This window comes from Octopus sinensis, linkage group LG5 (assembly GCF_006345805.1).
Source record: "Octopus sinensis linkage group LG5, ASM634580v1, whole genome shotgun sequence".
Lineage (NCBI taxonomy): Eukaryota > Metazoa > Mollusca > Cephalopoda > Octopoda > Octopodidae > Octopus > Octopus sinensis.
In genome coordinates, this window is record NC_043001.1 from 119,830,684 (window position 1) to 119,974,862 (window position 144,179).

Genomic DNA, 144,179 nt, shown 5'->3' on the forward strand with positions numbered 1-144,179 from the left:
CAAGCTCCTCTAAGAATTGATTAATTTTTACCATTTGAAAATTATCTGTACACACACACACACACACACACACACACACACACACACCACACACACACACACACACACACACACACACACTCACACTCACACACACACACACACTCACACACACTCACACAATATATATATAAATTATATATATGTTTATATACAAACAAGGGGAAGTCAAAACTTATCTGCACTTTCACCAAAACTTCCTTTAGGTTGACTTCACAGACTTCAGTGCTCACATGCTAAAAGGTGGTACTCTTGTGATTATCTAACAAAGGTTTGATCTTCGTCATTCCAGTTTTCTTTCTTGTGTTTCTGAGTAAACATTGATACTCTGCTGCCAATGTGCATCAAAGACAAAAAAAATCAGATATCTGAATTTCCTGGTCTGAAGGTGTGTTAGGGGCTGAAATTCATCACAGTTTCCATGGGTGGTGAAGTTAAGATGGTAACTATGTTTATCATTGATAAACATCTTAGAAAGAAAAACCCCATAAAACTAAGGAGACAATGGCTTTGAAATAAATGTGTTGAATGACTAGACACATAAATTTGTATCCAGGTGATTATTTGGCTGACAAAACAGCAGGTTTCTTTGCTAGTTTATAGCTGAGTGGTTTGTAGTAAAGAGAGCAGAGTTATAAAAATATTTATTCTGTCCCAGCAGTGAACATGTGTCCAACTTCAGAAGAAGGAGAACATTTCTTTTCACGCCAGAATGGAAAATGGCTGTAAAACAGTTTTTTAAGGTTATTTGTATATCAGCATATGCATTTGTTTAAAAGAAAGGAAACTAATTTATTATATAATAATACATTATTTATTATAGAATAGGCTAATCTATTATGGATTATGTGATTTTCCAAGTATTCCATTGTTTGTCTACGAATTATTTTCACACAAGTTTAAACACATGAACAGAAATTATCACTTCACTGAAAACAGTACTTAAGAGTTTCAGATAGCTGTTGCATGTAATGTTTGAAGGAATACCATTATTATAAATTCATATTATTTTAGCACATTTCCACTCTACTGGGAGAATATGCTGGAAGTAGTATAATTAAATTACTAAAACAACTTGTCCAATTAAGCAACCAATTTCAGCAAAAATCTCAACAGAATATAATCAGAGCTAGGCAGATCGAACATAAATTCTATACATTCATACTCAACATGTACTATAAACCACAGTAAAAGTACTTTAAACTCTTTTACATTATTTTATCAATCTCAAATTTTCTGTTCTTATTATTCAGTAAAGGAGCAATTAGATGGAACTTTGATCTAGTGATAGATAACATTTAAATTGAATTTATAGAAAAAAAAACCACAAGAAAATAATAACAGATCACGAGTAGATCAATAATGAAATTAGATATTAAAATTTATTTTCCCATTATAATTAGTTCATACGATTTTCCTCTGAGCCAGAAAACACTTCAGTTCTGAAAAGTTTCTAATCCAATAGAAATAAAAAATAAAACCCTAAATCTAATGTATTGCTTATATGCTTGGGATGAAATATCTACTACGTACACTAATGTTTCTATACGACATTAAAAAAAATGTTTGTTAAGCAGGCTTTCGATATCTAGTATGCCACAATCACTGATCCTCTGTCCCCTCTGCTTCTTACGCCACAAAAGTTATCTTCTCTACTTTATGCATTGAGTACTTTTTTTCATTTATCACACCCATATCTATCTATCTATCTATCTATCTATCTATCTATCTATCTATCTATCTATCTATCTATATTTATCTCTATCTATCTATCTATCTATCTATCTATCTATCTATCTATCTATATTTATCTCTATCTATCTATCTATCTATATTATATCTATCTATCTATCTATCTATCTATCTATCTATCTATATTTATATCTATCTATCTATCTATCTATCTATCTAATCACACACAGACAAACATAACATTGTGTATGTGTGTGTTTCATTGGATACTAAATTCTGCTTGCGAAGACCTGTTGAGGCAAGTGAAATTGAAATCACATTCACTGATGTGGCCGATGACAACACTGCCTGACTAGCATATGTGCCAGTGGAACATTATGAGCACCATCTGAGTGTGATCATTGCCAAGGCTAGTGGCTGGCTCCCATGCTGGTAGCACAGAAAAACTACCATTCGAGTGTGATCGTTACCAGTGTCGCGTTACTAGCACATGAAGAACAACATTTGAGCAGGGTCGTTGCCAGTGACACTAGAGTGACTCCTGTGCAGGTAACACATAAAAAACACCTTTTGAGTGTGACTGTTGCCAGAACCACCTAACAGGCCCTCGGGCTGGTGGCACGTAAAAGCACCCACTACACTCTTGGAGTGGTTGGCATTAGGAAGGGCATTCAGCTGTAGAAACTCTGCCAGATCAGATGGGAGCCTGGTGCAGCCATCTGGCTCACCAGTCCTCAGTCAAACCATCCAACCCATCAAAAGTGGACGTTAAAAGATGATGATGATGATGATGACGATGATGATGATGATGATGATGATGATGATGATGGTGATGATGATGATAATGAAGGAAAATAAGACAAGGTAGAAAATGCTAAAATAATTTTATCATGAAGAACATTTTAGTACCGGTTTCAGTCTTTGCGACTTTTTCAACTTAGAGTAAAGCATGAAAAACAATTAAATTTTGGAAAAATTAAATGAAATGTTCTTTTAAAATATTGCCATAGTTTTCAAATGCAAGAGACATTTTCCTTTTTGAAAACTATGGAAATATTTTTTTTAAATACTTCATTTCATTTTTCCTTAATTTAATTGTTTTTCATGCTTTACTCTAAGTTGAAAAAGTTACAAAGGCTGAAACCGGCACTAAAATGTTCTTCATGATAAAATTATTTTAGCATTTTCTACCTTGTCTTATTTTCCTTATATATATCAACTCATGTGTTCCTTTTCAACCTTTTACATATATATATATATATATATATATATATAAATTAATAATAAATATTAGAGAATAAATCCAAATTTACAGGGAAAAATCAGATTTAGGATTGAATCCAATTTTATAGTAAAATATTATATTATATTAAATTAGAGACAAAACCACTATTATGCAAATCAAACAAAGAAAGACTTAAGCCAATACATAAAATAATTTATATAAATTTAGAAATTTAACAATTATAAATAACCACTACGATCGTTTCATGTCTTATTTCAGCACATCTTTGAGACATTCTTCAGGTAGTTTCAAAACCTTCTTGGTGAGTTTTAAACTCGCCAAGAAGGCTTTGAAACCACCTGAAGAAACTCGCCAAGAAGGTTTTGAAACCACCTGAATAATGTCTCAAAGATGTGCTGAAATAAGACATGAAACGATCGTAGTGGTTATTTATAATTGTTAAATTTCTAAATTTATATAAATTATTTTATGTATTGGCTTAAGTCTTTGTTTGATTTGCATAATAGTGGTTTTGTCTCTAATTTAATATAATATATATATATATATATGCATGTAACATTACAAAAATAGTGTATACACACCCACACAAACATACATATACATACATATATATATATAAAAGAAGAAAAGAAAACGAAGATTATAAAGTTATTAAAAGTTAATAAAGAAGTGAAGATGACCAATTTGTTGTTAATGATGAAGAATTATCTTCATAAACTCCATTTTCTTTTCTTTTAAATGAATATAAACTATATACTTTATATATACCTATTGTTTTAAAGGAATTTCATTCCCCCAAAATACTCGGTATTGAACCACAGTATTCCCTTGGATGCAACCATCCCTTCATGGGGTTAACATATCCTCTAATTATATATATATATATATATATATATATATATAATATATATATACATATATAAATCTAAAATGAGGGTGAGAAATTGGATATTAATTCAATTAACGTCAATTTAACACCAGTGGTCTAGCATATTAAAATCTAAAGAGTCAGTTAATCGTATTATATACATATGAGACGGATGACCACTATGTGTCCTGGTGTTTGCTAAATTTTTTCTTGAGAACATTCCTTAGTGGTAAGACCATAGCGGACCTACTTCTAGCATAAGGGTTGTCCACATAGTGGTCATCCCTCTCATATGTATATAGTACATACATACATATATATATATATAAAGCTGTGAACATTTTATTTAACATGTTTGCGCATACAGTGAAATATGTGTAAAATCACACTGATTTGTGATCTGAATGACATCCTCATACTGAAAGGCATGTATTTCTGTGAAGTTAATCTTCATCAGTTACAGACATTGCTTCATTCATACATAAATCACTAAGAACAACCGTTCCAAATTTCAAAGAGCAAAAAGTATATTCATGAAGATGTGCCATGCTTCATCAAACAAAAAATAATCTATTATATGCAGAAATATGTCTTACAGATAACATTATTCAGATCCCAGCTCAATATTTTTTTTACTCATGAAGTCTATAAGGAGAATATTTTCTCAAATTACTGTGTTGATCATCTTTCCTCATTTGAGTGTCCTTGAGCATGATAAATATAAATTTACAGAGCTTTATTTTAATCATTGTTACTTAGTGCATACATAATTTGTATATACATACATATATGTGTGCTTTTGTGCATGAATGTATATATATATATATATATATATATCACTGATTCCTTTGGGAAATGCATAACTGTTACACAATCTCACTTTTCACTTTCTTATAAATTCAAAACCACAAGTCTATATAAGAAAAAAATATTCAACTATGCATTTAACAATTGTTGTGTGGTTTAGAAATTTGCTCCACAAAATGTATGTAGTTTTGAATTCAATCCCACTCCACACCACCTTGGGCGTTCTTCCATAGCCTCAGGTTTTGAGAAAAAAAAATTAGTAGTTAGAAATTGTATGGAAGCCTATTAGTGACATGGTTTGTTCTTGGGAGCTAGATTTAATGTACCACCCAGTTTAACAGCAGCATTGTCTGGTCCTTGACTGCTTTTAGAAGTGTTAATTCTATTGTAAGCAGCCAGGCCAGATCTTTGCGCAGAGGATAACATATTCCCTTTATTCCATCAGCCTCAAAACCCTGGGTAAAGTCAAAATCACTGCAGCTGCTGCTCTGATTGAGACAAAAAAAAAATGAAAAGCTTTTAATTGTTTTTCCAAAGCCAAAAGAAGCAATTTATAAAAATAAAACAGGCTGATAGCTTTACCTGATATTTCAATATTGCATGGTTAGAACTCCTACCTCAGGAAATCTTTGAAGAAAAGGTTAACAAATAACAACTAATCTCCAAAGATTTTCAGAGGAATGGATTCTAATCCTGAAATATCAAAATGCCAGGTAAAACTATTAACCTGTTTTATTTTTATAAATTGCTTTGACTTTGAAAAAATATAACTAAAAACATTTACATATATGAGACTTCATAGAAACTATAGATCAATAACAAAAAAAAATGAAGCAAAATAATAGAAATAAGAAATACAGCCCAGATGTATTTCTTATGTCAAAAGTGTTTATTTTATCAAGCTTCTAATCATTATCAACCCATCATTATTATTGTTGATCCAAAGTTTGTTTAGCATCTTGGCATAGAGTGAAAAACTTAATAAAAAAACCTTCTCTCCAGGCAACCTTATCTCTAGTCATGGTTAAGTCTTTGTTTTTGATCTAATGAAGCAGATTGGAAAAGATAAAGTTTGAGGACATGAGTGCTGTGTGTAGGTGTGTATGTGAACATGACCTTGTGTGTGTGCATGTATATGTGTGTATATGTGCATGTGTTTGTGTATGTGTGTGTAGTGAGAATATTCAACAGTCAGATCATTACACTTGATGTCACAATTCATTAGAATATTACCCATATGATAAAAAAATTGTGACCAATAATGAGTGTCTGGAACTGGCTCCAGCAACAGTTCCATCTTTATGCTCCTTTTTCTCTGAGCCTATCCAGCACTATGAATTCAGCACACCATAGCTACTTGATGGAGGGCACTGAGAGACACCAGGTGGAAGTAGACTGCTGCTGACTCAAACTGACAGCAGCTAAACAAAGATGAATGTCAACAGCAACACTGGCACCAGTTAACCATTCTGTGACTGCTGCTGTAATTACACAAAGAACAATAACGTTCAAACTTCTTCAATTTTTTGTTGTCTGTGGTAGTGACAGCATTTGTTTATTTTGCAGTTTTATCTTCATACAAATGGTGATCCAAACACTTGAAGAATATTTCACATCTTCAAATATACGGTACATATGTATGTATAACTTTAATTTTTTACATGTTTTGGTCAGTGAACTGCAGTCACCCTGGGACACTGCCTTGATGAGCAAATTGAACCCATTACTTATGTTTCATTTTAAGTCTAGCATTTCTATCAAACACTTTTGCTGACCCACGAAGTTATAGGGACATAAACAAACCAACAGTTGTCAAGTAGTGGTAGAATGTGACAAAAACAAATACAAAAGCACTCACATTTATATGCATAAGCATGTGTATGTGTGTGTATACATGTGTATGATGAGCTTCCACACAGTTTCAGCCCACCAAATTCACCAAATTCACTCACAAGGCATCGGTCAGCTTGGAGCTATGCAGTAGAAGACATTTGCCCAAAGTGAGTTTCTTAACCAAAGACACATTTTCACACACAAGCAGAATTTCTATAGCCAGATGCCCTTCTTGTGTCCAACTCTCACCTATTTCTCAGTAAGGTAATATCATCTCATGATGAGAGAGAAGATTGAAAACAAGACACCACTTGCATGACAGTGATGCTCATTTACAACTACCACATAATATCAAAACAAAGAAACAAACACAGGTGCGCACACACACATACACATATGACAAGTTTCTTTTAGATTCCATCTACCACATATATTCACAAGGCTTTGGTCAACCTAGAGATGTAGTAGAAGACACTCACCCAAGGTACCATGCAATCAGATTAAACCCTAAACTGTGTGGTAGGGAAACAATTTTCTCAACTGAACATACATGCCTGCACCTGAAAGCCATGCCAGCACACCATTATCATTCAACATTCACTTTGCATGCTTGCATGGATCAGATGGAATTACGCAGATTTTTCTACAACTGGATCTCTTCCTGTTACCAACTCTTACCTGTTTTCAAGTGAGGTATTATTTTCCTGTGGCAGATATGTTTTGCACTGGAGACTGGAAACAAGGGATATTGCTTGTGTGGCAATATTGGTCATTTACAACCATCATTTGATGTTCAAACAAGGATACGCACATACAAACACAGATATATTGGTATCACATGTTTGTATGAGCATATGGACAGAGAAAGGTGATGAAGAAAACTTAAATACTAAAATGGATTTCTATTGGTAAACTCCTAATTATAAAAAAATATATAATCAAATAAATATAAGTTCTTGCTATACATATTCTTACATACAAATGCACAGACATCTCAAAGGTAGACACATCTCATATATATATATCACGTGATCATGTGACCGACCAGTCCATCAGATGTAGTTACACATTACTGGTCACAATGCGTTTGCATTGTTTTAGCCTTTGAATGATGCCACCCCGCTGGCTAAGCGAGCAGGCCAACAGAAGAAAGAGTGGTGAAAGAGTACAGCAAGGATCACCACCCCCTGCCGGAGCCTCGTGGAGCTTTTAGGTGTTTTAGCTCAATAAACACTCACAACGCCCGGTCTGGGAATCGAAACCGCGATCCTACGACCGCGAGTCCGCTGCCCTAACCACTGGGCCATTGCGCCTCCACATATATATATATATGTTAAAATTTTAAATTAAAAAATAAAAAATTTACATGTTGGCTGTGTCCCTAGTTGTAGGCTGATAAAGCACAATCACTGCCTATGGCCACCTGGTGCTACGCATGGTAATTTCACACTCTTTGTTGAATCTATCTCAGGAATTCTTCAGCATATGTTGAGTATAATGGAAACGAGAGATGTGATGCTTCTGCACCATGGGATGCACCGAAATTAATCATAGTTTCCCATCGATGAGGAAATAATGCAGGAGGTGTCAAAATGATGTTTGTGGTCAATAAAGTTTCTTATATATTACATTTTCCATCTCAATCATTTCTGTAATATATATATACACACACATATATATATATAACACACATTTTATTTGTAGATTAACAAGGCAACCAATGGTTTCATGTAAAGAGATCTTCACAACTGTTTGAGTCTGCCACATGAAAGTGTTGGTATTCATTTCCATTTAGGAGGCAAGTACCAACACTTTCATGTAGCAGGCTCGAACAATTGTGAAGATCACTTCAAGTGAAACAATTGGTTGCCTTGTTAACCCACAACTAAAGAACATTTATCCACCAATAGAGTTGAGCACTCACTCTCACTGTTCATATTGTGTGTGTGCATAGATGTGTAGATAGCTTGATTGCATATATATGTGTGTGTGTGTGTTTATTTCTTCTATCAGTCATCAACAACAGCACATATTACAGCTATCATGTGTCAAATAATTGCCATAACCACCACACCTATTAACGCACGAAATGCTGCTGTTGATGAGTTACTTCAGCCAAGTCAAGAAACAAAGTAGATTAGACAATTCAGTTGACCACTATGATCCCACCCTTACCATTCACACACAGCAGAGCAAACTCCAAGGAGTGCAGAGTAACTATCGCTATGATGACAAATACCTGCCCCGATACGGATGCTGAATTTTAGCACAGACCCTCAGTGCTCAACTGGTACTTATTTGAGCGTAAAAAGTTGAAAGGTAAAGTTGGTTCAGAATGCATTTTTTTTCAGCATTTTAATGATTCTGCCAGCTCACCTCCTTACTAATAAAAGTAATAATAATTTTTTTTTCAAAGTTATGCACAAAGCCAGCAATTTCAGTACATGGGGTTTAGTCACAAAGCACTTGACATGTACTTATTGAGCTCAAGAGATGAAAAGCAAAGTTGGCCTTAGAAGAATTTGAACTCAGAATGTAAAGAGCTGGAATAATTACAATAATGGTTTCTAATTTAGATATAAGGCCAGTAAATTTTGAGGGATCAGGCATTAGTCAATGTTTAACTGGTATTTTATTTTATTGAACCCCAAAAGGATGAATGGCAAAGCCACCTTGGTGAGACTTGAGTTTAGAATGTAAAGAGCAAGAATAAATATTGCAAGGTATTTTTTCCAAAGCTCCAATGATTCTGCTAATTTAACAAAGACATCATATTTGTTCCTAATTTTAACACAAGGCCAACAATTTTGGAGGAGAGTCTCTCATATCAACTTCTATCCTAAACTGGCATTTTATTTTATCAACTTTGAAAGGATGAAAGGTAAAGTTGACCTTATTCAGAACTTGAACTCAACAGTATCATGACAAATATTGCAAGGCATTTCTCTCATTTATTTATAATTCTGCCAATCCACCACCTAAAAATTCTTTCTACTATAGGTACAAGGCCTAAAATTTTGTGGGAATGGGGTAGTTGGTTACACGAACCCCAGTGTTCAACTGGTACTTATTTTATTGATCACCAAAAGAATGAAAGGCAAATTTTTGGCACAAGGTCAGCAATTTTGAGAGAAAGGGAAGTCAACTAGATTCCCCCCAGTACTTGACTGGTACTTTATTTTATCGATTCTAGAGGGATGAAAGGCAAAACTGACCTTGGTAGGTATTGAACTCAGAATGTAAAGAACTAGCTGAAATGCTGCTGAACAGTTTATCTGATGGGCTAATTACTCTGCCAGCTTGATACCTAAAAGAATATTAACGATGATGATGAACATCCTTATGCAGACATGTCAATCTTGTCTCTTTCAACAGTAAAAACACAAACAACTTATATCAAGAAACCATCGCTGCACCAGTCTCCACTTCATCAGTACAAAACTAGAGCCTTCATAATCATTTCAAATGTTGGGCCTCACTATCACAAAAGATCTGACCAGGTCCTTTGTGTACATCCTTAACATAGCTCAGACCATATCCTAAAGACAGGCCTCACTTTTCTATAAGGCCAGGCAATATATCAACACATAATAATTACTTACACTCTACATAGTTCAGGTGGGGCTCATAATGAAGTATTATTACTTTCACATGTGGATCAGTGCTACTGCTCCACACACAGGCATCTTAGACCAGACCTTATTTAAGAAAAAGCCCCTTAACTGACTAGGAATAGTGATAAAAAAGTTGCCCTAGTAATAATATCAATAATAAATATGAAGAGAAAGAAATTTTATAAAACTGTTTCATTACTTCAATATATTATTTAATAAAAAAAACGTTCAAATTTTACTCCAGCATTTGCTTATATGAAACGCCAAATACAAATACATTATTTTATTTTATTTTTAAAAATCTGCTAAAAAAATTACACAATTTCATCTCAACTGAATTTGAATAGTCTCCACCTTGAAGTGAAGTTTGCACTCTATTCAACTAGTTGTATTCTACAACTATCATTTATTTCAATGATTACAGAAGTCCAGTCTTGAATACATTTTTCAAAACATTTCTCCATCAACATTTTGTACCTTAAAATCTCAGCTGAAGAAGAAAAAATGTCATGTTAATTTACTGAAAAACATTTAAAACATTTAATTAAATACCTTGTACTTTTTAATTTCATCAACCAGGGAGTAATTGGCTGTTTTTCCTTCTTATAGAGTTATTAAAATAAAGTACCAGTCACATAAGTGATTTAAATCCTGCTCTTTCCCATAAATTTTGTGGCCTTGAGCCTATGTTAGACGGCATTATTTACTCTTATCTCTCTAAATTATAAATTTCAAATCTTCTAGGGTGGGCTTTGCACTTTGCTTTTCTCCCACTGGAACCTGAAGAAACAAAAGTAAATACTCTACATTTAAATCTAATGCCATACAGTATGAGACTCTAGGCACAAAGATACAAATTTGTTGTTATACTGACACTCCATATTTGAAAGGTAAATTATTTCATAAGCCCTGGCCGGATAAAAGGGTCAGTTAACTTGATGGGAATGTAAAGGGACATAACTAAATACAGCAAGGAATCTTGATCAGTCAATTCAGCCATTAGCTGCCTGTCCTTGTACCTATGTTTCTAACATAGGTACAAGAACAGAAACTTGGGGTAGAGGGTTAGTGGATTACGTAAACTTCAGTACTTAACTGGTACTTGATTTGTCGTCCTTGGAGGAATGGAAAACAAAGCTGACTTGAGTAAGATTTGAATCCAAAATGTAAACAAAATGCAGCGTTTGAAGATATACAATAAGGCATTTTGTCCAACAATTTTGCTAATCCACCACTCTTTTTAATAATTTCAAATTTAAGCAGAAAGCCTGCTATCTGACATCAGGGAGCTAATTGATTAAATTGACCCTGTACTAGACTGGTACTTTATTTTATCAATCACCTGGGGAATGAATGGCAAAGTTGACCTCAGCAAGGTTTGAACTCAGACTACAAAGAGCTGAAAGAAATACAGCAACGGTTTTTGTTTCACACTTTAGCAATTCTACAAATTCAAGCTTTTTATAATAATGATTTATTACATTAGCAGAAAGCCAGATAATTGTTGGGGATGGAAAGGGTGAATGTGTTTAACCTGCTAACGTGACCCAAGTGGGTTTGAACTTAAAATTTAGTGGAAGAGAACAAAGTAAATGTTAACGGTAATCAGTCCGATCGTTTTTCCTAGTAATAATCATTTCTAACATAGGCAGGGACACAGCCATAAATTTAAGAGGTAGGGGTTAGACAATTAAATTTACTTGACGGTACTTATTTCATTGATCTGAGAAGGATGAGTAGCAGATTTGACTTCAGCAGGAATTGAACTCAGAACACAAAGAGTGAAACAAATATTGCAAGCATTTTGTTCAATGCCATTCCCCTGCAACTTTTTCCATTTTTAATTATTTAAGAAAACATTATTATCATTTCCATTATCATCATCATCATCATCATAATAATAATAATAATACAAATAATGGTTCTGTACACTGGCAGAGGATCACAGACTTTTGGAGGAGAGTAGAATTGAGTGAACTGACCCACCCACATTCTTGCTTTGTAATTATTTCATCAATCCTGGAAGAATAAACTACAAAGTCAAATCCAGTATGACTTAAAATTAGAATATAAATGAATGTAATTAAATAATGCAACATATCTTGTCCAGCACTTCACCAATTTTGTCATCCCAAAATACTTATTTTTTCTGACACCCACTTTCAACCATGAAATATAGATCAATACAAAATCAATAATAAAAAAAACAATTTAGAAAGTGTCTGACTACCGTAACATATTCTCATTAAAAGTGCTTCTCTTTTTTTTTTTCTTTATTGTCAGTATACTTTATATACATAGAAGACAATTTGAGAGAGTAAAGAGCAAAAAAGAAAAAACTTATATATAAAATAACTAGATCTACTACTTATGAAATGATTTATTTGGCATAAAACCAAATATTGAAAGGAATAAAGTATAGTTAATTCCTGTATACTATCAGAGCTGTTTTGTTGACTTGAAGGGATAAAAATGAAAAGTCAGAGTTTACTTTGTTGTAATCTGAACTTGGAACTGTGAAAGATGAAACTTAAGTAGAGTACGTCCTGCATTTTAGTCTGTCCTCTTTTTGCCTCAGCCATCTTCACTTCATTTACTGCTGATCAAATAAGGAAAGATTTATGGAATTGGTTTGAGTCTTGCAAGATGTTGCTTCAACATGTCTAATGATGACCAGTCAAAGGACTTTATTTATCCACTCAAATAAACATGAAATTTTAACTTCAATCCTTGAAGTGCAAACTTAAAACATAAAATATGCAACTGTGCAACTAAGCCCCAATCCCTAAAATTACTGGTCTTGTGCCATAATTTGAAACCATTATTATTATTATTATTAGTTCAATACAATTTGTTGTAACATCATTATTAGCTCTGTAAGAGTGATACAGATGGCAACGCACTGATCTGTAATAAATTTCGTTGATAAATGATTGAGTTCAAATTCAGCCAATCAGCATTGAGATTGCATTTTATCCCACTGTTTCTGGAAATATTTACTATAATAGACAACAACTGCTCCAACACATCATCATCGTTTAACGTCCGTTTTCCATGCTAGCATGGGTTGGATGGGTTTGACTGAGGGCTGGCAACCAGATGGCTGCACCAGGCTCCAGTCTTGATCTGGCAGAGTTTCTACAGCTGGATGCCCTTCCTAACACCAACCACTCCGAGAGTGTATATGTATATGTTACGCAATAGAAATTCATATAGGGTCAAGGAGTTACCAACTGACCAGAGCATGCCAAAACCCAAGTAGTGAAGAAGACAAAGACGACGACAACAAAAGGACTTTTCACTTAGTATATAGGATTAAATAGGAATTTAGAAATATTTTGCAGACTAAATAAATCAATCTTTACCACTTATAAAATAATGAAAGATTAAATATTTGGAAATATTTCACAGGGTAAATATATATCAACCATATTTTGGAATTTTGTTGATTTGCTTTTTTAAATTACAAATTCTCAAATCAATATAAAATGTAATACAAATTTTTTAAAAAAAGACATTTCTTAAATATCATTTTATACCATCCATCACCACCACAACCAAAAAAAAAAAACTAAAACATTTATTTCAAATTTATATATAAAAATCAGTTACAAATTGTGTGTGTTTTTTTTAATGAAATTTCAAACCTCATCATCTTTTACATCAATCATACAACATACCTCTTGTCAATCAAACAAAATTTATCAAATGTTCAATAATTATATTGAATCAAGGATTATCAAAGGTTCAATAATTATAAATAGAAATTTCTTTTTTCAATAAAAAAAATGGAAGAAAAACATTGAAAATACAAAAAATATATTTTACTAACTCCATTTTATGGAGGAAAGACAGAGAAAAGGGCATAAAGAACATGGTATGTTAATTAAAAATGCCTTATGAGCTGGGAAGAGGAGGAGAATATACAAGATTTTGTCAATTAATTATTCTCTCAGTTATGGTTCTTGCTGTTTTTTTTTTTACTTTTATATTTATTTTTTAATTTCTTTCCTTTGAATAGCACTTTGTTACCAATATGAGGTTCAATGGTTACTTCATCAACCGACTCAGTTAACTGCAGATGAATCTGAAGTGGGTCTGATCATTCGCTTTGGTCCTCGATTTGAAGGGCCTTTTGGTTTAGCAAATGCTTGCCGAGCAATATTTTTCTTTGGATGAAGTTCATCCTGCAGGAACTCCTCAGTTAATTCAGCACCCTCAGAAATTTCAACCTAGAAGGAAAAAAAAAAGTACTTTAAAACATAAGATAAAGTAAAAACAAAAGTTGCTCAGCTCCTGATCAGCCCTGATCAAGCAAGCTTATGTTCAAGCAGTGAGTATCCCATCTTTCTGTATATATATATATAGGACTATTTATATAATTCAGAACATTTAAGTCCCACAGTGTGTGTGTGTGCGTGTATGTGTATGCACATGCACACACATACACTCAAAAAGGCATAGAGAAAGAGGAGATAACAAGCTTGTGTGCTGGACATTGGAGTGTGTTCAATGATTTCATGCAAATCATTTGACTGAGTTTTGGAGAGATGTGTGCAAGTGTTGCAATAGTAATGTCCTACATGTAGGTGTTGTACTCCATTGGGAGCCTCACCTGAGCTTTGTAAAACATTGGCAGCGACTAAGGGGCTCAAGCATCTTCTGGTCTTGTAAAGGATAACCCGTGTTTGTCATCCATGTGTTTCTTTCCCTCTTTTTTTAGTGCTTTAACACAGAAGAGCAAATCTGGCTACCATTTCCAGCAGATCTGCCAACTGTGTAAAGTTTTAATACCTTGATATTTAAATCAATAATATCAGGCAGTCATAAATAACACTGCTTGTTAAAAACTAGACATAATTAGCTCCAACAAAGATGCATTTAACAGCAGGAACCCTACAACCAAGAAATAAGGCAGAAACTCATGGAGTGTCTTACAGTTATTATTGCATCAGTTTTATATGAATTCAATATCGTTTAACATCATTAATAGAGGAAAGAGAAACTTAAAACAAATATTCTACTCAACATGCATCATCTATATATAATACTAAAAATGTTTAAATTTATATCTGTCTACCCATGTGATATACCTGTTTTACAGGGATAGATGATCATAGATCTCCACACCAAAGCCTGAAAATTAATGATTTTTCTTGGGAAATAAACAAAGAATGATAATACTAAGACATTCTTAGTATGAGGTGGTATCATAAAGTTGCCAGACTAGTTATATTTAATAAAAAAATCAACTTATTTACCTAATTTTAAACATCATCTCCTTTGAAATAGTCACCTGGTGCAGTAATAGACCAGTCCCAGCATTCCTACCACTTTTGGAATCGAGCCTGTAAGTCGTTTCCCAGAAGTGAGTTTAGGACCTTCTGCAAATCACTCTTGATCTCAACAATGATGTTAAAACAGTAACCTTTGAGCTGCATTTTTTATCTTGGGGAAGAGATGGAAATCGGCAGAGTGGGTGCAGAAGTGATACCATGTTGTTTTTGGTAAGAAATTCATAAGTGAGCAGAGCTTGGTGACAGGGTGGTACATTGTCATCATGAAGAATCCAATTCTTCACACTCCACAGATCCAGTCGCTTTGCCAAATGACCCACCTTAAATGCTCCAAAATGTCGCAGTAGAACTCTCGATTGACAGTCTGACCCAGGGGAATGAATTCTCAATACTGCAGGTGTCGAAAAAAATGATGAGCATTCTCTGCAGCTCTGTCATGCCGTCTTCAGTCACAGAGATAAAGGGCTCTTCCATTGTGACAACTGCTGCTTCATCTCAGGGTCATACCCGTAGACCCAAGTCTTGTCACCGGTGATGATCCTTGACATGAAAGATGGGTCACCAGTGGCACTCTGACAGACTTCAGCGTGATGTTCTTTCTACGCAGTGGTCAGCAGGTGGGGTACAAACTTGGCAGAAATGTGTTGCATTTTTAATTCAGACATTAGGATTGCCTGCACAGACCCATATGATAGACCAAACAACATCAGTAATGTTGTTGATTGCTCTCCGATGATCCTCATGCACAAACTGATGAATTTTCTCCACATTTCCAGAGGGGATGCTCATGGTAGGTATTCCAGGCACATTCTTCCTCTTTTGAAGTGCCCATGCCACTTGAAACATTGCATACAAACCAACGCTTCATCACTGTAAGCTTGCTGAAGCATGCTTAATGTCTCTGTTGCAGACTTTCAAAATGTAATGCAAAATTTCATGTTGGCTCTTTATTCCAACTTCCTGTCCATGACAAAAATCACAGACAACAGCAGACACATGGGATCACAAAAACACGAATTTCACAACTTGCAAAGTAATCACAACAATGCCACTCAGCACACTGCCTCATGAAGGTCACTGCTAGCTCTCACTGCACATGCCACTGTGTGCTGCCATCTGTTGGCATGCTACAGAACTAATCCAGGAACTTTTTTATACTACTTTGTATCATCAAAAATAAAGATAAATAAAGACTCCATAATCTTCAACAGGGCACCAATGCTTAACTCTGGATTTAAATATGCCAGAGAAATGAACCTCTATTCTGTGGTGAGCTATTAGTCTATATCAGTTTTACATTCCTTCATAGATTAACTGCGGAAAGCTGGATTAAGTGCTTGGCCCAAAAAGATAAACAGTAGGTGAAAATCCACAACCTTTATGTAGCTAGTTCAGTATCTTATCTAGTTGGCCAATATTTTTTAAAATATATTAGTTTGATCTGGAGGGAGGGAATGTGCCCATGGCTTATAAGATCAATGCATTTAATGTTCTGTTTTCAATAGTCACAAGGTCATAGGTGAGGAGAGGATTTTCTAGAGATATACTGGGAAGAATGGACTGGGTATAGTAAATTAGTATTAAGGTTTATATATACATGGAGTGTATATAGAGCAGTGTAAGTCAAACAATAAGGTATTTGTTCATTCTTAATATGTTTTGGCAGATTAGAATGTGTCTGTCAGATTGTAGTATTTTTTCATGCCTGGAGATGGCTTCCTCTCTTTAGGCAATGTGTGTTCATCACACACGATTCATTGGTTCACCAGTGTAAGAGGACTCAGACATTATAGTATGTTGACCTCATGTGTCTCCACAGTTAAAGCCACCCTATGAGCTTTTGTTTATAGTAACCAGCAAGTAAGCTATTTGCTGATGCGTGTGAAAGTCTGCCAAACAGGTAATAATTCAAAGGATGCATGCAGAACAGCAAGAATCCAAAGAATAACATAACTATTCATCCTTAATATGTTCTGGCAGATTGGAATATGAATATTAAAAGGGGGTTATTTTTTGCCACCAGAGAATGCCTCCTCTCTTTAGGTGATTGTATTCACTATGTAATTTCTATACACAAGAGTTCATGCTCTCGTAAGAATCATCAGTCAGGCCATGGGGTAACTTTGACTGAGAAGACACAAAGAGGTCGAAACACTGCAGTGTCTTGAAGTCCCTTAACAGTAATGAACCAGTGAAACACAAGTGTAACAAACACTCATCAACTTAAGGGAGGATGCATTCTCTGATGGCAGAAAAGAAAAAAACAACAGGATGAGACGATCTTCGAATCTATCAGAATGTATTAAGAATGGGTATGTTATTTTTGTGTGTATGTGTGTGTGCGTGCATGTATGTGTACATATATATATTGTTCATCCACTACACTCATGGAGTGGTTGGCATTAGGAATGGCATCCAGCTGTTGAAACACTGCCAGATCAGACTGGAGCCTGGTGCAGCTTCCTAGCTTCCCAGACCCAGGTCAAACCGTCTAACCCATGCCAGCATGGAAAATACATGTTAAATGATGATGATGATGATGGAGATGATGCTGATACTGATGATGATGATGATGATGATGATGATGATGATGAATGTAGTATATGTTAGGCTCTGTTTATTGACTAGCTCACATTTCAATTGTCTGTTATTGTTGATGTCATCATTTGTCTTTATATTATTGTTATTGTGTTTGGGGCTAAGAAGCAGTTTTTCATAACATTACAATCAATTTTTATTACAAACTTAGCTTTTAAATAGAGGACAAAAATTAAAAAAAACAAGAGACTCACCTATGCCTTCCAACACCTTTATCCCCACTATCCATACAAAATCCTGACCTCTGCCTAGGGACAGTATCATTCACATTGAGAAAACACAACTAAAATCTCTTAAAGGTAGTGCCCCAACATAACAATAGTCCAAATGAGCAGAACCAAAAGAGTTATAGGTAAGACCAATACACCAAACTCACCTTCTTGACAATTTCCATTCCCATATTCTGTTCAACATAACTGAGAAAACAAGATTTACAGCTTGAATAAAGCATTCTTTCTTTCACTGGAATACTATAACCAGGAGTAGAATATATGAATACTGCAAAGAAAACAAGAAAATGACGCAAAAAAATATATTATTTTTGTCTATATACCATTTAAAAAAAAAACAAAATGAAAGGCAAAAAGCACAGGAATGGTTGTGTGGTTCACTTGATAACTACTTAGTTTAGGGACTGTGTGGTACTGTTGGCTGATGTCGTCCACTATGCCTGAGAGCTAACCAATTCCTTGTGATTAGGCAGATGGAAACTGTATAAAGTACATCATATGTGTGTGCATGTACATGAGAGAGAGAGGAGAGAGAGAGAGGAGAGAGAGAGAGAGAGAGAAAGAGAGTGTGTATGTGTGTGAGCTTGTGTTTATGTCCTCTTTGTCATGTTTGCACACCGATTAAAAACAAAATCACTGTTCATACAAAAAGTATCACTGTTTGCAATCTTTCATGGAAACATGCCTCATTTGTACAATTGAGCTGTTTATTGTACAAAGGACAAGAAAGAGGAAATATTATTTTGCTTGGAAACAAGTGAAGACTGGCAGCGGGAAGAGCATCCAGCCAGTGAAAATCTGTCTCAACAAGTTTTGCCTGAAGCAGGACATTAGAATGATAATGAAAAGGAAGACAAAAAAACTGTTTTAACTTTTAAGCATTTAAACTGGTCATACCAGGTCCAAATAGTCTCTGTTTTATATTCAAACTGGTGAGATCTAGCTTCTCACACCCTAACTTAGAATGTCATTTTAAAAATAAACAATGCCATCATTGAAATCTCAAAGCTATGTGATAGTGCATGATTAATTCAAAGCAATGTGAATAAAGAAGTCTTATACAGAGAGATGTGACAGGGTGATGCCATAGTAGGATGGTGAGACGGTGGGGTGCTATGCTACGAGAAGTAAAGTTGAGCTAGAAGGAAAGAATGAACAGGTAGAAGGAGGGGGTGATACTTGGGGAAGGGGTGTAGCAGTTTCTCGATGGGGAAACCAATGTGAATAAATAAGCATTAAACTTGACAGAATAATCTGAACGCTAAAGAGTTAAAAACAATCTTGCCAGTTGTGTGAAAAAGTGCCACACCCTAACGGTTGAGGGAACCTGTGGAAGAGGTAGACCCAGGAAAACCTGGGACGAGGTGGTGAAGCATGACCTTCGCTCTTCCGAGACCTTTGGAAGTATGCTGTGCGTGAGAAGACCCAGCAGGACAAGTGAGGCCATAACCCGTTGGCCTCTACCTGGGACGTAGTCAGTCCACCTGTGCATACCTTCCTTCTTGGGACACATAACTCTACTTGTGAAGACCTGTTGAGGCAAGTGAAAATCAAAGAATCAAATCAAAATCGAAATCGATCAACATCAATGGAATTTGTAGTGTGGTACCAGTGCCGGTGGCACATAAGAGAACCATCCGAACGTGGCCGTAGCCAGCACTGCATCGACTGGCCTCCGTGCTGGTGGCACGTAACAAAGACCATCCGATCATGGCCGTTGCCAGCCTTGCCTGGCTTCCATGCCGGTGGCACGTAAAAAGCACCATCCGAGTGTGGCTGTTCGCCAGCCTTGTCTGGCACCTGTGTCAGTGGCACATAAAAAGCACCCACTACATCACAGAGTGGTTGGTGTTAGGAAGGGCATCCAGCTGTAGAAACACTGCCAGATCTGACTGGCCTGGTGCAGCCTTCGGGCTTCCCAGACCCCAGTTGAACCGTCCAACCCATGCTAGCATGGAAAGCGGACGTTAAACGATGATGATGATGATGATGAAAGAATAATGCATATAGAACATCGTAATTTCTTTAATGATTTAATATATTTAAACAGACGAAATGTAGCCAGCAAAAGAAGAATACGATTCATTCAAATCCATTAAACAAGCCAATGCTGATGTATTACTCAAAGTTAAAATACACAGAAAATTACATCTTGGATTCTTTCATAGATTCACCAGTTTGATATGAACGCATTGGCCGTGGCTATGTAGTTAAACCTGAAAATGTCATGGATGCAATTCCTTACATCCAATTAAACTGCTAAATAAGGGCTCAATATTTACAACTCTTATCTTGTCACTTGCTAATAGGAACAGTTATCCAGACACAGCTCACTCGTGGGTCAAAGTCATTTCTTATTGGGAGCCATTGCATTCACAGACCAGTGCATGTACATGTCATCTTTTTTTGCTTTCTACAATAGGATCCCCTTCCTATCTGCAACCATTTTAAAGCCATGTGATCATCAGTCTGGTGTGCACTCAAGCCAGACTGACAACATTCTCACCAGAAACAGGGATAGACAGATGCTCATAACTGCAAAGTTCTTTCGCAGTGAGGAACATACAACTCAACATAAGTTAGTGGTTAGCGATTTCAGACTTAAGGCTAGATGGAACCAGAGATGCAAACCAGTTTGGAAAAGGAAATTATGAAACCTCCAAGATCCATCAAGGAGTTAGAGATTTAGAGACATTCTGATTAAAGCATTTGATAAGAAAGTGGAGGAGGTTGTGACATATAACATAGAGGACAACTGGAAATTCTTACAAGACAACCTTCTGAAGCCTACAGACTAAATTTATGGCTGAGGCAAAGAGTGGTAAGGTGGTGGAACAGTGAGATAGATAAGGTCATAAAAGCAAAGAGACAGGCTTGGAAAGATTGGAGAAATAGAGACAGCAAAGGGCTATAGCAAGTAGACTAGGCAACAGGTTGATCTAGCAAGGACAGAAGCAGAACAGAAGAGATTTGCTAATGTCTTACAGAGTGAAAATCAGAGGCTTGAGGAGTTCCAGATTGCTAGAAAGTGTGTCAGAGACAATAGAGGTGTTGTGGGAGAGAAGTGTGTATGGATGGATGATGGTATGCTTGCACTTAGTGACTCTGGGAAGTACTACTATGAAAGGCAATCAAATGTGGAGAGTGAATGGGAGAAAGGGAGTCTTACCTATAGGAACCTGACAGGGGTAACAGCTATTCAAGTTGACAGCAGTATGACAGATAAGGTAATATGAAGACAGGGGAAGCCCTTGGTTTATTGGGAGTCAGCACGGAGATGCTTAAAATATCTGATGGAGTAGGATACAATCTGGTCACCTGTACAGTTAATAAAGTTGTTCAGGAAAGTGTCATCTCCAATAATTGATGTAGCAGCATTATAGTCAGCTGCTACAAGAGTAAGGGAGATGTCTGAGAGAGAAGTAATTACAGAGACATCAAATAGCTGGACCATGGTCATCAAAGTTATGAAAAGAGTTATAGCCCAATCAATTAGGAACAGAATCAGATTAGTTGAAATGCAGTTTGAATTTGTGCCAAGGAGAAGCACTACTGATGTTATCCTAAAAGTCAGACAACTTCAGAAGTATTTAACAAAGAATAAACCATTGGACTAGGCTTTTCTTGACTTGGAGAAAGCCTTTGACAGAGTACTCCATTGTGTGATATGGTGGGCTCTGAGGAAGCTAGGGGTAGACAAGTGGCCTGTGAAAGATGTATAGGCCATGTTCAGAGGGTCTATCAGTAAAGTGACAGTAAGGTGAGAGTTAAACAGGAATATAGTGATGAAATTAAGGTTTGGTTCTCAGTCCCCTCCTTTTCATCATTGTCCTCCAGGCCTGTTCAAGACCAGCCAGCTGCCCCTGGGAACTGCTCTATGCTAATGATCTTGCTTTCATAGCAGATTCTGCAACAGAACTAGAAAAGAAATTCCAGACATGGAAACAAAACCTGGAGTTAAACGACATTGAGGTTAACTTAGCAAAGACCAAGGTTCTAATAAACAAGAAAACAGACAGAATCCAACCCACTTCAGGTAAATGACCCAGTTTGATATGTAGGAAGAGTGTATGCAGGAATTTCATAAGGTGTACCCAGTACAAACTATGGACAAACAAGAGGTATAGTGGAATAATAAGAAGGTTAACAGAGAAAGAAGTGCTTGTATGTGGAAGATGCACAGGAGGAATAAAGTCTACAGAGACACAGGAAATTGATTTTTTCTCAAATACCCCAGAGAGTTTGTGGATAATTTCTGCTAATTAGTTCCCAGGGAACCTAATTAGCAGTGGAGGAGGATGTATGGAAAGTGTAATTGCTTGAATAAGAATAGGATGGAGAAAATTCAGAGAACTTTTACTTCTGTCAGCAACCAAATGTATAGAAACTCCAATGCTACATGGTAGTGAGATGTGGGCTCTGAATGCAGACAACTAGAAAAGAATAAAGTTAGTATGCTCCGTTGGATGTGCAATGTCAGTGTACACACGTGACAGAGGACTAGTATATTGTGAGTTAGTGTAGGAGGAATTAGATGCAATGTGCAAGAGAGAAGACTACACTGGTTTGGTCATATGATGCATATGAACGTGGACAGTTGCATAAAGTGCCAATCACTTAAAAGTAAAGGGAACTTGTGGAAGAGGGAGACCCAGGAGGATATGAGACAAAGTATTGCAGGCTGATCAAGACATTGAGCCTTACAAACCTACAAAGATGACAAATAACCAAGATACCTGGCATCTTGCTATACTCAAGGCTACCACAGCAAAATTGATGTCCTAAAACTCACCTTGGTAATATTTATCTGTGAGGGGCTCTGCCCCACACATACTTGCATCCTCTCTGCTCTGTCAACCATGTCCCCCCTCATTTCATCCCCTAACACTCATCACTTCTCTATCACCTGAGAGCAGAAACAGCATATACTACATCCTCCTGCTTCCTCCACTTACCCACCTTTCCACACCTGAAACACTTCTATTTCCCATTATCTTTCCCTGCTTACTGTCTCCGCCAATCAACTCCTTTCTATGCCTTCTCTCCCTTGTGTTATTAACACTCTTGCCTATCTGTTCTCACTCCCAATGCCCTCCCATATCTACAGCACCCCACCCCTGACCCTGATCCTCTCCTATATCTACTCCATCATTTACTCCACTATCACCTGTCTCAACACATCTTCACCACCATCACTAACTATCTCTCTTTATTTTACAATCTAAGTAGCCTACTCTCTTCATCTTACTCTCTAACTCACTATCCTTTCTTTTCCAACTGGAATATCCATGTATTTCTCTACAGCAAGACACCTATCCTTGTCCATCTATACCTCTAATTTCTCATCAACTAGCACAAAGTATAAATCTCATCACTACAATTGCAGCATGGAAGATGCTTGTAAGCCGTTTAAGAACACACAAAAATCTGTTAGTTTCACTTCAACATTTAAATATAATTTGTGTCAAATTATTTTTGTCACTTAGAAACCACGACCTGTTCCCTGACAAAACTTTGTGGTGCATTATCATTATCATTATTATTATTATTATTATTATTATTATTATCATTATTATGGCAGCAAGCTTGCAGACTCATTAGCATCCCAGGTGAAATGCCCAGCAGCATTTCAGCCATTGCTATGTTCTGAGTTCCAATTCCGCTGAGGTCAACTTTACCTTTCATCCTTTCAGGTTCAATTAAATAAGTACCAGTTACATACTGGGATCGATGTAATCAACTTAATCCCTTCCCCCAAATTTGAGGTTTTGTGTTTCCAGTAGAAAGGATTATTACTATTATTATTGAGTGAGAGAGCAGTGCATGCCATCAAAGTGACACTGGGGTAAAATATACGAAGCTCAGTATACCCATCATGACTACCTGTCTGATAAGGGAACACCTGACAAGCAAATCTGTGGTATTGAGCAGAATATTTGTTGCAACCCATCTTTTATACCAAGACAAAACAATGTACAGGATAACACTTCCAATCAGTTAAGATCAGAAGCCATGGGAACCACTGTCTGATACTGCATCAGATTATTATTATTATTATTATTATTATTATTATTTTATTATTATTATTATTACTACTACTACTACTACGACGACGAAGAAGAAGAAGAAGAATGAGGAGGAGGAGGAGGACTTTTCCCTAGATGAAAACCACAGCTTCTGGTGTTTTAACTACACACATTAAATATGTTACATTTTAGTTTTTACTATAGAACTGCTTTCATTGCATAATAGAAATCTATTCTGCTTATGCAGTGCAATTACAAACCAGTGTGTAGTTTATACACTCTCTGTATATACATCATTCTAGGCGATTCAATTTGATTGCAGAAGTGACATGCCCACATGACATTACTAAAGCACAATAATAAGAAAACATGTGTCTGTCAGTCTTGCAATCACATCACAGGTGATTTTTGTTTCACCTAGTTCTGAAGTTTACTGTGTTTTTGAACACAATTCCCTGTAAAGAGTCTTTCCTTGGATGAAGACCACAGCTTCTAGTGTTTCAACTACATGCATGCATTAACCCTTTATCATTTAAACCAGCCTTATCTAACCCAAATATTATATATGTTTTATGTTCAAAGTAGCCATATCATACTGCTCACACTTATGCTACAATGTTATTCTAAAGATAAACAATCACATCATTGAATCTTGAAGTTACAAGATAATGCCTGATCAATTCAAAAGAATGTGAATAAATTAGCATTACATTTGACAAAATAAATTGAGGGTTAAAAGGGCTAAGTTAGTTATATTGATTTTGGGTTGAATATATATGTGTGTATGTTTATACAAACATCATACAGACACAGTTACACTTATACAAAGAAAGAACAAAAAAAAGGGGAAAAAAAAGGCATACAAACCAATGCTCTCTATAAAGTCTCCTTCATGGGTATGTTTGAATATAAAGAAATGATACCGGGCATGGTTATCAGGCACTTTCATTGGTAATGAACTGACGTCTATGTCGGCTTCAGTTTCTAAGCAAATTCTTTCTCTTTCAATATCAATACTCTGAAGATAAGAAACAAAACCAACGATCAAGATTTATGCCCAAGGCACATGGAATGTAGGGAAACAACAGAATGATGGAATGAGGTAGCTCTTAGCCTATTACTGTCACTAGATTTTTAAAGCATGTTAGGGTTGTTATAGTGAACAGTTGGACATACTTACACATGTGTGCCAGACTGACTTTGTTTCCTCATAACTTCCAGAAAAATAGATATTTTTGATGAAATTTTCTACAAATACCTTTCAGATGGTGTAGATTATAATTAGATCAGAATTTAAGGATGAAAAATAAATATTGGTGGTCACGCATTCATACATACTGACACACATCACACATATATATATATATATACAAAAGAAAACTTGAAATTTTGTAAGAATTATGATGTGTGTTAGTATGTATGTGTGTGTGCTGACCATTTATTTCTTTTATTTTTCACTTTAAATTCTAATATGATCAGAATGTATTCCATCTGAAAGATATTTGCAGAAAACTTTATTAACCAAAATATTCATTTTCCTGAAAATTTTAAGGGAACCCAGTCAGGGATCAGGTGGTGGGGGTGGGGGGCACACATGTGTAGATACGCCAACAGGTTGACCTTTGCTTATCTGCTTCTAACTGAAAAACAGCTTAATTTGAAATTATATTTCATGGCATAGCAGTAAAGATTTCAGGTTCAATCCCACTATGTGGCACCTTGGGCAAGTAATTTCTATTTTACCCTCAGGTTGACCATTGCTTTAGGAGTGCAATTTTGTAAACAGAAACTATACAGAAACACATTGTGTGTGTGTGTTTGTTATCATTATCATTTAAACATACACTGTATGTGTGTGTATGTGTGTGTGTATCAACATGTTTATGAGAAAAACATAAGCATTGAGACATAAAAAGATATTCATTGCTTGACACTCTGTGTTGATGGATTGTTAATCAGAACAATCTCCACAGCCAATGGCTTTCTTCGTTTCATTTTTTTATCGGTATCAGCTTGGATTCATATAATCAGGTGTAAGAAGAAATACCCTAAAGATAGGTCGAATGGCATTTGTTAAACAGATTTTCTACAGTTGGGTGCTCTTCCTGTCACCAACTTTCTTCTGTTTCCAAGCAAGATAATATTCCCCCCATGGTCAAACATTTTAAATGGAACACTAGAAACAAACAACACTGCTGGTATGACAGTGATGCTTGTTTACAACCATGATGTCAAGACAAGGCTTCACACACACACACACACACACACACTCATATGGGTTTCTTCCAGTTTCAATCTACTAAACATATTCGCAAGGCTTTGGTCAGCCTGGAGCTATACAGATAATACTTGTCTAAGATGCTGCACAGTGGGACTGAACTTGAGATTATGCGATTGGGAAGCAAGCTTCTCAACCACACAGCCATGCCTGATTACCATGTTTGTTGTTTTGTTTTTTTCTAAAGTTCTCTAATAATGAGATTAGTATTAGAAAAAGCAAAATCTATGGGTTCTTTTTTTTTCAATGAATGCTTTGTTTTAAAACAAAATATATTGCAAAAAACAACAATGACAAGGTCATCCCATAAGTAATGTGGTCTTTCTGTAGTAGGCTTTGAAAAAATAAAAAAGGCAAGTGAGGTACCAATTTAATCAACAATATATTCCCCATCTGAATCAATATCCTTCCAATGCTATAAAAAGTTTTTTATGCCATTCCTATAGAAATCAGCTGGCTTAGAAGAGAACATCTCTTGAAGGTCCGTTTCAAGTGCCTCTAAGGAATTGTATTCTTTTCCATCAATAAAATTTTGCAAACTTTGGAATAAATAATAATCCAAAGGATATGGAAACCTTTCCCAACCTAGCTCCCCAATCTTGGTACATGTAATTCTTGCCCTATGAGATCTGGCATTGTCATGATGGAAAATGATACACATTCAATCGAATAGGAAGCATCTTTTTTCTGCAAGTTTTTCATTGTCTACCAATTTGTTCACAGTACACTTGAACTGTAATTGTCTGGTTTTGTGGCAAAGTTCCAAAGTGTATTACACCAAACATGTTCCAGTAAACTTTCTGAGGATGATCTTTTTTTTTTTAGATGGGTCCTACTTGTTCTCCTAGTTGAACCCATTGACATTGGTGACTAACATAATTATAGAGTATCCCCTTTTCATCATAATCACTAAGCAGTTCAAAAATGGAGGCTTTTTTCTCACATGAATAAAGAGCAGTGCAGATATTGACATGTTCTCTTTGATTGTTTTCACTCAGTTCATCTGGAACCCACTTTCAAAGCTTAGACACAATTCCAAGTTTTTGCATATGGCGATAGATAGTTGTATATAGATTTCTTCCAGTAATAGCTTTCAATACATCATTATCAAAACAGACAGGGCACCCAGAACGGCAAACAACTTCGAAATTTATAGAACCATCATTGGCACTTGCAATTATTCAAAACACTTTCATTATACACTTCTTGCACATTTTTTACAATTCTTGCATTGTTGCCTTTTTTATGCTCGTAAAGCATGATGTGTCTAATGTGCTCTTCTGTAGCCTCCATTCTCATGAGGGTAATTAAAGCAACAAATTATTACTTGTGTGTCTGCAAGCCAGAATCTCTCTAATTGAAGCTTTCCTTGCTCTGTGGTGTTTATGCACCCATGAAAAAATATTGTTTAAATATGTTAGAGCATGTTTCACCAAGTACAGTCTGATAAACAACATTACTTATATATAAACAACATTACTTCATCATCATCATCATCATCATCATCGTTTAGCGTCCGCTTTCCATGCTAGCATGGGTTGGACGGGTCAACTGGGGTCTGTGAAGCTGGAAGGCTTCGTCAGGCCCAGTCAGATCTGGCAGTGTTTCTACGGCTGGATGCCCTTCCTACTTATATATATATATATATATAAACAATATATATATATATATATATATAATAATAAATATTAGGGAATAAATCCAAATTTACAGGGAAAAATCAGATTTAGGATTAAATCCAATTTTATAGTAAAATATTATATAATATAATTCGAGACAAAACCACTATTTTGCAAAACAAACAAGGAAAGACTTAATGAATACATAAAAATTTTTAATATAAAGAAATAAACCGCCACTACAATCGTTTCATGTCTTCAATGACATTCGTCAGGTGGATTTTCGATCTAAAATATCAATCTCCTAATCTGTTTTAATTTATGAAGACTTCATAAATTAAAACAAATTAGGAGATTGATATTTTAGATCGAAAATCCACCTGACGAATGTCATTGAAGACATGAAACGATTGTAGTGGCGGTTTATTTCTTTATATTAAAAATTTTTATGTATTGATTAAGTCTTTCCTTGTTTGTTTTGCAAAATAGTGGTTTTGTCTCGAATTATATTATATATATATATATATATATATAAACAATATATATATATATATATATATATATATATAAACTAGAGGGATGAGGTGGTGAAGCATGATCTACAAACTTTGGCTTCATGGAGGCAATGACTAGTGACCGAGACATTTGGCGATATGCTGTGCTTGAGAAGACTTGACAAGCCAAGTGAAATCGCAGCCGTGGCTGATGCTGGCACCACATAACGAGCACCCATGCAGGTGAAACATAAAAAGCGCCTTTCAAGCATTGACACTCATGGAAGCAAAGTGGTTGAGTTCCTTTCAAATGTTGGGCTTCACAAAGGCAATGACCATGACCTTTGGCATTATGTTGGGCTTCAAGCATTGGACCTCACAGAGTCCATTTGGCACTATGCCGTGCTTGAATCGTGGCAGATACCAGTGTCACACAAATGGTACCCATGTCGGTGGCACGTAAAAGCACCCATTACACTCTTGGAGTGGTTAACATTAGGAAGGGTATCAAGCTGTAGAAACCATATCAAAACAGACTAGAGTCTGGTGCAGCATTCAAGCTTGCTAGCCCTGGTCAAACCATCCAGCTCATGCCAGCATGGACAACAGACTTTAAATGATGATGTTGACAGGCCAAAAGAAACTATGCTCAGCCACTTATGATAAACAACTCAAAGAAAAGTCTGGGAGTGAATAAACACTTAATCTATAATTGTTAGTCAGGCAAAATATATCTTGTCAGACAAATGACTATGGACTAAATGTCTGTGTGTGTGTGTGTGCATATATATATATATATAGATATGGACATATATATATATATATATATACATATATATATACACATATATATACATATATACATACATATATACACATATATACATATATACATACATATATATACATATATATACATACATATATATATATATGTGTATATATATATATATATATATATATATATATATATATATATATATATATACATGTATGGTGTATGGTGTTGGTAATAATGGTAAATAAAATACTTACAATCTGGACATAAGTTATTAAACCATTCCTCAGGCGCTCCAAAGCCGCAACACAGTCATTTGCTATAGGGAATGCTAGACCTTGCATAGTTTGATTCTTTGTATCAATGTTCACATCAGTATTCACCTAAAAAAAAGAAGAAAACAGACATATATAATATGTATGCATTTACATGTATACAATACTGATTCTATAAGGTAATTCAACATGTTAGTAATAGCAACCAAATCTTTTAGAAATCCCACCCTAATATCTTAAAAAAGTGAAAGAACATGATGAACAATGTAGGTAATTCTAGATATACGTCATCATAGGACTTCTTATTCAGAGCAGCACTGAAGTTAAACAATAACTGGTATAGTCAACACTCTGTTCAGGGCAATGAAAGTGAAGAAAGACTAAGCACAATACCAGATTAAATGCCATACAATATTTAGTTTTGTTCCTCTATGTTCAGAGTTCAAACTCCTACAAGAATCAACTGAGGTTTTTTTTTCTTTTACATGACTTAACCTGAAGGGAAGGGCCTTTTTTCTGTGGTAACTGAGATTGGTTGAAAGTAGGGACTAAGTTCTCATCAGACCGAAGACTTTCACTGAATGCTCGCAATTGAGTGGATTCAGCAAGAAACATCAAGTCCTGGTAAACCAGTAAGATGGATTATGTCCACCAAACCAAACGCAAGGGCAGCTCTTCATCCACTGAGTTTCCAGACAATTTCTACCTACCAAATGTGAGTTACAAGGCTTTGGTAGGAGACCATGCAATGGAATCAAACTGAAAACCACATAGTTGCAAAGCAAACTTCTTCACTACACGACCAAGCCTGCTCTTCGTGCTAACAAGATCAATAAAAAAGAAATATCAGTCATGTACCAGGGTTGATTAAATCAAATATACTTCCTCTTAGTTCCAAGATCTTGCGCCAAAGTTAGAAATTGTTATTATTGTAGGGGCTGTTGACGTGTTTAGTGAGATGTCAACCTCAATAATATGTGTATAATTAAAAAGAAATATGAGCTAAGGGAAATAACTCAAAAGCAAGAGTTCAGCCAACCTCAAAATAACATTTATTCATGTTATTTTGCCTATCTATGTCTTTACATTTGAGAGGATTTGCCAAATACATGCCACTCGATTTACTAGAATTAGTAGCCAAATCGCCTGCTTTTCACACCTTACAGTCTTAAAACACGATGGATTGGGTAGGGTTCCTGAGAGTATTGTACCTGAGTAAAATAAGGAATGATCACAATTTGAATGTTGGTAATCACAGGTCTGCTCAAAGGCCAAGTAACAACATATCTTTGGATCATATCTCATCAGCAGTACCATACTACATACCAGACTTGACTTGACTTGACTTTGCCTACAATTTCTCCATGTTCAACAAAGCAAGTAACAGTAATACACTGAGATCAATTTAATCAACAATATCCCCAGGTTTATAAAAATTAACCTTGTTACTTGTCCAATGAAACTGAGATTTGATATGATATAACTATTTAATGCTTAGGTTAAGGCAGTTGTGTAATTAAGAAGCTTGCTTTGCAATTACAGGGTTTCAAGTTGAATCTCACTGTGCAGCATCTTGGACAAGCATCTTCTATTGCATCCTTGAGCCAACCAATGCTTTGTGAGTAAAATTGGTAAACAGAAAATATGAGGAAGCCTACCACATATACATTCAAAAATGTGTGTATGTATGTTGTGTGTGTATGTATGTTGTGTGTGTATGTATATATATATATATATATATATATATATAAAAGTGAGTTCGGAGGGGTATAATATCTGGGCAGATACCATATTAGCTCTTAGTTGAGTTCCAGTTAATAGTGTCTAATGACTGTGATTACAATTAGCTGTTAGTTGCTCTGTGGACTCTTCCAATGGGTAATTCTGTGTACTCTTCGCAAGATGGTACAAATCGTCTGGAGTATATATTAATATTCATCATCATCATCATTCTTTAACATTCGCTTTCCATGCTAGCATGGGTTGGACGATTTGACTGAGGACTGGCGAACCAGATGGTTGCGCCAAAGAGTTCTCCATCCACAAAATTTATTTCATAGTTATATACAGCGTATTATAATGACCTGCATGTGTTTCTGCAACAGCAGCTACTCGCTGTTGAAAATGCAGCCTTGGTGCAGCTACATCGGGGTATATCCATTTGGTCGTCCTCATGTGTGTGTGTGTGAGCATAAATGTTGATTCAGCATGTCATCATTAGAATCATCTAGGTGAAAGACGATGACATCGTTTACTATCTTCAGTGAACAAATCTTCCCAAAGTGTATCAGAGACATGATGGTCAGTGGAATGAGAAAGAAATAAAATACATAATTTGAAAAGCAAGTAAGGGTTTGGTGTCAAGAACATCTGGACAGAAAATCTGCTTCATTAAAACAACAATGATGAAGATTTAATATCCAATATGTGATGTTGTTATTCCAGCTGTAACCATCCTATTGTTTTAGGTATAGTACAGATAAGACTACAATATCCAATGTTATTTTAGCCAGAGAGGTGAAATTTGAGAGAGATCTGGCTACTATTTCTAAAAGGTGATTTATTGCATAGAAATCTCATTTGAATAGCAAATGCTGTAGTGTGAAGAAAAACAGGTATAAAATATCACCTTAACAGTCCAGAAAGATGAAAGAGACCAGCTGAGCATTAAAGACATCAGCCAATGTGCAATAATTCTGCTGGTACATCAATGACCTTTTCCCCATCACCTACAACATCCACTCCTCTACAGATGATCTCCTCACTTCATTCCTCCCTAACTTTTCATATTCAAACTTCATTCACCAGCAATGCACTGGCATGCACCAAAGTTGTTGCACCTATCTTGTCTCCATCAATAGTGAAAGAACATAATCACTACACACACAAAAAAAACTCACTGCACATCTCCCACAAACACAAGTGGTAGTAGTACGGGTTCATGCACTGCAACAGTGCATTACAGCAACAGAGCATCACTGCAAAAGTGCATCACTGCATCCACCATTTGTTGGCAATTCCCTACACCTTTGCACTATTCAGGTAATAACCCTTCAATAATTGGGTAGTCGTTGCTGATAAGGATTTTATGAGGTCAAAATGCAAACCCTTCCTCAACCTCTTTTAGCTGCTCTTTACAAAACACAGAGGAAATGTTGGGTCTCTTCTTTGATATGCTGGTCGCCACACTAAACTAGAGCAGGTACACAACACACCACCCAGTCCAGGAAATGAACTCACAATCACCAGATCATGAGTGCAACACCCTAACCATTAGGTCACACACCTTTACACAGCATGTAACAAAAGAAAATTCCCATCCATGCTGGCAAGAAAAAATATATAAATAAAATAAATGTAAAGTAAGAAAAATAATTTTAAAAAGTTTAAAGAAAAAAAAAACCAACACTGAAAATATGAACAAAGATATGAAAAGAGACAGTAAGAAACAAACTGCCTGACAATGCTGAAGATGAAAAATACTTACTTCAGTTTTCCTAATAATTTCTAGTTCTTCCTCAGCAAACGTTAGTGGAGCAGGTGCCTTTTGGAATTCTATGTGTTTGAGAAAGCCATTCAGAGAGATATCCTCCTAAAAATATTAAAGTATGTAAAGTTGATAAGTATTTGATCCCAGGTTGGATTTACATAACGAAATGACAAGAGAGGAAGAGAAATACTAAGGGGTGGTGAAATAATCTGTGGAGACACCAAAGATGGAGGAGCTTGATAAGTGAGGCTGAAGAGACTACTGACTATGGTGAGAAGGAATCAACAATAGTGAGGTGACAGAGAGATATGGTTAAGGGGAAACACTAACAACAGTTGGATAGGAGATAGACAGGAACAACTGGGATATGGGAAGAGACAGTGACATCAAATGGTAGGAGATTAAGACAATAGTGGGATGAGAGAGAGACTGTGATAATAGTGAGGTAGGAGAGAAAGATTGTAACAACTATAGGTTAGAAGAGAAAGACTACTATAAAAGTGGTGTAGAACTAGAGCTCTTAAAATCATATTAAATACTAAGTCTTAGTATCACTAATGACCTCCCTTGGTAGTCTTCCTCACATCTACAAGAAAAAAACTGCATCCCAAAGACTGACCTGGCTCTACTATACCCACATCTGAAACAATGCAGCTACTGCACATATGAAAATCCAAGACTACCCAAAAGAAAGTCATCAAACTGATTGGCAAGGTCCCACTCTATCAGCATATTCTAACTGCTAACCCACAGACATGCAGTATTTTCACTCTGCCTCTGAATTTCATGAAAAGTAGTAGCATGGCACTTTCAGAAAATAATGGACATTAGAAAGTAACCTAAAAAACAATATATATACATATATATATATCATCATCATTATCATCATCGCTTAATGTCCGCCATCCATGCTGGCATGGGTTGGACAGTTTGACAGGAGCCAGCCAGGTAGAAGACTATAACATACTTCTGTGTCTGTTTTGGCATGGTTTTTATGGCTGGATGCCCTTCCTAACACCAACCACCCCACAGAGTAGACCAAATGCTTTTTATGTGGCATCAGCACAGGTGAGGTCAGTTTTGGCATGGTTTTTATAGCGGATGCCCTTTCAAATGCCAACCACTTCAGTGTGGACTGGAAGCTTTTTATGTGGCACCAGTACCAGCAGGGTCGCCAAGTAACCTGCAAGTCAAGGAATTTTGAGAGGAGAGGAGGCATTGGAGGTGGTGATCTTGTGTTGGATGATGAAAGTATAGAGTGTGACAGTGAGACAGAAACAGGTGTCTTGCTATAGAGGTATGGTCATGTGCTGCATGAGAGCTGTGTGAAGAAGTGTCACTCCCTAACAGTGGAATCATCAGGCAACACACAGTACTTGAGGAGACCTAATGAGTCGAGTGAAATCAAAAATCAAACCATAATCAAATGGAAATTGTAGTTGTGGCCAATGCCAGTGCCACCCAACTGGCTCCCATGCTAGTGGCACGCAATAAGCACCATTCATGTGTGGGTCGTTGCCAGTGCCCACCTGACTGGCTCCCCATGCCAGTGGCACATAAAAAGCACCCACTACACTTTCAGAGTAGTTGGTGTTAGGAAGGGCATCCAGCTGTAGAAACACTGCCAGATCAGATTGGAGCCTGGTGCGGCCTCCTGGCTTGCCAGTTCCCAGTCAAACTGTCCAACCCATGCCAGCACAGAAAACGGACGTTAAATGATGATGATGATGATGATGATAATATAAATACAAGTACAACATCAATTTTGAGGAACAGTTGGTTCTGAAGCCTTTCTAGTTGAATGTTTTTTTTTAAACCAGAGGTCAACAGACCTTAAATCAAATTTACTTAAATAATTAAAAAAAATACAGGTATCTGTTCCCTCTCTCTCTCTCTTTCGGAGAGGCACTGAGCAGCTATACGCACACATACACACACGGCAGTAGTAACTCCTTCCTACCGAATTCAATCACAAAGCTCCGGTCGGCTCGGGACTATAGCGGAAGACACCTACCCAAAGTGCCACACAGTGGGACTGAACCCGAAACCATGTAGTTCATTAGTGAAAATTAGTGTGGATCATAAAAGGTTCCAGACCATCAGTGACTAGAAAGTTGGTGTTGTACCTGAATATAAGCATTGTTTGCAGGTGGTTTCTAATGTACTTAGTTGATAATTTAATAGGATTCTGACCGTTAAAAAATAAGATTTTCAAGTAGGAAATAGTGAAAATTAAAAAATAGTAGCAGTAACCCTGGCAACCTATATTGATTTGTAGCAGTTAAAGTTGAAAATGAACAGCAAAATAACAGGTGTAGAGAATGTACAACAGTTATGGGACAGCTTCTTCCACCTGGCTAAAGTTGAAAGAGAAGAGATAACAACAGGGGGAGTGAAAGAGAGACTATGACAATAATGGTGGTGGATTATATTTCCATAAAAAATTGTGACTTACTTCAACTGTGCCAAATAATTCTTCTTTTATTGCACCTCCGCCAAACTCAGATTTCAAGGTTGCCCTTGTAGCAGCGTATACCATTTTCTCGCGCACCTAGATGAGAAGGAAGTCATCAAGACAAAAGTGAAAAAAAAAAAAGGAATAGAAACCTCAATAGTAAACATTTATGAAATGTTTATGGGAAAACCATAAAGTAATATTTATTTGTCTTCGAGAAAGGGGACCAAAATTACTTATACAGAATGGATCCATTTTAGAACTGTAGTGATAGAAACGATTATATAAGGCTGTGATTATAAGAGTATCACTTATGCCACAGTCCCATTGAAAGATTTGAACTTAGCACAGCAAAATCATTTGTCAACATCTGTTAATTAGGTGTAGGAGTGGCTGTGTGGTAAGTAGCTTGCTTACCAACCACATGGTTCAGTCCCACTGCGTAGCATCTTGGGCAACTGTCTTCTACTATAGCCCCAGGCCAACCAAAGCCTTGTGAGTGGATTTGGTAGACGGAAACTGAAAGAAGCCTGTTGTATATATATGTGTGTGTGTGTGTCTGTGTTTGTCCCCCCAACATTGCTTGACAACTGATGCTGGTGTGTTTACATGCCCGTAACTTAGCAGTTCAGCAAAAGAGACCGATAGAATAAGTACTAGGCTTTCAAAGAATAAGTCCTGGGGTCGATTTGATCGATAAAGGCAGTGCTCCAGCATGGCCACAGTCAAATGACCGAAACAAGTAAAAGAGTGTTTGCTACTGATGAAAACTGTTAGCAATAATCTACTCATGATTCTTGTCTTTAATAATTCTACCAAGCCACTAACATAATGATGATGATGGTTTCTAATTTAGGCACAAGGCCAGCAGTTTAGGGTTAGGGTTATAATGAAGCAACCCCAGTACTGGGGTTTTATTTATCAACTCCAGAAGAATGAAAAACAAAGTTGAGTTCAGTGAGATTTGAATTCAGAACATTAAAGAGTTGGAATAAATACTTCAAGACATATTGTTTGGTGTTCTGACAATTCTGCCAAATAATAACTTCTTACATAAATACAAAGCCAGAAATTTTGCAGAGAGAACAGTCAATAATATTGACCTCACTACCAGATAAGTAGTTATTTTACTAATCCTGGTCGGGGTAAAAGTTGACCTTGGCAGGATTTGAACACAGAACATAAAAATCATTGGTACTCTCTTTGATGCTCTAATGATTCTACCAATCCATCACCTTGGCAAAAGACTACTAATTTGGTAAGGAAGAGGGACAGCTTTTTGAATCAACCCTTCTTTATTACTTGTAGTCATTTTATCATCACTGAAGGTATCAAATGCTAAAGGTGACTTCAGGGAAATTTGAACCCTGAACAGAAACAAGAATGAAGAAAAAAAAAATTCAGTAAAATATTTAATCTGAAAATAATAATACTTACCGGTGAAAAGTCCGGAGACCAAGCAATAAAGAGCCATTCATATCCAAGGTTATTTTTTGTATCCAAGCGATATAGTAAGTAAGAAGGTTTCTTATCATCCAAATTGGCAAGGACCATTTTATCATAATGTGAAAGATCTGTTAAGGATATTATATACGTCTGTGGCATCTGTTAGTCACATAAAATCATAGATCCATAACCAGGAAGTATTGATTCATAAACAACACACACATACAGAGAGAGACAGGGGAGAGACAGACAGACAGACAATGAAAATGAGCTGAGAGAAGTGAGTGGCATGAATCTGGGCTACAAAGACGTAAGTTAAATGACATCCATAATAAATTCTTGATTTTAATGAAATTAGATCTTCACTTCAAGCAAAGATAAAACAAACACCTAGTGGCAACTGCAACAAACTCTGAACAAAGAAGGGAGATAATCTCAAGGAATCATTAATTACCCAGAATTGACAAGATGGTATAATATCATTACTATCAACAACATTTTAATACCACTTTCCGTGCTAGTATATACTGGACAGAACATCGCAGACCAAGTCGTTTCTTTTTGGGAACCATCATTCCCATTGACTGGTGTGCTCACACATACTATTTCGGTTAGTTTCTATGGCTGGATGCAATTCCAATCACCAACTGCATTACAGAGTATACTGGATACATTTTCTCAAGGTACCAATATCAGAGAGGTTGAGTAGTCCTTAACAAAACAGGAATAAAAGGACCTCACAGAACGACACCTTCTCTGCTTATTTACCAAAGACTCTACCGTGTATACTGGCTGCATTTACCATGGCACCAACACTAAAGACACTGCCTTGTTCATATATACATGGGTTGGACAAAATAATGGAAACACCTAGCATCATAATTTTGAAATATTTATAAAACCGTCAAAAGCTTGTTTATTTTTATGTTTTTTTTTATTTATTATTAGTGTTGCTTAATAGGTTTTGCTAAAATTGCTGTTTCTTTTCAGATATCATCAGAAAAAGGTAATTAAAATTCATTAAAATGACAAATCTATCGGACTTTCAAAGAGGTCAAATTGTTGGTGCTCATATGGCAGGCGCTAGTGTAACGAAAACAGCCAAAATGTTTGGTGTATCAAGAAGTACTGTCTTGAAAGTAATGACAGCATTTGAGAAAGAGGGAAAACCTCCTTGTCGAAGCAAAACTCCAGAAGAAAACCAAAACTTTCAGATAGGGACCGTCGGAATTTTACACGAATTGTTAGAAAGGATCACAAAAGTACAGCTCCAAAATTACTGCAGAGCTTAATGACCACCTCAAGAACCCAGTTTCCACAAAAACTGTTTGCCAGAAGTTGCACAAAGCCAGATTTCACAGGAAGGCTTCAATCAGAAAACCATACTTTCAAAAACAAACGTTGCAAAGTGTTTAGAGTGGAGTAAAAACCTACAGAATTGGTCCTTAGAGTAGTGGAAGAATGTTATTTTCTTGGACAAGTCATTCCTTTACCATATTTCTGACAATTGGCTGGGTATACATGTGGAGACAACCAAAAGAAGCATCTGACCCAGACTGCCTTCTTCCAACTGTTAAACATGGAGGATCTGTGATGATCGGGGGGGGGGGGCTATATCTTAGAAATCCACCAGTCCAATGGTTTCTCTTCATGCCATTTCTAGCATGTCAAGTCACATTTATTGGTTCATCTGTCAGGAGCTATTAAAGAGATATCTGCACCCATAAGTCCAAGCTCAAGAAAAGTTTCCTTCACAGTATTGTCACCACACTAAATAATATTCTTGTCAGGCTGTAAGAAATAGCAGTCAAATCTTCCCTCAAACCACACTCTACCATCTTCAATAAGGAAGGGTCAGACTGGCCAATAGAATCCTCCAGTTTTCATACTTGCATCTGACAGAAGAATCTTATTTGAAACCGTTTTACAGCTGGATGACTTTTTAATGCCATCTCTTATCCGTTTCCTAAGTAAGAAGTTTCTAATTCAACATGAATTCCAAGGCACAATGTAACCGGATAATTTATTGACAGGAGAAACTAACACCACCTGTTGCTCTTTCGTATAAGCAATTTCAGATGTAAAAAAAACTACATCGATAAATACACACACACCATCATCATGTAACATCCACTTTTCTATGCTTCTTTAGGTCAGATGGAATTTGCAAGGCAGATTTTCAACAGCCAAATGCCCTTCCTGTCATCAACCTTCACTTGTTTCTAAACAAAGTAATATACCCCATACCCAGATATGGTTTTTAAGGAAGACTGGCTTACTCTGTACTTTTATAGAGTACAAATGCATTATTCTTATACCAGAATATTGTTGACAGTGACCTCAAAGTTTCAGCTAGCTAAACCATCATCAAATAGCAGTCTAACAATGACTTAGCTGGCTGAAATTCCAAAGTCACTGGCAATAGCATTCTTGTATAAGAATAATAAATGTGTGTATGTGTGAAAGAGAGAGAACTTTTGTCAAGACATCACATGATGGTCGTAAATGAGCATCAACATCATGCAAGTGAGGTTGTTTCCAGATTTCTGTGGAAAACATGTCTTGCTGCGGGAAAATATTAACTTGCTTCAAAAAAGTTGGGCGTTATATATGTATGTATATATATATATATATATATATATACACACACACAAAATGTTACATATAACATAGCATTAACTACTTCTTATTTCATGTGAAAGTTAGTATTTAGATACAGCTGGTGATATTGAAGTTTTTAATTTGTGAATAAACTAACACCATAAGGAATAGTATTTTTTTTTTGTCAGTCTTTCATTAAATTTCTATCTAGGGTACATCATTGATACACATGCATACATACACACACACATGCATACATACACACACACATGCATACATACACACACACATGCACACATACATGCAAACAAATATGATTATAGACATACAAATACACAGAGGTGCAGATACACACACACACAAGTGCATATAGGACAAATGGTAGATACATACACCATGTCTGTGTGTGTGACACACATACAAACACACTCAATCACCAAAGTACTGACAGACAAGAAGACAATTACATACATACACTCGCACACAGTTACATTTCTTGAGATATTACAATACTTCTTACATCTAAATACCTGACTAAGAAAATACTACAAGGTCCATCATGAACTCAATATATATACCATTATATAAATGCAGATAAGGATATCACTTTTCCAGTCACCCTTTGGCAACAAATGTTTCTCTAAAACTAGCTCTTCTGCAATAGAGAATGAAAAAAGAAAAAAAAAATGAAAAGAAATAAAATTGGAAGATTTTTTAATAATTTTTTTAAATGATATTGATTATTAAAAAGAATGGTTTAATTTTTCAATAATAATGAATTTTTTAATACTAATGATTTTTTTAAATAATACTATTTTTAAAATAACAAAATATTTTTAATATAATGATTGTTTTTTTTCAAAATTAAAAATGGTCTTTTTAGATAATAATTTTAATAATAATTTTTGTAAATAATGAGAACTTAAATCATTTATTTTTAATAATGACTTTTGAAAACTGATTTTTTTAGATAATAATTTTTTTTTTATATAATGATTTATTTAAAGCAAAACAATAAAAATAGGTTAAAAGCACTCTTAGAGAAAAATGAACATTTTATACAAAATTACAAAGAATAAATTCAAATACATCAGTTATGAAGCTTAACCCAATAGCATTTAAACAGGCCATATCCAGCTCAAATATTGCACCTATTTTATGTACAGACTGGCCAAATTCAACCTCTCAAACCTACCCTACAATGTCATACTAAAAATAAACAAGCATATCATCGAAATCTCAACACAAAAAGATAATGCATGGTTAATTCAAAATAATGTGAATGGAAAAGCATTAGATTTGACAAAATAATCTGAATGCTAAAGAGTTAAAGTGCTTAAAGGATTTCAAACTAACTGATTTTTTTTCTAGTTACTATGGGTGTAATTGTAATTAAAACATTTTTGGCTCACAGCATCAAGTGTCTTAGCATCCACTTTACTATTTGTATTTTATGCAGCAGGCGTTCCTGGATTCTTCCTAAAATTTTTCACATCATAGTTTCTTTGCTGACCAATAGATTCTTTGCTAACATTCAAACTACTTTGCCAAATGTAATGTTTATTTATTCACATTGCTCTTAATAAATTATGTATTATCTCAAAACTTTGAGATTTCAATGATGTGATTGTTTACTTTCAGAATGACATTGTAGGATGATGTGAAAGGCTGAATCTGGCCAGTTCGAACATAAAACAATGTAGAATATTTGGATCGGTTGTGGCTGGGTTAAACATTAAAGGGTTAAGCGCCTAACTCAGAGTCATATTAATTCACTTGTTTGACATCCTCTACATAAATCATGTAAACAAATACAATTCTTAATTTACAAACTGAGCACAGCTGAATAGACATTCAAAGACAAAATCATCTGCTTCAACAATATGCATGTTTTTTAATAATATTTACCCACATTTATTTTTATTCAAAGATAGATATGAGAAAATGTCAGTTATCATGGTATTAAGTGTTTAAATAAAATGTAAAAGACACCCTGTACACTTTATGGAGTGGTTGGTATTAGGAAGGGAATCCAACCATAGAAACCAAGCCAAAACAGTCTAGAGCCTGGTGCAGCTCTCTGGCTTACCAGTTCCAGTCAAAGTGTCTAACCCACACCAGCATGGAAAATGGATGCTAAATAATAATAATAATGATGATGATGATGATGACTACGACGACGACGGCGGCGAAACTGGAGACCTGGCCTGAATGCTGACAAGGGGAACTGAACTCAGCTAAAGGTAAAGGACCAGATGTTGTCAACTAAGGACAAGTTCACAGATTAAGTCTACCAACCAAGAACTCAGAACACCAAGATCAGGGAACAAATACAGCAAACCATCATGCTTGATACTATAATAATCTTACTAATCCAGTGAGGTTTGGACTAGTATTTTATTCTTTTAAGCCCAAAAGAATGGACGTTAACACTAACTTCAGTTGGATTTGAACTTAGAGAGCAAAGAATCAAAACAAGAACTAAAATGTCCTTTGCTTTAACAAAACTGCCAAAACAGCTTACCACTCAACCATCCTGGCTTAGTCTCCTCTTCTCTAAACTATTTTCCTCGTATTTCTTCTCATTTCCTCATTACTTGAACTCCTCACCTTTATTTTTGCCGGACTTTCTCTCTCCAATCTTTAGCCTCCCTCATTTCATTCACCTTCCACCCCAGACATTTGAACTTATTACTCTAACTCTTCCTCCACCTCCTCTTCATCACTCTTTTAACTTGAATTCCTTCATCATTTACTTAACCCTTTCATTACTGTATTTATTTTGAGATGCTCTGTGTTTCTTTCAATTACTATAACAAAGTATTTAGTAAAATAACTTAGTCATTATTAAGCTAGTGTTAGGAACATAAATTGTGACTAAGGTTTGGTGGAAGATTTTAATTCAAAACTTATGAAAACAAGACATTTGTACTCAGAGCCAGAACCAGTTTCAGCCGAGTTGGTAACGAAAGGGTTAAATACAAGCAGTAACAATACTACTCTCTCTCTCTCACCCACTGCCACACACACACACACACACACACACACACTAAGAGTAAAAGCCCTGTATGCTAGATTTTACATTCCTCTTCATGGCAATTTAACTATTCTTATATCCTAATTGTTGTAAAAGCAAGAAGACTATCACCACCTTCCTGAAACTATACATTTTACCTTATAACCAAGCGCATTACTGGTATATATTTTACTGACCCACAGAAACAGAAAGCACTGATGCTATCATTACTGATACATAGTAATAAGAATATTGTCAACCATTATATATACTTACACAAATACGCATTCATACACTAACATACACAAGCATGCATATATATATATATATATATATACATGTAAATACATACATCCGTACACATGCATAATGCTTATACATGCATACACACATGTATATAGAAACATGCAAGCAAGGTAGTGTCCAGTATGGCTGAGGCAAAACTAAAAAACATGAATGTGTATGTAGATGTATGTGTATATATATATATATATATATGGTGTGTGTGTGCATATATACATACACTGACATACATGGGTCAACAGACAGACAGATATTGAAATGGGCAGTACTAAAATAACTTCATTTTCCAGGAGAAAAAAAAACATGAAAAAGAAAAATATCAATTCAAAACTATTAACATTTCAAGAGGAACACTGAAAATGCTACGGAGGTCAACTTACCATTTTCAATACTCAACTTCATAAACCGTACACCATCACTTTTAGCCTTACCAAAAAAGACTTTTAATTCCGGAGAAGCTGGGGACGAAATAAAACAAATATATTAGAAAAAAAGGAGGAAAGAATTTTAAAATATTTCAAATTAGAGATTGCATTTTTCATTTAATAGAATCATTATTTTTGTTTTCTATTTCTACTATTAGATTTCTTAAGATATTCCTCAATATCATATACATGTCAATATGTCCAATTCTTTGTAGTAATTAATGATATTAAGAAAAATTGAACCCCTGAATGTAGACTACTAAAATACTTTGCTAGAGTAGAGGTTAAGTTCAGTTGTTTAGATAACACTGTATCCTTTTATTTTTTTCTCTTTTGCAGCTTCTAGTCATACTAGGACACTGCCTTCTGGAGTTTAGTTGAGCATAATGACCATAGTTATATATATATGTGTGTGTGTGTGTATATGAGGGCACATGGCTTAGTGGTTAGGGTGTTGCACTCACAATCTGACAATCATGATTTCAATTCCCAGACTGGGCTGTGCATTGTGTTCTTGATCAAAGCACTTCATCTCACATTGATCTGCAACCACTTTGACACCTGACATGGTACACCATCCACCTGTTCAGACAACACCGATTTGATGGAAAGACTGAGCTAATGAGCAGCAGAAACATTTGATCACAATAAACAAATCATTTGCGCAGGTCATTCGACAAAAACTGAACACTCATACGTCATCTTCAATGAGAGAGTTTACCCATATAAAAGTGACCATGTGGCACCACATAAAAGTGCCATGTGATGTCACATAAAAGCGCTTGTGCGGTGTCGCATAAAAGTGCTTGTGCAGTGCCATGTAAAAGAACTCAGCACACTCTATAAAATGGCTGGCATTAGGAAGGGAATCCAGCAGTAGAAACCATGCCAAATGAGGCTGGAATCTGGTGCAACTCCACAGCTAGCCAGCTCTGGTCAAACCATCCAACTCATGCCAGCATGGACAACAGACATTAATGATGATGATGATGATGATATATATATATATATATATATTAATTCCAAGAAAGTTAGAGGTTGTGAATCCAACCAATATATTTTGTATGTAAAGCATAATATGTTATACATGTATGTATATTCTTGTAATTGTCATTTTAGTAAATAAATAAATAAGTCGTCTAAAAGTTGATGAACCACCTATTGATCCCCTCATTTTCTTATTGCTCTCTCTCTCTCTCTCTCTCTCTATATATATATATATATATATATATATATATATATATAAAAAAATGAAAATGAAAATCAAATCAAATCAAATCAAAATAGATGAACATCAATGGAATTTGTATCTTTGTGGTACCAGTGCCGGTGTCATACAAGAAAACCATCCGAACGTGGCCGTAGCCAGTACCGCATCGACTGGCCTCCGTGCTGTGGGCACGTAACAAACACCAACCGATCGTGGCCGTTCGCCAGCCTCATCTGGCACCTGTGTCGGTGACACATAAAAACACCATCCGAGCGTGGCCGTCTGCCAGCCTCGTCTGGCACCTGTGTCGGTGGCACATAAAAAAAACAAAAAAAAACACCATCCGAGCATGGCCGTTCGCCAGCCTCGTCTGGCACCTGTGTCGGTGGCACATAAAATCACCCACTACACTCTCGGAGTGGTTGGCGTTAGGAAGGGCATCCAGCTGTAGAAACACTGCCAGATCTGAGTGGCCTGGTGCAGCCTTCGGGCTCCCCAGACCCCAGTTGAACCGTCCAACCCATGCTAGCATGGAAAGCGGACGTTAAATGATGATGATGATGATGATGATATATATATAGTGTTACACTAAGTGGTGCACAATATCAGGAATTTTGACTCGAGTCAAATATAATATTACGGAGATGTACTTGCATAGCAAGTGATTTGATCTGAGATCGTGTGCTGAAACGAAAACAATTGCAGCGTGGAAGGTGTTTGTAAGCCATTTAAGAAACACACAAAGCCGTTCGATTCACTTCAACATTTAAGTTGTCAAAATATTTTCGGCGCTTTAAGACCGCGACCTATTCACTGACAACAGGTCGCGGCCTTAAAGTGACGAAAATATTTTGACAAATTAAACTTAAATGTTGAAGTGAATCAAATGGCTTTTGTGTGTTTCTTAAATGGCTTACAAACACCTTCCACGCTGCAATTGTCAAATATAATAAACTACTTCAAATCATTGTAAGAAAATCTGTGTAAGTAGAATCTGAACTGGCTGGTTTTGAAATCATATAATACATGCATATTGAATGATTTCAAAATATCACTATTTGGTTTGAATTCATTATTATGAGTGAGAGAGAGGTAAGAATAAAATGAATGGGTATTTTACAGTTACTACACAGGTTTTCAAAGCACATTTATTCAAAAGCACAAGTACAGTATGTAACTTGATGTGCAACATTACGTAACGCTATGCAAGCCCACGTCATCATAAAGCACTACTTTATCAAGTAATACACTTCAGAATATGTTTAGGTGACATGTCACCAGATATATTTATGACCTTAAAGAATAAAATGTAATCTCCATAACTGGTCAAAGTCTACTTATAAGAATTATGTCTAGAATGCCTTTGACCATAGGTTTCTTGGTGCAAGGCCTACCCAAGTTTAATGAAATGTCTTCGATAATAGGTCTCCTATTGCAGAGCTGATCAGGCTTCAAGCAAAACACCTTCAATCATAGTTTTCCTGATGCAGGGATTACTTATGTTTAAACAATATCAACAGTCAGTTTTTATATTAAACATATTACCCATTTACGATATGGTCAAATCACTATCAGCTTTCAACACTAAAATAATATATCAAACTAGCAATGCACCCCCAGCGTTGTGGTGTTATGACCTACAGCCACATTTGTATTATTTGTTCCTTTCTTATGGACAGAATCGGCACACAAGGAGTATGGAGCAAGCAACTCTTCTTTATAAACATGTGTTTTGGTCATTTTCTGATGAACAATGCTGCAGTTTCTGGCTACCAAATTCAGTCACAAGTCTGTGGTTGGCCTAGGGCTATAGTAGAAAACACTTGCCCAAGGTACCATGCAGAAGGACTAAAAGTGGAACCATGTGGTTGGGAAGCAAACTTCTCAACCACACAGTCATTCTTGTATCTAGTATGTGTGTGTGTGTGTGTATTGAGTGTTGTGTCCCACTATGTCTGAAAGTTAGTAGTTCATCAAGCAGAGATCTATAAAATAAATGCCAGATTGAAATACATACTGAGGTCAGTATGATCAATTAAATTTTCGAAAGTGATACTTCATCCTGATGATAGTCAAAAGACTAAACCCAATAAAATAATGTTTAAAGACTTAATGGCTTCAAATTTAAGGTAATGGATTACTAACCACAAGATAATGAGTTAAAAACTTCGTATTGAATTTCCATTCTATACGAAAATACTAAATGTACATCTCAGTCTACTTGACTTAACAGCAATTAACAATTGTAATTTGAAGTTGAATGGTTAGCAGTAAGAAAGATATCCAGATTTCTTAAAAAATTATAGTGCAAAATATTCCAAGAAAAAGTATTTCATAACAACAAAACACACACACACACACACACACTACACTATTTCAAGTAAAAACAAATTTACTGACCTAATCTAGAATAAAGACTACCACCAAGATACAGTTCTTATATTCAGTACTAAAGATGCCTCTACATTTGAGCAAATTTTTGTTAACTTCACAAGCCATTTTATAGGCTGGAATATAAAGGGTTTTGTTTTTGTTTTGATTTTTTTTATTGTTTAGTCAGAGGAAGTTAATTGACATGACCTCATTCCGGGACTTCTAAGATTGGAAGGAGGGGGGGAGTTATCCTGTGTCCAGACACCTAATCTGAATGTTTAAATTCCACAAAAGACCTAAAGACCAGGTTGTGATATTAAACCAGGAAACATTAAAATCTACCATCCAAGTAAGGGAATGGTCCCTCTGAAGGGCTTCCACACAGTTTCTGCATACCAAATTCAATTCAAAAGACTTTGGTCAATTTGACATTAAGGAAGGAAATGCAAGCTGAAGGTACGACATAGTAGGATTAAACCTGAAACTACAGCAATGCAAGGTAAACTTCATAACTACCTGCACCCATGGCTTTGGTAGATCTGTGACTATGGGAAAAAACAAAGCCAGGATACCATGCAATGCAACTGGACCAAAAACTACATTGTTATGAAGCAAACTTCTTAACCACAGTCATAGCTGCATCCACAGCTAGAAAGCACAAGTCTGAGCTGGTGTGGAGAAGGATCGAACCTGAAGCCATGTAGTTACAATGTACTCTTAACCCCACAGCCATGTGTGCCTCTTATATACAATCAATGGTAAAATAAAGACTAGAGGTTCAGCTAACCAAATTGAATCCATTTACAAGAATAAATATTGTAATTCTTGTAATTGACAATCAGGAGATTCAGATGCAACCACCAATCTTCTTTCGTTCATTGCCTCTTCAAGCTCCCTCTGAGATGAAAAGGGTTGGTGGGCTTGAGTTCTCTTCAGACCTGATTTATTCCCTAAACCTTTGTCTCTTTACAAATACTCAACAGGCAGTGAGGGCTTATATTTAGGAATTGTCCTCCTGCTAGACTGGCTGCCTTCCAAGGTTGCTGTGTCCAGACAACTTACCTGTTTATATGGCCTGTGAGATGTGGAGACAGTAGTGCCATCTTCTTGAGATATGATTTAACAAAAGCCAAGGGGTGCCTTCTTCTCAATAGTCTTACAATACACCAGGCATTAATCAGGAATTTCTAAGTTTCTGCACTATTTCTAGATAGCTATTTACCCTACACTGAGTTCAACCATCCTTTAGACTGGTATTGTTTTTGTCCTGCTGGGTGTCTAGCTACCTTCTTCAAGCTTTGAGGCAAGTTTTGTAGAGCAGCCAGTTTAGTAACAGACCACCCAATAAGTTGTCAAAGACTTAAATGTTACCAGTAGCACTTGATGGTAGGTGAAACATTTGGAGGATATTGACAGGTTTTAAACATGTACCTATTGTCATTGTTTAGCCGTGGCTCAGTCCCTAATCCAGTAGACAAAATCAAATGCATTTCAGCATAAATGTCCCATCTCTTTTTTGCAGACATATCTAGGATTTCATTATCCAATGTGTCATCCTCTGTATAGATGATATACAGAGTGAGATTTGAGGGAGATTTAGCTCTAATTTTTAAGAGGTTTACTGATTTTACCTGCTTTCAATTTAATCCTTAATTCACAAATATACTGTTTCATCTCATTGCCTGCAGCTACCCCTGTTTCAAACTAACTGCACATCTTCTTTAAGAATCACCTATCCAACCAGTAAACTTTCCTTCCCATCACTTTTACTGTGTCTCCCCATCCAGACAGTCCAGTGCTTCCTACAAAGAACTGTACCCTTTGTGGTAGAGTCATGTATTAGAAGAGAGTGACGGATGTATGATAGTGAAACTGCTTAAGCAGAGAATGTGGAGGATCTGCATTAAGTCCGAGAAAGAGATAAGTTGAATATAAGAAAGTAGAAGATCAAAAGTACGAACTCAAAACTGAGTATGAATGTATTCAGAGTGACTGGTATACGAAAATCATTAGTGTCCGGAAGTCACTGACGCAATATCTTGGAACATTTGGTTGTTCAGATCAATGAATCCTAGTTTTGCCTCGCAACTTCTGCACATCACCGGAGAAAGATCTTGCTGTTAAAAATGGATGCAATGAGCAAGCTTGACACAACGATATATTCACTGCATATTTGAAACATAGATATCAAAAAGTGGCAAATTTATTAAATATATTTGAAATTTTGCATGCGTACACACACACACACTCTCTCTCTCTCTCTCTCTCACACACACACAGAATAATGTCAACAACAACCAGACAAGTTAAGCTCCTTGGACATTGCTAAGGAAAACAGCAACTAGCTAAATCAATAAGACACCAGCCTATCTGCATCTCAGTTGTAGTATTGCACATAAATCAATGGCTAAGTTTAACTGTCTATAAATATACATCATGGGGCAGCACAGTTTATCACTAGAAGTAACAAGGCATTAAGTAATGTGTGATTTTAGTTTTTAGTTGAGTGTCAATCTCATAAACCTCTTATGGACCAGGAAATGTCAAGAGGAAACCACTTTGGGTGCAATGCTTTTGTATGGTGATGTAAGTTTTGTTTTTCATTCACTAACTGTGTGTATAGCATAATATGACAGTCAAACTACAAAGTCAATTTTTGTATAAGTTCATCTTGAGCCAGCTAGATCCTATAACCTACATGTAATATTCAAGTAAGTTACAGAACACTGTCTACAATAAATGAACTTCTATAAAAATTTATACAATAGTTTGACTGTTATAAATGCATCGCTCAGACAGAAAGTGAAAAGCACAAACATTACATTATCACAAAACATGACCAAAGAAACTGATCAAAACTTCATCCGACACTTGGAGTTATTATTATATGAGCCATGTATAAAATGTTAACCTTCATATTTAGATATAGTCTGTAATGATATTTTTAACTTAACAGAAGACAAATATGAAAATTTTGAATATTTTTAAAGCTTTAATGGCTAATTTTTAGAGCAGAATATTAAGTAATAGGTGTGTTGATTCATTACAAATGATAATGATCACTTCACTCATCCAGTATTAAGTTTAAATTGTCTGAGAGTCATATGTGTAGGTCTGAAGTTATTACTACTAAAATATGCATGCTTTAGTATTCCTCTATTGCTAAATGACTTAGAAAGAGATGATGATAAAGTGACTTTAAAATGAGGAAGAGTTGTTCAGTTGATGGACTACTTTCTTACCCTACTTCAGGATAAAAGTCAAGATGGTTAAGAGATGAAGTCCAGTGAATATCTAAAATGCTTTAGATTTTGTTTTCTGTTGTATACTCCACGTTTTATTGCTCGTAATTGCGTTCCAGCCAGCTGAACTAATCTAAGATTTCCTCCACAAGGTCCATACAAATAGTGTTCTCCTAACACTATTGGTGAGCTGGCAGAGTTGTTAAAGTGATGGAGAAAATACTTTGTGGTATTTGTCCTGATTCTCAGTGCTTTCAGTTTCAATCCTGCCAAAGCCAACTTTACCTTTTGTCCTTTTAAGGTTGATAATGAAGCACCAATGTAGGGAGGTGGATTGACTGAAGTGTTGACAGGTAGGGCAAGATGCCTCTGTAGTATCTGTTCTCAATCTTAGAGTTCTATCAACAACATCTGCAATGGCACTGGTGCCAAATTGTATCAACCCAAGTCTGTAGCCTTTCCCTATTGTTTCCTGTACCACTAATGTTTATTGGAATAAACATTAGGGGTCCAGACAGGGAAACTTGCATGCAACTGCTGGTCTTCTCCAACAATATCTTACTCAGGCTCACACATGCATGTGCAGACACAAAGTAAACAGTGATTGAGAGAATTCCAAAATAAAATGTAAACAAGACATAATCCATGTATCATGGCTTCATCCCTATACCAGCTGTCTCAGAGGCCTCACATAAAAAGTCAAAGGGTGACATCTCTCATTCATTGATAATGCCCTTAATAAAAGTAAATTCACAAAGGATTGAAACATAAAATTGTACGATACCAAAGCCAAAACTGAAGATTGAAGACTAAGCCTTCTCTTCAGAGTTTGAAACTACTTCAATTCTGAGCACTTGGTAATTACAAAGCACAAATATGTCCCACACTAGATTATGGTTCATATATGAGGAACATAATAGCTGCTACCTACACAGAACATTATAAATACTAGACAGAAATCCAGCTGAATGACACTAAAACCTTTGCTCACCAATAACCATTTTGGCATTTTGGCCTGTATTATCCTCCTTTTGTGTCTTTCACCACTAACATGACAGTTTTTGTTCCATCCAACTGACAAGCTCTGCACTAACCTCAACACACTTCTGTCATCGTTAATTCTTTTCACTCCTAAACAAAGCAATCAATATATTTTCCTCAAAACTTCAACTCCCTGGACTATTTCAATGCCCACATCTTTCCCACAGGCATCAACCAACACTAGTACAAGATGAAGAACAATCACATTGGAGGGAGGAACATAATAAGTGGCTGAAAACATCTGAGAGAATAAAATTGAAACACTGACTAAAAAGCAATAAGTTCATCAATTTACTACCTCGACTCTTTTGCTTTTAAACTCGCTGGGTTCATCATATTGTTCCTCCAACTATGCTGCTACCTCATCTACGAAATTCACTGATCTTCTATTCCAACTCTGCTACCCTCAAATTGTTTAACTTCACCACGTTGCTACCTTAATTTTGTTATTCTTAAACTACCAAAGTTCAATGTATTGCTACCTTAACTCAAGAGCCTATCAGTTATCCAAACATTTTTTGTTTTAAATATTAAAGTTTAAAAAAATGCACAACTACGACTTGAAAACATTTCAGTGAAATATGATATATTTATAAATGAAAACTTGCTTCACTAATTAAGACAGAAATTTATCTTAATTTGCAGCACCATTCCATTTTCCCATACAGACACTAAATAAGGGATTGTCAGAATGGAAACTGGTAATAATTATTAGATTAACAAAGGAGCCAATTAACTGACAAACTCAGAGAAGGGAAAAACACGAAAAAAAACTACTTCAGTTTAAGTCTGCTTATAAAACATGTCATCACCAATGTTAATCATACAAAATAAACCAAGCAGAAAGGGTGTGGGGTGGGAGATAAAGAGATCTATAAACTAACAAATAAAATAAATAAAATTTGAAATGAAAACAAAAAAATAAACACCATGTCAACAGTTGATCTAGTTTTTTATAATTAGTCTTTTTACAACTGTATTTGAAGAAAACCTGCAATTGATACTAATAATACATAGTGAATAGTAGAGTGTTACAATTGTTTCTCACCAAAAAGACTCATTAACTTCCTCTAATCATATCAATCAACAACACACTTCATTCTGAGGTTGTTTGGCATTCCATTTCAGCATGTGTATGCGTGGGAGTGTGTGTGGGGATGTATGTATGCGTCTGTGTGTGTGTATGTGTATTTCTATATGTATGTATGTTTGTGTAGGTGTGTAGATGTAATTAAAACATGAGTTTTTGTTTTCTTCTTATGATTTTCTGTTTTCCTTCATCTGACTCTTAGTAAAATCCAATTTGTCAAAAACTAAGTCATTTCCTCTCAATTCTTCTTCTACTGCTTTTTGCCGCAGCTGCTACCACTACCACTGCCACCACCACCATCCTCATTATCATTAAATCATCATCGAAATAGAAAGCTGATAGAAACAACACTGTCATAGAATATTTTTTCATGCTTTTTCATGCTCTCTATGTTCCAAGTTCAGATCTCACCGATCTCAAAATTGCTTGCCTTGTACCGAAATTAGAAACCATATTTAGAGTGGCATATTGGCTGAATCATTATAACATCAGAAAAAATATCCTGCAATCTTCTGGCACTTTATGTACTGAGTTCACACAGTATTGTGGTTATCTTTGCTTTTCATCTATAAAATATCAACTTGTCAAAAAATAGATTCAATATAATTAACTAATACCCTTTCCTCTAAAAATTGCTGGTTTTCTGCCTAAATTAGAAATGATTATTATCAAGGTGGTATACTCATAGAATTGTGATAAAATTACAGTATTTGTTTAGACCTGTGGTTTTCAACCTTTTTTTTTTTTTTGCCTATAGACCCCTCTGATTCCTATTTTCTTCTGTGGTACCCTAATAAACATTTGGTGTGTATAAAAAAAATCCTATCCTATTTTTATAATCAAATATTATAAGGAATAATATTTAAAAAATTTTAATATTTTGTGTATTGAAGAAGTATAACCAATTTATTGCACAAAAATTTTAACAAGAAAATATTATATGGACTGCCAAGGGTCATATGGACTCCTGGTTTAAACTCTTTACATTTTGAGTTCAAGTCCTATTGAGGTTGAATTTCATTTCATCCTTTATGGATTTATGGTATCAACTAAACACGCTCTCCCAAAAATTGCTGACATAAGAGGAAAAATACTGACAAAATGAAATAAAAAAGAAATAATTTTATTAGCAAAAATAACAACATGCACTCACAAGCATTTTCCAGTGTTGCCAGTTACAAAGAAAGATGAGTAAGTTATCAGAGGGAAGAGCAGAATGGCAAAGCTGAGTAACCAAGGAGGGTGCTATTCTTCCTGACCACATTATTAAATAACAGGAAAGAAAAAGAAATCATGTATATTTGTCTTGCTAGGGACTTTGAGACTTCCTTTGAAATGAAGCAACAATTGCATGTAGCACTGGACAATATGTGGAAGAACATTTCCCCAGTTGGCTGGGGTAAAGCACACGGGTCTATAAGTATAGTTTACAGGAATGGGGATTAAGCAGGAAACAAGACAGGTAGGTTCAATACACACCTACGAGTACACTTGTGCCACAGTATTTGGGGGAATGAAACAGCTAAGTCAGGATCAAGGATGTTGGTAATGATTCTAGGTACATTTGTGATGTAGTAGGGTGCTGAGATCATAAAGAATGACACAGTCTCATGGAGTCTCAATGATCATCTAAGTTTTTATAGGCCCTGTCTACCACAGCCATTCCAGAACTGCTTTCATTTATAAGTGCTGATGAAACTAGAAGTGCAGAGTAAGAAACTGAGTTGCTACACAAGTTGTGGCAAAAACCACTTGAGGGCTTTCTGCCCATAGGGACAGTAAAACAGAAAAGGAAATCAGCAGAAACAATGACACCAAGTTTCAGAAAATGCTGTTGTTTTCAGAGTCCTTGTAGTCAAAACTCTAAAATTGGCAGATCAGCCTGCTCTCAGTGCCAAGTGGCCAAAGGGCCCTCCCTAGGCCATGGCCAGTAGTGCCAGAGAGAGTGTGATGGGGAAGAAGAGTGATCAACAGCAGTAATAACAGCCAGTAGCATTTAGTCCAACACTGTAAGGGGCTGGAAAACTAATCTCTTCAGTCTCGGTAACCAAAAAGTAGAAACCTTCCCCTCTCCTACAAACAGCAGCCCCTTATCATCTTGTGACAATGGGGACATTAAGGAAGCTAGAGATGAATGGAAAATTACCAGCAAAAACAGAAGAACATACAAGCAAAGAAAACAAGGTGAAGCTAAGCAACAAAAGAATAACATGACAAAAGTTTCAAATTCTCAGTAGTTTGATGTGCAAACCATCAGTTTCTAGACCAAGCAAATGAGATGAAGAATGTAAAATGAAATAGTAAACAAAATACTGACTGGATAGAAAGAAATAGGACCAGAATACAGGAAACACTTGGAAGAGAGACAATTGGCAAAAAAGCTACAAAACCACAAGTAGTTTAACATATATCAAACCAGGAATACTCACTCAACACTATTCTATGCAAAAGATGCAACTTTTACCAGAAAAAGCAATGACAGGAGGACAGAAATATAATGGTTGCTTTTACCCAACCTTACTAGTAAATTTTCACATAAATGTACATTTAGAATGTACATTTTTAAATGAAATTTTGCTTCATTTATTGTTTCTTTCTTGGTAGTTTATGCAAATGATACATGTGAAAGCAAATTAAAAATGTGTAATTTCAATGTTTATATTATGACTCCCTTCTGATCCTCTGTTATATGACATTTTTGTATACACCCATATTTAGTTTAAAATATATAAACATGCATTACTTGCTTAATCCTAAAAGTCCTTACAATAATTATATAAATAAATCTGTATTTATAGATATGTAAATAAAATATTTCTTTGTATATCACCACACAAATATTCTTTTGCTTATATATTCATTCTTTTTAAGTTCACATATCAATATTAATTAAAATGCTTAAAAATAATCATTTCAAATTTCTAATTTTAAGACCGTTGTAGTTTGCTTGAAGCATTGTAATATTGAAGAAGGTAAAAATAGAGACAATAGAAAGCTTCTGACAATGCAGAAAATTTAACCTGCATAAACAGACATATCCCAGACTGTTTTCCTTCTGAAGATGGGCTTTTGCACCTGAAATATAAAGGTCTTATAAAACTTTCCACTCTGTCAGAAGCTTTCTATTTTCTCTTTTTATCTCCTTCTAATTTTAATTTTCAGTTTATCCATTTTTACACATAAAAAATTTTTTCTTCTTATTTTTATACCCAAATATGGGCATAGAGAAAAATAGATTATATATTTCAAATATTTAAAAGTATATGCTTAATGAGCTGATTGCAGGTTTTACAGCCTCCCATTTGGTGCTTTGCAATTCTGAGTTCAAATCCTATGAAGGCTGACTTATGCTGTTCATCTGTAAGTAACGTATTGGAATTAAAGGTATCAGACAGTACCCTCGTGTTCTTGCATCAGAAAAAAAAAAACAATCATTTACATCAGTATTAATTAAAGCTCATTAGAACAGAAATAAATGATTGAATGGCTCTTGTATGGTTCCCAGAAATTCAAGTTCCAGTTACTTAAACAAAAGAATTATTAGTACATTGTATTTATAAGAGCCTCCACTAGTCAAGGCTGACCATATATCTCCAAATGTGTGTATAGGCAAGGGAATGATTTTTTTTTGTGGAAGATTAGCAGTTGCTCAAGCATGCAAATCTCCTTTCTCCACACAAAAGATGTTTATCTAAGAGAAAGACTGCTGACTTGAGCTAATGCAGCTTAGCACCAGTATCGTCACAGGTATTACTATCAGTTTCTGAACTGCATGCACATACAGAGGCTGGCATTCACCACCTCTGAAAGGATGAGCAACATAAGTGCCCACTGACATAAAATGAAAACCATATCATGCAGTCTAGTTGGTGTGACAGCAGCTTGGAGTAACACAAGATTACAATAGAGCAGCAGTTTCAACATGGAACCATATTTCAAACAAGATGCAAATTACTCTGCCAGGCTTGGCTGATGCTCAGTCATCAAGGCCAAATTTTCAGAAGTTTCAAATTGCAAGCTAATTTGAGTCATTCTACAACTTTAACTTGAACTGCAACATCACACTTTTATTGGGACAGCAGTAACAGCAACATTCACAATCAATGATTCAGCTAAAATGTATAAATGTTGAAAGGAATTTTTTTTTTTTTTAAATGTAGGGAAAATATATAAGAAATGTTACTAAATAGGGATTTGCATCATTCCATCCATACAAGCTTATAATCAATGATTCATCAATAGTAGATAAAACAGGAAATTGCTAAAAAGTCACATGGACTATCCATTAAATACACACACACACACACACATGTGGGTGTGTGTTTATTATTATGTGCACTTATTAATGAATTATTTTATTTTATTTATGCGCCCTTTTCAAACCTAGCCAGGCTCATGGGCCCGGTTTCCCAGTTTCTGTGGCATATGTGTTCCTCCGAGCTGGACGGGACACCAGTCCATCACTGCATTACTCAAGAAACAGGAAGAAAGAGTGAAAGAAAGTTGGGGTGAAAGAGTACAACAGGGGTCACCACCACCACCTCCCGGAGCTTCGGGGAGCTTTAGGTGTTTTTGCTCAGTAAACACACACAACGCCCGGTCTGGGAATCGAAACCGCGATACTCTGACCGCGAGTCCACGCCCTAACCACTGGGCCATTGCACATCCACATTAATGAATTATATATATGTGTGTGTGTGTGTGTGTATAGTTTTTTTCTGGGGGAAACTTCAGTTGCAAGACAAACTCTCAGCTTTAGTTTAGAAAAAAAATCCTTTACATGTATTGAGTACTCCTCTCTCATTTGTTCAATATAAAGCAACGGATTGATGGATGGACTGACAGGCAAAAATATAGATAATTATCCAAAGAGAGGCACCTTGGCCAAGTATCTTTTATTGTAGTCACAGGTCAATCAATATCTTCTGAGTGAATTTGGTGGACAAAAATTGCATGAAGTGCATTATGCAAGCATGACACATGTGTGTATGTGTGTGTGTGTGTGTGTGTGTGGTGTGTGTATGTGTACACACATGCATGAATGTTTACATACTGCCTGCTTTGCATGAAAAAGGTAAGAATTAGTGGTAGAAAGGGCATTTGACTGTAAAACAATGCCTCAATAATATCTATCTAACCCATGCTAGCATAGAAAATGGTTGAAAAATAAATGATGTGCACACACACACACACACACAAATAGATTTCACTCCATTCACCTGTTTTCTATCCACAGCATGCTGTTGCCAAGTCAGCTATATTGATTGCAGGCCTACCTGCAAGGTGGATGGGGTTTTTCCATGACTGGGTGATTAACTCTGGTTTTTGGCACCTAAATGGAATTTTAACTTAGAATGTAGAGAGATGGAGCAGACACCATACAAAATCTCATTCAATACTCTAACAATTGCAGAAAACCTACTGTCCCAGACTGGTACTTTATCAAGCTCAAAGGGATTACTGGTGAAATTGAACCCAGTGGGATCTGAATTCGGAATACAGAGAGCTGGAATATTGGAAGACATTCTATCCATTTTCTTTTCTATCTACCATTCTAATGACTGCAAATTACACACTCACATACATACGGTAAGAAACTCACTTCCAAATCACTTGGTCTTGAGTTCAAACCCACAGAATGAATACCATCAGATCCATACAAGCATAGAAAAGTAGATGTTAAATGATAATTTTGTGTATATATGGTTCTGGATTCACTGCCATCCAGTGCACCTCCAGTGCACAATGGGCATGATTCATAAGTTAATACACAAATCATGGTTTTCTCTTCCTTTATCTCCACCATTCTCAGAGGCTCAACAAAAGGGCCATGAGCACTGTCATTCCTTCTTAGACTAACCTATTAAAAAAATTTACTATCTTTAATTTCATGTTGTTTAGAAGATGATAAACTTCCAAATAAGACACTGATATGCAAAGGATGATATACAAAGACATCTATTCCCAATAGCTTAGACAGTAATCTGTCATAAGTAATAGACCTAAGATTATCTGCTAACTATTCTCACCAAGTGAGAATTTAGTCCATCACTAGTAACACATCCAGATTATATGCTGCCTATTCTCAATAGCTAAGTGAACAGAAGAAATATAGAACTAAACACACATCTGCTGCAAGAACATTAGAAATGAGTCACTATAAAGGCATCAAACTCAAGGGCCAACTCACAAAAGCAACAGAGAAAGAGGGTTATAATGCAGCTTATCAGGTAAAAAATTACATTGAGGAGATGCAGTGTGAGTTTGCACCAGGATGATGTATCATCAATGCCCTCTTTTTAGTGAGACGGCTACAAAACTTCTTAGTCAAGAGCACTGTACCTAACACCCACTGCCCTGAGAAAAGTTTGACAGAATATCATGTAGGCAGGTAGTTTCTCACAAAACTGGGTGTAGATGAATGGCTTATGAGAGCATTGCAAGTTTTGTAAAGGAGGTACTGAGAGACTTAGCAAAGAGTTTGGTGAGAAATTTAACATGAACATAGCTGTCTATCAGCACTTGGTTCCCAGTTATCTCATAGCATACTCACAGTATGGTTCTTATAGCTGAATCAGTCAAAGAATCAAAGGTAAAATTCCAAACATAGAATCAGAGCTCGGAATCAAGGGGCCTAAAAGACAATCTAACAAAGACACACAGAACTTTACTGTGATCTTAAGAAGTGACTAGTTTCAATATACAAAAAAAGAGTAGGTAGAAACCTTCTACTGATTACCTAGCATAAATTAATGTGTGATCTTAAGCAAGTTGACAGAGGAGGACTCTGTATGTGATAGACATGTAAGAGTATGTAGCAGTAAGAGCAACCATGAAATGCTATTTTTTAACTACCAAAAGGATGTCTAAAGGTACATGACAGCTTCTGTTATCTAATCTAAAACCATAGTAAATAGAGATAGGATGGGGTGAAAAAGTTCAAGGAAATATCAATTCAGCTGGCAATAAAGGGTCTCTTTTTTGGAGTTGAATGGTAGAGTGTATGATGTTGTGTGCAAAGTGCAATGTTGTATAGTAGTGAGACATGAGTACTGAGTGTGGAGGATGTACGAAGGCTGAAAAGAAAAGAGAATTCTTGACTAGATGTATAATGTTAGCATGTATGAATAATGGAGCAGAGATAAGCTGAGAAAGAAAATGAGAATCAGAGGAATCAGTTTGAGTGGTGCAGATCTTGCCTACAGATCTGTATCAGTACATGCTAAAACACAACATGTTGTATATGAAAGATGAAAAAGAGCCAAAAGGCAAAATGGGAAGGTGCTTTCAGTAGAGTAAGTCTGACGAAGACATATAAAGATCACACATAAAGGTTTACTTGTTAGTCTTTTGTTAGATTCCATGTTTATGCAGTGAAACACTGATTGTAAATACTTAAGGGCAATTTGCTTTTAACACAGGAACCTGATCTGGCAAAGACCTACCAATCTGAGGTAACTCATTAATGGATTGTCTTTTCTTTACCTGACTGTATTATTATAAGAGTGCCAAGGATGGTGGTATAGATGTTTACTGCTTGAAGGAATTCTTATACTTGTTTCAGTCATTTGACTGTGGCCATGCTGGAGCACCACCTTAAAGGGTTTTAGTCAAACAAATCTACTCCAGGACTTATTTTTAAAGCTGAATACTTATTCTATCGGTCTTTTTTTTTTACCAACCTGCTACATTATGGAGATGTAAACACAACAACACCAGTTGTCAAGCAGTGCTGGGGGAACTAACACAAAGACATACAACAGGCTTCTTTCAGTTTCTGTCTACCAAATCAACTCAAATGCTCAAAGGCTATAGGAGAAAACACTTGCCCAAGGTGCTGCGCAGTGGAATTGAACCCGGGACCATGTGGTTGGGAAGCAAGCTTCTTACCACACAGCCATGCCTGCACCTATGATATTACTATGTATTATTAATATCTGGAATTTTGATACATTCTTTCCTTTGGGGGGGGGGGGTCCTTCTTTAATGTTCATCCTTAATGCCTTACTTTCTGTATTTAGTTGTCCTAACATAGTCTGAAGTATGACCCGGATCTTCTGACACAAGTTCTATGACATTTCGGGGAATCAAAAGAGTTATTCAGTTGAGTTAAATCACTTATACACAAATTAATTAGTGCACTTTGTATGTATTGTAAACAATACACACAAACAACATTGTTAAAATATCAAAGTTCCAGTGAGAAACTGTAAACATACAAGAGATGTGCATTCAATTTCAAGAAGTTGATAATTGTTTTTGACAAATATAAATAAATATTGGGTATATATATATCTTCTCTAAGAGACATATATTAAAAGAAGGCACACCAATATCTAGTGCACTTATTACACTATTACAGTCAAGCAATGAATTCCATTCTTCTATATTCCTTCATATGTAACCCGATGATTACCCCTACCTTCCCTTATCCTCTGACGATAGCTTTTTGGGTTTTGCTGAAAGCTTAGCTTATCCTATCTGAAACACTCAGCTTCTGAACAAACCGTTTCCCCACTGGAATAGGTTGTTAGAAAGTGCAAGCGACACATAAAAATCGGTTAAAAGGCTTTCCCAGACCTGCATTAATGAACAGCTGTAGTCCATTCATGGTACTATAAAAAAAAAAGACTGCTGACCAAACATTTTGATTCCGATTTAGTAAAGGGCGGATATAAAATCATTATAAAATCAGGCCCGACACAAACTACACCACTGGTTGCCCACTTGATATAAATAACAGCCAAATCTTCATCAAACACCAGCACAGTTTGAAAGTATGGTCCGCAAACACACAACTCTGTCTAACTAATATACCAGAATACTTTGAACTTCAGTTTGCACAATTAGGGTTGGGATGATTAACAACATGAATTACAAAACATTTCTATGAAACTTTAGTTCTACAGGGTTTTCATTTGTTTAAGCAAATTTTAATTCAGAACTGGGTTAATCAAGACTTCTTACTAAATAATAAAAACTCGATTCACACGATACAAGTGAAAAAAACAAAACATTTAAACAACTTTTATAAGTGTCAATCACAAAATTTACAACGCCCCAGTTAAAAATAGTTTGAAGTAGATGACACTTCCCTATCATATTCCTATAGTTGACGACAAGCTCTTTCAATATATATATCTATATATGGATATATATATATACTACTACTACTACTATTCCATATAGAAGCAACAGAAAAAAAAAGGACAAAGGAATATAAATTAATGTCTCTGTACGTGTGGGAGTGTTTAAGCGTGTGTAGAGCAGCATTTTGAAAAGAGATATCTACAACATAACACAGATAAACAGGTGTAAACAAGATCGGATAAAAAAAAACCGAATCCTAAGAGATTGGCAGCGGTTTACGTAAATGTTATCAGGTCTGTAGGTCGTCAGTAAAACTCGGCAACTGATTATGCGTTTTTTATTGCAATTAACATTAGGAAATAACTAGAATTATTTAATAAGCTTAATCCTATTTCCTAATTTATGCCATCCTCACTAAAATTCTGTTACAAATGATATATTCCGGCCTATTTTGATAACAGCAATAAAGAAATGACCAAACACACACTCCTTTAATACAATCTCAAACAAAAGTTTCCTTGTGTTATTTCTAGTCCCCGCCCCCCCCCCCCATTTCCGAAATAGTTTCACAGAGAAGTTATTTATCACCGATCGGAATGTGGCATAATTTAATTTCGTTTCATTCAGCTTTGAATTCAAATTTCGCCAAAATTTCAGGGTTGGCAAAAATGCATAAAAATAAAAATGAACATATATATATACCCTTGACGAAGCTCAGGAGGAGACTATGGAACCACTGTCTAATTCTTTTACCCAATAAGATGCCAATCTATAACAACTAACCGTGAATTGCTTGAAAACTACGTTCATACTAGACAGGCAAATTGAGGCAAGTAGAATAAAGTGCCATGTTCAGAGAGAAAAAGGGAATATCCAAAGTGGTTTTGAACTTATGAATCATGATCTGGTAGTCCACGGCACGCCCATTTGGTTATTTCATGTTTTTGAGAATATTAACCATTAAGATATCATCTATTCAAAAGATGTCATTTATGAGATGGTAGGGATCATAGGACTATAATTAGAAATGAGTCGAACCGATTCTGAACACGGTTTTGAGCCATAAGTGAATCCGTTTTGCTTCACATAAATGACAAATGACAGGGAAAGGTAAGTGTGAAGTTCACACAAGTTGACACAACACTCCGAAAGTGACATGTTCTATGTCAACGGTTAGAAAACATATGAAAAACACACAGGTGACGTTCATAGCTGACCAATAACTATCACACAATCATATGTTAACACATATAAATATAAAATTCGTTGTTAGGTAAAGAGGTGGGGATCAATAATTCGTTCATTAAATTTATAGCAAGCGATATGTTTAAAACATAAAATGATAAAGTAATTACTGTTTAGCCCGAGGTCAGCCTTGATCAAGTAGACCTGTGATCAGGAAGTTCCGACCATTATCAACCACCCATTCATTCAGACAATGCCTATAGGATTATATTATCCAATTTTTAAAAGATGGTATGGTGTGATTTGAGGATGTTTTGCCTGCTATTTCTAGCAACTGGAGCGACTGCTTCTAGTAAAGCTAATCTAAATTTGTTTATCATATATACTAATAAAACTTTATATCTAAATGCCTCGAAACCCGTGTGTGTGTGTATTTATATATATATGATCACATATGGTTTCTATGTGTGTGCGTGTATGTAAATATATTTATACATGTATATATATTATACGATGTCTAAAAGTCTCTTCATTCCGCACTAAATTGTTTTTGGGGACGTTATTAAAGATTCGAACCTAAAACATTCCTAATAAATATTTAAATTACATATTTATTTACATGCTTGGATTGTCGACAAGCATCGACGCCTCTGCGGTAATTCGACCCACAAAGACTAGCAACAAAATATCACTCGAGCCATACCCTAACGTCTTAATGATGTGTCGGCGGACACTTGTATTTTCTTATGTACAAAATTTAGGGATAGGCATAGCTGGAACGCCTTTGATCATAGTCATGTTCAATCAGAAACAACTAAATCTAATTTAATAAAAATTAATAAATTTAATAAAAAATTAGCTACGTGGTAGCTTGAGAAGGAAATATCTGAAGTTTTGATCGGAGCCTTTCACTGCTATCTACACATCTACATGTTTCTGGAGTTACAAAAAGTGAGACCCCCAGACTGTAGGCGTTATCTATAAGTACACACGGCTGGCAAAGTAGACGATTCTGTGAGAAAGAGTATCAGTCAAACAGGATGTATGAATAAAAAGAGAAAGTATCACATGCTTGGTTTGGTAAGAAACGGGATGCAAATTAGCTGAGTTAAATAGTGATACACATCTGTAGTCGACTAGCCAGGCAGTTCGGATCACGCAATCGTGAACAAAAGGCGTTCCAGTCGTGACCATCCAGTCAGTTTGGATACAAAAGACTACACTGTCCAACTTCTCTTTCCTTTCACACACACACACACACACACACACATATATATATATATATATATATTATATATATATATATATAATATATATATATATATATATATATCATGAGATTTGGTGGTTACATGAAGCAGGATAAGCGGTAGTGATTTCCTTAGATAAATATAAGGGTGCACTGAAGCACTTCGGTGGGCGTAAACAACATGAAATAAATGTAATACGTGAAATCGGTAGTTTTTGTTAATAAACATTACAGTAAATCAAGAATATAAATAAAGACATGTAAATGAAAATGGTTCTGTAACTTATTTTCTACGGTAAAATCCGAAAATATATCCATGCAGCTTGTTTTAAAAAGGGAAAGAAAGAAAACAAGTGTCGGTCCAGGTAGACAGAAACAGAGGAACGATCGGTAGAAATAAAGAAAATACTAACCTGATATTCCAGTTTGATGTGACATTTTGCTTTAAGTTATGGTGAATAGAGAAAGAAAAAACTAAACTAAGGCCAACAATTGAAATTTAGAATGTTTTCGCGCTAATCTAAGAATGTTTCATCTGATTTGTAGAGACAACTAACTCCAAAACACCGTCTGTGGAGGGGGACAAGTGCACGTTTACACTAAATGGCTCTGAATTAGAAGAAGGGAAGGAGGTAGAAATTGGCGCTGTTTTAGAGTTATTTCCCCTTCATTTTGACTTTCACCTTCTGAGGTCACTGCTGTAACACGAGCTGCTAATTAGCTTCTTTTAATCTGGTCTTCTCGAGTCCCGACGAGCAAGACTTACTTCCAAAGCATCTTGCTACTTGTTATGCGAGTTATTTTTAGTTTGTGTCTCATGTTTCACCTAATCAAAAGATACAGATGAAATATTTTCTTTCACTTGCAGCTGAAAGAATCTATTTTCTGATTAACTAATTGTGAGCAGGCAGCTGAAACGATAGGGTACATGACAACCCAACGGAAAGCTGTTTTTCTTTGAAAAGGCTCAATAGAAAATCTGCTGTGAACCCTTAAGGCGACTTCTTTCTCAAGTGATCCCATGATCAACAAAGCTAAGCGCAAATGTCATCTTTTGGACCGAGAAAGGGCCTAGGCTTCCCAGTTTGAACTGGAGCACCTGAAGTAATTTTTGCCAATGAAAAAGTAGGAGTTTTCAGTTTCTACCCTTTCTGATCTAAGTTCAGATCCCTCTAGGGTCGATAAAATTTGATATCAGTAAAGTATAAGGGCTGTTTATATTCTTATAATGCATTCTAGGTGTGAATGGATTTGTGACATCACTTCTTGTTATTTTTGCCAGCCCTTGATATATTGATGTATGATACTATTTTTATTTTTCAGACTTACGTTAAAAAAATAAACATGTCATTAAAGAAAATATAACTCGTTGTTGAAAAGTATGTCAAAATTTAGTAGGAGGTATTAAAATATATTTTAACAACACCAGTGAAAATAAATGATTTAATCTTGTAAAAGTCTTCTTACAACACTTGCTGTTTTAGTTGTTTTAGTTGTAGATTCTGACAAAATACGTTGAAGTTAATTCTGCTATTATTATGACTATAAATTATAATATACTAGTTATAATTAGATTGCTACTACATAACTCCTGGGATTAAATCTTACAAAGATACTGAGAACATTTAACTAAGCTTCTGCTGATATTGGCGCGTTAACTAAAGTTTACGTTAAGTTGTTTTCTTTTCCAGCATCTGTTCTGCTAGCATAGCTAGAAAGATATTTGGAAATGATCCAAATATACTGTTTGTAAACACGCTATAATGGATATTCAGGAGAGCTTGCTTGTTGCTCTCTAAATCCATTTCCTCAAACGAATTGCTGGCGGTTGCTATGCATTGTTAAAGGTGCTGGGTTTGCAGAGATCGCATTATATATATATTTTTCTCTTTTTACATTCTGAATTTAAATTCCATCGACAAAATGAGTAATCTGGAGTCCAACCTACACACCTCACACCAAACATGCACTAACTTATTAAATAGAGACTTCAACAATACTTTCCAGTGGAGCCATGTCAATCTTGGCTTCTTTAACAGCGCAAATACACAATCGCTACACGTATTGCGTAAACAATATCATACCCCCATGCACATGAACAACATTATAAAGCTCGCACAAATGTTAGGTCTACTACAAAGGATCTCGTGGTATATCACAGTCTCAGACTGAATCACAAAACTGACTCTCCTCTTCGTGGCCAGTAAATCCTTTTGCTCTTAGTGCATACTAACACTCTATAAAACTCAAACTCGATCCTGTAATGGAACACTGTCTACGTATGGGACAGTGTTAATACTCTGTATAGAGAGATATTGTTGGCTACATCAAAACAGCACCGTCACCTCTGATTCATTGTTATGTGGTTGCTCACCGACACATTCCAACCTCTGATTCACAGATGTGCAGTATTTTCGCTTTATCACATCTGCTGCTGTTTATGAAATAGTTTTTTTTTCATCTCCGAGCCGTCTGGTTTTGTATCACCTCTACACAGGTCCAAACGACCCACTTTCTTCCCTACTCTTCACCTTTATTTTGATATTGCTCTAACCACTGTATCAAGTCTTTCCTGCTCAGAACGCGGTTGATGTTCTTGAACAACCGCAAGTTGACAGCTCCAGGATAAACATGGACAAGGAAGCCTTGTAAAAAACCGTGACGCAATGTCTTCTTCCTGACCAGCACATTAAAAAAATCTTATCGGCTGTACTCTTCCAAAATTTTGCCTTGTCTATAAATAGGAAAACTATTTACTATGCAGTGTGAGATTGACGTGGTGGAGAGGATTAAGTACTGAATACCCAGCTCACGGTATTCTTTAAGGAACAAAACTCCTGTGTTGAAGCATCTTCAGAACTTCATGAATATCTACATAAGGTAATGGGGAACCATTCTAATATAATTCTCATTTTTATATATTATGCACTAAGTTAATTTCATTGGTAATGAATATTATCAATTGAATCGATTTCATTATAATATTTATTTTATCGATTTGGAGGAGGAAATGGCAAAAATTAGTGTTGCTTATTTTGGACGTAGAAGAATCGATCTGAGCCAAGAAAGGCTTTTATTCTGGCACCCTATCATATATGCTACCGCATAGGGATATATTAATTTCAAATGTTAACACAAGGCCACCAGTTTTGGAGGAGCACAAGAATCGATTAAATCACACCTTATATTCTGTGAGCACTTATTTTAAAGAACTCAGTAGAATAGAAAGGAACGTTACTCCTGAGATTTCAAATCAGAACGTAGAAATGTAACTAAATACGCCAAAACAACTTATTCTTCTAATCTCTGCCCATTATTTTGCGCAATTTGTTTTCGGTATGACTATAAACTACAGACGGTTGTGAAGCCTGGTTCGGGAGTTTCATGGTTTGAAGTGTGTAGAACTACCTTTTAGACACTATTGTTCCCAGATCTACTCTGACCTGATGTAGTAGCGCCTGTCGGGGTTCCGCTATAGATTAATTAGCATATTAGGTCTTACTCACCTACTGTTTACCTATGTAAGTGAAGACCGGATCGGGCAAATTCTTCCGAAGAAGACTTCATGGTTCAGCAGAGGAGAAGGCAGCTGCACTATGGAGTGCCAAGTGCAAGATGCAGAAAGAAAAGCATTTTTAAAAATTTGTTATTCGAACTTTGAATTGTCAGACTAGATCGATACATCGACTGCAAGAAAAGTAGATACAAACAAATAGATGAACTGAACTGAAATGACATGAAAATAATCTTGGTTGGCAAACAACTTAGACTGATCTTTGTTATTGAAAACTCTAATGATGGTGACGGTGAGTGGATGATGAAAAGTATATATATTTTTATTGGACTTAACGCATGCATACAATATAAAAGTTTGCCTCGATCTTACAGGCTCAAGGGGCCGTGAATTATCTAGATTTTTAGGGCGTTTAAGCCTCAGGGAATACAAGAGTTCACTATTCCCTAAACGTTGTTGAATTAATTCCCTGCTGCTGCTGCTGGTACTGAATTCTGTAGAGTTGATAGAAGCAGGGTGCAGTGAGATACCTTGATGACGCACCGTCCAGCCTGAGAATCGGACCCAAGTTCTAACAATCATGAGCCAATACCCAAAACACTAAGCTACGCGTTCTCGGTGTGTGGTCATGGGAAAATACTTGTCTGCTAGAACAATTGAGATAAAGCTTCTTGAGAGTTGTGGTAGGTATTATAGTTATTTTCTCCAGTTACACTGAGACCATTACGTATTTTTCTCCCTCGAAGTAAGTTATCAATTGCTTGTCACAAATAAGCGAATAATGCAATCAGTTACTGGACCTTTATGCAAAAACTGGTTTTAGGATATTCCCCTGATCTCGTTTCTGCATAAAAATCATATTTCTTTTATCTTTTACTTATTCTATTCATTAGATTGCTGCCCCACTGGGGCACTGCTTTGAGAAATTTTTAGTCGAATGAATCGACTTCAGTACTTATTTTTTAGGTCTGGTACTTATTCTATCGTTCTTTTTTGCCGAAACACTAAGTCATGGGGACGTAAACACACGGATGGTGGTAGGTACAAACACAAAGGCACACATACACATATATATATATACATGTGTGTGTGTACGATAGAATTATGTGGTTGAGAAGCAAGCTTCTTATCATACAGACACGCTTACGCCTCAAAAATATTTTATGGTGTTCTTTTATTTAATAGAATACTTTCTTTGGCAATTTTCTTCCGTTTCTGCTGATTTTTTTTTTTACTTTTTGAAGCCTGATGGTCAGTAGAGTTAAAAACTAACTGTAATGTCTCCGGGTCCTTTTGCATCATATTCAGTGGCACTCTATTGTATACCTTGGTTCTTGTGGCCTGAGACGTAAGTAATATGTATGAACTTGTAGTGTAGGCTTGGGTGAAATTCCTCTCTCCCATTTATTATATATACGTGCATCCGAACGTAGCAGGGAACAGCTAGCCTTTGGCCGCTATTTGGATCCCTTTGTGTACTCTGGGTGATACTGGTGCAATTTGTCTACAACTCTGTTGCGCCAACTTTCCCTCTGACATTTATTTGTACTATTCGATATCTTTTCATTGTAACGGCCGTGTGATATGGTACAAGAGAGTCATTCTCTGCACCTCACATCGCACGGCCTTTACAAATTGGTGACACCGACGTGATTCGAACACGCATTCACCGGTCATTACAAATTGGTGACCCGACATGGAACACACAACCACGGCCATTACAAATTGGTGACCCAACTTACAACATGCATCCACAGCCTTACTTTACAACCTCTTTGAATTTCAAATGGATATATCAGCATGACCGTCATCATTCAACGGGTGCTTACTTCAAAATAATCAGGTATTTTGTAAAATCATAACATATGAAGGTCTTCAAATTATCCAAAACTGCTCAGGAGCCAATGTCCGAAATGTATTATCTTACTTGAGATGTGTTGTTTCTAGATGCATCAGTTACGGCGACTAAATGCCGGGCATAATAAGCTGATTCGAATGCGGCAAAAACTGTGATTTCTTTATCTATGGTTCATTGCTGCATCTGATGTGATAGCATTGATCTATCTACCACCCATTAACATGTATGTTGGTCTAATTCTATCTATCTATCTGCTCAGTCGAAGTCGACTCTCGGTCACTCGTTGGATCAGTGTCCTCCAGTCAGTTCTATCCTGGGCCGCTTCTTTCAGATTGGCTATGTCCTTTCCGGTATCTCTCTTGATGGTATCAAGCCAGCGAGTTCTTGGTCGGCCTCTTCCTCTCTTGCCACTGACCATTCCGAGCATGATGTCCTTCTCCAGGGATTTTCTCCGCATAATATGACCGAAATATGCCAATCTATGCTTGGTCTAATTAGAAGATCAAAATGTGAAACTTAAAAAGAAAAAGCGACGAGCAACGAGAAAAGACAGAAAGAGCGAGAAAGAAAGAGGGGGCGAATGAACAGGGGATACAAGTAAGTCAAATGTCAGCAAAATCTTTTATTCTCATCTCACCAATGCGCTTACTTTCAGGATCAAATTTAGACTTGAATTCGTTTATAATTTAATAAGTTAATTAATTAACTCGACTAAATGTTATTTCTATAGACTTTAAAGTTACATTGTGTAGCATACACAGAACTTTACTATAGAAATACATTGAAAGCGTACCGAGTATGCTTATCCAGTTGCTCGGGTAACTATATAAGTTCGGTTTTGTTGTTAAAATTAAAGATAAAATATCCACTTATTTGCCACAAACCAGAATTTGACAAGGTTGTGTTCTTAAATCTGTTTTTGTTTTTTTAAATTAAAACTTCTAGAATTAAAACCTTTTTTTTTAAATATAGCCATCAGTGCAAGTACGAAAGTGTTCAACTCTGAAGGGAATACACACTCGAATACATCGGTTACATCTGAGTATCTTACTCTCGCCACTTTCGTGTTTTTAAATGTTTGATTATGTATAAGTCTAGTTTCTGCAATGCCAAACGAATGAGACGGTAGATTCTGTCTTTAGTTTAATTTAGATCAACTTGGCCTTTATTGTTTCGAGATCGATAAAATATAGCAACAGTCAACAGTAGATATTATATTCCTAAGGTGTATTCTAGGCGCGAATGAATTATGATAGAAGACTGAAAATGACACTAGACTTCTTGCAGGTGTCTTTTCCTGCGGAAAGGATTGAATTCAGTGCTATACGACAAGTTGACTTTAGTTACATTGTTAAATTACACCAGCCACGATAACAATACATTTCGACAAGGTCTGTGTTAGGCTGTGGGTACAGAGAAGTAAAAACCACTTTAACACGAGTAATTTCCCTTAGATGCATTATTTCTGGCAATATATTTTACCAAGATTGTCTTTTTCATATGATATTTCTGATAATTTATAGTTGGCAAAAGAAGAAATTTATTAATGACAAAAGATATAAGTTATTTTGATTGGTTATAAATAACTAATAAAAGGAATCTTAGTCAATTGCTGCTTGGAATTTCTAATCATTTCACAATAACAGGGTTAATTGTATCTTACATAGATTCTACAATATATTTAACAAGGTGCCTATTTAAATCCCAGTTATTTAGCTTATTTGTGTTTATCCAAGTTTTCCTTGTTACTTCTGGAACCTTTCTTCCACTGAATTATTGAATTCTTTTTATTGTACTGGTAACCGTGTTCAATGAAGCAAACCCTTGATCGTCGAGTTGAGTCACAAGATAGCGTAAGCATACAGATCGTGTGAAATGTTATATTTTTCTCTTTACATACATGCATTGTATTGCATTCATACTAAAGATTGCATCTGATCACTGGTATATTCTTATTTGTAATAGACTTATGCCAGTTATACTATGGTTCAAGTGATACCTGACCAAACTGGCTGTCATGTAACACCTCACCGACCTCATTGACATTATGATGAAAAATGAACTCCATTTTTAGTAAACGAACTTTTGCTGTATTCTGTAACACAGTTGCCTATACACATGAAAAATGAATGAACAGAAGGTAATATTCAACTTTATTTCTTAACACATTATGAAAGAGACGCTTCTTCTTCCTATGTAAACTATCGGACCGTTGCGCCTCGATATACTGTTTTTCCAACACATCGAATAAAATCATTGCTTTACACTGGACATATACTGCTTTCTGCACTTTTTTTCAACTTGTTATAATATTTTAAACTGCGTTAAACACTCAACTGGAATCTCGTTCAAGCTTTCTGGGGGGTAATCCCATTACCTGATCCTTCTTCTCATCATCGAAGTAAAACTTGAGGTTACATATGATTCACATGAATGCTTTGAACTCATCCAGAGATGTAACCCAAATCGATCCGCCTTTTTTTTTTTTTTTTTTTGTTAACAAAGAACTTAATCAAATTAAAGTTTAATTGGTATAATCTAGGTTGTCGATTTTTGCATGATCACCAACTTCTGTACTGGGTACTTTGTTTTCCTATCAGCATAGTATTTCATGTTAGATTTTACTCTATCATTTTACTGTTTCAGGAATTTCATAACGAGGAAGTTTAGCCGATTAGAGTTGATTTGAGAAAAAAAAATGCTGCTGCTGCTATTTCTGTTGATAAATGAGAATTCTTTTTATGAAGCAATGCTTTTTCACGTCTGCTGTTTATATTGGTCGAACTGGTTTCCTGCATTAACCAACTTCTTCATCTTCCACGCTATACTCGTTCAAGTTTTCTCTGTGTATTCTCATTATCTGATTTTTTCCCCCTCCTCATCCTCGATGTAAAATTTGATGTTAAATATGGTTCGCACGACTGCTTTCAACTCATCCAAAGGCGTAACCCAAATTGATCTGCCGTTTCTTTTGTTCACGACGGGCATAGCGTAGTAGATAAAAACGTTGGTCAATGCAGCGCGATCACCTAGAGGTTCTGAGTTCAATTGAAGCCAAAAATGTCAGAGAGCGGAATGAGAACAGTGTACCTCAGTGGATCAAATAAAGGATTAGGTTAGAAATTCCGATGCAACAACCGAGTTCAACACAAGACACCTGAAGAACAGCCGAAATGTAGTGAAATCAACAGTCAAGATGAGGACACCAGTCCGGCTAATATAAACAATATGCATAATATCAATTCTTCGTCTCACAAGTAGCATTAACATAGAACTTCCTGTCTTGTTTCGAAGTGAGATAATGTCTATGATATTACACATTGTTTTAAGTCTGTCTCATCCTCTCTCTCTCTCTCTCTCTCTCTCTCTCTCCCTCTATCCCTCCCTCCCTCCTTCCCATCCTCTTCTCGCTCGTCATTTTCCTTAGTATGTCTGTCTTAATGACTTAATCTTTTGCATTTCCAAAGCATTTTCATAAGTTTGTCCTAAACGTCCATTGCTTTCAATCATTCAGTTTAGACCTCGTTTTATACGTTCTGAATAATAGCAAAATTTTCTTTTCATAACTCCCAAGTTGTCCTTGTTGCTGAAAGAAAAAATTGGGAGTGTGTATCATATATATTGCATGGATGCCACAAGAGAAGCAAAAGGTTAGAATACTATGAGACAACCAAAGATGTTAAATAAACTCAACCTTAACTTCTGAATTCGATTAGTGTCGTTGGATGTTTAAAGTGAGTGACAGCATTAAATATATCCAGCGTTGGATTAACTTACTGGCTTGACACATCAAAGCCAAAATATTCTATCTCGCATCAAAAATACATTTCTTGTGATTTAAAGTAAAGCTAATTGTTACCCAATATCGTTTGTAGCGTAGACTCGGGTGAAATCCCTCTCTCCCATTTATTATATATACGTGCATTCGAACGTAGCAGGGAACAGATCCCCTCTGATACTTAATCTGTGCTATTCCAATTTCTCTTTATTGCAACAGTCGTGTGGTGTGGTGTTGTGCAAAAGGGCCATTCTCATCACATCATATCCCACGGACTCTTACAAATTGGTGACCCGACTTAGAATACGTATACACGGTTACTCCATTACAAACTGGTGACCTCGTCAAGAACTATGGCTCAGTTACTCCATTACTAAGTAGTGACCCTGTCAGGAACAAAGATCTTCAAATTCTTTGGTCAATGCCAGCTTTCATTTTACTTTAATGACCAATCGTTTTTTCTAATTTCACCTCTTAGCTACAGATATATCTTCCTTTTATCGTCTATTTTGTCTCCTACAAAATGACTGATGAGGGGCTCTCAGTAGCGCAGACTCGGGTGAAATACTTCTCTCTCCATTTATTATATATACGTGCATTCGAACGCAGCAGGGAGCAGCAAGTCTTTGGCCGCTATTTGGATCCCGTTGTATCCACTACTGTGATTGGCTGGTATTGGCGCAGTTTGTCTCTTACTCTGTCGCGCCATCTTGCCGTGTATAACTAGTCGGAGGCCCTAAATAAGATCACGTGGGATAGCTGTTCACTGCCCCGTTTGAGCCTACAGTTTCTTATAAAAACTCAGCTTTTCCAGGTCTTTGGTTCATGACCTTTTATGGTCTAGCCACTAACCACAAAGACAGCCAGTTCCAGCGACAACACCACCACCATAGCAGCTACGTTGAGACTCACTAACTTCGTCCAACAGCATTACAGCAACATCCTTCTTCATCGCCACCATAATGTTCTTAACGTCGTCAACATCATCTCTCTTCGTACACAGCTCAACAAGCAATTCACCCAGGTTCCAACAGTTCACTGTTCGTGAATTATTTCATCATGGATCAACGGCGAATATACAACCTGTATGAACTCCTGTACAAGTGACTCAGGTAGCATGATCACAGCCACGACTTCACATATGACATGTACCTGTAATCGGCTCAACATCATGGCTACGACTTCTTGATACAGTATTTCAACTCCCGTGTACTATTGACTACGAACTGGCATTATTTTTCTTGCGTCTATGAACTTTTCACTTCGATGGTTACAGACTCTTTCACTGTCATCATCTTCATCGCCATCCTTATATGTTTGTAAATAATATTTATTCGTTTGCCCGAATGATAGTTAGAGAGACAGTAGCAATTCTAGTGATAGTGACAAGGCTCGCTGATTAGTTGTTGATAGTGTAGAAAAAGGTTGTCTGTCAGTAGAGAGTGAAAAAGTAAGGGATGCACGGTGTTGACTAGAAAAGAAGAGAGGATAAAGGTGACATCATCTTTCTTGCGGCCGAGGAAAGTGCCGCTGTTGATCATGACTGACGTAAAAGAGCGAGTGCTGCGCCTTGGTCATAACTGACACATAAGAGGAAGAGATAGGATTTTTTTCCTGTTATATAGACTATGGTCAGTAATGTAGGTCAAACCTTAAAGAAAAAACTGACCTTTCTTTGATCAGCACAGGTCCTAGGGGGTCGAGTATTTCCTCATCAATCATCTGGTGTGAAGGGGATCTCCCGCTCGTTTTGACAAGCAACAAGCGGGTGGCTTTGGTTTCAATTCTTAGGCAAGGTCAAGCTAGATCCCTACATGTTCTTAACACGCGCACACATCAATGCCTACACGCACACACACATTTTGTCCTCATGACAGCCTGTCTATTATTCTGTATACATGACGCGCACACAGACGCACATGTTATCCTTCAATAAATGTTCTCTTAATCATTCTCACGCGGTTGTGTATCTTTTACCCTTTGACATTTATGTGTGCTATTCAATACCTTTTCATTGTATCGGCTACGTGATGTTGCACGGCCATTACACGTTAAACCCCGATTTAGTGTCATGTGTTAGTTTCCTTCAGACTTGCCATTAATTAGAATATCATCTGAAGTATTACTTATGTTAAGTTTAGTCTTAAAACGGCTGCTAATGATTTCCTACAATTCTTCAATTGCTGAGGAAATTCTTAGAACCAAACGCTTATCCCGATCTAATCTACTAGAAGTTTTAAAAATGATTAGATGGGCAATGGATAAATGATTGGTTAGGCTGGTTTAGGTTGCGTGTTGTTACCCACATTAAAACACGTCCATTTGGAGCTTTCAATAAAACCATTTATTTATACATAAGCATTACAATGGTTACAGTAGTTACTTACCTGTATCTCTAATTACCAGTAACGATTTATTTATATATGTATGTTGGCTCAGCATTAGATAGCAACATCTACGTGTGGGGCAAGAGGTGAAGATCAAGAATAGTAGACGAAGTGATTCTTTTTAACCCGAGGTCGAGCAACCAGCCAAAAATCATGTTTGCCTGTCTTCTCTGGGACTTCTCAACCTCTGCTTCTCTGCTTCTGCTGCGCCTAACTCGTTCCCCAACCCTTGAGAACGTGGCACGAACTGCAATGTATGGCCATATATTGGCGAGTAACTCATGGGAATTTCCATTCTAAATCATACGATGGAACAAAGCTGAAATATACTCGGTCAGAATTCAAGGTAAGTCACCGGATATGCTGTAGCCTATTACTCGTTACTGAGCTAAAGCGCTTTCAAATCCAAGTCTCGCTACAAAGCAAATGCTTGCTGACGCGAAAATATCTAGTTTCATAAAGAAGCTTGTTCCATTCAAGTATTTTAGAATATTTTAGAACAGTGGGTATTGGATATTTATTCCTTTGGATAATTCGAACGTAAAAACGGACGAAATGCCGCTAAGCATTCTGCCCGTAGCGCCGCCTTAGTAACCACATATACATATATTAAAAGAGACAGAAATCAGTGAAGGAGCCTCTCAGGCGGTCGATTGGCTTGCTTGAGATAGCAGTCAAGTTCTCTCAAATCAAATCCTACCATCTTAAAACAGGAAATGTACATCAGGCAATGTACACACACGCACACACACATGTTATTATTGTTGTTGTTGTTATTATTATTATTATTATTATTATTATTATTATTATTATTATTCTATGTTTGACTTTTTCTTTATATTTGTACAAGTTGGCTCCAAGTCTCACCCAGAGACCTCGAGAGACAGGCTGGAAGTTCGTGTTGTTGTTATGCATAGTGTGCCATATACTTAGTTTTGTATTTAGTGTTGTACTAGTGAATGTCTAAAAAAAACCCCAAAAAACCAAATTTATGTTTGTTTTAAAAATTTATTATTATTATTATTATTATTATTATTATTATTATTATTATTATTATCATTATTATTATTATATTATTATTATTATTATTATTATTATTATTATTCAAAGCAGTTTGATTCGGCCCTATTTCGTTGGTTTCTTACAGCAACCTAGCTCGTTTGAGTTAACCAATTAGGGGCAAATCAAACTGTTTTAAATAATATATGTCACTCCAACCAAATGTGTTGAGAGCCTCTTTCTTTCGTTTGTCCACTCACTTGTGTGTGATGTATATGATAGATCGCTAACCACTAAACGTTTTTCTATTTTCTCTCCTTGTTTATTTCTGTGTTCCTTTCTACCGAAGAGCATAGGCTCGAAACGTAAAAGACTTTCTCACTTCCCGAGCGTTAAAGTAATACATCTGATTGTTGTTTACACACCCGTCTTCGTCTTTTGTTTTTCTTTTTTCTAAATTCTCACTATATATATTCTTTTATTCTTTTATATGTTTCAGTCCAAAGACTGTGGCCATGCTGGAGCACCGCCATTGTAATCATCTTTCCACTTTCCACCTTTGTCGGAGCGGCTTTTGGTGAAGGATGGAGTTCGATGCTACTGCCCTCGCTTGAGTTTCTTGCTTAGATATTGTCTCTTCCGGGATTTCGGAGACCCAGAGGTCAAGTTCACGTTTGAAAACGTCCACATACACTCCATATATATATATATATATATATATATATATATATATATAATATATATATATATATAATATATATATATATATATATATACATACATACATACATACATACATAAATACATACATACATACATACATACATACATATATGTTATACACACACACACACACACACACATATAACAGTTAAAAAGAGGAATAGCTAAAACGATAATGTCTTTAATCACAGATGTGCCGAACTTGAGATGACCAAGGACGGAACAATGAATTAAAAGAGAGTATTTACTTTGAAAACACCCAAAATACAGCAACGGAAAAACAAAGCAAACAAGAAGTTAGGAATTAGATACGAAACTCAAACAAAGCTTAGCTCTCCATCTCAGCCGGCAAACGTAGTGCTCTCCCCTTAACGAGCACCTTGTCCTCGAAAAGATTTCAGTCGCGATTTCTTTCAATCCAAAGAGATTCGTCTTTCTGCGCACTTTCATTCTGATTTCCTTCATTCATGTAAAGCAATGCTGCCTCGCAAAGTGGCTCATAATGTGGGAAATTCTGCAGTATTTCGTACCTCTGACATAGCCATAACCGAAGATGTCACATTTGAAGGGTTGTTATTGTCGGACGATGTCCTGAAAGGGCTTCAGAATTCGGGGTTCGTCAAACCCTCGCCCATCCAGCTCAAGTCCATTCCACTGGGAAGATGTGGTTTAGGTAAGCTACCAATTCATTTCGTTATTAACTATTTTTCACAGAATACTTGTCAAATATTTCTTTTTCCTATTATAAAGCAGCACAAAAGATTTCCTAAAGGAAGCTGCGTGTTACACGCCTGTCTTCCAGTCACCATAAACAAAAAGACCAGCTTGACGAAGGCAAAATTTGAATGCAAAGTTATCAAGTCTCAAACTAAATCCTATGAAACTTAGTTTATCGCTCATCATCGATTCACCCTACTTTCATCATTTCACGTCCACACGCTGACCTCCGATGAACGGATCCTCATGGTTTTAGTAATTTTTTGTTTGGAATTGGTGCCCTCTGAGCTAAGTCAAAGGACCACATTTATCACTCATACACCTATTTAAAAAAAATAGATAAAAGTCTGTGGGCTTTTTAGAGGAAGAAACGATGGCATTATGGTACATTGGCATTTCCTTTCGTTTTACTTTCATTGTTGAATACTTTTGTTCTTTAAAGCATAATCAGAACTTAACTGCTCCCTGAATTAAAGAAACATTTAAACCAGTTACTTTTACGAAAAAAGGATCGATGTTTATTAGGTACTTCCGTGGAAATATTTTCACCCATACTCCCAAGTGGTATCCGACTTTTTAATCTTATTATCGATAAATAATGCTTCTTTTCATTTAATCGGCGAGTTAACTTATATTTTGGAACATATTGCTATTTTATACTTACATTGAACTGTAAAAAGAGTACACTATATTTATATAAGCTAACGAAGGAATCTTTCTCATAGTTGCTTGACAAGCTAGAAATAGCAGCCAAGTCTCCCTCAAATCATATCCTACTATCTTAAAGATAGAAAATTTTATAATGTACATATCCCTAAAAAGTTGTGGTTGTAATGACTGGAATAGCTTTGTGCGTAAACCTAGACCAGTAAGGTTGACTTGAGGCAAAACAGCAATGCTATGTTCTGATAGATTTTTATGCAAATTTCTATTATTTCCTGTATTTAAATATTTCAATTTCAACTTTGATCTTTAATTCTTTTTCTTTTTTTTAGATTTAATTGTCCAAGCCAAAGCTGGAACTGGCAAGACGTGTGTTTTCACTGTGGTTGCTTTAGAAGCACTACAGATCAACAGCCCAGCTATCCAGGTAAAAATTAAAAATTACCTGCCCTATTTCAAATTACGCTGATTGTAAATTCCTCACTCCATTAACATTTTTGTTGTCATTGTAGATTAAATGTAAACTTTATGGTAGAAATTGCTGCTGTGTTTAAATTTGATATAAGACAACCAGAAATCACTTTAGCTTAACTAACTTAGTACAAAGACATAAGAAGATATCTATTTTTTACAGATATCCTAGACCTAGTTTGTTATGAAACAAACCAAATGTATTTTAATATCTATTTCTTCAATATTTGAGAAATTTCTATAATTTCTTTTTCCTTGTGGTTTGGGTTTGTTTCAATATCAGTTATTTGAATGCTTACTTATAATGCTTCTTTACTCATTTTACACAAACTTTTTTTCCACAACAAGCTAGAGGAGGAAGGTCAATGCCTATGGCTCATTTGAGAGCTTCTACATGTGAATGCTGATACAAAGTTGCCTGCAAACCTGAAGCCTAGCTTAAATCTTTGCAACCAAGTGGACTCTGCTAATGTCACTTAACCCTTACATTACCAACCTGGCTGAAACCGGCTCTGAGTACAAATGTCTTGTTTTTATAAGTTTTGAATTAAAATCTTCCCCCCATACCTTAGTCACAATTATATTCCTAACACTAGCTGAATGATAATTAAATTATTTTACTAAATTCTTTGTTATATTTAAAGTAATTGAAAGAAACACAGAGCATCTCATAATAAATACAGTAACGAAAGGGTGAAGAGCCAAGTGAGGGTGTTAAGCTGCAGTGGACTAAGTTTGCCAGCCCAAGACAGAAATGGGCCTTCTGACAGCTTCCAAACAATTTACTTCAGTTAAATTTCACTTACAAGGCTTCCATGAAGTGCAAGGTTATCTAAGAAAACTAAGTGCTGCATAGTGGGATTGAACCTGAAACCATGTAGTTGGGAATCCTGCCTATGCCAATAACATCATCATCATCATAATCGTTTAACGTCCGTTCTCCATGCTAGCATGGGTTGGACGGTTCGACCGGGGATCTGGGAAGCCAGAAGGCTGCACCAGGCTCCAGTCTTATCTGGCAATGTTTCTACAGCTGGATGCCCTTCCTAACGCCAACCACTCCGTGAGTGTAGTGGGTGTTATTTACGTGCCACTTGCACAGGTGCCAGGCGAGGCTGGCAACGGCCACGGTCGGATTGGTGTATTTTATGTGCCACCGGCACGGAAGCCATTAAATTATTATTGTGATGCTGCTGCATTAACCCTTTAGCTTTCAGATTACTTTGTCAAATCCAGTGTTTATTTATTCACATTGCTTTATGTTGTAGCTTTGAGATTTCAGTGATTGTTTGTTTTTAGTCTGACATTGTTGGGTAGGGGTGGATCTTGTGAGTTTGCTTGTAAAACAGGTAGAATATTTTGGGCCAGTTTAAATGTTAAAGGGTTAAACATCTTATTATTATCATCATCATCATCATTTAGCACCCCCTTTCCATGCTAGCATGGGTTGGATGGTTCAACTGGGGTCTGGGAAGCCAGGAGGCTGCACCAGGCTCCAGTCTGATCTGGCAGTGTTTCTACAGCTGGATACCCTTCCTAACGCCAACCACTCCGTGAGTGTAGTGGGTGCTTTTTACGTGCCAGGCAAAGCTGGCAACGGCCACGATCGGTTGGTGCTTTTTACGTGCCACCGGCATGGAGGCCAGTCGAGGCGGTGCTGGCAATGGCCACGTTCGGATGGTTCTTTTGCATGCCACTGGCACTGGTATCACAACTACAATTTCCATTGATTTTTGATCGATTTCAATTTCACTTGTCTCAACAGGTCTTCGCAAGCAGAGTAGTTAATGTTTATTACAAGAAATTATTAACTTCAATTTTATTGAAATTATATTTAACTCAATGAAACACTTGTAAACTTTGAATTGAAGACATAATTGAAAATTTTAATAAATATTGTGAAGTTCTCTCAATAAGGTTATTTATATATAAAATGTGAATTTTCAGTTATTCATCTTTAAGGGAGGCAACTCCAGGTAAGTTTAAGTATTAAACTGATAAAGCATACTTCACCATGCTTGCTTAGTGATAATGAATTACGAAATAGTTATAAAGTTTTGTATGAATTAGCATGAAAATTAGCATATTTTGTTGATAAATTTGCAGAGAGAAATTACTCAAAGTATTAGTTTTGTATATTTAAAGCAGTTTGAATTCTCTTGGCATCATAAACTTCAAATGAAGAATTTGTATCCTTGTTATCTGGTGAGCAAAGTAAAAGTTAGGTGTGAAAGAATTGGTCATCTGCTGTGAGTTAGCGAATGTAGGGCTTTTGATATATATATATATATATATATATATATATATAAAATATATATATATATATATATATATATATATATATATATGAAGTCTGGTCAATAAGTATCCGGACTGTCACCATAATAATGAAGCTAAAGCACGCGGAGCGAAGCCGCCTGGCACAGATTGACATTGAACTCTGCAGTGCATGCGCACTAAGTTTTAATGTTCTAACCCACTTCTGCTGTTTACAATAGTGCTTGGAAGGAAGGTGCATAGCATGTGATCATTGCATTGACCATGACAGAGAAAGTTGTCATGGCGATACCTGCTCAGAGACCTACGCAAAGTTGCAGAAAGCGTATGGAGAGGAGTGTGTGAGCCATGCACAAGTGTCCGAGTGGTTCAGACGTTTCCAAGATGGCTGAAAAATGTTGATAGGGACAAACGTTCCAGGAGACCTGCTACCAGCAGAACAGCAGTTCACCTTTCCTATAGTTTAGAAGTGGACTCCACATAGCTAGTATAATATATACGTATTATTTCACTAGCATCTACTAACTAAAATATGTAACAAGGTCAGTTAGTTTTACTAATGAACACATTCCATTCTATTTTTTATAGTTTAGTGTTAAGCAATAGAAAAACATTCTCCAGTGATGTGAAATACTTCTCTTGTATGAGTGCCATGAAAACTTCACCCAAAACTCTCTGAAGTGGTTGGCAAATGAGCAGAGAATGGATAGGGTTGTGAAGTCTCTTTAGTCTTGTCTCACTGGAAACTATTTAACCTTTCTAATGTTGATTGCATGAAAAAATGCACTGAGTACACTTTGTTGTAAGTGGTTGTCAATAGGGAGGGCATATACTTGATGACATACACGAACCTCAGTCTTTGGGAACAGCAGTTCCAAATAAGAAATGACTGGTCTGTCATCACTCACCCAACCCATACCAGCATTAAAAAAACAGACATAAAATGATGATGACATGCAATTATACAAATATGTAAAATGCTAACAAGTATCAGGAGGATCCCCTTTTTTTTTTGTCGTCCCAGAACACAGCACCTCTCTTGTTCAGGTACCACAATAACTACATCCTGTAAAGTGATTTGTGTTTGAAATGACATTCAGTTATAGAAATCCTGTCAAAAATAAAAAGTACCATAAATCCTCGAGTATAATCCGCATTTTTTCCCCCAAATTTAAAGGTCAAAATCCCTAGTGCGTACTATATATGAGGTTAAAAATGAAAAATAGTTTCTAAGCAATGTCCGAGTCTCTATTTGTTGTCCGGCTATGTTTATTCAGACGCATTTTGTGATGTCGGGCGCGAAAATACCTTAAGCTAAGCCTGAAAGCAATGAAGTCATAAAAGAATCATCCATAACTTGCAGTAAGCAACATTTATTAAAATAAAAGTATTCAGAACACAGAATAACATGTATCAAAATCAATTTGCAAACATATTTACATTCCCATATAACAGTTAAGAACATCACCATTATTGCATTACGCATCCGCAGAAGTGTTTGTTCGACTAATTGCTGCTGGCTTAATTATGCACGACTCAAGTTAGAGAAGGGGTTTGTATTATACACAAGGTTTAGGTTTTTCAGAGGTACAGCCCCCTAAAAATCCCCTGCGTATTATACTCGAGGATTTGCGATATATGCAAGACATCCTCAACTTGTCTAAGAGGGGAAGTAATTGAATAATAACTGACTAGGTTTATGACAACTCATTCAACTCATACCGGTATCAGAAGTAAATGTAAAGCAATGATGTAAGGTACTTACGGTTGAATGTTAGAGACAGCTGATGTTGTATAATTGATATCTTATATTAATACAAGCTCATTAATAATAGTGGTATAGTCTACTGCAGAACAATTAATCCAACTAATGTCAGTATTCAAAATAATACTTGCAAACATCATCATCATCATCATCACGGACGCTAAATGATGATGATGATGATGATGATAACGACTTTGATAATGTTGACAATGTTAATACTAAAACCAAAACAAAATTCCTCATATACAAGGTTTTTTAAATAATTTTCTTCAAATCTACAGGTCCTTGTCTTGGCTCCAACTCGTGAGATTGCATTCCAAATATGGCAGGTGATAACCAGTATTGGTAGCTGTGTAACTGGCCTCAAGTGTGCCACTTTCATTGGTGGCTTGTCTGTAACTGATGATAAGAATAATCTGAAGATCTGCCATATAGCAGTTGGAACTCCTGGTTGGTAGATTTCGTTTCTTAGATATTGATTTTATTTCTAAATTTGTTTAAATTGATAAAATATAAAATTAAAATATTTTTCATTTCTGAGCAATATTTAAAAGGGCTGCTTCTTCATTTCAGTCTGTTATAGATATTCTCTACTTGCTGAATAAGATAATATATCTCAGCTAGTATTCTCAGATGATCCTGTTCTCTGTTCCTTATGCTGGATGAACTGAGGGGTTTATAATTAAGTGTATGGCTAAAAATTGATAATGAAATGTTTAAGGCTTGTGGTAGACAAAATGGTGGAGATGGAAATAGGTGAATAGGAGCAGGAGATTTTTGCTTTCTTTCAGTTTACTTTATCTTTTAATTAATTCTAATTTTTCTGTGATATTAAGATCATTATACTTTAACTATGTTGTAGGAAGAATTAAGTTCTTGATTGAAAAAGGCTACCTGAGAACCAAAAGTATTCGTTTGTTTGTCCTTGATGAAGCTGACCAGTTATTAGATGAACAGTTCCAAGCAGACATTAAGTGAGCTCAGGTTTTTTTTTATTACATGTTATTTTGCTTGTTTTGTTCTTAGTTGTGACTAAATTTTGGCTAAATATAAATGGACACACAAAGCATTTGCAGTTGTAACCAGCATCTTTCTTTTTCTCTCTTCCAATCATTAAAATTCATCAGAAATGAAAAAAAAAAAATGATCTTCCACAAAACATTTCAACAACCTCTACTTTAAACTCATTAATACTCAGCCTTTTTTTGTAATTCTTACAACGATCTAAATAATTTTTTCCAGTTCTGTTAATAAGAATATAAGCACAGGTGTGGTTGTTTGGTTAAGAAGTTCTCTTCCCAACCACATGATTTCAGATTCAGTTCTACCCATAGCACCTTGGGCAACCATCTTCTACCATAGCCCAGGGTTGACCAAAACATCATGAGTGAAGTAAGAAGCAGTAAACTATGTGGAAAGCATCTAAGAACCAAGTAAATGATGTGAAACCAGATGATGGATAAAGTCTACAAGTTTTCTTTAACTGTTACACTTTTATATTCATGAGGTCAAAAATAAAATAAAAGGTAGACAGGTGGTTGTTAATGGCTTCAAAGCATTTATAAATAAATTATACAAATGTATTTATAAATATAATAATATAGAAAGCTGGGAAATAATTCACAGTAGATAGATGAATATTAAGATTTCATACATGAAAATCACAGAGAAGATTTAAGAGAATTCAAGATAGTCCTTTACAATTATGGGATTTGGTGGTCAGTAGATGCAGCAGTGTTCTTTATGCCTACATATATACATACTAAATTTGGTGTTAGCAAATAAATATGAAATAACATGTTTTCAAATATTTTTGATAACCTCATCTGCATTTTATTTATTTCTTGATAATTTTCTCTGGTTTTCATTTTTTTTTGTTTTGTTTTTAGTTGGATATATTCAGTTTTGCCTGAAAATAAACAGATGCTTGCTCTGTCTGCAACTTATCCGGAGTACCTTGCCAAACACTTGATGCATTACATGCGGAACCCTACCTATATCAGACTCAATACATCACACTTGGCTTTGTTAGGTAAATGGTCCAAAGTTTATCTGGTCTTAAAAATTTCTAATATTTATTGAATATTTTATATGCTTTATTTTTTGTTTTTGTGCAATTATTTTTTTTATCATTATGAAGACTGGCTTTTCAGTTTGGTCTAGAGCTTGTTCTTTTACTTTCATCTGAACCCTGATTGAGCAGAATTATAATCAAAAGCATTCCAACCGTGACCAACTATCCTGTCTATACTCAGAATATCTAAGATCACATGAGCCACAGGAAGAGTTGGTACTTGACCTGCTATTTCTAAAAGTGTAAGTGACTACACAGAGGATCATTTATTGTGTCATAGCTTGTTTGTTCATTCTTTTAATGTCCATCTTCCTCTGCTAACATGGCTTGGACAAGAATTGATTTGGAGGAGGATTTTAACAGGGGAATGTACCTTTGGTTGTCAACCCTCACTCATTTTTCAGGATTTATATATTCCACGGAAGGCAAATGGCCTAATGGCTGAGATGTTGTGCTCTCAATCACAAGATCATGGTTTCAATTCCTGATCGGGGCAGTGCATTTTGTTCTGAGGCAAAACACTTTATTTCTCATTGCTCCAGTCTACATAGCTATAAATGAGTAACTTTGCAATGGGCAGGCAACCACTTCAGAAGGGCTGTTGTGATCTCAGTAACTTATATGTCATGGAAACTGGGTAACTGGCCCGATGAGTCCCAGAACTCAAACAGTAATGCCCATATATTCCACTCTTTGAAAACACAATTTTGACTTGGTCATAATGTAAACAAGACCTATCAACATCAATACCACTTTTCTGAAACAATAGCTAATGGAATATCAATGTTGATATACGTTTGTATACACAATGTAGAAGTGTTATGGCCTGGTGGATAAGGTTTTGGACTATATGTTCATGAACCATGAGTTCAAATCTACTGATATTTTTTGTGCGTGTGAGCAGAATACAATATTCTACCTGTGCCTCAGTTTTCTCCCTATTATTTATAGCTTCAAAGTCATTTATTGATCTGATAATGCTCTGTCAAAGATTTAATTTTTCTAGTTGTTTTGTGAATGGACTTTTGTTCTGATTTACATGCTGTGTGTCAAAGCTGTGCAACCTTTTCTAAATTAAAGTCATTATAAATATATCTACCACTTGATGGGAATTTCCATCATACATAACTATTTCATAATAATTTCAGCATGGTAGTATTATTGTTGAAAATAGGGTGTTGGGTTGGCAGAATCATTAAAGCTTCTGACAAACTATTGTATCATAATCTATAAAAGGCAGATTGTCTCTGTCTGTAACTGTTTGTTTGCTATACGATTGTACAATATAGAATTTCTTCAATTGGAATTTAGCTATGATTTTTCGAAGTAGATTTGATTGGGTCATGGCATATAAATTTTTTTCAATTTGTCCCCCAATTAAGCAAAAATTCGATAAAACTCAATATTTTACAATTTGCCTCTCTCATTTCAACTGGTTTACTCCTTCTATTACCACACTTTCTGCTACTTTCTCTTTGCAAGTGTATACCACTCTCATATCCTCTTTCTACCACTCTTAAAAATACATTCAACATCACACATTCTGCTAGGAAACAGAAAAAAATAAATACATAACAATTTACTCCTCACACACACACATACACGCAAACATATACATATATGACAAACACAAACTTTTCAAACAACTACATACAAACACTCAAACACACATACACACACACGTGTGTTTGTTATTAATAAAAAAGGCGCCAAAGACAATTCACTTTCTCATTCGAACACATTTGCAAACACACACCAACAATTCAATTTTATTTCCGTACAGACAACATAACACTATCAACCTCATACCACCACAACAACATTTTTCTTTATCCTGTCAAAAACTCATTGAAACTATCCCTTTCACCTACGACCTCAGCTAGGTCAGCCGAAAGTCAAATCAACAGAGGATCACCGACAAATACATTCATTCGCCGTAAACTTATATCAATATTTGCCTGAATAATCATCATAATTCAGTGCAATCATTAACAGTACTTTCAAGCAATTCAGCCCCGAGCAACACTGGGCAATTCTGCTAGTACTATTATAGTCCTTTACATTCTGAGTTCAAATCTTGCCATGGTCAATTTTGCTTTTCATCACTCTGGAAATAAAGTTCAACCAAGTATTGAGGGTCAGTATAATTGGCAATACTCAGCACCCACCCCCATACTATACTGGTCAAAATAACTTGTAGTAAACCAAATGTACTGGAACATTTTTGCTTTTCTGTTTGCTTCAGTTAACTTTGCCCTGCCAAGATTATCATCATTTAACGTCCACTTTCCATGCTAGCATGGGTTGGACAGTTTGACTAAAAACTGATAAGCTGGGGGGCTGCACCAGATTCCAATCTTTGACAAGGTTTCTATGGCTCGATGCCCTTCCTAATGCCAATCACTCTGAGAGTGTAGTAGGTGCCTTTTACATGCCACCGGCATGGCTGCCATTGACCTGACACCAGCATTGGCCACAACTATGGTCTCACTTGGCTTGACAGATCAACACAAGCACGGTATATCATCAAAGGTCTTGGTCACCTGTCACTGCCTCCATGAGGCCCAATGCTTGAATGATGCTTTTTATGTGCCACCAGCACAGGTGCTAGTCAGATGGCACTGGCATCAGTCACAACTAGAATCTCACGCAGTTCAACAGGTCATCACATGCACAGCATATTGCCCAACGATTGAAGGGTGCTTTTAACGGGCCAGTTCCATGACACTGACATTGGCCATGACTACAATCTCCCTCAGCTTGGTGTCACTGTCTCCATGAGGCCCAACACATGAACTGTGTGTTTTATGTGCCACTGGCATGGGTGCCACTCAGATGGCACTTGCATCATCCACAGCTATGATTTCACTTAGTTTGACACGTCTTCACAAGCATGTTGCTTAACGATTGAAGGGTGCTTTTAAAGGACCAGTTAAATGACACTGGCACCAGCCACAACTACAATCTCACTTGGCTTGACAGGTTTTCTCAAACAAGGCATATGTCCAAAAGTCTCGGTCACTTGTCTCTGTGAGGCCCAACAATCAAAGATCGTGCTTCACCACCTCATCCCATATCTTCCTAGGTTTACTTCTTCCACAGGTTCCCTCTACCATTAGAGTGCAACACTTCTTCACACAGCTGTCCTCATCCATAACCATCACATGACCATACCAATGCAGTTGTATCTTTTGCACACCACATCTGATGCTTCTTATGTTCAACTTTTCTCCCAGGATGCTTACACTCTGTCGCACATGCACACTGATATTACACATCAAGCAGAGCATACTAGCTTCATTTCTTACAAGCCTGTGCATAACCTCAGCAGTCACAACCTATGTTTCACTGCCATGTAGCATGGCTTTTTGCACACAGTCGTCATACAGTCTGCCTTTCACTCTGACCAAGAAACCCTTTATTACCAACAGAGATAGAAGCTCTATGAACTTTGCCCTGCCTATTCTTGTTCTAGCAGCTATGCTCTCAGAGCATCCATCCCTGCTACTGACTTGGTCACCTAAGTAACAGAAGCTGGCATGTGATGGAATCTATTTTCTGTACGTTTTTTGTGTTTATTGTACCTGAGCACCTTCCTTACACAAAGTCTATCTTCCCTGTTAACCTTCTTCTGATATTGCTGCACCTCTTGTGTCCAAAGCTTACACCAGGTACATCTTACGGAGTTTCTACCTATGCCTTTTCTACAGCTCAAGCAGGGCTATCTAACTAAAGGGATTTGCGATTTGTTTGCCTTTCTGCTCACTGGTTAAATAAAACTCGTATAAACTATTATGATTTATTTATTCTTACTCTTTTGCACAGCCTTATTAATATTATACATCTTGGACATAAATTGTTTTTGTTTTTAGGTATCAAACAATATTATTTGAAGATCCCCTACCACCCACTTGTGCAAAAAGTTGCTGAGTATAGTGCAAAAGCAGCTATTAAGATTCTCTCTTCAGTAGTGTTTAACCAGTGTCTTGTATTCTCAAACCTTCAATCTGGGTAAGTTTCCATGTTTTATAATATTCAAAGAATTTTGTTTTCCTCTTGAAATTTTTCTACAAAAATCAACTACTGAGATAATGGTTATTCTTTGGATTAAGCTTAATTGATCTTCAAAAGTAAAATCTTTATTCTAAGACATTAACACAAGCTAGAAATCTTGGCCAATGTGGGCAAGAAATCTTGAGTCTGGTTGACCTGTATAGGTGAAGAATCTTGGCTCTAGTCAGCTGGTATGGTCAACAAATGCTGGTTTTGGTCAATCAATGTTGGCTACAAATCTTGATTGTGTTTGGTTATTGTAATTGAAGAAGATTAGTTCTGGTAATGGGCATAAAATCTTGACTCTAGTTGGCCATTGTGGGAAAAGAATCTCAGCTTTGGTTGGCCAATGTGGGTAGGAAAGTTTGGCTCTAGAATATTCCATTTAGTGTTGTTGGCTATCAAGTGAAAGAAAATTTTAATATTGTTTATTTAATTCAAATATCAACAAACAACTATATCATTCTTTACACAATGTTAATGATTATTTTGTAAAACAACTAAATTTTCACTTGGAACCATTTGCTAATTTCCTTTACAACATGCTTTACGATATCATAACATTACTTTTCTTTCTCAATCTGAGAGATTTTATACCAAGTAAAATAAAACAGGTACTTCTAGCTGGGACATATGCTATTAACATTAGTTTTATGCCATTTATAATTGCATTATTCTACTAAAATGACTTGTTTATACGTTTTTCTTTTTAATTCTGCAGCGCTCAGAGTTTGGCAGTTCAACTGGAAGAACAAGGTTGGCCAACTTGCTGTATTGCTGGTTCTTTAGATCAGAAAGAACGTAATGAAGCAATGGCTAGTTTGAAATCATTCCAGTGCCGTGTTTTAGTCTCAACTGATTTGGTAAGGATTAATTTCATATCACTCTTTTCATGCTCTCCTCTTAAAAAGACAATTCCATTTTAGTTTGACTTTTACAAAGTTCTGCTGGATTAAGTCTCAGTATATCATTGCAAGCCTACCTGTCCATGCTGGCCAAATGTATGTTGGAAGGAATATCTCTTTGGTTTGGTGATTAGCTTTAGCCATTGTTATCTAAGAATTTGAACTAAGAACATAGACATCCAGAACATACTGCATTGCTTCTTATCCAAGTGTCTAATAATTCTGGCAGTCTGCCGTCCTTCACTGATAACTTATCAATCCCAAAATATAAGAATGCAGTGCTGCAACAAATACTGTGAAGTAGTTTACCCGACACTTTAACGTCTGTGCTCATTCTCTTCCTAAATAAAGAGAATGTCTCTTTTCACTTTATTATATTTATAAGGCAGCAAGTTGGTAGAATTGTTAGCATACTGGACAAAATTCTTAGCAGCATTTCACCTGGCTTTACGTTCTGAGTTCAAATTCCACCAATGTCAACTTTCATCATTTTGGGGTTAATAAAATAAGTACCAGTTAAGCCCTGGGGTCAATATAATTGACTTCCCCACCCTCTCAAAATTACTGACTTTGTGCCAAAATAAGAAAGGGTTATTATTATTTATGAAGTAGTGAGTTGTAGAAATGGCTGTAAAAGCTTTAGAATATTTCTGTTGAATTTTAGGCAGTGGATTGGCAGAGTTGTTAGAGTAGAAGATAGAATGCCTTGTGGTAGTTATTCCGACTCTACACCAAGTTCAAATCTTGCTATGATCAACTTTGTCTTTCATTCATTCAGAGTTGATTAAAAAAGGGACTAATCTAGAAATATGGATTGGTGGAGTGTTTAGAAACACAATGCCTTCTGCATCTCTAAAAGCTGAGGCCATCAACTTCCCTGTAGACGAAATGACCATGACCTTCTTTGGAGCAGGTGGAGAGGGCATGTTTCCAATGCATGGATTGTCTTTTTGTCTTTCGCTCAAAGTGATGAAACCAACACTCATCCTGACTTATGAAATTTTCAAATAAACCAGTTAGATCTGCTTTAAACAATGTCAGGTTCTGCTGTGATGTGATCAACCTGGTGCACTTTTGATCTGGTATTAGATGTGACACCCACTGAGCAGAAACCTTTGTCATACCAAGTTCATTATGCAGAATATTCTCAACTCTCTTAAGGGATATGCTAATAACATTGGCTATTTGATTTAAACTCAATTGCCTGTCACCCATCACCATGTGGACAACACAATGTGTTCCTCAGTGGTTGCAGGACGTCCAGACTTTGGGTCGTTTTCGAGACCCCTTTCCCCTCCTAAATTCAGCTGCCCACTTTTGCACAGGTCATAAAGCTGGTGTATAATAAAGCATAGATGTCCTTGGGGGCTAAAACTTTTTTCTGCAGGTCCTTGATAACACCATGATGCCAAATTTTATCTATTTTGAAGAGAAATTGCTACTAGTTACTTCTGAAGTCTCCTTTGAACAGTGAGATGTCAGCTGACCTGTAAAGAAACGGTGCAGTTATTAAGAAGAGTTGAAATTAATGAATGCAAGATTTTTACATTCTTAACATCATTCCTTTCTAGTCAGCCTATGAACTTTTCAGTTTGCTCTCATAACTGGTCAAAAATATTCTACTTGACAATATACACACACTTTATGTTGTCACATTTTTTATATATGTATATTGTATGTTTTTATATATATTTCCTGTTGATCTCTTTACAGACTTCACGTGGAATTGATGCTGAGAATGTAAATCTTGTGATAAACTTAGACTTGCCAAAAAATCCCAGAGTGTATCTTCATCGTATTGGGCGTGCTGGTCGATATGGTAAGTCATATTTATGTACACCAAAATTCCACACACATACATTGCTTCTGGCATTGTATAGACTGCTTTTGTCTCTTATTTTAAAAGGGACACTTTATTAATAACCTTAGTATGTCATAAAGTAATGCAAATGTTTTGTTGTCACAGCATATAAAATGATGTTATACTCCAAAAAGTGGCAAGGAAGATGTGCTAAAAGTACCATTCTATATCACGGGGATCATTCCTGTGAATAGCGATATTTATCCTTATTTATTCCTAAGAAGGTAGATTGGAGGCCCAAAAGCTGAACATTTCTATTGTAGATTTAAAAAGAAACCCATTGAAGAAAAACTGGTATTTTGTCAGCTTATGATCTGTCTGTTTGTCAAGTGATGGAGTCTGGTTCTGATGCTGACTTTTTGTCTGTATTAGTTCTTACTGAAAATTAATTTGGCACTGTTACAGTTGCAAAAGTTTACTGTAGTGGAATTTGATAAACAATTCAATATTTAAAATGCTGAGATGAATTATTGTCATGGCATTTATTTTTAATGTATTTTCATACCCTACATGCCAGAGCTTGTTTCTTTACTTCTACCTGCTCTTGTTCCGTCACTCATAATATGCTTGTTTCACCTTCTTGGTCAAGGCTTTTTTGTTACTCAAAGACAGGCTTGTTCATCATTCAAAGACACACATTTCCAGTTGGGTTTTTCATTATTTTTCTTTCTAAGGTGTTACAAAATGTGAGAGATGAAGTTTGATATCCCCAAATGTATTTTGTCTTTATCTAGAAACATCAATTAATGTGTGATGTCTCTTGTACAGTTGATCATTAAGATATCAGAATAATGATAATGTTGAGAATTTTCAGCAGAATTTCCTCTGAAACATCTCAGTAGTTAAGACTGAATTTGTTATGATTTTGAGATTTTACCTTTGATACTGCAAAACTCTTGTCAATTATAAGCTTATCTGAGCTGTTATCTGAGCTACTGAAGGTTCAATGTCTTTGCTAGAGTCATGACATTGTAGTAGTAATTAGATGCAAGCTGTAGATCTCATAAAAGATGTTTAACTTTTCAATGTGAAGGAAATAAAACAGAATCGATAGATTTTTTGTTCTTTAACTGCCCAACTCAAAATTGCCTCCCTTAAAGTCAACTGCTTAGTAGTTTTGGGGACGATGCACAAGTTAGTCTCTATCGTATTAAAGGAATGGGAGATAAATATTTCAGTGGATAAAGTACTACTATATCATGTGTAGTTTCTCTTGCAGAAAAAAAAATTATTGCTACATATGAACATTCTAAATATTCCCATAAAAAATGTACCCTTTTGATTGGCATGGTTTTCTTGACCAGCATATTGCAAACTTTGGCCTACAGATGTGCTGCTCTTTTTAACATTACTAGTTTGGTCTCTGTTCCTCATGCTTGCTGGTATCATGCCACTTTTCACCCAGTCCCATCTAAATATCTTGTCTCCTCTATTTTGTCTATGCTGCAGGCCTGTGATACCTGCTCTTCCCAATTTGTTCCCTCTAAAATTCCCTCTCATGTTAAGTTTTTCTTTGAACTGTTCAAGACAAGCCTCATCTGCATTGATATCAGTTGTCTTGGAGATCTATGAAGATCATAGTCATCGACTCTTTCTCATGACCAAATTTTGACAAACCTATTCCTGAATGATCTAACACTATCTTTTATGAACCACAAACTCCTCTACTAGATGTCTGGTACCCTATTGACTTACTGAAAATATATGATGTGTAGCATGTTTGCTTCTGCTATGATTTAACATTGGACCATGTTCTAGCTGTGGTCACATCATCTTTATTGTGGAAAAGCTGTTCAAAGAATGTTTAAGGACTTGAATATGATCTGCCATTTTAAAAATTGTTGGGAGATCATTGTGATAGAATTTGTTGACCAAGTTGGCCTACTACATAGAAATAAAAGAACAATGTAGTTACCATGTCACACTCAACAATATTGTCTTTCATTATCATGCTCTAGCAGAGTGATTTATTTTTCATTATAATTCTTTTGATGTCTACTTATATTATTCTACCTCAAAATAGAGATTCTCTTATCACTTATCTACCCAGTACGGATAAGACTTCATGTTGCTGAAGAGGTCTGATGAGACTGAAGCATATTTAAAGTTGTAGCCTGCACTTGCCAACATCAGATATTAGTCGTTGAGCTGTTTTCTTCTTTTTATTGCATACATACTATTAATGAGATTTTTTTCCTTCAGTCTGATGAATATGATGACACTAATTTAACATAGATTTTCCTTTGCTGCATCAAATTAACTGAATTTTTTTCATCTTCTTTTTATGTTCTTTAACACTTTCCCAGTTTTGTGTGTTGATGGGCCAAATCAAAAGAATATTGGACAAATATCCAAGAGGTCTATAGTCTGTACCTGGACATTCTGTAAAATGACTAGTGTTAGGAAGGGCATCCAGCCATAAGAAACCATGCCAAAGCAGACAGCAGAGCTTGGTACTGTCTTTTGACCTGCTGGTTCCAGTTGATCTGTACAATCCATGCCAGTATGGAAAATGGGCATTGAATGATGATGATGATGATAATGATACTGTATATTGTCCATTACCAAGATACTTAGCTAGTACTTAGTAGGTACTACAGGTGATATCATTTATCATTGTTTATAGGCGTTGACCTGTACAGTTGAATGATTCACCAGTGTACAATGCTGAATCCAATTTCAACCCTTATCCATGGAAAAATTAGTGATGTCTGACTGGTCACACTCTGTTATTTTATATACTAACAGTGGCACAGCTGAAGAATTTCTCTATTTATTTCAGGGAGCTATGGTGCTGCAATAACTTTGGTTGCTGGAGATGTTGGCATGAAATGTCTGAAAAAGGTCGAGAGTGTTTGTAATACATCTCTGAAACCACTTCCAGGTCAGAAAATCTTCGTTTTTTTTATGATTTTAACTTCCTTCATTGAATTCTTGCTTTTATCTGCCTAATTTTTTCTTGTTTTTTCTTTCCATAAGAATTTAACTCTGTTTTGAAAATACAGGCGACTGCAAAAATTGGAACAAGACTAGGCTAATGTATAATTTTTATGAAAATGAATCATAAGGATAAGGCCATTACCGATTGGGATGAATTATCTTTGTCTTTTTACTTGTTTCACTCAGTACTTTTTTCTTTCCCCCTTTTTTTTTAGTCTGGTACTTATTCTACCAGTCTCTTTTGCTGATCCATAAAGTTAAAGGAACATAAATAAGCCATCACTAGTTGTAGAATGGTTGTTGGGTTTGGGGACAAACACAGACATGCATACAGTTTCCATCCACTAAATGCACTCATAAGGCATAGAAGTTATAGAAGACACTTGTTCAAGATGTTGTATAGTGAGATTGAACCTGAAACCACATAATTGCAAAGCGAGCTTTTTAACCATACTGTCATAGACATAAATTAAATCCATGTTACTGTAATCAGAATAACCGTAATGCTATTACTGTGTCGGTCCTTTATACTTTTTGCTGTTGTGACTGATATTTTAGAAAACTGATATTCTTCGAACCAGTGAGGGAACTTAGAAAAGATGGATTATCCCAGCTAGAACACCTTTAATAATAGCCTGAGCTGATCGAGAGCAAATTGAATTATTGGTCAAAATAATTCAGTATTAAAATAGTTATTGTGTATTTTAGCTGACCTTAATATCCCTAATTTGTACCCAGGTAAATATTACTTTTCAAATGTTACTCGAAATATAAACTCAGGGGAAGTAACTCACTTTTAAATATTTCATTTGAGGAGAAAAGATGTGGAGAAAAAGAAAACATCCTTCTACAAAGATCACGAAGAAGGAAAAATAACTTGAAAATATAACATTTCAATATGTTGACCTGTGTCTGTTTAATATAAGATTATTTTATACATTTCACTTTTAAATCAAAGAGTACAAAAATCATGTAGAATAATGAATTCTTATTGGTGGGATTTCAGATGATAAGTTAATATTGAAAAGCATTTTTAGTCTAATACTCTACTGATTCTTGCAATCTTTTAGTAGTTTGAATATAAAGCAGATGAAGGTATTTTCCCTTGAATTTCTGTAAACAATGAAACTGTTCAAAGAAAAAGAAAAATTTCTATTTCAGTTATCAACATATTCAAATGAATTTATGGTAATTAGGGGATGCTGAATCCATAAATGACATCTGTTCTTCCAGATGGGCTCTTGTTTTTGAAATAATGGATTCACCTCAAATTTTGATGCCCCAGTCTACAGAAATTTTCCCAAATATGATTAGAATGTAGAGTTAATTGTAGTCAGTTGTCGTAATACTTTAACATTCAACAATTCAGCCAAAGATACCATAGTTGATAATACCATTGAATCGTCCAATTTTACCAACATATCTACTGACATATGCAGCAGGGTTTTCAATCTCCATATTTTACTCTTCTACATTATTATTCAATTTTATTGTGAACAATTGATTTTTTTTTTTTCGTTGAGAGATAATGAAGTAAATAGTTCATTACAACAAGCCATTTTGAATATTCCAAGTGTATTTTACTACATCTGTGACAAATATACTATGTAAAAGCATAGAAAAAATATCATTGACTTTGTAAAAAGAGCATATCTTTCTCATTTTGGAGTAAAGCTTGGTGATCAACGTAAGTTATGGGCTCACTGTAAACAATGCAATGTCTCTATAGACTCCCTTCAGAAATGTACAGAAGTACAATGAAACAATTAGTTTTCAGAGGGTTGAGGGTGTGACAAGAGCTACAAAACTACTACAGTGATGGTTGTGTGTCATTTGTCTTGGAGGTTTCAATTGCTGCAAAAGACAAAGATGGAAATATCCTGATTTGGAATCTGCGTAGAGACCTGTACCACATTGCAAAAAATTTCCAGTATTAGTGTTTACCTCTCTATCTGAGCTTTCTTTTATCAGATGTTGAAGAAATGCAAAGTTTGGTTTTTACTGCAGTTGGTAACAGTGGAAATGAATGTGAAGTAAGTATTTTGTCAGTAAAACAGCTCCCCTAAAAGAAGATAATGATCTGATGTGAAACCACAGTCTTCTTGTGCAGTTCATTGAACTTATAACATCCTGGTTGAAAACAAAAAAAGTGGCTACAACCAAAAGTTAAAATAACAGCCTATTGAAAAAGAGAGGAGGCACTTCTCCCTTACTTCAGCAAAGATGAAAATCTTGTCTACTGCTATTATATCCATGGACTTTTACTCTAATTGGGAATACCAGAATATTGACCACAAGATTGGTGGCTTTTTATTGACAGCTCCATCAAAAGTTTGAAATGCATTTTACTATGTAATGGAAATTGCCTTGCATTTTCACCAATTGCTTGTCAAATTTAAAGAAGAATATGAAAACCTTAACATTGTTTTGCAGAAGCTCTACTATCATTTGTATTTGTGCTCTATTTGCTTTGACTGAAAGATGGTGTATTTATTGGTTGGACACCAAAGTGTTTCATGTGCTTATGGGGCAGTCAAACAAGGCCAGATCATTGGGGAGAAAAGGTGACATGGCGTTCAAGGGAGACAATGGCTGTCGGAACAATGACCATCATTGACAAACCATTAATTCAAAGAGAAAACATTTTCTCTCTCCTCTGTAGTAGACTCACAAAGCAGTTTGTTAAAGCTTTTGACAGAGATGGTGATTACTTCAAGTATATTTATAGATCGTTGCAAGAGAACTTCTTGCTGATTCTCATATTTGTAAATTCATCATAGATTCTAGTTTTTTGTAATATATGAATGCTTTTAAAAATTTCTGCTTGGTGAAGTTCTCAGTCATTGAACATTTCTTGGGGAGCATGAAAGCAGAAAAATATGAAGAATTGGTGGAAAGAATACTGAACGATTTTGAAAATAAAAGTACACTCCCTCCATAGCCACTTGGACAGGTTTTCAGAAAATCTTAGAGATTTCAGTGAGGAAACAAGAGCTGAGGTATCTGCCATAATATAAAAGAGCAGATAATAAAAACAAAAGTATTTTTTATTCCAACATTTGATATGAAATAGATTAGCCAACCTGATGTTAAAAAATCAATTCTGCAACTATTGTATGTCATAAAGGTAACAGAGGCTTAGGAGATTAAGCATGGTGGAATCTCAAATATGGGGTCTTCGACTATCTTAGCTTTAGCCAGTCTAGCAAACCAATTACATATTCAGATTCAGCACCCCAAACTTTAACCCTTTAATATTTAATCCAGCCATATCTGGCCAAAATAATCTACCTCTTTTATCTTCAAACTGACCAAATCCAGCCTCTTACGGCTACCTTACAATATTATTCTAAAAGTAAACAATCATGTCATTGAAATCTCAAATCTATGAGGTAATGCATGACCAATATGTATTAATGTTAATAAATAAGCATTACATTTTACAGAGAAATTTGAATGCTGAAAAGTTAAAATTATTCCAATTATTTTGGCAGTGACATTAGGGGAGATAATTCAGAAACTAATAGTTATTTATTTTAATTTTAACCTGTCTGAATTATCTTCTGGTTCTAGGATACAAATTTCTTGTTTCAAAGTGATCTGGATTAAGATCTTCCATCAAAATTTTGTGTTAATTTATGTTCCAAACACCAGCTTAATAATAACAGTTATTTTATTAAAGTTTTCATTATTATTGAAATTAGTTGCAACGAATGCAGTTACATTTCACAGAAATATGCTAGTACAAGGGTTAATTAACCCTTCACCCAGTGTACCTGTGAAGAATTGTTATGTTAGCCTCTATTCAGCCCTGATCAATCAAATCTATGATCAAATTTATTTCATCAGTAACCTTTTTCTATATTCTGGATGACATGGACTGGTATATCATTCCTTTTTTAAGATTAAAGGGTTTTATCTGAAAGAAATTTGGCTGCTTTTTTTCATTTAGGCTCTTAATTTGTTTTAACTTAATACTGTTTGGGTACTAGACTTGACTTAGGCCAGGTTTGGGGACTATGCCTTCACTTCCCATTAGTCTTAAAAACTTAAATACTGTCCTTCCCACTTCAAAGAAAAAAATTGTCACTTCAACACCAAGGTTACAAGCTGTTGTTTTGTGATTCAAACTTATATTTGCCTTTCATCTTTGCCATATTACAAAGCTGCAGAAGGTCTAAAAATATATACTAGTGAGAGAAACACTATGTGGTTGCTCCACCTGCTGGAAGTAGCCTCAAAATCTCCTTCAAACAATACTTTACTGTTTGATAAAAGAAATAATAAAAAAAACAAGTACATTAGTTAGGATAAACACTTTTGATCCTAAGTTTGCTTAATCAGGGCTTACCCAGGGTTAAACAGGTTAAGGTTAAAAGTGTATTTGGAGATTAGATAATCCAGACACTATTAGTATTAAAATAAGGAACAGGAGGTAAGTTAATGTTAACGAATTTAATGAACAAGAATCAACATATATAATTATTACCTTACTGTAAAGGAAAAAAGTAATTATGTAATGAAGGAAAAAATTAGTCCGGGACAAATATTAAAAAAAATTTTTTTTTTTGCAAATATGAGCAATAAGTTTGAACATCTTTCTGCCTTATTCTGATCACATCAGCAAAGTATAACCTTTATTGTACTTGCTAGTTTGAAGTAATGGATGACTAACTGGAAAAATTAGATTACCGAATCATTCCTATATCAATTTCTTCCATTAGCAACTGTTTACAAATTCGTAAAGGAAGTGTATGGTTACTCCAAATGCCTTCTGCAAGTTTTAACCCTCAAAATATGATTTGTAAAACAAAGTATAATCCCAAGGGATTTGGTCCCAAAAATAGTTGGACAAAATTGAGTATTGTATTCAGGTATTGAAACATCAGCTGTGTTGTTCCCAGCTTCACCTACAACCATTAAAATATCAGAAATTCATGAAAATATCCATCATTTTTTAATGGAGTCTGATATATGATGTAGAGAGTATATGTGTCTCTCTGGATGTGTTCCTGCCTATCTGAGACAAAAAAAATTTGCACATGCGCTTACGCATACACAAACTGTCAGAAGTACATATGCACTCACACACGCACATGTGTGCGTGTGCTGTCAGTCTGTCTGTCTCTCCCTTTTGTCCCCTTTCTTTCTCTATCTGTCTCACTTTACATATCTTTGTTTTTGTTTGTCTTTCAAACGCTCACATTCACAAATATGTAGACACTAACGAATACCTTCTGATATGGTGATGCATGTATGTAATAAGATAGGCAGACACACATTGAAAGATACATGTATACTGTTACACACTCTGAGCATATTCCTTTGTTTGACTATTCATTTGTGATATAAGATTTACCTCCAACCAGCTCCTGTTTTTATTGAGATAACATTTCAAGATGGTTTAAACCAAGGCAGAAGAGCCTATCACCTCCATTTGATATGAGTGACGCATGCACTTTTATCACTTATGTTTGACTTCATAATTAATGACACCATTTCTCAAATGCCTCAGAGAGCTATGCTTAATTGTAGATCTGTAGTGTTTGATTCAACCAATGCCAGATCGGGCTCTATTTCGGAACTTGTTGATATGGTAATGCAGGATTGTGAGGTCTGTCAAACTGAGATTGTCTGTGTGGAAAAAATGGGTTTTGGGGTAAAGCAACATTGCATTTCCTTATTTCTGTATATATTTATACTATGATTTATTCTTTGTGTTTTATTATATTATTATTGTAGATCCTATACCACATGAACTTATATCGGAAAAGAGCTCTTCTCCAAATGTTTCTCTGGATGATCTTGTTCTCTCAGAAACCATTCCAACTAAGCAAGACAGAAATTGTAACAACCTGGACACAGAATCTTCTTTAACATCTGTAAAAAATTTCTCAGAAAACAATCCTGTAAAGTATTCCAATCATTCTGATAAACTTAATAATCATCCAGTGATTCCATCCCCAGAAATAGAAATGAAATCAAATTCTGATCAAGAATTACAGCATTACTTTTCTGACCAAAATTCCGGGTATGTCCACTTGGAAACATCCACGGGTACAGCTTTATTTGAAGCAGAGAAAACTGGAAACAAAGACATAAAAACAAAGGAAACTCGTGAAAGATCTATTAAGCACAACAACCAGTGTGATGACAAGATGTCTATAGAACTTTCAGAGTCATCTGAAGTGAGTGAGGGTAACAATAATGCGTCTGAAGAAGCTAAAATTGAAATATTTAAGGTATGTGAAAAACAAGATAGCTCAAATGTTTCTGATGATATTTCATTGAAATATGACCAGTGGAACCAAGGTGGACTTAGTCTAGATACATTGAATGATACTGAGAGCCATGAACAAAAACCCGAGCCTAAAATTGCATCAGCAAATGATGTTCTATTTCATGAACAGACACACTATGATATTGTTAAATCTACAGGAGACCAAGATGAGTGCCATTCACACAGAGACCTGACTGCTGTCATTCCAACAGAAAGCAATGAGGTCCACCAACAAGAACTCAGTCATGTTGCCAAGGCAACGATTACTGCTGTCGATAGTCACATAGAGAAACCTGATACTTGTGCAACGTCAACAGAAAATATTGATGAACTTCTTGTAGAAGAACATATTTCAGATGTTTCTTGTATTAGAGCTACTAATGGTACTCACCATGTTTTATCAGTAGATGCAGACAATAACCACCACCAAGCATCTATGTCACAAAAATCCACAAGCTCCTGTTTGAACAATCAAGTCGATGGCCTTTGGCCTTGGGGAACAATTCCTCAGTACAAGAAATCAAAAGAAGTTGGTGAATATTCTGAACTTTGTAAAAAATTCAAGTCTTTCCAAATTAATGACAATGAGCCTAAGTGTGAAAATATAGAATCTCTTATGCCTACAACTGCTCCTTTATGCTTGGAATCGGTCCCAAATGTAAGTAGCATACTGAACAAATTTTACAGACAATCTTCAGCCAAACTGCTGAATGAAATTTATGATAACCAACCTATCTCTTCCAGTAAGCAGCAAAATCAGAACAATGTCAACAACAAGGATAATATCTCAGAGCCAAAAATGTTGTCAGCAGATGGTGAAGAAGCATCCTCTGTGGTGTTGCCTGTAAATGCTGTGACAAATGTGCAGTGTGCTGAAGAGAACCTTTCCAAAGATGATTGCATTACTGATGATGCTAAAACATTGGTTAATAAGGGTGAAAGACAGCGTTACAATTTAGTCTTCGAGAAAACTAATACTTCTTCCAAATTGCAAGTTTCTTTAAAAAGAGATGAAGTCAGTGGTGAACTTAGTCCAAATGATTCTGTATCTAAAATCAAAACTGAGAATCACAAGACACCACGCAATGCAGGCTCTTTGAGGTCTAAGCCAATTGATGTGCCACAGAAGTTTGTTCCTGTAAAGAATAAGAGCAACAACTTGAAATTTGGTTCGGTCCATGTGCAACCTGATCGACTAAAGGAGGACTTCTCTTTAAGTGAGGACAGTGATTCTTCAACAACTTCAAATATTTCAAGTTCCTATTCAGAAGAAGATGACTTCTCTGAGTCTTCTTCATCATCAGAATACAGTTTTTCTGATTCTCTTTCTTCCATATCCTCAGATGTAAGTGAGCCATGTCACAAAACTTCTGCTGGTCACAACCCCAGTTTTCCATGGCAATCCCTGACTGGTTATCCTTTATTTTATCCCTCATATCCCTATCATTATACATGGGCCAATTGGATGCCCCAAGCTTGTCAGTCAGTTTCACAAAGACCACCTGTGTTACCTGTTCCAAATCCATTTCACTCTCCTCCCACAATTCCACCTGCTTCATTAACTCGGCAACAATTTGCTCATTCATATTTTCAACAATACAACTACATTCAGTGGATGGTTAGAAATTCTGTTTTGCAGAATAAATAGACATTTTTTCCTTCTCATCTCTGTCTTGATTACTTGCAAAATGTTTAATATTTGGTTCTGTCTGTTTATTAAATTTCTAAATTTTATATAAAACAATACACGAATTATACCGAATGCATTGTGTAACCATTACAAAAGTGAGACACAAAGCAAATTTACTAAGTGGACATGGAAGTGATTTCATGCCATGGTCAAGAGTTCCTCACAACTCTTAAAACCTACCATAACAGCCCTCATTGAAATTTTGGCATTGTGGGCTGTTGGCTTCATTGATGATGATGTAGGACTTGTACCTATCTTTATATCTGGTAGTAGACTCTGCTACTTTGATCTGCTTGTTGCTAGTCTTCATTGATCCACTGAGGCTATTGTTGATTTTGTCCAGGATCTGCTGGTTGAACTTAATTATCCTGGTGACGTCTGACTTGCTGAGAATAATTTTTCTCTTCATCATAGAAAATATTTCTTCACCAGAGGCCTCTAGCTCTTTCCCAACCCTAAATGAAGGTCCTTGTCACTTACAAAAACCTGGTGATCTGAGTCATTGTGGTTAGCAACAAGATATATGAGTACAGTGTGCTTTTTCGTTTTCTGTGTCAGACTTGAAACTGAAAAGGAATTGGATAGATTACACTATAGCATCTGCTAGTTATGGCTCATTAAAGTTTGTTCAAAAATACTTGGCATGCTCTGTATATTAACCCCTGTATTTGTCGACATACTTATTTCCTTTGGAAAGGTGAAAAGCAAAGTCTACACTCTGGATTTGAACTTGGAATGTAAAGACATGTAACCAAACACTATTTAGTAATTTGGGAGATATTCTACAGTTTCTGTTGTAGGTATATATGCACACACACACACACACACACACACTCTTATGTATGTAATTTGCATGTGTGTATGTTGTATGTATATAATTGTTCATTATAAAGAATTCAAATCTATTTTTATATGTTTGAGCAAACATAGTTTTGGAATAAATTTGCATGCAATAATTTAAAATTACCCAAATGGAAAGCTATTTACAACACTTCACAGTTTTGTATTTCTTCAACTCTTTTGTTCATATAATTTCTTCTCTCTTCTTCTCTAGTTGCTCCACTCTTTCAAATCAGAGCCTTCACTTTTAGAATAGGAAGGAATATTGGCTTCAGCATCATTCACAATGCTCAACTGGTACTGTTTTATGAACCCCAAAAGGATGAAAGGCAAAGTTGACCTTGGTAGAGTTTGAACACAGAATATAAGAACAGATGAAATGCTGCTAAGCATTTAGTCCAGCATACTAACGGTTTCTTTTCTACTCTAGGCATAAGGCCTGAAATTTCTGGGGAGGGGGCCAGTCGATTACATTGACCCCAGTATGCAACTGGTACTTAATTTATAGACCCCGAAAGGATGAAATGCGAAGTCAACCTTGGCGGAATTTGAGCATACAATGTAAAGTCAGATGAAATACTGCTTAGCATTTCGCCTGGCATGCTAGCGTTTCTACCAGCTCACTGCCTTAAGACGGAATATTGATAATACTAACTGGCATATCTTGGATCATCTGTACTCTATCAGTTATAACCTGGGGTTAAGCAAACTATAATCTGTCTGAATGGGTCTCAATTGTATATTATTTATTTTCTTCTTACTGAGTATTTCTTTGTCTTTCCAAGTCTTTCCTCTATGTTTGTTTTTTCATGATTATTTCTTCCACTCTTATTCTTGAGTGTATTCTTCACTTTTTCAATATTTTTTACTGACCTGGTTCCAAGTTCATTTTATTTTGTTCTTTTAAATGCAAGAAATGTAGTTGATGTCATTTTTACTTTTTCACAGCCTCAATATAGATTGATAACAACAAATATGGATAAATTGTTAATATAACAATTGATCCTGAAAGCAAGGACCAAACCAGCATGTAGTCTGATGCTCAAATGGGTTCCTCTTTTAATCATTAGATTCTCATTTAAAACCTATAATTGTGAGGATAAGTAATTACGACCCTGATGTTTATATCTGGAATATTCTTACTAATTATTCTTTCCCTGTGTGTGTGTGTGTTTATATATATGTATAATACAGACGTGTATTGTGTGTGTCTTCATAGAGAAAGTTGCATCTGCATTCAAGTTTATGCACTCTCTTCTGTGTGTGTGTGTGTGTGTGTGTGGTTAAATAATTTTAAAGGCTTCAGTTAATGTAAAATGAAACCTTAGAGGTGATAGAATTCAGAATTCTACTCAATGCTTTTCTATGACGAGCGCATGCATACATACAAACACAGGCGCACACATACACACACACACACAAATGTATATACACTTGCACTCTTGCAATTCTTGTCACCTCTGACAGATAGACATTAGATAGGCAGATTGAAAGGAGGAGGGAAATGCATTCTGAAATCATTGAGAGGGAGAGCGAGAAAGAGGAGGAAGAGTACACAAAGGGAAAAAATGAAAAAGGAGTCATTGACAAAGTAAGAAAAGTGTTGTGGGTGGGAGGAGTGTGAAACAATAAATGTGTGTGTGCAGGGTGTGGGAGCAATGAAGACGGATTTTGAATTAGGAAAAAACTCAGGAATGGTAATTTAGAGGGAATGTGAGTGAATGAGAAAATTATATATGGATGGAGATATATGGAAAAGATGAAAGGACATAAAATAGGTGGTTTCAAAGGGGAATCATTAAGGTATTCTATTTATATGGCCTTCTCTTAGTAATTCTATTTCTTGCTCTCTTTCTTTCTCTCTTTGGCACCTTCTGTTTTAGCCTCTCTCTCTCGCTCTCTCATGGATAACATATTTGTGTATGGTATGTACAAGTGAAAGAAAGAATAAGGAAATAAAGGTAGCATTAGGTGGTTTAGATTGTCTTTTAACTTCCAGGTACAATATGGTTGCGGGTTATAATTTGAGATATTGCTATTTCTAGCAGGTCAAGGGATCCTGTAGATCAAGGGTGAAGAATCCTTTCAGTGTGTGTGGGAGTGGTATTTTGTAAGTACCTGCAGGGTACATATGTGAGAATAAAATAATGAATCTTTAATTCTACCAAATTCAGTGGTAAGTATGCAATCACTCTAAGCAATATTGGGTTCACATTTTGGCACAAGGCCAGCAATTTAGATGCACTGGTTAAATCGTTTATATCAACCCCAATACTCAACTGGTACTTCTTTAATTGACCCTGAAAGAATGAAAGGCAAAGTTGAGCTTGGCAGAATTTGAATTTAGAATGTAAAGATGGACGAAATACTGCTATCTCTTCCACAGGTTCCTTCTACTTTTAGAGTGTGGCAATCTTCACACAGCTGTGTAGTTCATATGCATCACATGACCATACCAACGCAGTCGTCTCTCGTGCACCACAAATGATGCCTCTTATGCCCAACTTTTCTCTCGGGATGTTTACACTGATGTGCATGCTGATATTATACATCCAGCAAAGCATACTAGCTTTATTTCTTACAAGTCTATGCATATCTTTGGCAGTCACAGCCCATGTTTCATTGCCATGTAGCATGCCTGTTCACACACGGGCATTATACCGTCTGCTTTTCACTCTGAGAGAGAGACCCTTTGTTACCAGCAGAGGAAGGAGCTCTCTGAACTTTGCCCAGCCTATTCTTATTCTAGTAACTATGCTCTTGGGGCATCCACCCTAACTACTGACTTAGTTACCTAGGTACTGGAAGCTATTGACTATTTTTTGTCCCCTGGCATGTGATGGAATCTATTTTCTGTATATTTTAGTGTTAATTGTATCTGTGCAGCTTTCACACACAAAAACTATTTTCCCTCTCAACCTTCCTCTGATATTGCTGCACCTCTTATGTGTCCATGGTTTACACCAGCTAGGTTTTGTGGAGCTCCTGCCTGTGCCTTTTCCACAGGTTGAGCAGGGCTGTTGTTGACAATTCTGCCAGCTTGCTGCCTTACTCTTAGCAATATCAAAACTTTGTAATGCTTTAAATAGCAAGATATCACCAAGTTCATTCATTTGTTTTACAACCAAATACCCTTCTAGTCACTAACCTATGACAATTTTCATTGTAAGGGATCTTTTAATCCACTTCTTTTGGAAAATGTGAAGCTACCAGATGATTTGTTGAGGGATTTCCAACAAACAATACCAGAATGTAAAAATATATACACACAATAGGCTTCCTTACAGTTTCCATCTACCAAATACATTCATGAAGCATAGGTTAGCCCAGGGTTAGAAGTCACTTTCCCAAAGAGCCAAACAATGGGACTGAACCTGAAACAATATTACCTGTGTTTTAAATTGAATAAGACTTCTTACCTCAGATCTCAATAATATGGTTGGTTCTACTTTTTTTTGGTAAGCACAGAGATATTAGAAGGAATTGATAATCCAAAATATCTTACTTAATTTGCAAGATAATCATCTCTAATTTTCTCAACCAGTTCAGTGGCAGAAAGCAGTGATGCATTTTCAATCTATGGTTTCTCAAATATGAATATTTTTCAATATCTACATATGAATTATAAAATTCCAAAATAGATAATGCATTGTTATCCAAATTTTTCTGATTTTTTTTTTTTACACAATTTATCTGATTATAAATGAACTGAGCTACATGGAAGAATCATGGAAGATCAAGAGTAGTTGCTCATGTTCAAATTTTGAACTTATGATTTCAAAAAATCTCAGCCTCTTGAAATTGACCTGAAAGATCGAACCACTTTGTAGCATACTTTGATATTGGTTCTTTAAGTATTGGAAAATATTCCACACTATTTTTATTATTTTATTTGTAAATCTTCCAGTAGATTTATAAACAATAGCAATTTTTATGCAAAACTTCTGATGTTGACAAGAAGATAAGTAAATAGCTGATTCACTCCTTATGATGTCAAATTGTGTTACTTGTGATATCAGCCGAAGATGCTCAGTCACAAACCATTTCTTCCTTATCCCTTGATTCCCATGATAGAAAACTTTTAACATCCTAAAAGAGTTTCACTTGCCTTTTGAGTAATAACATTTGAGCATGACCCCACCATATTCTGTTTCAAGATTCATTAAAGTTTCTGTTGTTGAATTCCTTATTTTTTTATGAATACAATAAAAATGTGTACACGTGCACACACACACACACACACATTGTGTTCATGAATTAGACAATGGTACCCAATTAAGGTATTTGATTCCTTTTACGTTTTCCAATTCTGTCTTGATTAACACTGAAAATCATTTTATGATATCCTACTATATATGATACAGAATCTGTAACTATTCTGCCCAGTTTTTCTGTAGAATAAATAAATTGAAATTACTTATTTCTGATTTGAGCTGAGGAAAATCAGTCTTCACCTCTGCTCTAAACATAAATCTTTTTCTAAAGAAAAATCTATTTGTATTGTATATTTTGCCCTCATCCCATGGGCAATTATAACCTTCTGTACTATATTTATGCAACAATCTGACTTTCTTTGGCAACAACTATACACACTTTGATAAACTCCCCTTTGATGTGTGTGGCTTCAGCTCACACACTTTATACCTTGTGTTATATAGAAGTATTTTTACTTGTAGATTGCTGTTTGCATAAAGTGTCTTCTAAAATTGTTAGCTTGTTTAAAAGCAGAATACTTTTGGTTCTGACTTAACAGCTGTAGCCAAGATTTTACTTTTTATTAACTGTAACTGAATATTTACAAATAAGATATATACATTCATACCTTACTTCAATATACAAATATCTAGTTGCTCCTATGAACTTGTACCAATAGCTCTTTTGTTGTTGTTGTTGTTGCTGTTAATAACTGCAGAAGTTAATTTCATGCATCAGCAATCATCTGAGAAAAAGTAAATTCTTACTAACCATTAATTACCAATAACAATATCTAATAAAAAGTATAAATATTTGCAAGAAGAGTGCAAAGCAAATGTTAATAGGCTATGAAATTGTTTTTAACATAGGTACAAGTCCTGAAAATTTGAAGGAGGAGATTAGTCAATATTATTAATCCCAGTATATGACTGGTATTTTATTAACCAAAGGTGATCTTGGTGAGATTCGAGTTCAGAAAGTAGAACAGTGCAACTAAATACCACAGTCCCTTTTGTCCAATGCCCTAATGATCCTGCTAATTTCTGCAATATGTTATAATATTTGACTGTTACATCATTTATACAAATCTTTACTTCCAATTAATCTACAGAGATCAGTATTACATCTAACAGAAATTTGCTAATCCATTATAGGGTACTGAAAGCAGCCTACCATTAAATTATTTAGTAAATTGGCTGAGTTTATGGATCACAAAATTCCTTGGCAGTATTTGCTCCAACACTTGATGCCTGGAATTCACATCATGCTGATGCCAACTTTACCATTCCTCTTTGCAAATCAATGAAATATGGTATAAATCGAAGATGTGTTGTGCAAACAAATAGGATTTATTAGATCGAGTAGTGAAATCAGCAAAAATCTGACATGTTAAATAATAAAATACAGTCTAAACTTTCATGTGATGATGCCACCAAAGATCTGTCAAGTCAGATTTGTTGTGGAGCTCATTAAAAGAGACCATATTTGAAGACTAGAGAAAAGAAGTTTTAATGGCAGACAATAATTCAGGGATTTAGTGACAGGTACAGCAAAGTGTGACAGCTAGCAATTCCTTCTGTCTTGGGAGTCTGCCCAATAACGACCGTCAGAATGCTGTGTTATGAGCAGAGCAATTTTGACATATAAACATTCATCACTTTCACTGGTGTATTCTTAAAATTTCTCTTTGAACACATTCTTCCATTAAGAACAGTACTTTTCAATATCTCTTTGAACGGCCGTATTCCTTTAAAATTATTAACAATAAAGTAGATGAAGTTAGACTACTTATTCATACGTATGTATGTAAGTGTGTGTGTGTATCTATATATATAATCACTCTTAAAATATATGAAGCTAAAATCTGTACCTGAAATAGGTGTGCTATAATCGACAAAAATTACCATATGTGCTATCACTACAGTTCAAGGACTGTAATTAGTACATGAGTCTAGCTTATGATATATATGAAACTAGCTTATATATATATATATGATATTCTAGTCTTTTACTCATTTCAGCCATGCAGCTGTGGTCATGCTGGAACACCACCATGGTCTTTCTGATTTCCTCAGTCTGGGGTGTTTCACACCACAATTCCTGTACGTAACTTTGTCCCAGCTGTTGGTCCATTTGGTATATTAGGGAGTTTGATTCCTTCGTCCTCGTGTCAGCCTGTTTGTTCATCAGGGATTGTGTAGAGGAGAATGTCTAGTTCCTTTTTGAAGACATCTACTTCCACCCTATGCAGATTTCTTACTTTTTGTGGCAGAACATTGAAGAGCTGTGGGTCTTCGAACCCTAGATTATTGCAGTACCTGGTCCCGAATTCAGATAGAGCAGATGATACCTTTAGTACAATGCAATGGCGGCCAGTTCTGACATCTGTCTAACACTCAATGCCAAAATTAGGTACTTGCCCTCTAGAGTCTTCCATATGTAGATTATTGGATATCTCTCACGCCTTCACTCCAGGGAGTAAAGTTGCAGTTTTCTCAGCCTATCCCTGTAGCTCACCAGCTGCACTGTTTCAATCTTTTTAGTGTAGTGGCACTGAATTACCTCAAGCTCCGCTGTTAGTTTGGCAGTGTGTGGTGACCATAACTGGGAGCAGTAGTCCAGGCGTGTGTGATTTAGTGTGCTGGTTCAGCTTCGTCCACAGTCAAGTGACTGAAACATGTAAAAGAACAAATATATATATATTAAAGTTCATTCTTTGTATGAAAAAAAGACGACTTTTATTTCACATTAAAGAACCGAAATCACTTTCTTGTCAACCCAATACACCCCCACACACACAGTTATGGTATATTCTGTTTCGAACGTAACAGAGTACAGTATAAAGCTCGTCCACCTCTAGATTTACCCTGTGCTATCCAGTAGTAGTATTATACGTACTTCCAGGTTTGCATTTGGGCATCTGTCGTGTTTGAATAGATAATTGGAAAAGGTCAGCTGAGGACAATCGCAACCAACAATGAAGAACAAATCAAGAGTACAAAGAAATCAAATACCAATCTCTTTAAAACGGCAACCACTTTAACAGTAGTAGAATCACTACCCAACTACATCTATACATTCAAAGCAGTTTGCCAACAGTCCTTCAGCAACAACACACCCTGGTCAACCCAGTGACTACTAAATTTAGGCCACGACAGACAGAGAGGATGTTCTTGAAGCCGAGAATTTGAAATTATGGAGACAATATTTACATATCGCCTGAGGAAACACAACTAGATCTCATAATGCAGAGAAGCGGTTGCATAATCAAGTACCTGTAAGCCTAGAGAACTACGTTGCGTGGAAATAATTGTAGTGATTAAAAAATAAATGTCCAACCGCATTTCTTGTTGACTCCAATTTATTCATATATATATATGTAAACGCGTATACATATACACCGTTAACGCCTAGCTAGACATTAAAAATACCTTGATAAATGCAGTTGTTATTCTTTTATGCATAAATACACAATATGATACATACTTAAATATAAATGTGAATCAGTTTCACATGGATCGAAAAGTGTTTGTTTGTTTTGTTTGTCACTCATAAAAGGTTGCTTTTCACACGTGATGTTGGTATTCGTAACACTGATGGCCACCTTATTATCAGAAGCAGTTTATCGATTAAAACTTGCCATACCAAATCAAACTACGATGCACGACAAGATATTTTATAAATACCTTAACTGACTTAACCGAGATGTCAATATTGTAACATTGATGGCAGCAAACACAGACAGATGCACAGGCTCGTAGATGTACTTATATATATTCGGCAGGTGTATATATTAGTGTGTGTGTGTGGATACATACATACATACACATACATATATATATATATATATATATATATATATATATATATATATATATATATATATATTAAGGTATGTAGAAAAATACAACATGGACAAGAACGTATAACTCATAGAAGACGATACAATAAACATGGACAGGACATTCGAACCCCTCAGTCTTCAGTCAAGAACCGGATCATCGTAGTAATTTCGGCTGATTATATGTATATATATATATATGTGTGTGTGTGTATGTATTTATGTATGTATGTTGTATGTAACCTTATTTGGATAGTTTTATGTTTGTGCTTCACGATATACTATTTCCCCTCCCCACCAAACAATCCTTTGACGTCCTCCTTGACAGTTTATTAAATTCTTATGACGTCAAGCAGATGTGTGTGTGTGTGTGCGCTCTCTCTCTCTCTCTCTCTCTCTCTCTCTCTCTCTCTCTCTCGTTCTCTTTTGTTTTTAATAATTTAAAGTCTTTCTGTGAAGAAGGAACTGGTTTCTAACAAAGGTACAAAGCTCCATCTTTGGAATATAGATAAAGAAAATAACGTCACATCTTAAACCTGAGAAAAGTCTTGCATAGTTTTACTATTCCGCTTACAGATTGTATTTGAAATGTGTGAATCAGTTGATTTCTTTTTCTGGAAATCCAAGCTTATCCAGAGTGACAGTTAGGCATTTACTTACAAAACTAAGTGCATCGATTATTATTGGTATAAATGTAAATTTGTAATCCGGATATAGAAACTCGAGATTTCGAAGCACTTGTCCACAATTATCTTCTTTCTCTTTGATTTTCAAAGAGATATTCATATCAGCAGGAGAGCTGACGTCTATGACATTAGAAGAACTTCTGGTCTCTCCCTATGACGCAACACCAATAAGGCCATCTCAAGGTTTAAGAGCAACAGCGGCTGAAGCAGAGCATAGTTCACCCAATTCATCATCGTGTACTTTTTATCCATCCATATCTAGCAATGGGGACATTAACATCATCATGTGCCCAGAAAATTCCTTCTATTTAGCAGAGTTCGACCTATATTAAGCAAAGTGATCCGGGTGGCTTCTTCGACGTTGCAGTGACAGTATTTGATATATGTAACTTTATGGGCCTTTTTGCTGGATATAAGAAAGAAATTCCTATCAATTAGCTTTCGCTTACATAGGTACGATGCCTTGGCCCTTAATGGATGGAGAAACGGCCACACTCTCAATAAGCTCATGAAGGACTTAGTTCACACCCTTAATTCTCTTGGGTTCAAAGTCACAATAGAGATTAATTTGAAAGTGGTTAATTTCCTGGATGTGACATTAAAATTTAGACATTGGTGACGATAAACTTTTCCAGAAACCATATAAGTAGCTGACATATATTAACACAGCTTCCTGCCATCCGGTCATAGTTTCCAAAGACCTGACAAAGAATTTAGCAGAAGAAAGAATCTTAACCTATCATCGAAGAAGATCTTCGACTCCACTGACCCGTAATACAACATGGCTGCAAGTAGTTTTAGAGGTAAAATTAGTTAGATGTTCGACACTAATCTCACCAAGAGAAAACGCTACGGAAATGGTGATATTGTTTACACCCGTTTTCTCTTAATGGAAATCTTAGTTTGCTCGATAATTGTTTTCCATGGACATGTATATATATGCAGAAAAATCTTCAATAGAGATACTTTGAGGGCTTCTCTCAGCTGTGCACCAAGCATAAATAAAATATTTCTAAATAGGCCCAAGCCTAGCCCAGAAGCAGGTTGCTAATTCAGGAGTAACGTCAGATGTCCACTAAACTGCCATGCAATTCAGAAACCATCATATATGAAGCAGAGATAGTGTCAAAAGATCTCAGTAGAAAAACAAACGTACTGAAACACGTGGACGCTGAGGAAAGCCCCTCGGGACCAGGTTCAAAATCTACCAGTCCTCGTTTAATATCTAATAGACGCGATGTCCAGTGAGACAGTATGAACGCTGAAAGAAAATGCCGCACATTACGAAATGAAATGGAATGTACTACAAAAATGCAGCTCTTACCTAAACAGCAGTAGAAGGTTCAAAAGGTGCTTGACAGAGGAGAGGATCATGGAAGAACTATCTTTACCAAGAAGCCTAACTAAACACTTATCACATGTCATCATGAGTGCAGGTATAGTTTAGCAAACTGGCCAACTGTAATGTAAGTATAAGGATCAGGTTGTTCCCTACCCAAATCCTTGCCAAATTTCATACTACCGTCACCAAAAAGAAAAGAAATAAGACTCATTGAATAATATAGCTATGAGTAAAGAGTTTTCTTTGAATTCGAATCCTGCCGAAGTCAACTTTGCCTTTCATTTTTTCGTGGTCGATAAAATAACGTACGACCCAAGTGCAAGGGACAAGGATTTTCTTTCTTTCTTTCTTTCTTTCTTTCTTTCTTTCTTTCTTCTTTCTTTCTTTCTTTCTTTCTTTCTGCTTTGTTATTGTAATCCAAATTATTATTTTACCCGTTTCCAAAGCCGGGTGAAATAGACAGATTGAGCAAGAACCTACCAAACTCTTCTCATAAAAATAGGAAATTGCATTCTTTAAGAAAAAAAAAAAAATCAAATGAAACCATTGCATACATGAGCCGGCCATTATAAGCGTGGGCGCGCCCATATGTCGACTAAAGGGAAAACATACATATCACGTATGTAGATCGTGAAGTAAGTTTGTTTTTTCCTATCGCTTTAAAAGGTCAATTAACAAATGGAACGTTGGCATCCGTCACATTGGTTACCCAATTATTAGAAGCAATTTATCGATTAAAACTTACCATATGGAACCCAGCAATGATTTACAGATTATTTCTTAAATGTCTTCAGTGCCTTAGTCTAGATGTCAATAGTGTAATTATTGATATATAAGCATTCATCCACACACATGCGGGTGTGTGTGTGTGTGTGTGAGCGAACAAATGTCTGCAGAGACGGACGTGCTTAAGCGTCCATATAATATATATATATATATATATATATATATATATATATATATATCACCGTGACCACCGTGACCGACCAGGCTATCAGATGTTGATACACATCGCTGGTCACAATGCGCTTCACATTGTTTGAACCTTCAAATAACTATTTCTTTATTACCCACAAGGGGCTAAACATAGAGGGAACAAACAAGGACAGACATAGGTATTAAGTCGATTACATCGACCCCAGTGCGTAACTGGTACTTAATTTATCGACCCCGAAAGGATAAAAGGCAAAGTCGACCTCGGCGGAACTCAGAACATAATGGCAGGCGAAATACTGCTAAGCATTTCGTCCGGCGTGCTAACGGTTCTGAGCCTTCAAATAACGCCACCCCGCTGGCTAAGCGAGCAGGCCAATATATATATATATATATATATATATATATATATATATATATATATATATATATATATACTTTACATGGGTATGAGTATTTCATATATATACTTTACATGGGTATGAGTAAGTATTTCATTTATATCTCGCGTATTTGCCGCTGAAGAGGGGAAAATTTCTTGTGAATTAACCCCGAAATTGGACCAATACGGTAATAACGAATTTTTTAGAGATTTCTATGGTTTGTTTCGAGACGCATAAATTTAATGTTTATCGACAATTTTTTGTTTCGGCGTATCTGGCATTAGAATTTTTCTTCTGCCCTTATCTTGTAAATTATGTATAAATTTTACCTTTAAAGGCATTTTTTGATATGCTGGCCATTAATAAAATTTTTTTCCCGAAAACAATTTTATCCTATATCAATTATATATATATATGTGTGTGTGTGTAGTAATGGTAAGACAGAAAAAGAATGAAAGGGACATGTAAATAGGGGAATTTATTTGTAATATAATATGTGACAATTATTCGGTTGCCATAATAAAATTCCAAGTTTTAACCGCAGATACCAATGGACCAGCACAAGATCGTTTTAGGAAGAACATATCCAGATGATGAAAACTTTCAGTCTTAGCATAACTACAGATACCAATCTGACGGTTGGCAATTTCCTAGATGTATCCTTAGATTTAAATAAGAGTATTTACAAACCTTACAGGAAGCCCAACGATAGACTTAATTATATTAATGTCGGTTCCTGCCATCCGCGCATAGTGTTTAAAAATTTAGTTAAAATCATTAACAAGAGAATTTCTAGCCTCTCCTCCGATAGGGATACTTTTAATAGCGCTGCCTCAGGATATGATAAAGCTCAAAAAGATAGTGAATTTAGCGAGGAAATAACCTATACACCTGTCACCAGTGCAGGTGTATAAAGAAACGGAAGCGTAGGAATAGGAAAACCATCTGGTGCACACACCCCTACTCCCCCGAAGGTCACTTCCGGAGAGTAGGGGTGTGTGAGTGAGCATATGCAGATATAGCATGCGCGTATTTTAGACGTGCATTTCAATATAACTGTGCGCGTATGGGTATGTGCACGTGTGTGTGCGTGTGCGTGGATTTGTATACGTGTACATGCCTGGATGCATATATATGTGTGCATCTATTTGGCGTATGTATGTGTTTCATGCGAGTCTGAGTGAGCATAATGCATGTAGGCACATGTACGTAGGTGTGCGTGCGCGCATGTGTTTGTATGTCCATTTTTACTCCTTTACTTTTTACTTCCTCCCCTTCGGTTTTCGTCCCTTTTTTAACGGTTATTCTAATAATAGCCCTTTTGTCTTAATAACGGTCAATTACACAGTAATTTCCCTTTGTTTAACGCTCATTTTCATAGCATATTTTAATAGCCCCGATAACCGAAGAGATGCCGGTGCAGTTTTGCGCCCTCACATCCGAAATTCGAAGTTTTATTATGTCAACCGAATAATTGTCACATATTATATTACATATATATATATATATATATATATATATATATATATAAGTTCTTTTTCTTTTTGTTCTATTACTTGTTTCAGTTATCTGACTGCCTCCATGCTGGAGCATCGCTTTTAGTCGAACAAATCGACCCCAGCATTTATTCTTTGTAAGCCTAGTACTTGTACTATCGCTCGCTTTTGCCGAACCGCTAAGTTACAGGGATGTAAACACACAAGCATCGGTTGTCAAGCGATGGTGGGAGGACAAACACAGACACACAAATAAACGCACACGCACATACACACACACATACACACAAACGCATATATATATACTTCGGCTTCTTTCAGTTTCCGTCTACCAAATCCAATCACAAAGCTTTGGTCGGCCCGCGACTGTAGTAGAATAGTAGAAGACACTTTCCCAAATTGCCACACGGTGGGACTGAACCCGGAACAGGATTATTGGTTAGTAAGCAAGATTCTTACAACAAAGCTACTCCTGCGCCTATATATATATATATATATACACAAATAAATGAAAGAATGGAGTTGAACGACGAATTAACAAAATTCCTTTATTTTATTTTCGACATATGTTTCGAAGGCTGCATATTCCTAATTTCGAAGGAATAAGGGGTGCATTATGCCGCCTTCTCATCAGGAAAAAACAAGGAACTTATGTTAGCATCAAGATGCACAAAAACTTTTAGATGACTGCCCACACGGAGCCCATAGCGATAACCCAGGTATCGGTTAACCGAAATATCCATAATAAGATAATTCATTCAACTGCTCAATTATTATATATATATATAATATATATATATATATATATATAAGTTCTTTTTCTTTTTGTTCTATTACTTGTTTCAGTTATCTGACTGCCTCCATGCTGGAGCATCGCTTTTAGTCGAACAAATCGACCCCAGCATTTATTCTTTGTAAGCCTAGTACTTGTACTATCGCTCGCTTTTGCCGAACCGCTAAGTTACAGGGATGTAAACACACAAGCATCGGTTGTCAAGCGATGGTGGGAGGACAAACACAGACACACAAATAAACGCACACGCACATACACACACACATACACACAAACGCATATATATATACTTCGGCTTCTTTCAGTTTCCGTCTACCAAATCCAATCACAAAGCTTTGGTCGGCCCGCGACTGTAGTAGAATAGTAGAAGACACTTTCCCAAATTGCCACACGGTGGGACTGAACCCGGAACAGGATTATTGGTTAGTAAGCAAGATTCTTACAACAAAGCTACTCCTGCGCCTATATATATATATATATATACACAAATAAATGAAAGAATGGAGTTGAACGACGAATTAACAAAATTCCTTTATTTTATTTTCGACATATGTTTCGAAGGCTGCATATTCCTAATTTCGAAGGAATAAGGGGTGCATTATGCCGCCTTCTCATCAGGAAAAAACAAGGAACTTATGTTAGCATCAAGATGCACAAAAACTTTTAGATGACTGCCCACACGGAGCCCATAGCGATAACCCAGGTATCGGTTAACCGAAATATCCATAATAAGATAATTCATTCAACTGCTCAATTATTATATATATATATAATATATATATATATATACACATTAAACACACACGCACACACACACACACACACACACACACACACACACACACACACACACACATATAGCTGAACCACCGAAATCTAGAAGTTTTTTTCATTCTCTCTCTGTTTATTTTCCCTTATTCCTTTCTGTTCAAGAGCGTGGCTCGAAATGTAGAAGACTTTTTCATTTTTCCCAAGCGTCATATATATCTCTTATTATAAAAGGCAGATTTTATCTGCCTCCCTTTGGGAGTTATACAAATCTACAATATAGGATTTCTTCAATTACAATTTACCTAGCAGTTTTAAGAGTACAATGCATCGCGTCATGCCAGGTCCAGTTTTTAAAATTTAAACTCCAATTAAGCAAAATTTACAGAAAACTCACATTCTGGTGTGTGTGTCAAATGCTTTTCTTAGTCTGGTTTACACCACACGCAAACGCACACACACACACAAAGGGAGCGAATTGTTTCACTCACGCTATCACCCTTCTCCTCCTTTGTCTTTGCAAGTTGGCAGCTATTAAAGTGAAAACAGTGAATCCGACAGCGATTAAGAACACGAATTAGCACCTGAATGGAGTGAAAATTTAAAAACTGTTTCTTTCGGTGATTTTTCTGAAGAAACTGCACCAAGCCACAGACTTTCCCAGAAGAGTAAAGCCTTAGACTATTTCTATTTACTTTTTCGAATGAGCCTATTTGAAATCATTACGCTAAACGTAAACAAAACGAAAGAAAGGATAGTTTGTTATTTCCCACAACCTTAAATGAAATTAAGGCCTATTTTGCCATAAATATTATTATGGGTATCAGAAAGTTACCCAGAATAACAAATTCTATCGTAAAATTTTGTTGTATACCCAATTGAATATTAGCTAATAACCCATTTCCTATAGCGATGTTTGAACAAAATTTTAATAATTTTACAGAAAGTTACCCAGAATAACAAACGAGCCCTTCTGGGTATTAGCGCGCGTCTACGATGAGTCTACGATTTAAAAAAAAATTACCATCATATTTTTCCATTTTAATGCATTTTTTTCGCTTTTATATAAGGGAAGTAACTCTCTAAAAATATCTACGATGTGTCAACGATTTAAAGAAAAATTTACCTTAATTTTTTTTCAATTTTTAATGCATTTTTTTGCTATTTTTTGGCTATAACTCTCTAAAAATGCTTATATAGTTATTTCCCTTACAAACCCGAGCAACGCCGGGCGATACTGCTAGTATATATATATATATGTGTGTGTGTGTGTGTGTGTGTGTGTGCGTGTGTGTGTGTGTGTATAGTACACACATATGTATGTATATATTCATAAATACTGTTAAAATAATATATATACAGACATTTGCATACAAACATATATACGTACACATACATACACATACACACACACACACAAACGCTCACTCAGACTTATGCTCTTAAATATTCAACCTTGCAAATACACTCGCACGTACAAACACATACACGTATTTTTTTTTGTGTGTATGTGTATGTTTGCGTATGTGTATGGATGTACGTATAAATGTATGTGTGTGTGTGTGTGTGTAAACCACGTGGCACAGCTAGTGAAAGGAAGGCATGTACTTATGTATATGGTAATGTTCACGTCATCTTTATTACAGCTTCGTTGCTAATCAACCAAATTGTTTGTCTGTCACTTAATTCCCCAATCACATTCATTATAACAGCCACACGTTATCACAGTCATTTAATAATTAGCTCTATTTCCATTGAGACGTTTCGGTTATAAAACAACTCTAAAATATACGCTGATATATACAGAGAGGTCTCTTCGTATTCTAGTTTCTGTTAAGGGTTTACATTCGAAGAGCAATGTGGTCCCTACATACACAACCATGGCATTGATAGATTAGCTTTGGATTCCCCTATCCGTGCCCACCCCTACCACCACCGAGTAATTACCCAGTGTGTACATGATTTATGATGACATTGCTTTACACCATTCTTGGAGTATATTGTGGTGACAACGAGAAAAAAATAATGTCCTGCATAATCATTGACCTACAACATGGTCATTGACCGAGAAACCGCAACCAAATCCCTCACATTTCAATCCTACGTCATTAAAATAATGGATAGGATAATGTAGTTCTGAATAAGACGTAATATCTTTGATGGTAGTTCTACTCAACGAGTGCTGAGATGGGCTAAACAGCAACAACAACAGCAACAACAACAACAACAACAGTTATTATTGCTCTGCTGAAGGCTACTAGCTGTCAGAATCGTTAAAACGCCGATCAAAATACTTTCGTCCTTCTTTGCGTTTTGAGTTCAAATCTTCGAAGCCGATTTTTCCTTTCCTCCAAGGTGAGTACTGGAGTCGATGCAATTGACTAGCCCCCCCCCTCCTATCGAATTCTCAGTCTTTGTGCCTGTAGAAGAAAGGAATATTGGTTGGCTTTCAGAAAGTAACTTAATGTAATAACCAGTTCTTCTCTTTGTTGATTTATCCAAGGCCTTTGACTCTGTACGCAGATGAGATGGGAGAAATCCTTTGGGCACATAGAATCCTCGATGAAACAATAAAGGCGGTAATGATGCTGTATAAAACACCCGAGCGATAGTGCTGCCATCAGATGGAGATACTGACTTCTTCGATGTTCATGACGGAGTACTGCAGTGTGAGACATTAGCTCCTTACTTGTTCATCCTGTGTCTCGATTATGTATTGCGTACCTCAGTAGAGCAACACAATGATCTGGGTTACACTTTACAGAAGACTAGAAGCAGAAGATATCCTACTTGACTGACAGCGATTATGCTGATGACATAGCGCTCTTTGCAGACAACACAAAAGATGCTGAACGTTTACTCCTTCTCCTGGAAAATGCGCCGCTAACATAAAACTATATGTGAATGAAAAGAGGACAGAGTTTATCATCCTGAATACAACAGGTAAAATAATGACCATCAAACAGAAGCCCTTGAAAAATGTCAACGAGTTTACTTACCTAGGCAGCAATATCGTGTCCACTGAAAATGATATTAAATCTTGCGTTGCTAAGGCTTGGGCAGCTATAGACGGTCTTAGAACAATATGGAAGTCAATCCTACCAGATAATATGAAGAGATAGCTCTTCAGAACTGTTGTCGAATCTGTGTTTATATATGGATTTCCGACTTGGACTCTCACCAAGAGACTCAGGTGCATGCTGGACGGTGCCTGCGCCAGATGTTACGTGCAGTGCTTAATATCTCTTGGAGGGAGCACCCAACAAAACAACGGTTGTATGGGAATCTACCAACTTTCTCATCAACCATCCGAGAGCGGAAATTGAGGTTTGCTGGCCACTGCTAGAGAAGTAAAAAAGAACTTGTGAGTGATGTGTTGCTGTGGACACCAAATCATGGTATCGCAGTGACTAAGACATAGATACAACAGCTTTCAGAAGACGTTGGATGCCAAGTTGACGACCTAAAAATACTAATAGAAGATCGGGAGGGATGGAGAAAGGCAGTCAGGCTGGACAGGGCAATCAGCCTCTATAAAAAAAAAACTTGATGTGAATTTTGATTTTTCTTTACCCCTTTCAGTCAACGGAGGGCAACTATGCTGTGACATGGCCTTCAAGGATTTTAATCAGTTATATCGACGCCCCAGTACTTTATCTTGAACTTATATTATCTACATCGCAGGGGAACAGATACGAAGTTGACTTGGGTGCAAAGGAACGGAACCCGGAAATCGGAATACGACATGGTGATCTCATATCAAGATTAATAGCACGTGAGCTTGCAGGTGAGGTCCAGTTAGAATTTTCTTTAGGTTGAGTAGCCCATCCCGTTCAAAAAGTCCCTGGATAAGGTTGTTTAAGGATGTTGAACGAAACTACCATGTTTCCAGGGGTGAATTATCCAATTTCCCAAGCATTCCTCTCAACACATGACTATGATGCTCCCCCACTACTCCTGCTCATGATCAGAGATGCACATATCGTCAGCCACTAAGGGACATGCTCAACTGGTTAAGGTCAAACAACTGACAAACAAATCTGTGGTATTGAGCAGAATATTTGCTGAAGCCATCTTTTATACCAAGACAAAACAATGTACATGATAACACTTCCAATCAGTTAAGATGAGAAGCCATGAAAGCCACTGTCTGGTACTGCATCTGGGCATTTATTATTATTATTGTTGTTGTTGTTGTTATTTACTTTTAATCTGCATATTTGTTACAAACACTCACCCAGACACACCCAGCGTCCTTGGGTGAGTGAAGGATAAAAGATGTTACAGTATGACTGAAAGCTTGGGAAGGGAAAAAGGCAGGAGCAGTAGCGAAATATCTTCATGTAATACAACACATACATTTAAATAGATAGGGTTTTTCTAAGAATGTGGACAGTACTTGTCAGCACAATGTTTTGGATTTCTCGGAGACATGGTTCTCCTGGGATATTATCTAGATGTTTCTGACATCCTTTTCTTATACCAAAGGCACCCACAATAACAGGAACAGTTCTCATTTTAGAATGCCACATCTTTTGTATTTCAATTTCCAAGTCCTTATATTTACTTAATTTGTCAAATTCCTTTACAGATATATTTTTATCAGTGGGAACACTTACATCTATTAGTCTACGAGTATTTTCTTCTCTGTCTTTAATGATTATGTCTGGTCGATTCGCCTGGATCGTTCTGTCGGTGTTGACTGGAAAATCCCAGAGGATACTGACATGTTTACCTTCAACGAGTGGCACAAAACAAGATGTTCAAGACAGATGAAAAAAAAATTTACAGGGAGTTTGGCAAAAGCAAGATAGAAGTAAAGGAAATGGAATAATTCTGGAAGATATGGAGCAACAGAAAAGAATATAATGCTGAAACTCACTAGATAGAACGTAACATGATGAAATGAGATTGGATGAAGTTGAAGAGCAGAAATGTGAGGCAATAGGAGTAGAAGAGCTAAGATGTGTTCTTAGAAAGTCTCACAAACGGAAAACCCCAGGACTGGACCGGATCCTTAACTTCTAGCTAAATTGTTTGACAGAAGTACACCAAAATGTTGCTTCATCTCGAACTGATATAATCTCGAACCCAGAGCAAATACCTGCCTGGCTAACCGACTGAACAACATGCCTTCTACCAAAATCTGAAGACACGAAAAATCCAAAGAACTACCGCCTTCTCAACGCCATCTACAAGATCCTCACATCGATACTAACTGAAAGGATATACACTTTCCTGGAACAGAACTCTATCCTTCCACAAGCTCAAAAAAGGTTGTGAAAGGAATTCTTATGGATTCAAAACACAGTTACTCATTATTATTATTATTATTATTATTATTATTATTATTATTATTATTATTATTATTATTATTATTATTATTATCATCATCATCATCATCATTATTATACAAACTATTATTACTCCTGCACCAGCATTGTTCCTGGTAGCCTTTTTTCTTTTCACAGGCAACGCTTTTCACAGCCAAAATCACAACAGTTATTGAAACAAAGTTAAAAATGTATTAAAGATTTTTTTCTCAAAAATAGAAAAGAAAGTTTTATGAATTGATGGAAAGTAAAGTATATAAAATGCCAATAAGGGATCTACAAACGAAGAAGAACATTCCAGCATAGCAGTAGTTAAAGAATTAAATGATGCCAGTCTGAAAGCGACACACCAAATATCAATCAAACAGCTTGAGGCAAAAAGGGTTCTGGTCACGTTCACATTCTCGAGAAATACCTTGAGCACACTGTCAGTTTCCTTGTTGCCTTGATGCTGGATAAGCAAGTTTTAAATGCTCCAAATGACCTTGAATTTTCTCAAATATGGCGATTTGTCCACTCACTGTTCACTCTAAACAACACCCAGGAGCACATTTTTCCATCTGTGTAAATCACTGCTATAATGTACACTTGATGTGAATGGAATTGTAATTGAAGACTAGGAAACTAGCCAAATAGTATGGAGCAAGTCTACAAGAATTTTTGAAGTATTATTTATTGAAAGAAATAATGAAATACGGTATACATCAAATTACTGAAGGCTATACATTAAATATATTAAATTACAGCGTTTTTGGTGATTGCTTTTAGAGACAATTTGAAACACTTAAAACTTGTGCAATATTATGATGAAGAAAGCAGAATTATTTAGATAGGAAATCTATTTCATCGTCTCATTGATAAATAGAGAAAAACAATTCTTATGTTTCGATATAAGTTGGTTGGGTGGAGAGAGCTTGACGACTTTGTTGGCACATTCCTTATCGCTGTTGGGAAGATGACCATATTCAGAAAATCGGCGAGGAAGGGGTAATTTAAAAAAGTGGAATTTCGGATAGATAAGTTTTCAGAGTTTTAATTATTATTTATAGCATGTCGTTTTTTTTAAATAACAGAGATATGATGATTTACAGACGTTATAAAACATTATTCGCTTCGCAGTTTGACCATTTGGTCTGTGAAGTGACGTTGTTCGGGCAGTAATAGCTAGTTTTGAAATTGTTTCTGTTGAATACTGTGTGAAATTTGTGTGCGGCTGCGAAGTATTTATCTAATAACGACAACAATGTTTTAGTTAGGTTATTTTAATGCTATTTAGTTGGAAAGAACCAAATTATATTCCTTTTCTGTTTTTTATTTTAAATGAGCCCTCCTGGTAAACTGCTTTCCTATTAAAGCTGCTTTTAGATGCAGCAGAATTGTTGTCGGTAAGCAAGATTATTTCCTTATCCCTAGAGGTTTCGTATAATAGAGTTTTATTGCCAACCTCACTGTGTGTATGTGTGAATGCACTACATCACGTTTTTTGTAGGGGGTAATTTCAAGTGTCAGGTACTCTTTTTGTAAACATAAAATTTAACCACTCAGACAGAACTAAACTAACCTAGCAATTTTGCATAACAGTATAGATTCTAGTAACGTGAATTAATTAATAATGCATTAAACATACAATTTAGCCTGACTGTGGTAAAACAATGAGAAAAGCAGTAGGTAAAAACTTTTGCTTAGACAATGATGTTTGATCTAGCTACAGTCAAACTGTAATGAATATGTTGAAGGAGATCTGACTGCTGATTTTAGCTGGTCAAACAACCGTATTGAACCTCTTGCTCCGAGTTGCATCGTTGACTTGTTACAAAACCGTCATCATCTGCTCCAATAAAGACTCTTATTTTGTCTCATCTAAAGGCGTCTATGTGGGCTTATCGAAATTCCATCGATAGCTCATATAGAAATTTTGTCTCTCTATATAATGGAAACTCACTAATTCAGATTACCTATGATCTAAAATATGAGGACTCCACATTGAAGATTTCAAGATTTTGGGACTTCATTTAATGCATATCAGGCTCGTCGAATTGCAGCCCGTATTCTTTCTAGTTAGACACTTAACGAAGCATGCAGGAATTTTACTGAGTATTTTTACAACTAGGTAGGCAAAGTTAGTTGAGTACTATTATCACATACACAATGCATTACCATTCTCAGAATATGAACCGCCACAAAGCATACAGTTGGTATTTTAGAATTATTAGGTCACAAACATGATTAAGAAGTTGACTTCTTAATCATGGATTTGCCTGTTGTGTCCTTATCAGTCATGATGGGCTTCGTATATTTTACCCCACTGTCACTTTGATGGCATGCACTTCTCTCTCAGCCAATAATAATAATAATGATAATAATCCTTTTAATAATGTTTTCTTTATTGGCTACGAGAGCCGAACACAAAACAAAAACGGTCATACATAAGGGACAAGTGGGGCTTAGCACAAAACTTCATGTATAAAATTGAAACAAGAACAATTAACAACAAAAATCAACAATAACATTTCCTAAAATGGGTAGGTTCCACCCAGGGACAACCAACGAACCTCACACATCTTAGTTATCAGGGCACCTCAGCAGATACCTTCTCAACTCCTCTCCGGCTTACAAGCGTATGTCGAGTAGGCCCATTCACACGGGCTACATTCCTTGCCACATTCACCCACCTTTCAACAAAAATACTGGGTGGAAGTACTTCACTCTCAATCCTTACTTTCCTTCTCAAGTGGAATTTGAAGAAAGTTGATTGGGGCTTGGCCTAAAAGCAAAGTATCTTTCCATCAAACACAAGACAGCTATACTCCCTTCCCAACCAAAAACAAAAAAGCAGTGGTGTGATCTTCAGGATGGACTCGGCTGATAACCGGATCCGTCCTACACGCGTCAACAGCTGTACGACCAAGCTCTGGTTCTCGGGCAGAGTCGGTATGACACTGTATGCGATAGATCCGGATCTTAGAATTATAGGAACAACTCATTTTTGCTAGGACAAGAAGTGGAAGCTTAAAAGTGATTTACCTTCCCCCACTAGAAAATGAAAATGTATTCCCTAGGGAGACAAAAGATTCCTCAGATTCAGCATAAACTATTCAGTATGATATCAATTAGACATGCACATGGGAGAATGCTATGGGGGGAAACCGTGACCCTTCTTTTTAGCTACATCACTAACATGCTGTCTAAGAGCACAACAGTCTTATCTTTAAAGTTTTCCGTATTTTTAATCTATTCAAAATACATATTATTTGAATTCAAATTCCATCTTCAGCTGCAAGATTTTTAAGGTTCTACAACTTGATCTGTGCTTTCCAGGTACAATAAAATAAGAATATTGCCACTCCCGCGTCCACAATTTTCCTGGTAGTATATGCACGCATACACGCACGCACGCACACACACACACACACACACACACATACACACACACACACACACGCACACACACACACACATACACACACATCTGTCAACTTGTTGATGAGTATGACCATCACTGACAAATTATCTTATCCTAGATATTAAAGAAATGACCGTCAACAATGCCTGTGCTACAATTAAAGTCAATAACAACAAAGGCAGGTTGTCCAGAAACATGCAAGAGCAATGAGGCGGGTGTTATATGGGAATTTCCTTCTCCTAGAGAGATGTCTAAGCAAAACCTAAGGGTCTTTCAGTCCCTCCTGTAGGACGGACGTTGATTCTGCTGAGTTCATGTACCCTTTCACAGAATTTGCGTTTCGTTTTGCAGGCTGTCCAACGAAAACCATCCTCCTTACCAAGCAGGCTTGGTTGGGTTGCCGGTTGAAGTTGCCAATGGCCCGACGAAGGAACAGTTTGTACTGGGTTACATGATATCAGTAGCACTAAGAGTGATGAAACGTGCACGCGCACACAAACAGAGGCGCGCGGACACACACACACACACAACCCCACACATGCACACACATTCACAAATAGCTGCATACATATAGTGATACACACACATACATGCGCGCACGCGCATACACAAATAGCTGCATACATAGGGTGATACACACACGTACACACATACATGCACGCACACACACACACACACACACACATAAATAAATGTTTATGAGTTTGCATGTGTACGCATTGTCCTGTCCCCAAAGATACTAAAATGAATATTGTAATAGTTTACTAAGAGCTCTAATGCAGTGTGAATCGAAAGCATTAAGTAAATATAATTAATGTATGAAAATAATATATAGAAGATAAAATGAACATTTTGAGATGGAAACGAAAAAAAAACGAGTGAAGAAACTGGTGTTTGTCACAGAAATGATGGTTGGCATTTGGAATGATTGAAAGTCGGAATGGTAAAGACGTGATATCTTCAACCTAAATCACCAGCAGCAAAATAAACACGCAGAATCACATTGGCATACACGCAGAGACACTCCATGCACATGCGTGTGGTGTGCACACACACACATGCACGCGCGCGCAGATACACATACACCCACGCACGCACGCACTCACTCACACATACACGCACTGACACACGCGCACATACGCACACAGGCACGCACTCATGCACTCATGCACACGTACACTTATTGACATCCTCACATGCACACATTTTATAGAGATTACATGACTGAAAGATGAACACGGGGCAAATATTGTCTCACACACACAACAAAGAAACATAGTACACAATCATACACACAAAAAACATACACATTCACACTCACACTCAGAGCATTTTATAAAAACACGTTCAATCGTATATACCTGTATACCCACTCGCACTCATACACGTGCGTGCATATACGTATGCATATATAAAAAGGTAAAAAACATATCCAACGATTTTGATCGGACACAAACAATACACTTCAATAATCATCTATATTTATGCATATCTATTATACAAAATCCATTCTGTCTGTCTGTGTGTGTCTCTTCTAGGATCTCGGGCATTCTCCATCTGATTGCGCTCAAATTTGATATGTAGATACCGACGGTATTAGGGCGTGTATAAGTCTTGAAAAATTTTCAAAAATCGATTCCAGGTGAGAATGCGATCGATAAAGCCGTTTTTGTCCTGCTTTTCTTCTGTCAACCTGTACATAACTGCACCTTCCATTTTTTGTTGTTTTTGTACTGCTTTAAGGCACGTTTCTTTCCTGCCAAGCTTACTGTTTAAACCATGTTTGTGTTCTCCCAATCAACAGCCTTATTATTACTGGTACTTTAAACTCTTCTGTTGCATATTTGTGTGAATAAAATCGTTTTTCTTTGGAATAGAAAAAAGTCTATCTTTATTTCTTCTTTTGCTGTTGTCTCAAATTTAGGTTAAATCAGTGTTTCTCAAAGGGTAGGCCTATGGGACTGTCGGACAAGTTGTTTTGAGAAAATTTGGTTTAAATGTTTGACAACTCAGCACCGTCCATAGGACGGGGGTGGCGTTTTGGTCTTATATATATTTATGCACACACACACACACACACACACACACACACACACACACACAATTGCAGCGTGGAAGATGTTTATAAGCCGTTTAAGAGCACACAAAAAACCATTAGATTCACTTCAACTTTTAAATTTAATTTGTGTCAAAATATTTTCGTCGCTTTGAAACCTCGACCTGTTTAATGGCAAAACTTCGAACGAGTGGTAGTTTTGTAGTGTGTACAATACATTCATTCATTGTATTTGGTGTCCATTTTGTTGCGAGCAGACATGGGCATCCTATTGGCCCGCCTACTCTTGACATAATAGAACATTTATGGTCTGACAGGTGTGGGAGAGATAGTGCTGCAACAGCAACTGGTTAGTACTCATTACAGCTGAGTAGAACAGGTGATAAGCTTCACTAAGATTTTAGGCGCATCAAACATCCTGGTTGTTGCTCAAACTCAGATCAACTCTGACTGAGCAGACATATAACACTGTGTAACACGATTTTTGTTCTTGGGTAGCAACTGTTATTTCCTATTTGCTTACAACTAGGAAGTGTGAAAAATGGCTATATTTTCTCTAAACTTTGCTTTTGTTACATTTATTCAAACCCCGAAGAATCCCTCTCAATACAAGGCTATGATGTACCTCCACTACTCTTGCTCATGATCAGAGATGTTTATATTGTCAGCTACTAAAGGACATACCCAAGTGGTTACGGTCAGGCAACTGACAAGCAAATCTGAGGTATTAGGCAGAATATTTGCTATAATGATATTTCTGCTTCAGCAACTCAGAGCTGAATCTTTCTGAAATGTAATGGAAAAGAAGTCAGTTTCAAACCATTAACGTCCAGGTTACAAAAGCAAAGTTTGAAGGGAATAATAGTCATTTCCTGTGATTTCTAGATAGAAGCAAGCAGGAAATAACATTTTCTAGCCAAAAACAAAAATAGATAAATAAAATAGAAAATAAAAATTTTGTTGCACAGTGTAATCGGAGACATTCTAGACGTGACCATTCCTACTTATAATTATGACTATATTATCTAACGTTTTCTTTCCTCTTATTCCTTTGCCTCTCCAAAGCATTTTCATAAGTTTGTCCTAAATATCCACGCTTGTTTTCAGACTTTTAATTAGCCTTTGTTTCATATATTTTGAGTGATAAAAAACTTTCTTTTCATAAGTACCAAGTTACTCTGCTAGTTAAAAAAAAATGGGAATATCTATCATATATGATGCATAGAACAGGCAGATTTTAAAGGGAGATTTGGCTACTATTTTTGCAGACCAAATGATCAAGTAAAATCTCCAGACGTTTTGGTATTTTGAAATACGGTGTATTACAAATACTTATTTCCCTTTGCTTTTACGTCCAAGTTACTACTTGGAAATAACAGTTGTGGAATATGAACAGGTGTCGAGCTGTCATAGTGTTTACTGCTTCACTAGATCGGAGTTATTTTCTCCTCATAACGCCATTTACTACTAACGCTGCGCTGCAACTTTCTTGCCATCTTTTATCAATGTCTTTTCAAGCATTAGTAATTTTGAGAAAGAAACAATGCTTTTCTTGAATTGTATTTTAAAGGTTTCAACGATGCTGAACTGGGCAGTAACGTGTGCATAAACGTATGTATGTGCTAATGCATTAAATGTTTAAATGTGTCTGTGTATAGTGATTTATCTTTTAGCCATAAACACTACGATGGTGGTGATAGTGTGGAAGTCTCAGAAGAAATGTGACGGTGTTGAATTTATGCCTTAGCATTATTTAGTTTCGTTCCTCTATTTATTTATCATCACGTCTACAAACAGTCATATATACACACACATACACACATACATATATATATATGTATATATATATATATATATATATATATATATATATATATATATACTCTTTTACTCTTTTACTTGTTTCAGTCATTTGACTGCGGCCATGCTGGAGCACCGCCTTTAGTCGAGCAAATCGACCCAGGGACTTATTCTTTGTAAGCCCAGTACTTATTCTATCGGTCTCTTTTGCCGAACCGCTAAGTGACGGGGACGTAAACACACCAGCATCGGTTGTCAAGCAATGCTAGGGGGACAAACACACACACACAACCCCCCCCAACCAATAATAGGTAAATTACTCTTTTACTTGTTTCAGTTGTATGACTGCGGCCATCGTACTTTTTCTAGTACCTTCTAGCAGAGTACTTTTTCTATCGGTCTCTTTTGCCGAACCACTAAGCTACAGAGCCATAAACACACCAACATCCAGTCAGGGTCTGGAGCAACTAACACAGACACACAAATACATACATACATATACATGCATATACATACATGCATATACATACATACATACATATTCATACACACACACACACATATATATACGACGAGCTTCTTTCAATTTCCATCAACTAAATCCACTCACAAGGCTTTGGTCAGCCCGAGGCTACAGTAGAAGACACTTGACCGAAGTGTCACGCAGTGGGACTGAACCCAGAGCCATGTGGTTGGGAAGCAAGCTTCTTACTACACAGCCACTCCTGCTAGGTTAAGTTATATTTGTGAAATACTTCTTTTTAAAATTTGCTGCAGAAAGTTGTCTATGTTTGTGGTGCTAAGTGTGTTTGTGTGGGAGGGACTAAGAATGTGGGTCGGGGGCAGCAACCCGAAAAAGCTTGGGAATCACTGCTCCAGAGAGAGTTTCTCGTATGGACGTATAATGTTAAACAGCAAAGAAAAATAGCAGTAGATGAAAAGTGTCCAGTAACAGCGATGAAATTGCAAAATCTAGATTTCTGTGTCTTTGCAGGTCATCAGTAGCAAGTGTCCACTCTCAGTCGCAAGCTTAGACAAAGGAACGTGTGTAATTCGATGCAGAGCACATAGCTTCACTCGTAAAGCACCATTTTTTCGATTTCTTCATAGCCTTCGCCGATATGCATCGGGAAAAGATATATGCGTATATACAAATGAATATTTACATACATACAAACAGAGCATTTATACAGACATGCAAGGGGGTGCTGAAAAGTTCCTGGCTTTGGGTAGAAGAAAATACTGGAGGATCGTTTAATTGCGATTTTATTTAACAGATTCCTCTCTCAGATTCACAGTTATTGCAGCGGTCCTTCAATTTTTCTAATCCCTGTAAAAGTACTCGGAAGATTGGGCCTCCAACCAGGCCTTTCACGAAACCCTTAAAGCGGGGAACTTATAACATTATGCGCACATACACATAAGGTGAGATTCTGCACAGTTTCCATCAACCGATGGAATGGTAGAAAGCATTTGACCAAGGTTCATGCCATGTGACTACGCCTGTGATCACATTAATGTGAAAGGAACTGCCTAACTACACCGCCATAGCTAAAATTTTCTTTACGTGTAACCAGATACAATGTCAAGTGTATGTAAAAGAAACCAACAACAACAAAATAACAACAAAACCGAGTACAACTAGAACCACTCACCGTTATTTTACAATTACGTAATAAACTTTATTGTCACATACTGTAGGATTGTTATTCAGTTATTTATACGTAAACGCAAACAAGTACACGTATACATATGCACATATATACACATATGCACATATATACACATATGCACATATATACACACGTAAACATATATACACGTAAACAAACAAACAAGTTGACAAACGCATCGCCTTTTTTTTATAATTCTCACTACAAAAGAAACCGAACGAGGAAAATTGTGATTTATCTGTTGTTAGACCTGCATATCGTTTCTCGTATCTATAATACACTAGCAGCTAAACCCGGTTTCACCCGGTCGGTTTGGATGATGTGGCTATAAAACCTGCTCTGTGTAAGCATTCGACTTGTTTGGGCACGCTTACGTTAAAAACAATTTTAGGATGACTTTTTTTCTGTCAAAACGCTAAAAATAACTGACCAAACAAAAAAGCAACCAAGATTCAACCAAAAAAAAAAAATAAACCCAAATACTAAGCGAACAAAGATGAACCGTCCCACTTCTATTGCGCGCACACGACACACACGCACAAACACAAACACACACATACACATATACATTCACATATCCCCTTTTACATACACGCACATATATTCACACAGAGTTGAAACGCTGTTTGATTCATTTTTTCATCATACAATTTTCATCATTCTACTACCAAGTATGACCCCTTCCTTTCTCATTCATGAACACAAGAGTATTATTATAGTAGATTATTTCGGTAACCATGGGAGCTATGAAATAAAATACAAATCCCAGCAACACCACCGGATCATTCTACACATCTGAGTAATTTTTTGTGCAATTCCACCCAGCCGTTTGACTGTGAATCCCAAGACAAGAAAGAATCGCCCATATCAAATTTATATGAATAGATTTATTGTCGAACGTCTTTACATATTCAGTTAAACTCAACAAATTGACAGAATCTAAAGTTAAGTGGACTTCAAAGGTGCTTCAACATCACCTGATTATGGAACAAGGCAAACAATTTTGAATGGGGATGGGGATTAGTCGATACTAGCGACACCTGTAGCCAACTTGTACATTAATTAATCAAACCTGAAAGAATGGAAGGCAAAGTTGGTTTCTGGGATTTGAACACAGAAAGAAAAGTGCCGAAAGAAATACCGCTAGTCATTTTTGTCCGATCCTTTTACTATGTTGCTTCTTCACCGCTCTATGTCAATTTCTAACTTAGGTATAAGGTCAATAATTTGGGCCGGGCGTTCGTTGTTTCATTGGGTCTTGTGTACTTAACTGGCAGACTTCCAACCAATTTAAGAAGAATGACAAGCAGTATTAACTTCAATGGTATACGAATGCAAAATCTAAACTGCCGGAACAAATACCACGATTAGTTTGTCCGACGTTAACAATTCTGTCAATTCACTCTTTATTAATTACAGCTATCATTTTCTTTTTAGCATTGGCACACGATAAGGGAAAGGGTAATAATCGATTATATCGACTCCAGAATAATAATAGATATCAGGGTCAGAAGTTCGAATCTCAAAATAATATAGAAACTGGTGTGATAACTACGATGCCAAAATATATTTTACTTCATCTCTCCAGATGAAGTCAAGTGTATTTTATGGCTCAGTTGTGGGCTGCATCAATGCTTACAGAAGTTTAACAGAGAGGGTGGATGCTGATATACATTAGAATATCTGCATCTACAACCAGATTTACTCCTTAAATAAGTGGAACGAGCATACCCCAAAGAGGGAGTAAAGCGAAAGATCGAGAAAAAAAGAATGTGTGTTGTGGTATATGATGTGTTGTGTATGTTTGTTGAAGGGAGGTGGTATGATGGAGATGTGAAGTAATTTGGTCCGCAGTCATGAAGCCCCTATCCGATCCCACTGTATCTGGTGTTATGACATCACTTTCTTTTTGTTTTGTCTTATTACCACAGCCTTAACCTGAGAGGTCGATCCAAACTTTATTTCTAAAGTTGGACCCAAGGAAATTGTTTGCAGCTCCTTCGGATGGACTGTAAATATAATGAAAGGGTCAGCTTTGTGTCACACACACACACACACTGTCTCACTGATTATACTTGAGTATTACATGAGTAGGTCGTTCAGTTGATCTTACAACCGAAATAATAATCATCAAAACCGACGGAACATCCATTTACTATTTTTGCTATGTGTACGTGTGTGTTTGAGAGCATTTGTGTGTTTCTGTGTATTTGTGCATGTGTGTGTGTGTGTGTGTGTGTGTGTGTGTGTGTGTGTGTGTGTGTGTGATCATTAAGGATGGCGAAAAATCCTCTGAGATATCAATAAATTGCAAAAGATGAAAACAAAATCGAACGGACCAGACATACCAAATAAAGACTAAAATAGATATTATGAAGACCCTAATTAATATATATGTATCCCCCGCGACGAACGTTGTTTATAAAGAAAGTAGAGGAAAAGGTATATAAATAGTATGTTCTGGTGTTAGATTTCAGAAATACGAGGCTGGAAATCAATTATAGAGTTCTTAAATATTGAAACTATTGGGAATAGGGATAAACATTAAAAAAACTGCATTCGCAATCTCTTCCAGACTGGAACACCTGCATTTTTGCATTCTGTGTATGGGACGCATTCAACTAGTCAGGTGCTCTATTTGTTGTGAACACCACTACGTGGAGATCTAGACATTGCGTGGGTGTTGATGCGGAGACATGCACTGAGGTTGCAACATCTCCAGTGTTTCCTTGACCATGAGCAAGTGCGGTCGCCATTTGTCAGACTGGCTTTTCCACAGCTCGCCTCTTTTACAGTCCTGGATCAAGTAAAGACGAAGACCGAAGTAGGGTGTCTGATACCCAGAGTGACGCCAAGCGCTCACAACTCCCTGGAATGCTGTCGGTGGAAGTTCCGCTTTGAAGTTCTATAGAAGGTCAGTGGCGAGCAAGAGTGACGACATTTCCGATAGAACTCTGGGTGTCGGCGAGAATTCAGGGCCTATGGATAATTCAGAAGTCTTTGGCTTGGCAGTGCTACAGAATGACATTGTCCATTTGAGATAAACTCTTATGAAAGTAATGTCAGCCAGAAATGTCGGAGATGCGTGCTAGCGATGAAACAGTTATGCACGTATTTATTCAGTGTCCGAGAATTTCTGACCTGTGGAGTGATGTCGAACATCTGCTGCTACGTGTAGAACCGATCTGGCTATCAGATTATTCCATTATAATGTTCGTGCTATTGCCTTTATTTGGCCGGGTAGGCAGTTTTATATGTTTGATAGTCATACTGAAAGAAGTTGTAAAGTAGACAAGACTGAAAGAGCTGAAGACCAGCACTTACCTCTTTGGACAAACTCTCATCAACCTTTTCAGGTGTTACGTGTAAAGAAAACTGAGGGTGGAGAAGGAAGTGTTACCTTCCAGCAAGTTCACTGAAAAGTAGATGGCCGTGGAGAACATGGTACCAATGAACAGGCCTGATCTATGTCTGTCTTTTTAAATAGGATGAGGACTAAACGGGGAGGGTGTATGCCTAAAAGATCAGGGTGACCGTATTTTTGTGGAATTTGTGGAATGCCTCGCACCTATTCAGGAATTATTATTATTATTTTTCATTGTTAAAATTTTCTTGTTTCCTCATTATTTCTGTGCATCTGGGTACACAGACCTCTCTGTGTTTAACTGTTTAGAACCGTTAATGAAGACGACCCCTGGGACCGATAAAAATTTCTTCTTCTTCTTCTTCTTTTCTTCTTCTTCTTCTTCTTCTTCTTCTTCTTCTTCTTCTTCTTCTTCTTCTTCTTCTTCTTCTAATTATTATCGTTCGAGCTAGCAGAATCGTTAGTACGATGGGCAAAATGCATAGCGGTATTTTGTCTGCCTTAATGTTTTGAGTCGAAATTTCGCCGAGGTCGGCTTTGCCTTTCATCCTTTCGGGGTCGATAAATTAAGTACTAGTGAAACACTGGGGGTTGATATAATCGACCAGTCCCCCTTCCCGCAAATTTCAGGCCTTGCGCCTTAAGTAGAAAGGAATATTATTATTATTATTATTATTATTATTATTATTATTATTATTATTATTATTATTATAATTATTATTATTATTACTCGAGCTGGCAGAGTCGTTAGTACACCTGGCAAAATGCTTAGCGGTCCGTTTCTGCTTTCTGAGTTCAAACGCCATCGAAGTCGATTTTGCCGTTCATTCTTTTGGAGGTCGATAAAATAAGTATCAGTGGAACACTGGGGTTGATATAATCGATTTACACCCTTCCTGAAATTACTGGTTTTATGTCATTTGAAGTCATTCATTATTGTTATCACGTTAGTGATCTTATTTTGGGATTATGTACAATGCTTAGATTTGATTTTATGTCATTTTTTTGCATTTTAATAAATTTACTTTACAAAAACGCATAACTGCACCTCTCTCTTATTGTGATATTTTATGTGTCTTTTATGTGTTCACTCTCAATAGCAAGCTTAGACAAAGGAGTGTGTGTAACTCGATGCAGAGCACATAGTTTCACTCATAAAGCACCATGCACACACACGCTCACATGCATACACACGCACACACACATAGGTATGTATGTATGTATATATGTATGTATGTGCGTGTGCGTGCGTGCGTGAGTGTACATATGCGTGTGTGTACACATGCATGTACATATGTACGCACATATACTACACACACTACATACACACATACACACACTCATACATACATGATACTTACATCCATCCATCCATCCATCCATCCATCCATACATACATACATACATACATACATATATATATTCAGGACTAAGTTCTAGAGTGATGGTTGTGTCATTGCATTCTGTTTCATAATATCTCCAATTATTTGGAGGATCATTTCTGTCCTTTAATCTCTACATTCTAGCTCGTATCTCGACTTCTCTATATCTAAACTTAGATAATTTCTGAATTTCTTTCTGAAATGCTATATTATCATTTGTCAAAGTGATATATCGAGAAGACATTTCTTATCCTGATAGTCTTTGACAGTACTATCTGGATGATTAACCTTAATCTCCTTTTGTGCATGAGTTATCTTCTTCCAGAATATGGACGCTTTGTTATATTCTTGGAACTATTGAAGCGTAGGCTCATTCCGTTTCTTTTCTGTCGATATTTTATAATTCTCTCTTTTACTCTTTTATCTGTTTCAGTCTTTTGACTGCGGCCATGCCGGAGCACCGCCTTTAGTCGAACAAATCGACTCCAGGTCTTATCCTTTGTAAGTCTAGTACTTACTCTATCGGTCTCTTTTGCCCTATCGCTAAGTTACAGGAACGTAAATACACCAACATCAGTTGTCAAGCGATGGTGGCGAGGGGACAAATACAGAATACAAACATATACATACATACATACATACATACATATACATACATACATACATATATATATATATATATATATATATATATATATATATATATATATAAACGACGGACTTCTTTCAGTTTCCGTCTACCAAATCCACACACCAGGCGTTGGTTGACCCGAGGCTATAGTAGCAGACACTTGCCGAATTTGTCACGCAGTGGTACTAAACCCGGAACCATGTGGTTAGTAAGCAAGCGACTTACCACACAGCCACTCCTGCGCCTAATAGTTTATCTTTTTTCTTTTACTTGTTTCAGTCATTAGACTGCGACCATGCTGGGGCACCACCTTGAAGAATTTTTAGTCGAATGAATCGACCTCAGTACTTATTATCATTATTTTTCGCTTGTTTTGTAAGCCTGGTACTTATACTATTGGCCTCTTTTACCGAACCGCTAAGTTACGGGGATGTAAACACACCAGCACTGGTTTTCAGGCGATGGCAGTGGATAAACACAAGGAACAAGACACACAAGACCCGAAAATGATTTTTTGTTTTGTAGAGAATTTTTAATTAAGACCAACTTCACATGTGATTCCCAGAACCTTTTTTTTTCGCATGATTTTTTAAAAGAAAAATACCAAGTATTGTTTTCAACGGTTAGATTTAAATTACATTGGTACCGTTTTCTTATTGGATATTTCTCGAAATTACTCGCCCTATGCTTCATATATGGAGTTATAATTAGCCAATCTATACAGATCTAAAAAGAGGAAGTTATCGATATTTTCATATTTTTATATCACCCCCCCCCCGTTCATCTGTTAGTTGCGGTTTAATAATTGACATGATTCCCATCACTTTTACACAGCGACAGGAACAAATAGGCATGAAACTCATACGTCCAACGTCTCTGCACTTTTTTAAATTCTAGTTTTTCTGCACTAATGAGTAATTTAATATTTGCGAATTTTAAAATGAATTTATATACCGATGTACGAAACGATCATATGCATGAATAAACTTCTTACAACTTCTTAACATCTTATCTCATCCATTTTTAACAGATATGATTAGATTTATAGAACTTCATTCTATAACTTAATCATACACTTAATATACTATATACTTACATATGTATATACGTATATATATACTTGTACGTATATAAATACGCATGTAAATACATATATACATATATATACGTGTATGTAAAAATAAACACACACGCGCACACACACACATCCCCCACACATATGTATATGTAAATACATGCATACACACACATATACACACACACATATATATATATACAGTCAGTAACAAAAATCAGTATATCTCTGCCTGTTGCAGTCAATTTCTTAATTTCTTTTTTCTTGTTATAATTAAATTTCTCGCACAAGCAGTGGTATCGTATGCATCTCATTACAACTGCGTTTTTATACCAACAATAACAAAATCTGCATTGGACACGGTATAATAAATAAAAGTAGTAATATTACATTTACTTGGTTCCAAAAAATGAGTCTTCCGTGTATTGAAAAGAAAATCAGATTTCATTTGTAATATCTCTCGTTGTTGATAATTGTCCCTAGATGCCTAGATACAGACTATTTATACAAATAGCTGGTAAGACATGAGTCTGTTCTTCTGAGATGATGCCTTTGAGCTGATGGAGAATTGATTGTTGCCACTCTTCAGTTTCCCCTCTTTAGAACTACCTACAGGTGACACACTGGGCCAGTCTATTACCTCCTCTTACGAAACACTGCCGTTGCTCGAGTAGAATGCGCGGGGTCATTGTCGAGTATAAACAGGGTACCTTGGCCAAAGAATTCTTAGTGACTGCAGTATGTTTTCTTCCAGGATGTTGCAGTATTTATCAGTCTCAATGATACCATCATCAATGATATGTAGACTGTCGACACTGAGGATATTGAACTGGACACAACCACATCTTCTCTACTGTGAGTCATAAGTAGGTGTGGAGCAGCTCTTAGCATCTGTTTCTTCAAGTGTCCACCCCACCTTTGGCTCACCATCAAATCTAAATAGGCTAAATTTTGTCTCATTCAGTTAAAGCACCTTATTCTAGAATACCTTAGCTTTGACCATGTGAACATTGGCGAACTCCAAACGGGTGTCTTTCTGCTGCTTCTTCAGCAGTAGTTTCCGTTGTGGTTGCTGGTTATGCAGACTTGAGGAGGAACGCAGAGTGCGCCGAATGGTTTGCGCTGATGTCATGTTGTTAGTAACGTCAAACACTTCCACAACAAGATTTGATGCGTTTTTTCAGCGACCTTTAATGACCTTTCTTGTGGTCTGATGTGGTAGTCGCTCAGTGATTTTCTTTGAACATCCAGTACGGGCAGTCACAGGTTTCACACACACACACACGCACACGCACGCGCATACACACACACACACACACACACACACACACACACAACACACACGAACACACACGAACACAGAGGCAAGTACAAGCACACACGCACACCACACACACACGCACACAGGCACACACGCACACAGGCACACACACGCACACAGGCGCACACACGCACATATGCACACATACGCACACACACACTATATATACCAGATTACCCATAGTCAAAAACAATATCATTAGTCGATTCTTCACAACCCTTACATGTTCTGCAGTGGGTTTTTATATTCCATTTCACTTTTTAGTAGCTTCTAGTAGGAAGGCTTTTAGTTTTGTGTTTCAAAAGTCCATTCTTATATTTGAGACTTGCACTTCTTGACTACTGCCGGACATTTTCTTTATCTAAACCCCTTTCGCTTAACACTGTCTGCTATTGGCAAACATTTTAGAATTACATTTTGTAATCCCATTCACAATGTATCCTTTAATTATTTATACTAATTTCTGTCATTAATTTTCCATTCCCCCCCCCTTCGCGGCAGCCTGTTACTTCGGCCTCTTTATTAGTTTTGTTGGTTTCTTCGTTGACAGAAAACCGTTTAATTTAAATTTTGTTATGTTTTACATCTATGTATATCAGCCACTCTTTACTGTTTCGTAGATAATCTGTTCTTCCTTAATAAATATTTTATAAATGTGTTTGTGTAACATCAATAATTCAGTATCGTTTTTTGGGTGGTGGCTTCGAAACGCAGTCATTACTTTACTTCTATTTTGCTAATTCTTTTAGCGTCCAGTTAAGAATATTAAAAATATATTAATGACGTATGTGATCTGTTACCTTTATTTTTAGTATTTAACCCTTGGTCTACCAGAGAAAATGCCTGTCACTAATTACCAACTGAGTCCAATGGACCCAATATTTTTCTTTTAATTAATCTTTATTCAAGCTACCACTATTTCTTGGCTACATTATATATGCTATCAGGTGAATGAAGAATTACAGCTTATAGAATATATTATAAATTAAGAAAAATGACAAAAATACAGAATTACAGCTCTTCATGGCAATGAATGCAGACAACATTGGAATATTCTTGGCAAATATGGTTATTACAATTCTTACATGTAGTACGAGTTTTCCTGTCTTCTTTTTATGGACCACACAAAGAACATCTTCCTTTTTGCTTTGGCTGAGGAATCTCAAATGAAGCTGAAGATCGTCTTCTTTTCTTGTTTGGTTGAGAAATTTTAGCGGAACTAGAAGATTGTTTGTCATGTTCTTGTTTAGCATTAACTCTAGCAAATTCCTTTCTTAACTGAATTAGGCACTGTCTTCTTTTATCCTTGAAACTCTGCAAGTGAAGCTGTTTAACAACAATGAAAACATTCACTGCATTTACATCAATCATGTTGTAGAATATAACCATAGGCCATCTTCGAGTCATTCTTTTGCAAGCGTATACCCTTACCATCTTATCTAGCGTATCTACCTTCTTTTCTTTTGTTGTAACATGCAATAACTCCAGGTTTCTTTTCAGCACTTTTTGAATCAATTGAAGGCTGAGAGTACATTGTACTCATAAGTGTGACGACATAATTTTCCTTGGGACAATAAGATAGGATCATAGAATCCTTTTGAAATTCAAATATTGTGCTGTTGATTTCTCTTTCTTTTCCATTTGTAAAAGCACTTAGAAGTTCAACTCTGTTCTTTCTAATTGTTGCAGCTTTCGAGCTAATCCTAGACTTGTAAACAAATTATCACAAATTATATTGCAACCAGTATTTTCAAGTTCTTTTACTAGGTCTTCAACAAACTCTGAACCTTGATTTGTTTCTCCCCTCTTTTACTGGGTCTTTTTCAGTGTAAATTTGCATTTTCCAGGCATAAGATGTTTCACTATCACATATTGCTCAAATTTTAATTCCATATTTCCCTGGTTTGGAAGGAATAAATATCTGGAATGGGCAGCGCCCTCTGAATGAAACTTATTGTTCATCAACTGTCATGCATGAACTTGGAACATATCCATCTTGCAAATTCTGATTCGACATTTCAAATATTTCCTTTATGGGCTCCACTTTATCACCACTTCTCTTTTTTCTTCTTGCACTAGCATCATCAAGGCACAATACTTGTAAAATCTGTTGAAATCTTCCCCGGATCATAATTTTGTTGAATATTGGGCGGCCATCTTCTTAACTCCACAACAGTGTGACATTTTCATGTTTAGATTTATAAACACCTATAAGAATAGTCAGTCCAATAAATTTCTTTAGTTCAGAGTGATCAATTTCCTTTCATTTATCTCTGTAAACAACCTGGCCTTCAACATTTGTCCATTTACGAATTATTTCAAGAAGATTGTGGCGCATAAAGATAGTAAAACATGTTTCAATGTTATCGCAATACCTTTTATCAAAAGGGAATGGTCCACATTCTTGGCACACAATACTGCAAGATGAAGTTCTTACTGCTGCTTGAGTAAGATGATTAAAATGTCATACTTCTTGTTTGTATCTAGAAGCATATCGCTCATTCATAACTGGGTGGCTTGCAGATAATTGTTTTTGAGTATCTTCATCATCTGATGGCGTAGAACCTAAACTGTCCAGCACACAATCACTTTCACCATCATCTTCAGAGCAATAGAAGGAATCACTACTATTTTCTTCCCATTCTTCCTCTAATTCCAATAAGCTTTTCGATATTTGATCTTCACTCAGATTTTTGTGTTTAGGGATATTGGAAAGCACAACTGAACAATATGGAACTTGATAGCAGACTAAAGGCAGATATTGATCTCTCACATATCTATACTCTCCTGAAAGATGATGCACTATATTGTAAGAATTGTGTCATCACATAGAAATATTGCATCACCCTATAACCTAGCAGATTGAAGGTGATGCAATACCACACAAATTTACAAGAATATTTTCATAATTTTTCCTATTTTATCTAAAATTCAGCAAGTAAATTGAATATAATTTTATCTATTTTATATCCGATAATTATTTAGGAAAATAATATTTTATATTGCTTTTATTGTTTAGAATGGCAAGAGTATTGTCTGAATTTATTTCGAGGGTCCAATGGACCCATACGGTAGTTAATGTATAAAGTGAAATTTTGTAGCTTTTATAAACATACGGAAAATTTTCCATTTGACAAATAAAAGAGAATAAAAAAAAATACGAGTCACGAGAAATCAGCAGAGTCAAATAATATAAACAGTAGGTAAAAGCAACTGAAAAAACTGAAATGGGTCTATTGGTCCCATTGGGAGACAGAAGGTTAACTAGTTAGTAGTGCATCCTTCAAATTCATTCCTAAACTCTTATATTTCATTTTTTGTATTATGCTCTATATAGTTCATTATTTTCTAAGTATTTGTCAGTCAGTTTTTGCTATAATTCTCTTTCATTCTACAAGTTTGCCTAGGCACATTTTTGTAAACCAAATTTGATGTAAATTTCTTTATAAATCCGTGCAGTTTGTAATAATGATTCTATTTGTAAACATCTTCAGCGTACAAATTAGGAGTCGACCCTATACAAACGATGGCTGATTGTACGCCTATAGCATTTATATTCGAATCCAATCTGCTTTAGCATGTTTGTTGACGTCAGGCAGAAAGGTATGAATTGAGAAATAAAGAGGGTATCAGAAACATTGAAAATATTTCTTTGATAGGAATCAGCATCTTCTTTTTCATATTTCTCTCCCTCTCTCTCTCCCCCTTCTCTCCTCTCTCTCTTTGAATTTGTGGAATTGCTTGACATTCATTCAGAGTATGCTTCTGTACTTGCTTGTTATCAGTGCTGTTAGACGGCGAGCTGACAGAAACGTTAGCACGCTGGGCGAAATGCTTAGCGGTATTTCGTCTGTTTACGTTCTGAGTTCAAATTCCGCCGAGGTCGACTTTCCATTTTATCCTTTCTGGGTCGATAAATTAAGCACCAGTTACGTACTGGGATCGATCTAATCGACTGGCCCCTCGGTCAAAATTTCGGGCCTAGTGCCTTGAGTAGAAA

At 36.2% G+C, this 144,179-nt stretch overlaps 2 protein-coding genes and 1 long non-coding RNA gene across 6 annotated transcripts; 1 reads left to right on the plus strand and 2 right to left on the minus strand.

The window, feature by feature from the left end:
* Positions 1-13,901: 13,901 nt before the first annotated feature.
* Positions 13,902-64,565, minus strand: LOC115211992 (twinfilin-1). The gene is made up of 10 exons (XM_029780773.2): positions 64,324-64,565; positions 43,386-43,463; positions 40,291-40,341; positions 37,077-37,204; positions 35,640-35,735; positions 33,182-33,286; positions 29,677-29,802; positions 25,118-25,268; positions 18,371-18,492; positions 13,902-14,331 (listed from the first exon to the last, which is right to left on the minus strand). The coding sequence occupies exons 1-10, from the start codon at positions 64,346-64,348 to the stop codon at positions 14,167-14,169; spliced, it is 1,047 nt and encodes a 348-aa protein (XP_029636633.1). The 5' UTR covers positions 64,349-64,565; the 3' UTR covers positions 13,902-14,166.
* A 9,617-nt stretch (positions 64,566-74,182) lies between these two features.
* On the minus strand, positions 74,183-88,562 carry LOC118763422. The gene is made up of 3 exons (XR_004999181.1): positions 88,552-88,562; positions 86,590-86,597; positions 74,183-74,314 (listed from the first exon to the last, which is right to left on the minus strand). It is a non-coding gene; the product is annotated as an uncharacterized LOC118763422 (long non-coding RNA).
* On the plus strand, positions 77,544-102,840 carry LOC115212042 (probable ATP-dependent RNA helicase DDX20). Of its 4 annotated transcripts, XM_036503023.1 has the most exons (11): positions 77,544-77,842; positions 78,882-78,976; positions 83,344-83,512; positions 83,925-84,036; positions 84,952-85,094; positions 89,009-89,147; positions 89,911-90,052; positions 91,808-91,913; positions 94,738-94,839; positions 100,638-101,172; positions 101,209-102,840. In XM_036503023.1, exons 1-11 carry the CDS (start codon positions 77,647-77,649, stop codon positions 102,821-102,823), a joined length of 3,354 nt encoding a protein of 1,117 aa, XP_036358916.1. In that variant the 5' UTR covers positions 77,544-77,646; the 3' UTR covers positions 102,824-102,840. The 4 variants fall into 4 exon arrangements, with proteins under 4 accessions (XP_036358916.1, XP_029636705.1, XP_036358917.1 ...); XM_029780845.2 differs by having other exon boundaries at positions 100,638-102,840; XM_036503024.1 differs by lacking the exon at positions 77,544-77,842 and adding an exon at positions 81,886-82,008 and having other exon boundaries at positions 100,638-102,840.
* The last annotated feature ends 41,339 nt before the right edge of the window (positions 102,841-144,179 follow it).

What these genes read in the sequence shown, in the direction of transcription:
- LOC115211992 (XM_029780773.2), bottom strand. Translation starts at nt 64,348, where the DNA reads ATGTCACATCAAACTGGAATATCAG. An exon ending in GGTCTCCGGACTTTTCACCG is followed by an intron (nt 35,736 to 37,076) that starts GTAAGTATTATT and finishes CTTCTCATCTAG; the next exon opens with GTGCGCGAGAAAATGGTATA. An exon ending in AAATTATTAGGAAAACTGAA is followed by an intron (nt 29,803 to 33,181) that starts GTAAGTATTTTT and finishes TCTTTTTTTTAG; the next exon opens with GTGAATACTGATGTGAACAT.
- LOC115212042 (XM_029780845.2), top strand. Translation starts at nt 77,647, where the DNA reads ATGCTGCCTCGCAAAGTGGCTCATAATGTGGGAAATTCTGCAGTATTT. An exon ending in ACTGGGAAGATGTGGTTTAG is followed by an intron (nt 77,843 to 78,881) that starts GTAAGCTACCAA and finishes TCTTTTTTTTAG; the next exon opens with ATTTAATTGTCCAAGCCAAA. An exon ending in TATAGCAGTTGGAACTCCTG is followed by an intron (nt 83,513 to 83,924) that starts GTTGGTAGATTT and finishes ACTATGTTGTAG; the next exon opens with GAAGAATTAAGTTCTTGATT.